Here is a 132,428-nt window from a genome sequence, read left to right as displayed (position 1 = left end):
TACAGTGAACTTGTTTTGTTTTCTTATACTTGAAATAAACACTTTAAAGTGATGTCTCGAGCAGGCGGGTACACCTGGAGTAATCTGCCGGTGCGTGGCCCTAGCGAGCGTGTTAATCGCGTGCTATACTTGAAATAAACACTTTAAAGTGATGTCTCGAGCAGGCGGGTACACCTGGAGTAATCTGCCGGTGCGTGGCCCTAGCGAGCGTGTTAATCGCGTGCTATACTTGAAATAAACACTTTAAAGTGATGTCTCGAGCAGCGGGTACACCTGGAGTAATCTGCCGGTGCGTGGCCCTAGCGAGCGTGTTAATCGCGTGCTATACTTGAAATAAACACTTTAAAGTGATGTCTCGAGCAGGCGGGTACACCTGGAGTAATCTGCCGGTGCGTGGCCCTAGCGAGCGTGTTAATCGCGTGCTATACTTGAAATAAACACTTTAAAGTGATGTCTCGAGCAGGCGGGTACACCTGGAGTAATCTGCCGGTGCGTGGCCCTAGCGAGCGTGTTAATCGCGTGCTATACTTGAAATAAACACTTTAAAGTGATGTCTCGAGCAGGCGGGTACACCTGGAGTAATCTGCCGGTGCGTGGCCCTAGCGAGCGTGTTAATCGCGTGCTATACTTGAAATAAACACTTTAAAGTGATGTCTCGAGCAGGCGGGTACACCTGGAGTAATCTGCCGGTGCGTGGCCCTAGCGAGCGTGTTAATCGCGTGCTATACTTGAAATAAACACTTTAAAGTGATGTCTCGAGCAGGCGGGTACACCTGGAGTAATCTGCCGGTGCGTGGCCCTAGCGAGCGTGTTAATCGCGTGCTATACTTGAAATAAACACTTTAAAGTGATGTCTCGAGCAGGCGGGTACACCTGGAGTAATCTGCCGGTGCGTGGCCCTAGCGAGCGTGTTAATCGCGTGCTATACTTGAAATAAACACTTTAAAGTGATGTCTCGAGCAGGCGGGTACACCTGGAGTAATCTGCCGGTGCGTGGCCCTAGCGAGCGTGTTAATCGCGTGCTATACTTGAAATAAACACTTTAAAGTGATGTCTCGAGCAGGCGGGTACACCTGGAGTAATCTGCCGGTGCGTGGCCCTAGCGAGCGTGTTAATCGCGTGCTATACTTGAAATAAACACTTTAAAGTGATGTCTCGAGCAGGCGGGTACACTGGAGTAATCTGCCGGTGCGTGGCCCCTAGCGAGCGTGTTAATCGCGTGCTATACTTGAAATAAACACTTTAAAATGATGTCTCGAGCAGGCGGGTACACCTGGAGTAATCTGCCGGTGCGTGGCCCTAGCGAGCGTGTTAATCGCGTGCTATACTTGAAATAAACACTTTAAAAGTGATGTCTCGAGCAGGCGGGTACACCTGGAGTAATCTGCCGGTGCGTGGCCCCTAGCGAGCGTGTTAATCGCGTGCTATACTTGAAATAAACACTTTAAAGTGATGTCTCGAGCAGGCGGGTACACCTGGAGTAATCTGCCGGTGCGTGGCCCTAGCGAGCGTGTTAATCGCGTGCTATACTTGAAATAAACACTTTAAAATGATGTCTCGAGCAGGCGGGTACACCTGGAGTAATCTGCCGGTGCGTCGGCCCTAGCGAGCGTGTTAATCGCGTGCTATACTTGAAATAAACACTTTAAAATGATGTCTCGAGCAGGCGGGTACACCTGGAGTAATCTGCCGGTGCGTGGCCCTAGCGAGCGTGTTAATCGCGTGCTATACTTGAAATAAACACGTTAAAGTGATGTCTCGAGCAGGCGGGTACACCTGGAGTAATCTGCCGGTGCGTGGCCCTAGCGAGCGTGTTAATCGCGTGCTATACTTGAAATAAACACTTTAAAATGATGTCTCGAGCAGGCGGGTACACCTGGAGTAATCTGCCGGTGCGTGGCCCTAGCGAGCGTGTTAATCGCGTGCTATACTTGAAATAAACACTTTAAAGTGATGTCTCGAGCAGGCGGGTACACCTGGAGTAATCTGCCGGTGCGTGGCCCTAGCGAGCGTGTTAATCGCGTGCTATACTTGAAATAAACACTTTAAAGTGATGTCTCGAGCAGGCGGGTACACCTGGAGTAATCTGCCGGTGCGTGGCCCTAGCGAGCGTGTTAATCGCGTGCTATACTTGAAATAAACACTTTAAAGTGATGTCTCGAGCAGGCGGGTACACCTGGAGTAATCTGCCGGTGCGTGGCCCTAGCGAGCGTGTTAATCGCGTGCTATACTTGAAATAAACACTTTAAAGTGATGTCTCGAGCAGGCGGGTACACCTGGAGTAATCTGCCGGTGCGTGGCCCTAGCGAGCGTGTTAATCGCGTGCTATACTTGAAATAAACACTTTAAAGTGATGTCTCGAGCAGGCGGGTACACCTGGAGTAATCTGCCGGTGCGTGGCCCTAGCGAGCGTGTTAATCGCGTGCTATACTTGAAATAAACACTTTAAAGTGATGTCTCGAGCAGGCGGGTACACCTGGAGTAATCTGCCGGTGCGTGGCCCTAGCGAGCGTGTTAATCGCGTGCTATACTTGAAATAAACACTTTAAAGTGATGTCTCGAGCAGGCGGGTACACCTGGAGTAATCTGCCGGTGCGTGGCCCTAGCGAGCGTGTTAATCGCGTGCTATACTTGAAATAAAACACTTTAAAGTGATGTCTCGAGCAGGCGGGTACACCTGGAGTAATCTGCCGGTGCGTGGCCCTAGCGAGCGTGTTAATCGCGTGCTATACTTGAAATAAACACTTTAAAGTGATGTCTCGAGCAGGCGGGTACACCTGGAGTAATCTGCCGGTGCGTGGCCCTAGCGAGCGTGTTAATCGCGTGCTATACTTGAAATAAACACTTTAAAGTGATGTCACGAGCAGGCGGGTACACCTGGAGTAATCTGCCGGTGCGTGGCCCTAGCGAGCGTGTTAATCGCGTGCTATACTTGAAATAAACACTTTAAAGTGATGTCTCGAGCAGGCGGGTACACCTGGAGTAATCTGCCGGTGCGTGGCCCTAGCGAGCGTGTTAATCGCGTGCTATACTTGAAATAAACACTTTAAAATGATGTCTCGAGCAGGCGGGTACACCTGGAGTAATCTGCCGGTGCGTGGCCCTAGCGAGCGTGTTAATCGCGTGCTATACTTGAAATAAACACTTTAAAGTGATGTCTCGAGCAGGCGGGTACACCTGGAGTAATCTGCCGGTGCGTGGCCCTAGCGAGCGTGTTAATCGCGTGCTATACTTGAAATAAACACTTTAAAGTGATGTCTCGAGCAGGCGGGTACACCTGGAGTAATCTGCCGGTGCGTGGCCCTAGCGAGCGTGTTAATCGCGTGCTATACTTGAAATAAACACTTTAAAAGTGATGTCTCGAGCAGGCGGGTACACCTGGAGTAATCTGCCGGTGCGTGGCCCTAGCGAGCGTGTTAATCGCGTGCTATACTTGAAATAAACACTTTAAAAGTGATGTCTCGAGCAGGCGGGTACACCTGGAGTAATCTGCCGGTGCGTGGCCCTAGCGAGCGTGTTAATCGCGTGCTATACTTGAAATAAACACTTTAAAGTGATGTCTCGAGCAGGCGGGTACACCTGGAGTAATCTGCCGGTGCGTGGCCCTAGCGAGCGTGTTAATCGCGTGCTATACTTGAAATAAACACTTTAAAATGATGTCTCGAGCAGGCGGGTACACCTGGAGTAATCTGCCGGTGCGTGGCCCTAGCGAGCGTGTTAATCGCGTGCTATACTTGAAATAAACACTTTAAATGATGTCTCGAGCAGGCGGGTACACCTGGAGTAATCTGCCGGTGCGTGGCCCTAGCGAGCGTGTTAATCGCGTGCTATACTTGAAATAAACACTTTAAAGTGATGTCTCGAGCAGGCGGGTACACCTGGAGTAATCTGCCGGTGCGTGGCCCTAGCGAGCGTGTTAATCGCGTGCTATACTTGAAATAAACACTTTAAAATGATGTCTCGAGCAGGCGGGTACACCTGGAGTAATCTGCCGGTGCGTGGCCCTAGCGAGCGTGTTAATCGCGTGCTATACTTGAAATAAACACTTTAAAAGTGATGTCTCGAGCAGGCGGGTACACCTGGAGTAATCTGCCGGTGCGTGGCCCTAGCGAGCGTGTTAATCGCGTGCTATACTTGAAATAAACACTTTAAAGTGATGTCTCGAGCAGGCGGGTACACCTGGAGTAATCTGCCGGTGCGTGGCCCTAGCGAGCGTGTTAATCGCGTGCTATACTTGAAATAAACACTTTAAAGTGATGTCTCGAGCAGGCGGGTACACCTGGAGTAATCTGCCGGTGCGTGGCCCTAGCGAGCGTGTTAATCGCGTGCTATACTTGAAATAAACACTTTAAAGTGATGTCTCGAGCAGGCGGGTACACCTGGAGTAATCTGCCGGTGCGTGGCCCTAGCGAGCGTGTTAATCGCGTGCTATACTTGAAATAAACACTTTAAAGTGATGTCTCGAGCAGGCGGGTACACCTGGAGTAATCTGCCGGTGCGTGGCCCTAGCGAGCGTGTTAATCGCGTGCTATACTTGAAATAAACACTTTAAAGTGATGTCTCGAGCAGGCGGGTACACCTGGAGTAATCTGCCGGTGCGTGGCCCTAGCGAGCGTGTTAATCGCGTGCTATACTTGAAATAAACACTTTAAAGTGATGTCTCGAGCAGGCGGGTACACCTGGAGTAATCTGCCGGTGCGTGGCCCTAGCGAGCGTGTTAATCGCGTGCTATACTTGAAATAAACACTTTAAAGTGATGTCACGAGCAGGCGGGTACACCTGGCGTAATCTGCCGGTGCGTGGCCCTAGCGAGCGTGTTAATCGCGTGCTATACTTGAAATAAACACTTTAAAGTGATGTCTCGAGCAGGCGGGTACACCTGGAGTAATCTGCCGGTGCGTGGCCCTAGCGAGCGTGTTAATCGCGTGCTATACTTGAAATAAACACTTTAAAGTGATGTCTCGAGCAGGCGGGTACACCTGGAGTAATCTGCCGGTGCGTGGCCCTAGCGAGCGTGTTAATCGCGTGCTATACTTGAAATAAACACTTTAAAGTGATGTCTCGAGCAGGCGGGTACACCTGGAGTAATCTGCCGGTGCGTGGCCCTAGCGAGCGTGTTAATCGCGTGCTATACTTGAAATAAACACTTTAAAATGATGTCTCGAGCAGGCGGGTACACCTGGAGTAATCTGCCGGTGCGTGGCCCTAGCGAGCGTGTTAATCGCGTGCTATACTTGAAATAAACACTTTAAAGTGATGTCTCGAGCAGGCGGGTACACCTGGAGTAATCTGCCGGTGCGTGGCCCTAGCGAGCGTGTTAATCGCGTGCTATACTTGAAATAAACACTTTAAAAGTGATGTCTCGAGCAGGCGGGTACACCTGGAGTAATCTGCCGGTGCGTGGCCCTAGCGAGCGTGTTAATCGCGTGCTATACTTGAAATAAACACTTTAAAGTGATGTCTCGAGCAGGCGGGTACACCTGGAGTAATCTGCCGGTGCGTGGCCCTAGCGAGCGTGTTAATCGCGTGCTATACTTGAAATAAACACTTTAAAGTGATGTCTCGAGCAGGCGGGTACACCTGGAGTAATCTGCCGGTGCGTGGCCCTAGCGAGCGTGTTAATCGCGTGCTATACTTGAAATAAACACTTTAAAGTGATGTCTCGAGCAGGCGGGTACACCTGGAGTAATCTGCCGGTGCGTGGCCCTAGCGAGCGTGTTAATCGCGTGCTATACTTGAAATAAACACTTTAAAGTGATGTCTCGAGCAGGCGGGTACACCTGGAGTAATCTGCCGGTGCGTGGCCCTAGCGAGCGTGTTAATCGCGTGCTATACTTGAAATAAACACTTTAAAGTGATGTCTCGAGCAGGCGGGTACACTTGGCGTAATCTGCCGGTGCGTGGCCCTAGCGAGCGTGTTAATCGCGTGCTATACTTGAAATAAACACTTTAAAGTGATGTCTCGAGCAGGCGGGTACACCTGGAGTAATCTGCCGGTGCGTGGCCCTAGCGAGCGTGTTAATCGCGTGCTATACTTGAAATAAACACTTTAAAGTGATGTCTCGAGCAGGCGGGTACACCTGGAGTAATCTGCCGGTGCGTGGCCCTAGCGAGCGTGTTAATCGCGTGCTATACTTGAAATAAACACTTTAAAGTGATGTCTCGAGCAGGCGGGTACACCTGGAGTAATCTGCCGGTGCGTGGCCCTAGCGAGCGTGTTAATCGCGTGCTATACTTGAAATAAACACGTTAAAGTGATGTCTCGAGCAGGCGGGTACACCTGGAGTAATCTGCCGGTGCGTGGCCCTAGCGAGCGTGTTAATCGCGTGCTATACTTGAAATAAACACTTTAAAGTGATGTCTCGAGCAGGCGGGTACACCTGGAGTAATCTGCCGGTGCGTGGCCCTAGCGAGCGTGTTAATCGCGTGCTATACTTGAAATAAACACTTTAAAGTGATGTCTCGAGCAGGCGGGTACACCTGGAGTAATCTGCCGGTGCGTGGCCCTAGCGAGCGTGTTAATCGCGTGCTATACTTGAAATAAACACTTTAAAGTGATGTCTCGAGCAGGCGGGTACACCTGGAGTAATCTGCCGGTGCGTGGCCCTAGCGAGCGTGTTAATCGCGTGCTATACTTGAAATAAACACTTTAAAGTGATGTCTCGAGCAGGCGGGTACACCTGGAGTAATCTGCCGGTGCGTGGCCCTAGCGAGCGTGTTAATCGCGTGCTATACTTGAAATAAACACTTTAAAGTGATGTCTCGAGCAGGCGGGTACACCTGGAGTAATCTGCCGGTGCGTGGCCCTAGCGAGCGTGTTAATCGCGTGCTATACTTGAAATAAACACTTTAAAGTGATGTCTCGAGCAGGCGGGTACACCTGGAGTAATCTGCCGGTGCGTGGCCCTAGCGAGCGTGTTAATCGCGTGCTATACTTGAAATAAACACTTTAAAGTGATGTCTCGAGCAGGCGGGTACACCTGGAGTAATCTGCCGGTGCGTGGCCCTAGCGAGCGTGTTAATCGCGTGCTATACTTGAAATAAACACTTTAAAGTGATGTCTCGAGCAGGCGGGTACACCTGGAGTAATCTGCCGGTGCGTGGCCCTAGCGAGCGTGTTAATCGCGTGCTATACTTGAAATAAACACTTTAAAGTGATGTCTCGAGCAGGCGGGTACACCTGGAGTAATCTGCCGGTGCGTGGCCCTAGCGAGCGTGTTAATCGCGTGCTATACTTGAAATAAACACTTTAAAGTGATGTCTCGAGCAGGCGGGTACACCTGGAGTAATCTGCCGGTGCGTGGCCCTAGCGAGCGTGTTAATCGCGTGCTATACTTGAAATAAACACTTTAAAGTGATGTCTCGAGCAGGCGGGTACACCTGGAGTAATCTGCCGGTGCGTGGCCCTAGCGAGCGTGTTAATCGCGTGCTATACTTGAAATAAACACTTTAAAGTGATGTCTCGAGCAGGCGGGTACACCTGGAGTAATCTGCCGGTGCGTGGCACTAGCGAGCGTGTTAATCGCGTGCTATACTTGAAATAAACACTTTAAAGTGATGTCTCGAGCAGGCGGGTACACCTGGAGTAATCTGCCGGTGCGTGGCCCTAGCGAGCGTGTTAATCGCGTGCTATACTTGAAATAAACACTTTAAAGTGATGTCTCGAGCAGGCGGGTACACCTGGAGTAATCTGCCGGTGCGTGGCCCTAGCGAGCGTGTTAATCGCGTGCTATACTTGAAATAAACACTTTAAAGTGATGTCTCGAGCAGGCGGGTACACCTGGAGTAATCTGCCGGTGCGTGGCCCTAGCGAGCGTGTTAATCGCGTGCTATACTTGAAATAAACACGTTAAAGTGATGTCTCGAGCAGGCGGGTACACTTGGCGTAATCTGCCGGTGCGTGGCCCTAGCGAGCGTGTTAATCGCGTGCTATACTTGAAATAAACACTTTAAAGTGATGTCTCGAGCAGGCGGGTACACCTGGAGTAATCTGCCGGTGCGTGGCACTAGCGAGCGTGTTAATCGCGTGCTATACTTGAAATAAACACTTTAAAGTGATGTCTCGAGCAGGCGGGTACACTTGGCGTAATCTGCCGGTGCGTGGCCCTAGCGAGCGTGTTAATCGCGTGCTATACTTGAAATAAACACTTTAAAGTGATGTCTCGAGCAGGCGGGTACACCTGGAGTAATCTGCCGGTGCGTGGCACTAGCGAGCGTGTTAATCGCGTGCTATACTTGAAATAAACACTTTAAAGTGATGTCTCGAGCAGGCGGGTACACCTGGAGTAATCTGCCGGTGCGTGGCCCTAGCGAGCGTGTTAATCGCGTGCTATACTTGAAATAAACACTTTAAAGTGATGTCTCGAGCAGGCGGGTACACCTGGAGTAATCTGCCGGTGCGTGGCCCTAGCGAGCGTGTTAATCGCGTGCTATACTTGAAATAAACACTTTAAAGTGATGTCACGAGCAGGCGGGTACACTTGGCGTAATCTGCCGGTGCGTGGCCCTAGCGAGCGTGTTAATCGCGTGCTATACTTGAAATAAACACTTTAAAGTGATGTCTCGAGCAGGCGGGTACACCTGGAGTAATCTGCCGGTGCGTGGCCCTAGCGAGCGTGTTAATCGCGTGCTATACTTGAAATACACACTTTAAAGTGATGTCTCGAGCAGGCGGGTACACCTGGAGTAATCTGCCGGTGCGTGGCCCTAGCGAGCGTGTTAATCGCGTGCTATACTTGAAATAAACACTTTAAAGTGATGTCTCGAGCAGGCGGGTACACCTGGAGTAATCTGCCGGTGCGTGGCCCTAGCGAGCGTGTTAATCGCGTGCTATACTTGAAATAAACACTTTAAAGTGATGTCACGAGCAGGCGGGTACACTTGGCGTAATCTGCCGGTGCGTGGCCCTAGCGAGCGTGTTAATCGCGTGCTATACTTGAAATAAACACGTTAAAGTGATGTCTCGAGCAGGCGGGTACACCTGGAGTAATCTGCCGGTGCGTGGCCCTAGCGAGCGTGTTAATCGCGTGCTATACTTGAAATAAACACTTTAAAGTGATGTCTCGAGCAGGCGGGTACACCTGGAGTAATCTGCCGGTGCGTGGCCCTAGCGAGCGTGTTAATCGCGTGCTATACTTGAAATAAACACTTTAAAGTGATGTCTCGAGCAGGCGGGTACACCTGGAGTAATCTGCCGGTGCGTGGCCCTAGCGAGCGTGTTAATCGCGTGCTATACTTGAAATAAACACGTTAAAGTGATGTCTCGAGCAGGCGGGTACACCTGGAGTAATCTGCCGGTGCGTGGCCCTAGCGAGCGTGTTAATCGCGTGCTATACTTGAAATAAACACGTTAAAGTGATGTCTCGCGCAGGCGGGTACACTTGGCGTAATCTGCCGGTGCGTGGCCCTAGCGAGCGTGTTAATCGCGTGCTATACTTGAAATAAACACTTTAAAGTGATGTCTCGAGCAGGCGGGTACACCTGGAGTAATCTGCCGGTGCGTGGCCCTAGCGAGCGTGTTAATCGCGTGCTATACTTGAAATAAACACGTTAAAGTGATGTCTCGCGCAGGCGGGTACACTTGGCGTAATCTGCCGGTGCGTGGCCCTAGCGAGCGTGTTAATCGCGTGCTATACTTGAAATAAACACTTTAAAGTGATGTCTCGAGCAGGCGGGTACACCTGGAGTAATCTGCCGGTGCGTGGCCCTAGCGAGCGTGTTAATCGCGTGCTATACTTGAAATAAACACTTTAAAGTGATGTCTCGAGCAGGCGGGTACACCTGGAGTAATCTGCCGGTGCGTGGCCCTAGCGAGCGTGTTAATCGCGTGCTATACTTGAAATAAACACGTTAAAGTGATGTCTCGCGCAGGCGGGTACACTTGGCGTAATCTGCCGGTGCGTGGCCCTAGCGAGCGTGTTAATCGCGTGCTATACTTGAAATAAACAAGTTAAAGTGATGTCACGAGCTGGCGGGTACACCTGGCGTAATCTGCCGGTGCGTGGCCCTAGTGAGCGTGTTAATCGCGTGCTATACTTGAAATAAACACTTTAAAGTGATGTCTCGAGCAGGCGGGAACACCTGGCGTAATCTGCCGGTGCGTGGCCCTAGCGAGCGTGTTAATCGCGTGCTATACTTGAAATAAACAAGTTAAAGTGATGTCACGAGCAGGCGGGTACACTTGGCGTAATCTGCCGGTGCGTGGCCCTAGCGAGCGTGTTAATCGCGTGCTATACTTGAAATAAACAAGTTAAAGTGATGTCACGAGCAGGCGGGTACACTTGGCGTAATCTGCCGGTGCGTGGCCCTAGCGAGCGTGTTAATCGCGTGCTATACTTGAAATAAACACTTTAAAGTGATGTCTCGAGCAGGCGGGTACACCTGGAGTAATCTGCCGGTGCGTGGCCCTAGCGAGCGTGTTAATCGCGTGCTATACTCTAAATAAACACGTTAAAGTGATGTCTCGAGCAGGCGGGAACACCTGGCGTAATCTGCCGGTGCGTGGCCCTAGCGAGCGTGTTAATCGCGTGCTATACTCTAAATAAACACGTTAAAGTGATGTCTCGAGCAGGCGGGAACACCTGGCGTAATCTGCCGGTGCGTGGCCCTAGCGAGCGTGTTAATCGCGTGCTATACTCTAAATAAACACGTTAAAGTGATGTCTCGAGCAGGCGGGAACACCTGGCGTAATCTGCCGGTGCGTGGCCCTTGCAAGCGTGTTAATCGCGTGCTATACTTGAAATAAACACTTTAAAGTGATGTCTCGAGCAGGCGGGAACACCTGGCGTAATCTGCCGGTGCGTGGCCCTAGCGAGCGTGTTAATCGCGTGCTATACTTGAAATAAACACGTTAAAGTGATGTCTCGCGCAGGCGGGTACACCTGGCGTAATCTGCCGGTGCGTGGCCCTAGCGAGCGTGTTAATCGCGTGCTATACTTGAAATAAACACGTTAAAGTGATGTCTCGAGCAGGCGGGTACACTTGGCGTAATCTGCCGGTGCGTGGCCCTAGCGAGCGTGTTAATCGCGTGCTATACTTGAAATAAACAAGTTAAAGTGATGTCACGAGCAGGCGGGTACACCTGGCGTAATCTGCCGGTGCGTGGCCCTAGCGAGCGTGTTAATCGCGTGCTATACTTGAAATAAACACTTTAAAGTGATGTCTCGAGCAGGCGGGAACACCTGGCGTAATCTGCCGGTGCGTGGCCATAGCGAGCGTGTTAATCGCGTGCTATACTCTAAATAAACACGTTAAAGTGATGTCTCGAGCAGGCGGGAACACCTGGCGTAATCTGCCGGTGCGTGGCCCTTGCAAGCGTGTTAATCGCGTGCTATACTTGAAATAAACACGTTAAAGTGATGTCTCGCGCAGGCGGGTACACCTGGCGTAATCTGCCGGTGCGTGGCCCTAGCGAGCGTGTTAATTGCGTGCTATACTTGAAATAAACACGTTAAAGTGATGTCTCGCGCAGGCGGGTACACCTGGCGTAATCTGCCGGTGCGTGGCCCTAGCGAGCGTGTTAATCGCGTGCTATACTTGAAATAAACACGTTAAAGTGATGTCTCGCGCAGGCGGGTACACCTGGCGTAATCTGCCGGTGCGTGGCCCTAGCGAGCGTGTTAATTGCGTGCTATACTTGAAATAAACACGTTAAAGTGATGTCTCGAGCAGGCGGGTACACCTGGCGTAATCTGCCGGTGCGTGGCCCTAGCGAGCCTGTTAATCGCGTGCTATACTTGAAATAAACACGTTAAAGTGATGTCTCGAGCAGGCGGGTACACCTGGCGTAATCTGCCGGTGCGTGGCCCTAGCGAGCGTGTTAATCGCGTGCTATACTTGAAATAAACACGTTAAAGTGATGTCTCGAGCAGGCGGGTACACCTGGCGTAATCTGCCGGTGCGTGGCCCTAGCGAGCCTGTTAATCGCGTGCTATACTTGAAATAAACACGTTAAAGTGATGTCTCGAGCAGGCGGGTACACCTGGCGTAATCTGCCGGTGCGTGGCCCTAGCGAGCCTGTTAATCGCGTGCTATACTTGAAATAAACACGTTAAAGTGATGTCTCGAGCAGGCGGGTACACCTGGCGTAATCTGCCGGTGCGTGGCCCTAGCGAGCGTGTTAATCGCGTGCTATACTTGAAATAAACACGTTAAAGTGATGTCTCGAGCAGGCGGGTACACCTGGCGTAATCTGCCGGTGCGTGGCCCTAGCGAGCCTGTTAATCGCGTGCTATACTTGAAATAAACACGTTAAAGTGATGTCTCGAGCAGGCGGGTACACCTGGCGTAATCTGCCGGTGCGTGGCCCTAGCGAGCCTGTTAATCGCGTGCTATACTTGAAATAAACACGTTAAAGTGATGTCTCGAGCAGGCGGGTACACCTGGCGTAATCTGCCGGTGCGTGGCCCTAGCGAGCCTGTTAATCGCGTGCTATACTTGAAATAAACACGTTAAAGTGATGTCTCGAGCAGGCGGGTACACCTGGCGTAATCTGCCGGTGCGTGGCCCTAGCGAGCGTGTTAATCGCGTGCTATACTCTAAATAAACACGTTAAAGTGATGTCTCGCGCAGGCGGGTACACCTGGCGTAATCTGCCGGTGCGTGGCCCTAGCGAGCTTGTTAATCGCGTGCTATACTTGAAATAAACACGTTAAATGATGCCTCGAGCAGGCGGGTACACCTGGCGTAATCTGCCGGTGCGTGGCCCTAGCGAGCGTGTTAATCGCGTGCTATACTTGAAATGAACACTTTAAAGTGATGTCTCGAACAGGCGGGTACACCTGGCGTAATCTGCCGGTGCGTGGCCCTAGCGAGCGTGTTAATCGCGTGCTATACTCTAAATAAACACGTTAAAGTGATGTCTCGCGCAGGCGGGTACACCTGGCGTAATCTGCCGGTGCGTGGCCCTAGCGAGTGTGTTAATCGCGTGCTATACATGAAATAAACACGTTGAAGTGATGTCTTGCACAGGCGGGTACACATGGCGTAATCTGCCGGTGCGTGGCCCTAGCGAGCGTGTTAATCGCGTGCTATACTTGAAATAAACACGTTAAAGTGATGTCTCGAGCAGGCGGTATACACCTGGCGTAATCTGCCGGTGCGTGGCCCTAGCGAGCGTGTTAATCGCGTGCTATACTTGAAATAAACACGTTAAAGTGATGTCTCGAGCAGGCGGGTACACCTGGCGTAATCTGCCGGTGCGTGGCCCTAGCGAGCGTGTTAATCGCGTGCTATACTCTAAATAAACACGTTAAAGTGATGTCTCGCGCAGGCGGGTACACCTGGCGTAATCCGCCGGTGCGTGGCCCTAGCGAGTGTGTTAATCGCGTGCTATACATGAAATAAACACGTTAAAGTGATGTCACGAGCAGGCGGGTACACCTGGCGTAATCTGCCGGCGCGTGACCCTAGCGAGCGTGTTAATCGCGTGCTATACTTGAAATTAACACGTTAAAGTGATGTCTCGAGCAGGCGGGTACACCTGGCGTAATCTGCCGGTGCGTGGCCCTAGCGAGCGTGTTAATCGCGTGCTATACTCTAAATAAACACGTTTAAGTGATGCCTTGCACAGGCGGGTATACACCTGGCGTAATCTGCCGGTGCGTGGCCCTAGCGAGCGTGTTAATCGCGTGCTATACTTGAAATAAACACGTTAAAGTGATGTCTCGAACAGGCGGGTACACCTGGCGTAATCTGCCGGTGCGTGGCCCTAGCGAGCGTGTTAATCGCGTGCTATACTTGAAATAAACACGTTAAAGTGATGTCTGGCGCAGGCGGGTACATCTGGCGTTATCTGCCGGTGCGTGGCCCTGTAGCGAGCGTGTTGCGCGGCATGGCAGTGCCGTGCTGTGCTTAAAATAAACTCGATATGCGCGCATTCACGCAACTCAGTTGTCTGGTGATGTCTCGCGTTGACGGGGGCATGCACCTGGCGTAATCTGCCGGTGCAAGGCGCTAGCGTGTTAGTCGCATGCTATTCTTCAAATAAACGTGTTATGCACGCATTCACTCAAAATTGGCACTTTACCTCGACTAGGCAGTCTTAAACTGAATTGCTGGTGAGAATAATTAGAAATCGCAGAATGTGAAGTTCGGTGAGCACTCGAGGCCATGCACCGGCAGATTACACCAGTGGTCTCCTCGATTTGGCTGCACTTCGTGCACCAGTTAAGGAAGTGCGGCACTCTCGCACTCGATTTGACAGTGCAGCTAGTGCCACCTGCACTTCGGCACTCGATTTGGCCTCGTGCTGCACGAGTTCTTCTGCACTGCTGCACTAGCCTCCCGTCGAGTTCTCTTCTCGTGCAAGTAGTGCAAGGTGCTTGGCGCGCTCTGTAGCAGACGGCTCCGCGGCCGCTTGTTTTGTGAGCGGCGTTGAGACCATGGTTGAGACGGCCGCGTACCCGTGAAAGACACGGCATCTGCGCCGGGCGCTCACGTACCAAACAGCTGAAATGACTGCGCGTATACGTGTGTGTATGCCCGCGCCTGTGCGCGTGTCTGTGTACGCCTGTAAGCGACTGGCTGGCATGGCGCACGTACGTAAGTACGTATTGCGTATGGTTTCGCATCTTTCTGTCCAGCCTCGCACGTTGCTTACACCATTTCTCTTTTGTGTGCAATTATTATTATAGACGCAGCACGACGGAGCGCTTCCATAAGAGGCAGATTGTGAGATGTTTTATAATACGTGGGCGATCGCAACGTTTGTGGCTCGCTGCGACATCAGTACCTCCGCTTACGACAGCAACTGGGCTTGAGGTCGCCGCCAGCCCACACCTTCGCCTGCCACTTAGCCTCTGACAGTCACGTCGCCGTCACCGTCCGCCGAAAGTTAACGCGATTGAGTTCAAATATAGATCAGGCAACTCTTGGCGGACAACCGCAGTCACTTTTGGATAGGACGGAAGCAGCCTGAATCACGCGTATGGACTGTAAAAGATCGTCTCGAGCGGTAGTCTGAATAACCTGTCTAATTAATTGTTGCCTCTTTGAAGTACCCGTTGAATCAGTGACTGTCGACCGGCCTGCGCCCCTTTACACAACGCAACGGAAATAACGGTGTCAAATTCATCACCACTTTTGGAATTAACAAAGTTCATAGCCGCTCCACGAGATGTGCCACTTGGAGCAAATACACAGCGTTCAATGCAGCTAGCACAATCTCGCGCATATTTGAAAACACGCGACATACACCAACACGTACATGGCTGCAGCAGACGAAAGTTTCTGCACTTTTGCACTCGATTTGGCCGCTGCACCGACAGCACTAGTGTCGGGCTACACTCGCGCCGCAAGAACTGGCACTACAGTGACACGGCACTTTTGTGAACTAGTGCGGAAAGTGCAGCAAATCGAGGAGACCTCAGGTGTACCCGCCTGCGCGAGACACCATTTTAACGTGTTTATTTCAAGTATAGCACGCGATTAACACGCTCGCTAGGGCATTTGTAAAGAATTTCGTATATGGTGAGCAACCTAAACCACTTATGTCCCAACTGCAGTCGACTGTCTGACCCGCCCATGTACATGATTAGCGGAATTTAAACAAATTGTGCACAAACTTTTTTATTGCAACAGATCACTCCTCGTGCGTAAAGCTTGCCATTTCAATTCGTTTTATATTGCCGTGAATCTTTGCACGGTTTGTTCGTTCAAACTCAATTAAAACTGCTGGCAGGCGGCTTTATCAATTGTTTTGTAATCCGAGATGCGAAGACTTATCTCCATTCATCGTGGCCACGAGCAAATATGCTTCCTCATTTTTCCAGATTGTTGTAGTTGCTTTTGGTTCCTTATCTCGAAGGTTCCTCGCCAGCTTTAAATTGAGCGCGGCCAAGTACTGCAGGCATTCAGTCCCGTGACCGCCGAGCGCGCTTGTGGCTATCGCCGCCGCCGAGTCATTCAGTTTAGTGGGCGCGAGTCAGCCCCTTAAACAGTTCGATTTGGAAGTTTTTTCGTTGTCTTCCTGACTGATGGAGCGTCGTCACCACAACGTGGCAGTTAGCATCACCCTCTGCACTATGAAGAATAAATAATGATAAAAATCTAAAATTTATTGTGTAAATGACCATTAAATAAACAAAATAAGCCCCCTGCATGTAAACAATCTCCGACGATTCTAGACAATGAAGCAACACATCTGGCAATGAAATCGTTTATTTACAAGCGCTGTGTTCGTCCTTCTTCTTTTCTGTCTTCTGTCTTCTTTTCCTTGGCTAAAAACGTGCCGTTGCGCTGAAGAACTATGAACTTCAATCAACAATACCAACTACCCCAAGAACTAACTCTACTGAGGGGGAAACTTTTGCAGAATCTGACCTACAACACACAAGGTTTCAGTGTTTGCCATTTCTTCTCACTAATCCTACTGATTTGTACCCTTAAGCAAAAAGCGAATCTTTGAGAGACAATAAAGACGTACAACTGATCGATGCTGTCAGCGCAACAGAATGCTCAGAACAAACAATTTTTGGCACATTGCCAATTGACTGTAGAATCTCTGCCGCAGCTTCGGCATGCAAGCGCGTTCAGCTGAACGCATGTATAAGTTTGTTTTCAAGTACGTTGACAAGGTTGTAAAATGATACTGACGGATATAAAAGGCCCCCAATTTGTCCCACTCATTAGTTGCCTCTGCTGGAAGTTCTTTGGGAATGTTGCCTTTATGAGAGACATGTGCTGCTCTACAGTCTTCACAATGAGTTGTCAAAACACGCTTCCTAGCCACATAGCCTGCAATGTAATAAATCAGCCGCGCATAGCTGTGTCGTTCAACATAGCTGTGATGGTTTACAGCCACTTTTGCTGTTGAAGGCACCAACCGCACTGCTAGTAGCAGCGCCACATTCCCCCTAGCGGCATTGATGAGCAGAGGGGTCACGCGCGGCTGAGAGAAAGCGCCGCGGTCTTCACACCTCCTCATTCTAGCCACCCTAGCGCTATGACGGGATCAGATTGTGTTGTGCACGTGATCGATGTGTGTTGTATCAGTTGTATCATGTGCGTGTTTCCAAAGGCCCGAAGGTGTAGCAGCGGAAGTTTCGGTGGCGTCACTAAACACAAAAACACAAGCAAAACAAAACAATTACGCCGCTTACGTTTGTTCGAGCATACCACATATTGCACAAACTGAAATGCACTGTTAATAAAATAGTCTGCTGCATTAAAGCTTCTCAACAGCAATCCACTTTTTACATCGCCTTCGTTCGTCGCGCCATCTTCACGTCGGCCGACGGGCTGGCTGGTTTCGATAGTTTTATCGGAAAGAAATGTGCATAAGACAGAGTATCGCGCTAAGGCACAGCCCCAAAACCAGCACGAGCGGTGTACAGGTTGTAAAAAAAAAGAAAACCGAAGGTTAGCTATGCCGAAACTCCGTCTCGATAGTTGTCACGCGATCCTGTCGTACTCATTGGTGTGCAGTGCGTTTACATTATGGCTGTGGCTAGAGTTCCAGACGGAACTCCAATTTGCGCTAGAGTTCCGTACGGAACTCCAATTTGCCCTAGAGTTCTGTCAAGACCAAACCCAACCTAACCCATCCCAAACCAACCTAACCTAACCTACCCCAACCTAACCTAATGTAACCTAACCCAAACAAGAACTCCAATTTGCGCTAAAGTTTCGTCCAGACGGAACCTAACCTAACTTATCCCAACCCAACCTAACGTAACCCAACCCAAACAACTCAACCTAACCTAATCTAACCCAACCGAACATAACCACCACCACCACTGGACGGAACTGCAGCAGCAAACGTTTCGTCTGGACGGAACGCTAGACACTCCGTTACTTTATTTTTGGTGATACTCAGGCTGACCCTGTCTTCTCTTATGACCATATTTTTCCGTCCCCATCCCAAACATATGCCCGCAAATATCGTAAATGGTCTTGCTCCACTGGCGCTACTGTCCCGACGCTGGCATCCATGCTTGGCTGGGACAGGCTGTGTCAACGGTGAACTTTAAAGGAGACTGCTGAAGGTTAGATCTTCTGGAGCTCCGTCTCGATTGTTGTCATGCGGTCCTGCGGCGCTTGCTTGCATGCGGTGCATTTACAGCCCAGCGAGATCGCACGCAGCTGCCGAGCGAAGCTAGCAGATTTCACATTTTCGTAGACTTCATACCGACCTTGAGGTCTAAATTTTTTTCTTTTGCTTCTCTCTGGCAGCCTGCAGTGCCGTGAAAGCGATGTCACCTTGCTGATTCGAACAAGGTGGCGAGCTGACCCAACACTAAGTGCAAGTTGAGGCAAGAAGATGAACAAATGCATCAAAAAGAATGACTTTCCTTTGCTTAGCCTCATTCTCTTTGTGCAGTCAAGAGGGGCACCGAGCACGAGTACAATTGCCCAGTTTAAAGTGCTGATGCCCTGCACACAGGAGTGAAGTGAAAGCACTGTCCTCACCACCTGAAGCCTGCACACACACATGAGAACAGAATCCCTGTTGAGGAGGATACCACAAGGTCGTGGCGACTTTCTAGCAATCTTTTAAATCCAACAAAGAGTACTGCATACTAACATCTGTAATGTGTGGCAACAAAAATGCTGCAGCACCATTGTTAGTGTACTAAAAAAGCTGCAAGAAAAACTTCCCAAATATTCAGCTTGCAGTTCAACAGCGAACTGTTTTCAGTCCAAACTCTTCTCATCAACAGGTAGCTGCGACAAGAGCTGCTTATTCACGTACGCACATCACTTCACATATACAACACACACACTGAGTATGTGTTTCTTAAATTAAAAATGTCTTAACAGACACATACATTATGAATGTATGTGGACAATACAGGCATATATTGAAATTATGGGGTGAAACATACCAGTGCAAAGCAGGCAATGAGGCATTCTTAGTTCCTTGAGCTTTCTGCATGAATATGTTTTACCATGACCATTTTGAAACTTCATTCACAAACAGGCTTTCCTTGTTTCATAAGCATGAAGTTATGTGGTTTAAAGTCCCACAGCGGCTCAGGGTATGAGGGCCGGCGTAGTGAAGGACTCCGTATATTTCAAGCACCTGGGGTTCTTTAACATATACTAACGTCGCACTGTGCAAGGACTTCTAGCATTTCACTTCCATCGAAATTTGACCTATGCGGCCAGTATGGAACCTGTGTCTTTCGGGTCAGCAACCGAGCACCATAGCCACTGCACCACCACGGTGGCCTGAAGTTATGCGTAACGTGCATATGCCCGATGTGAAGGTGGCGTAAGACAAGTTTAATAAAGCATTCTTTAGTGCCGACATAACTTTGATTCGCTGAGAATCTGCTTTACCAGGTGTAGCTTATTGTTGATAGCATTATATGAAGTGGTCTACTATTTCTTTTCTAGCTTACTATCCACCAGCTTCAAGCAATGTATGTGGAATATTTACTTATTTTAGTTTCTCGTATGCTCATAAAGCACTCCCGTCAGCTCTTTTGTTACTGCATATGCTGACATGGCTCCGGACCCAGCACAATTTTATTGCATGTCGAGTGTTGGGGCTGTTGCTGTATTATGCATGATATCTTCTAATAACAACTGTACTGCATTTTTTGGAGTGAACTACTTTCAGCATGTTTAGTGAGTAAATGTAGATTATGCTGCTCTCAATGTTTTCACCTAGAGTTGTTTGATGTGCTTTAAAATTATCTGCAGACTGGCATTTTTGTACTGAGTCTGCAAGAAAAATCTATACCACTACCATAGCCGTACCATACTGCTGCCATATTCTGCCCATCAAACTTGGTGACTGCTGCAACGTCCTGTATCTTGTCAATACCAGTCCCTCGTGTAACACGCTAAAATGGAGTGTAAAGAAAATAAAGTCGTCTCTTGTCGTTGCTGCGGTTTTATTAAAAAACAAAGCAGAAGCAAAATATGTATGACTGCAGCAACGATTGCTACCTACTATGTTAAGTTCTGGCTGAGCTGTGGCCAGCGGAAATAAAGAAAATAGGGAAGAAGATTGGAAGATTTGCAGAAAAACAGAGAGCAGGTATATCGAGAGGGTAGCGCCAGAAAACACTGCTGCTACCTTCCTAGGGCCAAGAAGGACTTTTTTCCGTTTGATTCGGCCCAGTCAAAAACTGTTAAGAGGGCTATTGCTACCCTTTTCATGGAGTCAGCACTCCTCAAGTCGTGCTCTCACATGATGTGGGCAAGCTTCCAGGGTGAGGTAAATAGACTGCGTAAAGCAGGGTTCCCTAACCACGTCTTGGCTGCCGTGACCGAGACACTGCTGCAGAAACTTAAGAATAGGGCAAAGAGGCAATGCCGGAAAGAAGATTTCGGCAAAGCCAAACCAGTGGTGATGCCATATATTCACAAGGTGTCCCACAATCTAAAATGAGTTGGCAACAAGTACGGAGTTCCTATGGTCTTCTCCGCCCCCTGCAAATTGGTCAAGATGTGCCTCAAGGTTAGCAGCGGTGCTAAAGAAACATTCAGCTGTGGAAAAAAACACTCGAAGCCCTACATAAGGTGTGCCACAGCAGTAGTCTACGAGATCCCCCTTACATGTGGCAAGGTGTACGTCGGCCAGACTGGACGCTGCGTAAACGAGCATGCTGGGGAACACAAAAGGTCATTAGGGAACGCATCATATTCTTTCGAAAACCTACCTGTCCACTGCCGCTCTTGCATTGATAAAAATGGGAAAAACTGAACCGCAATTTGGGGAGATCAATTCTAGCTGGAAGTAAAGATAGATTAGCTCACGAACTGGCCTTCTTTATCAAAAAGAGAGGTGACAAGTGCGTAAGTAGCACTTCTATCTCCCTGCGAGCAAGTGAACATAGATTGTTTAAAAATACTCAATAATGAGTAGTTTGTCTGTGTGGCGTTTTTTTTTTTTGCCATATGGGAAATGTGCATGGGTTCACCTTCTTCAGGCTATGTATATGCTACATGTGGCCTTCAATAAACACAGTTGGAGTCAACGCCCGTCCTGTCCGTCTTTCTGTGGGGTGTGTTAAATTCAGTGCTGTTTTTGCCTTTTGTTAGGCAATGCTCCACCAACTAGCCCTGGAAGACTAATAAACTGCACATGTCCAACCAAAAACTTTAATTTTAACCCAACGTTTCGAAGCCGGCTCGGCTCCTTCATCAGGGACGACTGAGGGCAGTAGCTAGCCTCTTTTAAATATGGAGGGGAGGAGGGGGTCAAAGGAACGAAAGCTGTGAAGTGAAAGGCGTGGGGGAGGGGGAGGAGGGAGGGCGGTTAAGGATGTTAGCCACGTCGCACTGTGGGGAGGCGGTCAATGGCGACTTTTTTTCGTTGACTGCCTCCCAGACAGGCAAATCTGTCAAAATGTTTAGTTTGTAAGCCCAGGAAGATGTACTGTAAATTAAACCTGTAACCTGGTTTGTCCAGCAGAATGGCTTTGCTGCTGCATTACCACAGAGGCCCATTCACATTTGTTGAAGTTTCATTCAATGAGATGAATGAAATGAACATGGCAAGGAACTCATGCCTGAGAAGGTGAGCATAGAAGAGCAAAAGTAGTAAAAGAGAGTACTTAACTTGATGTCCATATAGCAATGACTGTATAACGAAGCTACTCGCACCACTACGAAGTAGTGTATTACAGAGCTGAGCACAAAGCTTGAAACTGTGAAGCACACACAGCAATGACTGTATAACGAAGCTACTCGCACCACTACGAAGTAGTGTGTTACAGTGCTGAGCACAAAGCTTAAAACTGTGAAGCACTCAACATGATGCTGCTTTGGTGCGTAAAAAGCGAATCCTACTTTTAATTAATATTGCTCAGGAATCCTTTCAAATACCTATACCATAAATATTCTTAAACTTTTAGCTGCTTTATGAAAACAGAAAGTTAAGCGACTTCAATAGTTCTTTCAGAACTGACTTGAGAGTTGCAAGGTGCATTGACAAACACATGAAATGGGTGCATTCAGGATTAAACATTTGTCAATGTTGTGTTCATAGGCAGCCTGCAGTGCCGAGGCAGCACTGCAATCTGCCTGTTTCACATGGCCGCTCTGCACATTCGCATGTCACCTCCTTGAGCTTCACAGTTTGAAAACAAACCTCCAGCTTCTGCTGTGCTAGTGCAGTTCACGTTATCGACAGGCACAAGCAACGCACGGTGGTTCTTTTCACTTCACAGGTGCAGTTGGCACCTTGTAGAATTTGGTCACGCCCGTGTCACCAATGTGCGTTTGTTTTCAAACAATTCTTCTGGGTGGCAGACGAGTTTTCACGCCTTCCCTGTAAGATAATGCCTCCTGTGAAAAAAAATATATATACTGTTCAAATGTGCGTCTAAAAACTGCTGCTGTCAGCTGCTTTGGCAGTGACAAATGCAACACCACATCAGGAATGATTATGAATGTGTACATTTGGCTGATAACATCCCTTGCCTAGGTGCCCCCATCGTACCCCACTTAGCTGACACACATCACATGTGGCTTCGACAGAGCACACATGCTTATGCCCATAAAAGTAGGCAGGTGGCATGGAAAAGCACCATGGTTGCAACTATAAAATGCATGCTCTCTTGCTATGCTGTGTTGCAGCACTGCAATCGACGCAGCATACTTCATCACAGGTTGCCTATAAGGAATTGAAATAGAATGTAACTTCTTAGCTCTTAAGTGAACTCTGAACACACCCCTTAGCAGACCCTACACTACCTGCAACTCACATCTGGAGATGTCAGTCCTCCTGTTATGGCATTTGTCACCAGCTGTTCATGCTGTTATGAGCCAAACTTTTTTTATCTTGAGCTCGCATTGCTCAAATATTGCACTGTTTTGTGCGTTTACTATAACTAGTGCTTGTACTGAAAGATGGGATAGCTACAGCTTTTTAGATGACAGCTTGTATGAGTACCCCATATGCCCTTTAACAAGAAAAATTTTTGCTATCAGTACATTTTATAGTTTCGTTATGAAATGTCAATAATGTTCTCGAGGAACGAGCACTTCAAGAGAATCCAGTGCGTGTTAACTTGCTTGAAGTAAGGCTGGTACACTAACATTTATTTGGTCGAACGCGTACTGTGCCAGTGTTAGAAAAACAAAATAGGAAGGGGCATATGCAATAGGCCTCATTTTGACTTGTTTACTGAAAGGCAAAAATGTCAAGTAGCATACAGGATTATAAATTGGGTATAAACAACCAGAACAGGCTTACATTGCATACTGTGTGCCCACAGCACAGCAAAAATGCGACTCAGCCAAAGAGCACGTTCTTCTGTACAAGGTAACCAAAGCATCTTGCGGTTCTTCGGCAGTTTGAAGTCGGCACCAATATCTCACTACAATGCACATGCTAGGCATTTGAGCACGTCCTGACAATCTAGCAGGGCCAAAATTTGTTCCACCTCGACAACGGTCCATCAAATTTCATCTTATTTGGCGTCACAGCTTTTCACCACATCATGACGGTAGTGCCTTGCGGTGGATACCCAATGAGGGATAATGAGAAGGCACAATATACCAGAAGTGGAGCACACAACAGGTTTGCTACTGGAGTAAGAAACAAATAAAGCAATGAGAGACCAGCAGCGGCGGACTGTGCCGCTGAAATCACAAGGCCTTCCGAGATGCACAAAATCCATGCGATGAGGTGCCTGCAGAACGAATGCATTTTCGGAGGTTGATTTCACACATTAAGAGGGAACGCCTCGTCATATTACAAAGGTAAACTACACCACAATTGCTAAAAATCACTGCTGAAAAGCTGTAAAGATGCAGGCAAGCAATCTGCAGGAAAATTTTAAGGAAACGCGTTTTCCGCCCTGGACGCGGCCATCTTCCTAGCCAACAGCACCAACAGGGCAACCAACAAAGCAAGTCCTGCCAAATTTAGCGAAAAAATAACAGGCAGTTTTGAAACAACTATTTTGCAAAAAATGCACGCAAAGTAGTGCCTCATTTTGTGAAATGAGTACAACATAAAAATAAAATACTTTACAAAAATGCAGTGCCAGTCTTTTGTCGATCTCGAAATTGGCGGGGCAGCAGCATCGTGATTGCCACGAAGTCAGATGGGCTTCTGCTTGACATATGGAAACTCGGTGCTGCGTGAAGTTTAATTAATTCGATTCCGTCTTTATTTTTTCAAAGGTATTCAATATGTAAGTTAATGAAACGCTTACGCATACCACGCTTTGACCCTCGGCAACTGGAATCAGCGAGTCGAGCTACGTAGGCTCGATGTGTCCCACACAGCGCTGCTCAAAGAATACCGTCAGAACGAAGCGTAGTTCTTCGCTTCGAACGATATGTGAGTGTCATCGCCGGAACGCCGCGACAGCTTTCATAAACCTCAAACCGCAGTTCATGACCAACTCGGGTGCACTCGTCCGGTGACAACGCTGCGGCAATAATCCAACGAGCGAAAAGGTAAGCTATCAGAAAACCCAAAACATTAGCGTGTGGAAATCTAAAGTATTAAATTTCCTGCAAACTGGGAAGCGTCTCTTACAATGTTAAAAACTTAAATATACGGTGTCTCTTCAACAATGGGTTCCAACTAAGTGTGACAGTCATAACTTGCACGTGAGAAATAAGATGTTGAAGCACAAGCTGCGGCAATCGTTTGGTCGCGGATGGGATGGAAACGAAAGAATGCAAGCACTGACCTTAAATGAATTAATTAAGAGCTTGAGATGTTCGGCTCCCATACAGGAGCTTTGTTCACAATGATACAGCGACACTGGGCACAAGCGTGCGGAATGGCGCCGTTGCTTGGTACTGTGAATGTGCTAAAAAAATTATAAGTCAGTTTTCTTTTCATGCTGTCGTAGCTTTGGCTTCAAAAGGGAGCAGGTGATCGGTCTCCACGGTGCATACGAACACGGCTCTTAAAGGCCTGCTGCCTCTCAGTGCTTTCCTGTCGACAATTTTGTTCATTACATCCTTCATAGCAACTCCAATTCACAGGGAATCAATTTTAGGCAACCGCAACTACACAAAGGCAGTGTACTGCTTTAAAAGTATGCACCTGTGGAAGAAACAGTGGTAATTTCTTGTGACCGACATTGGCAGAAAAAAAAATAGAAGCTTATTCCTTTAGTTTCATGCGTTTCACGGCAACCTTATCGTGTCGCAGTTGTTTGGTACGGATGTTTTACACTTGCAGTCCATTCTCATCTCAAACAAAAACCCGTCTCTTTGTTCCCATCGCAATTACAAAAATGTGAAGTGAATGGCAATAATTTTACATTACATTTTCATTCTTTACAAGGAATGAGCAAAATGCCTGCATAACCTACTAATGTGGTTTTGAGAACTGGCATGGGGTCACTCGATCATAATGTGCCATACATATCTGGTACTAGTAAAAAAAAACAATATTATGATTGTTAATATTCTGCCCCATGAAACTTGAAATATATTCTTCAGCAGCCGTTCGGAACAATAAGATATATTGCCTCCTCTATTACCACTTGCTTGACCAACATACGCTGCTGACAGACTAACAGTTGCTGTGCCTGGTATAACGCCAGCATGCTCTAAATAAAATTCAGTGCTCCTTGGGAACACGCCGCAAAAAATAAAAGAAAAGCGATTTGATACACATCTCTACGGCAATTTAGCTCAAGCCTATAATGTTGACCAACTGACCCTTAAGTAGTTTATTACCTCTGATAGTGATTTACTGCTGCTTATCTATCCGCTAAATTTCTCACAAAAGGTATTCCCTGTTCAGATGTACTCTTTAGCAGCAGCACTATCACTGCCTCGTCCGCCATGCCATACTGCCGCTGCACCTCCTGTAGAAGGTGCAACGACCGAATACTGAACTTTGACATCACAGTCATTGATCACGTGCTGAAGCTGAAAATGAAAGTGTGAAAGCAGAAATAGGATTGTAAATTATTCAGCAGTTGTACGCAAATACCACATGGCAATTCATGTATATTATTGTCTTATGTATTATTACAAAGAAGAAAACATGCAACCAGGATTTGGTGTCTATAGTCATTGAACTTCTGCACAGGCGTAATTGATGGCTCATTGCCCTAAAAGCATAGATGTGTGCCAGCGACTTGCTGTACATGAGGCGCAGTCACGTGCTACTTGATGGAAGGGCTACTCTCCAATTGCGCAAGGCATGTTTGCTTTTCTTGTGACTTGTCGTGTTAGCTTTCATGTCTTGTGCATATTGCATAAGCAGTTTTCTCAATGGGGGGGGGGGGGGATGAGCCAACAACTGCTGATCTCTTTGGGAGACCAGCTCGGTGGTGCTTAAAGGGACCCTGAAATGATTTCGATGGTCATATTCTGGTGCAGCATATCTGCAGAGGTGGTCTTTGTGGGTATTCGAGTCAAATTTGAAAGCTCTGCGTGGACCCTACAATTTAGAAATCATTTTAAAAAATCACTACTCGCAGTAGCTTGAAAACCGATTAGAGTGACATATCAACCCGCGCATGTCCCCTACCCCTATTTATTACATCAGTGGGCAGTCTGGGCTAGCTGGTTTGCCCACACTGTGAATGATTGTTTCAAGGTGAGTTACCCTTTATTGGCACTGCATGATTCTGCCATTTGCACTCGCAGGCACACTCACACTGACGCAGCAGTCCACAGTCACTTTGCAGCTGGGACGTTGTCCTCCACACTGGAGCACAGCGAGTGACTGCGCTTGGCCTTCTTTGATGGCCTGCCTAGGGGGACACGTTTTAAACCTTTGTTCAGGCCAGGTCGTCTCCTTGAGATGCTTGTTGGCTGCACACTTATCTTGCCTCGGCACCTTGAAACCCTGCAGACTGCAGGTGACGTGTTTATCATTGCCGTGACAAAACTTTGCTTGCTTGGAAGGCTTTTCAGTTTTTTTACCAGTCTGGCTGTATGCTTCATGCACGTCGGGTCATTTCCAACTTCAGCCTTCAGGTGTTGAAAGGCTTCTACGAGGGCTTCGAAAGGGTCCTCCGCCAGTTCCTAAAGCAAACACACACAAAAAAATTCTTTGCTTAAATGCTGCTGTTGGCCTACCGATGGGCTGCTTGTCTCAATCTGTTCTATGCGAAGAGAAAACTGAGCTCTATGAACCTGATGCTCATCAAAGGTACAGCACGGCAGGCTCCGTTAAACTTCCTCCCATTGAAAATGAGCCAAGTTCTTTGATGCACATGTGGCTAAAATGTAAGAAGGAAAAGTGAGGAGAAGCACCATGTATCCCAGACGTATTGTGAAAAAAGTGGCAGAACTAACATACTATTCATAAGCCTACTTTACGCTTCAGAATCGTGGTTGCTAAGAGGCAGCATGCCAGTCGGCATGTGCAGGCTGTTGCTGCTGTGGGCAACAGAGAGGCATGATTCAGTAAAACGAGCTCTTGGGCGTGTTGGTTACTTGTCTTAGGCACAGTAGCAGCGCAAAAAAACACACAAAAGAAGAACTAGACACGCAGCGTCTGTGCGTGTCTCTCGGTGTCTAGTTCTTCTTTTGTGTGTGTTTTTTTTGCTCTGCTACTGTGCCTAAGAGAGGAATGAGAGGAGGATGATGCATCATGCATATGAGGGGAGGGCATTGTCTGATCGTGGGGCGGCTCCTCTGCTCTCCTCTCTATTTAAATTTACTTCCTCCATGGTCTAAAATATGCATGAACCGTTGTTAGGTCTTCTTGCTTTTGGGGGAAAATTGCATAATTAAGCATTTCTGCAGAATTCTTGTTAGGAATGACAATTTCGTTTTTTGTTATTACAGACACCAATCAGGGTGTGAGAGTAATAAAAATGAGACTGGTTTGTTTTGAATTCTCATAAAAGCCAGCATATTGTTACACAGTTTTGTTGATGCCTTGATATGCTTAACCTCTCCATCTACATAAGCAAGTGAACATCTCAAGCTTGGCGGCTGCAGTAACAGTGCATTCACATTCTTTCAGAGGAAAAGCCACGATACTGTCATATTTTTAAAGGAGCATTAATGGTAGTGACGAAGTTTCTAGTTTTCAATAACGCTCAGCATCCAATCATGGGTTTTTATCTTTTATGGTACCAGGCTGTCCAGGAATGAATAAGTGACAGTCCGATGCCAGATTAATATATGGCTTTGTCCGGCTTGCATGCATGGCCGCGGCAGCAGGTGCAGGATTGTGCACCATGGCACTGGGAGGCATTGTCTTACCAGCAGCTTCCTTCAAGTGAAGGGAATACCAAGTATTACCTGATGCTGAACTGCAACCAGCACATGCTGCTTTACTGAAGGTACATTTGGAGTATGCACGGTGTCTCAGAAATAAGCATGTATTTATTTTAAGTGCGTTATGGTTTCTGCAAAATGTTGCATATTTTTCTTTATGAATTCGCAGCATTTTAAATTCTCCAACACAGAAAATAATGGGCCTTAGTCATCATAGGGTGCCTATTGTCATTGACTATGGTTTCTAATGACTGTGGTTTATCATGACTGCAGCCAACATAGAGTTGCTGTAATTCATCTTGCTAATGTATAGCACCATAACTTACGTGGTTCATTAGTTGAGCAGTGGAAGTTTCACTACTTTCTGGAGGACTGTACTGGGTCGTTGGAGCTGTTGAAGTGGAGGGAGTGTCCCAACAGTCTAGAGCATCGGTCGGAGCCTTGCTGCATGCAGCATTTTGCAGCACTTGTGTCTCATGGAGGCAGTTGAGTTTCCCCTTCCAGTGTCGACTGCGCCAGTTGCGATCCTGTCTCGACTGCGCCAGTTGAGATCCCCTTTCTGGTGGCGATGAGAGGAAACTACTTGATGAAATCGGGGTTTCTTGATGACCCGGTGGTTCTACTCGCAAACATTCACATTACTCAAGGAAAGGAGAAGGTTAACTATTTATTTACAACATAGGTAAAAAAACGAGAAGAAACAAAGCAAGGAGAAAACTATTTACATGACTAAATCGTGGATCAGACGAATTCAGCCCCCGCTCAACCCAGAGCGCTTGGTTTTAAACCCTCTGTCTCCGCCCTTAGCGGGGACAGCAACCAATAAGATAACAAACGACCCATCTCGCCAATCAGTGGTTAGGGAAAGGAAAACAAGGTCCGCCCACTGATCAGAGATTGGGGAAAAAGTACTGATTAAACATTTGGGAAAGGGGAGGTTGCAATCAAATAGACAAACAACACAAATGCGACTTCCGTTCCCCACGCCACCCACGGCACCACAGACGCTAGAAACATGTGCCGACGAGGCGATGACTCAGGCTGTTGACAGCAACAAAGAGAACACAGTCGTTAAGGGAAGTAGACAGTCGTTACAGGAATCGTGGGTTTCCGGTCACTTGGCTAATACTCAGCCGTATCTCGTGCGCCCCCGAAACCTCGTCAGCCCCTTAACAACCACATGTCGACAGCTGTACATTAGCGTTTTTCCCGGCAGGTCATCCCCGTGACGGCGCGGCATAAACGAGGACGTCCACCGCACGAAGGGGAGGCAGGGACGGGACGGGCCCCTTTGTTGGGGACTTCCGACCCCACTGGAGCGGCTTTCCTTGAGAACACAAGACCAACGAGTTCGCGGAATGGTCAGCGAACTCCACACCTCCCAACCAAGAATGTCACGCGGACACTTGCTGTCAGTGTGGCATTAAAGTCCAGCCACAGTTTCCCGGAACAAAATTCACACACGCGCGCACATGTATGCTCAGCTGTTCAATCAGACCACAAACACGCACACACGCGCGCACATTGCGGTTGATTCAATCCGCACCCACAAGGTTAGGACACCAATCTGCACATTCCAGAATCCACCATGTCAGATCGGTGCACTAAATTGGCAGAATGATTTCTAGCCACCTACATCTCGAAAAAGAAGATGTTTCCTTTTAGCTTTGTCCACAAGATTGGGCCAAAATTCCAATTTATCCGGCACGGAGCCGGTTGTGAAGGCTACCGCCGTTATCGTGTCTACATCGTCAGCTTGCTCAAAATCGACAGAGCTCACCAGCTCCCTGAATTCCACAAAGATTGCTGCTGTCATCGCGTCTGCATTCTCCCGTTCTCTGAATCTCGCACTAAAGTTAGTTGTCAGATCTGCTACTTCACATGCAGCTTCACATCGGGTTTCAGGTGAGGCTAGCTCTTTGCAGAGCTTGCAGCCGATGTTCTCATGAAGAAAAACCATCTCCTCAAGGATTCTTGCCCCACAATTACCTTGACCAGCTTGGTTCCGCACTTCTGGTAATGAGGTATCATGCTTCATGTTTAGACTTACAGGGATGAATGCAGTATCCGAATCTCCGAGTTCCCTACCTGCTGTGAAACTCTTTGCAGCTGTTGCTGTTAACTCTCAATCTGCTGCAGATACATTTGCAGCTTCCGAATCTGCTTGAAGCTCTACTGAAGCCTCAGGTTTGTCACTAACGGATTCGCGCGGAATTTTGAAATGCTCTTTGACATCAGCTTTCTCATTTTCTTCCTGCAGCTGCACCTTTTCTGGCTGCTCTAGCAGCGCGGGCGTCTCAAGTGTTATCAACTTTCCTACGCCTGCAGCTACATCTGCTGTCACTGCGCACAGTGTCAGCTCCAGCTTGCTAACCAACTCATTTTTGGCAGCTAGCTTACCATCACCTGCAAGGAGTGTGCCCGCTATCAGATCCTGATTTACATCTTCCTCGCGCGTTCCCGCTGCCTCAGAGCTAGCGCCGACCTGCTGCTGGGCAACGCTGAACGCTTGTTCACGAGAAGTACACTCCTGCCCCTCTTTGGTCTGCTCTATATGTGCTCGCTCTGACAGCGAATGCTTCACAGGTGTCCTCCGGCCTGACCCGACCGGGGGGAATCGGCAGTCGCTTTTTCCTATCCTCCTCTCCATCTTTCACTTTCCTATCTCTGTCTCACAACTCTTCTATATCCTACTCACTTCTTGGTTTTTCCTGTTTTCCTGGCGGCGAGGGTTAACCTTGTGTGACCAACTACCCTGAGTTGAGTCATATTTGGTTATAGTTAAGGTGTACAGCTGGCGTGGGCAGGACTTGCTTTCAAGTTCCTGTCCCGTCAACTTGTTGGACTCCGTGGTGGGTGGCTGGCACCATGACCGAAAAACAAAATTTTGTTTATGGCTCCCCAACTTTCAAAACCCGATCACTCTCTCAAAAGAGGGCGGAACGAGGCAGACAACTTCTTTCAAAAAAGAAAAGTAACCTTCCCCAAATATCATGTGATCCACAGTGAACAACAAGATAAACAGGCAAGAATAATATCCCCCTTCCTTGTGTCAAAGTGCTTGACTGAAACCCTAGGCATTGGCTATAAGCTGTCAAAAATGGCCAGCGGCGACTTATTGCTCGAACTGTGTGACAATGTCCAACATTCTAAGCTCTCCAACCTAACGTCCATAGGGGAAATCCCGGTCTCCGTGACTCCTCATCGCTCACTAAACACTGTCCGAGGCGTAATATCGGAAAATGATTTTCTTCACATAACTGAAAAAGAAATGCTCGAAGGGCTCATCGACCAAGACGTCATAGATGTCCACCGAATCAAAATCCGGAAGGACAACAAGGAAATAGACACAAAACACATGATCCTGACGTTCAACACCAGCACCCTGCCCGACACAATCGACGTGGGATATTTGAAAATCAATGTACGACCATACATACCAAACCCTCGCAGGTGTTTCAACTGCCAAAGGTTCGGCCACGGCTCACAGAGCTGCCGCGGTCGTAAAACTTGCGCAAAATGTGCCTCTAACGATCACCAGTCTGATGTATGTGACGCAGCCCTGTGCTGTGCAAACTGTGAAGGAGAACATGCTGCATACTCCAGGGCGTGTCCGTCCTGGAAGAAAGAAAAAGAAATTATCACCATAAAGACCAAAGAAAACATTTCTTTTAAAGAAGCGAGAAGGCGTTTTGCGCTTACAAACACATTCTCCTTCACAGCAAAACAAAACTTCGCTGATGTGGTGCGCAGGGGCGTAGCACCGCACAGCACTCCGGCACCTGCCAAGGCCGCTCCCACCGAGCCTATGGCAGGGCCATCCACGCCCCAGGCAGGGTCAGCGAAAGCTGCCCTGTCACTGCCAAAGCAGGGACCGCCGGTCCATGGGTCGGCATCCCGCAGGACCTCCCCCCGTCGGGAGAGGCCTGAAACTAACACAACCGCGGCTGCGCGGTCCTCCAGCACCTCTGTTGAGGTGATGGATACAACACCCACTCCGCCTCCATTACAGCGGCGGAACAGCTCTGTTGAGCGAAAAAAAGACAGGCCCCTCATAACGGGCCCACCACATAAGTAAATCTCCTTTCATTTTCTTTTAAAAACACAAGCATGGCTTTTTTAATTCAATGGAATTGCAGAGGACTTATGCGGAATTATAGTGACATAACACATATTTTAGGGTCAATGTTACCCATAGTTTTGTGTCTTCAGGAGACCAATCTTGGTCCACAACATGTACATATCCTGAAACATTATCAAACTTTTAGACGCGATCGCGAGCAGGCAAATCGACTCTCAGGAGGCGTCGCAATTGTCGTCCAAAGCGGCGTCCCTGCTCGAGAAATCAAGCTCAATACAAAACTTGAGGCGGTTGCAGTCAGCATCGTCAGCTATAAAACACTAACAATCTGTTCCGTATACATTCCTCCACATTTTACATTAACAGTCCATGATCTAGAAGAATTGATAGATGAACTTCCAGAGCCATATCTGGTAGTTGGAGATTTTAACGCTCACTCCCCTTTTTGGGGAAGCGAGCGCTGCGACTCTAGGGGGCAAACAATCGAAGATTTTATCCTCTCAAATAACATCTGTCTTTTAAATACAGGAAAAGCAACTTATTGTTGCCCAAGCTCGGCAAAAATGAGCTTTCTCGATTTAGCTTTCACATCACCATCGCTTTTTAACGATTTTAAATGGGATGTTTTAAATGACCCCCTTGGAAGTGATCACCTACCTATTATAATCAGCCTCTCATCGTCTACTGCAGTCATCCCCACAAGACCACGGCGCTGGAAACTTCACCTCGCCGACTGGTCACTTTTTACAGCAAGTGCTACACTAGAAAAAGAATTTTGTGAAGATCTCAGCATAGACGAAATTAATGGAAAATTTACTACATGCATAATATCGGCCGCTACACTAGCCATACCACAAACAACAGGCCTCGTACACAAAAAACATAAAGTATGGTGGACACAAGAATGCACATTGGCAAAAAAACAACAAAATAAAGCTTGGGGCTCTCTGCGTCGGTATCCCACAGCGGAGAACTTGATTGCCTTTGAGAGGGCCAAGGCCAGAGCGCGATTCGTTCGGAGAAACGCCGAGAAATCCTCGTGGCAGAAATATGTGACCTCTATAAACAGCTCAATAACCTCAAAAAAAATGTGGGAAAAGGTTCGAAGATTCAGTAGTGACCATACCGCTTTCACACTTCCTCTGTTGACTACACCTGGGACACAAACATCATTAGAAGAACAGGCCAACATACTAGGTGAGCATTTTGCTGAAGTTTCCAGTTCGTCCAATTACACAAACACGTTCCAGAAGTACAAAGCAATAGCAGAAAAACAAAAACTTCCATTTGCAGCAGGTATGAACGAGGACTACAATCAACCCATCACACTCCAGGAATTGATCAGGGCATTATCTTCTGGTAAAAAGACAGCAACAGGCCCAGATAATGCGCATTACGCTATGCTCGCCCATCTCTCTGAAGCTGCCGTGCAGGCATTGCTGAAATTCTTTAACAAAATATGGATGACTGGCAGAATACCTGAGGAGTGGAAGAAAGCAATAATAGTACCTTTTCTGAAACCCGGAAAACAACCAACAAGTCCTAACAATTACAGACCGATAGCCCTCACCAGCTGCATCGCTAAATCTCGAAAGCATAGTAAACATTAGACTGACCTTCACACTTGAATCTCGTCGACTCTTAGATTTACATCAATGTGGATTTAAGAAAGCATGCTCGACCACTGATCACCTTGTCCGCCTAGAAAACACCATCCGAGAGGCGTTCATCCACAAACAGCACCGTATCGGGGTCTTCTTCGATTTGGAGAAGGCATATGATACCGCGTGGAAGTTCGGCATCCTCCATGACCTAGCAGATCTAGGGATCCGCGGCAGGATGCTGAACTGCTTGAACGACTTCCTGACTAACCGCACATTCAGAGTCCGTCTGGGAGCAACTTTATCAACGACATTCACCCAAGAGAATGGCGTACCCCAGGGATGCATTTTAAGTACGACACTCTTTATAGTAAAAATGAATTCTTTGGCCAAAGTAATACCTAAGTCCGTAATGTATTCAGTTTATGTAGATGACATACAGATAGCATACACTTCATCCAACATACTGTCCTGCGAGAGACAAATACAAATCACACTAAATAAACTGGCTGCTTGGGCAGAGAAAAATGGATTCAAGTTCTCCCCTCAAAAAACAGTAGCTGTTTTATTCTCATTACGACGAGGCCTACAGGTCGATCCCAATCTGTGCTTGAATCAAACCACACTGCCAGTCAAACAGGAACATAAATTTTTAGGCGTCACTTTTGACAAGAAACTTACATTTCTGTCACACATTAACAACCTGAAAAAGAAAGCATCCCAAGCCCTCAATGTATTAAAGGTACTCTCGCGAAAACGGTGGGGGTCCGATAGAGCATGCCTATTGCAAATATATCGTTCTTTGGTGCGCTCCAAGCTGGACTACGGGTGCATAGTATATGGTTCGGCAAGAGCATCCTACTTGAAACGACTGGACCCTGTTCATAATCTTGGTTTGCGCCTATCAACTGGAGCTTATAGAACATCCCCGGTAAAGAGTCTTTACGTTGAAGCTAATGAGCCCACACTAGAGGATAGAAGAGTCACACTAACATGCACGTACATCCTAAAAACCCGTTCTCTCCCTAAACATCTCTGCTATCCCATTGTTACCAAGTGCCCATCTAGGAGATTATTCAATAATAAACCACATTTTATCAGGCCACTAATAATGCGCTTTGAAGATAAATGTGAAGACTTAGCAGTGCTGGACGCCCTACCTAATATTGCACAAAGACATGAATATCTACCACCATGGTACAGCCTTCCTTCAGTGTGTGACTTCACATTGACACATGTAAACAAAGAGAAAATACCACACGAGCACATACTGCAAGAGTTCTTTGCACTACAAGAAAAATATGACACTTACACCGAATTTTACACTGATGGCTCAAAAGCAGAAAGTCATGTCGGAAGTGCAGTAATTCAAGGAACAAATGAAAAAATGATACGATTGCCACAGTATGCATCGGTATTTACTGCGGAGTGTTATGCCATCTTTGTAGCTGTAGAACAAATAGTAAAACAAAACATAAAAAATAGCATCATTTACACCGATTCACTCAGTATGCTAAAAGCGCTGCATTCTACAAACGCTGCTGAACCCATAATAGGAAAAATCATACATAACATAGTTAAAATTACAAAGCAAAAACATAACATTATATTCTGCTGGGTCCCTAGCCATGTTGGAATTTTAGGTAATGAGAGAGCAGATGCTTGCGCAGCACAAGCTAGAATTGGCCATATAAAACAAGTTAACATACCACAGAGGGATTTTTCTAAATTACTGCACAGTAAACTCAGGAATAAGTGGCAGATTGCATGGGACGAACAAACAAACAACAAACTACATTCTATAAAACCTGTTTTGGGAGAATGGAGATCATGTACACATCAGGAGCGTTTCATAGAAGTTATTTTATGTCGGCTACGCATTGGGCACACACACCTTACACACAACTTTTTACTCACAAAACAAGACAAACCTCTCTGCGAAATGTGCGGCGATGTACTCACTGTAAACCACATTTTAATTTCATGCAGAAAACTGGAACAACTGAGAAAAAAATATTTTACAACACTCTACAATGAATACATCCCATTGCACCGCAAGTTGCTTTTAGGTGATAAAGCACTGGTTGATCTTTCAAGTATTTTTAAGTTTCTTAATGAAGCCAATGTTTTAAACAAACTCTAGGTATAAAAAGTGTAACATTTAACAAGAACCTAACCTTGTGTTTGGCGCATCATAGCCATAGTTGCTTTTGCGCCATTAAAATCAATATAACTAACAATATAACTAACTAGCTTCACAGGTGTGACTAACGCCTGTATGCCTTCAGCGATCTGTTCTGGCACGGCACACAACGTTAGATCAGCTTGTGCTCTTTGGAGAGCCGCACACTGCCATTTTGTAATTTCGGTCCCTGAATCCACACAGGCTTCAGAATTTTGACCTTCGGATTCCAAGTTGCGGCATGCCAGATCGTCTACCCTATCTGGTTGACTGACCTTATCAACAGCCATCTCCGACTGGGAACTTGGTTTATCAGGCGCCGGTACCTCCACCTGAGCTACTAGCTCGCACACCTCTCTCCTTCCTCACCGCGGGAATATCTTGTTCTTGCTTTTTCGAACACTCAATCATCGAATGCCCAAATTTCATGCAGTTAAAACATTGAACTGCTGCGAATAAGGCCTCGCTATCGACTTTCGTCCCCTGCCTTAATTTCATCTGCATTTGTGCCAATTTTCTCGTTTCCAGCTCAATTTGCAGTTTCAAATTTTCAATTTCACTTAGCTGTTCAGCCTCCTCCTGCTCAATGCATCGCATCCTGCCCTCCTGATTATACCATACAGCAGCCATCTCCGTTTTCCGCGCTATCGTTTCTAACACATAAACACTACACCGACATGGTGGATTCGGAGAAAGCAGAAAGGTCTCCTACCTTACTGGTTGCTCTCTGCCCCGCTGATCTCGTCGTCCTCCGTGATGACGACAGGCTCCTCGATGCGGACGACTTGAGCTCTGGATCTCTCAGCAGCTCGCTGACTTCTGCCTCGTTTGACTGGCTTGACTTGGTCGCCTGGTTACTTTTCAGCAGCTCGCTGACTCGAACCCTCGATGGCTTGTTGTTGCCCGGCTCCTTCAGCTCCTAGCTGACTTGAGCCTCCGACGTCCTCTCGAACTCGACCCGTGATCCTGAAGCTTTCGACGTTAGTCTTGCGACGCAGCTTCACGTTTTCTCCTTTAGGACAAAAAGCTTGTCCACCGACTTGTTCTTCTCACCTTCCGTCCAATGCCTCGAGTAGAAAGAAGTTGCGATCCTGTGTCGACTGCGCCAGTTGAGTTTCCCCTTCCAGTGTCGACTGCGCCAGTTGCGATCCTGTCTCGACTGCGCCAGTTGAGATCCCCTTTCTGGTGGCGATGAGAGGAAACTACTTGATGAAATCGGGGTTTCTTGATGACCCGGTGGTTCTACTCGCAAACATTCACATTACTCAAGGAAAGGAGAAGGTTAACTATTTATTTACAACATAGGTAAAAAAACGAGAAGAAACAAAGCAAGGAGAAAACTATTTACATGACTAAATCGTGGATCAGACGAATTCAGCCCCCGCTCAACCCAGAGCACTTGGTTTTAAACCCTCTGTCTCCGCCCTTAGCGGGGACAGCAACCAATAAGATAACAAACGACCCATCTTGCCAATCAGTGGTTAGGGAAAGGAAAACAAGGTCCGCCCACTGATCAGAGATTGGGGAAAAAGTACTGATTAAACATTTGGGAAAGGAGAGGTTGCAATCAAATAGACAAACAACACAAATGCGACTTCCGTTCCCCACGCCACCCACGGCACCACAGACGCTAGAAACATGTGCCGACGAGGCGATGACTCAGGTTGTTGACAGCAACAAAGAGAACACAGTCGTTAAGGGAAGTAGACAGTCGTTACAGGAATCGTGGGTTTCCGGTCACTCGGCTAATACTCAGCCGTATCTCGTGCGCCCCCGAAACCTCGTCAGCCCCTTAACAACCACATGTCGACAGCTGTACATTAGCGTTTTTCCCGGCAGGTCATCCCCGTGACGGCGCGGCATAAACGAGGACGTCCACCGCACGAAGGGGAGGCAGGGACGGGACGGGCCCCTTTGTTGGGGACTTCCGACCCCACTGGAGCGGCTTTCCTTGAGAACACAAGACCAACGAGTTCGCGGAATGGTCAGCGAACTCCACAGAGGCCTTCAAAGAAATCAATGCCAGGACAGTTGTCTCTGAGCGCAAGCTTTCCAAGGTTGTAGCGAACTTCTGTAGTCAGCAGAGGTGCATTTGGAAAGATCCCACCAAACACTTTGTGCACGAGTGCCTGGTGTTTACAAAATGCGCCCTGCTGACCAGAGCGGCAGGTGCACAGGCCGATGTCAGAGTACACAGTGTAAAGCTTGCTATCTGGACTGCTGCCACTTGGGACGACATAATGCCCGTCTCCGTTGCACCTAATGTTTTTTCGGTGTCTTTTGGCAGCTTCTTTAAAAGCCTCTCATAGAGGAGCATGTGCCCAGTCATACGTGAGTGTGCATGGTCTAGTATTCTGTGGAAAAAGTATTTCTCCCACACAACAGAGAGGAATTCAGCTTGGGCTACAACTTTAAACGCTTTTGTCCTGTGCAAGATTATGTCTTTTAGTACCCTAATCGAGGCCTCTGAATAATTATTTGTGTTGTGGCCTCGTGTCTTCGCTGACAGTCGGAAGAGAAGCACCCATTCTTCTTCTCTCTCCAGTAGAGTGACGACGTGGGTGATGAAGCCCTTGTGCTGTTGTGAGTAAAGTCTTGCTTGGCGGCCTCCAATGAGTTTGCTATCAGCGGGCATGATCTGCAAGGTTTCCAGCAAAAAAAAAAAGAATAGCTCCAAGCAGAAGCATTTAAACACTAGTGCAATAGATAAAAAAACTAAATATTTCAATTCTGAACCACGTTATATGAAGTACACCCCAAACATTTACATGTAGTCTGAGAGCTTAGCTTTGAATTAGTCAGTGTCCAAAATTTTTAGCACTGGTGCTGCCATCTCAAGAGCATCTGCTGTATTGAAGTGCAGCAGCAGGTGGAAACACTAGTATAGCTTCAACGGCATTGTAAAAATCCTCACTTAATTATGAGCTAGAACAAAGTTGCTACAACGATTTATACATATGCTGAGTTTGTCAATTCGGTCTACAGATCCCTGGAAGATTGAGCAGGTGCGTTAATTTTGGGTGCACATTGGGAAAAGTTTCATGAAGGCCTTGGCAGTGATTAAGCAAGCATTCACGCAGGTTTTCAAGGCTTGTATGAAATGCTGTTACCAAAATTAAACTTCTTGAATTGGTTACAGACACGGCAGCAGATTTAACTCTTGTTGTGCATCATTTTATTGCCGTATTTGTGGTTGAGATCCTGACCACTCTTCGGAACGAGGAGTGCATTGACACCTGCATGGAGCTACATAGGATTGTCGTAAATGTGCAAACATTTTGTTCCAGGTCACTTGCGGCTACCTGGTGTTACAATTATGACTCTGAAAGAAAGCAGCCATCCTCCCAGGGAAGAGCCTGCACTTGTGATGAATGGTGAGACAAGTGTAAAGTCGGGTGCATGTTCAGGACTATCCTTGGCATCCATGGCATTGTGCACGAAAAGCGGACACCAGAACGACAAAGGAGTCAATTCCATCTGCTACTGTACCATCTTGCAGCACCTGGAGACGTCCCCTTAATCGGCCTACAAAATGATTTCAAGGCTCCCTTTTCCAAATTTGCTGCTTTGGTTAAAAAAGAGGTGGAGCTACCATCAGAAAAATGTATCAGGGCTATGACATTGCATCTCACATAAAGCGAACAACCTTGGCTATATCACTCTGTTACAACTAATGAGGAAGCGCTGTAAGCTCACTCCCACAGTCTCCTAGCTACTGTGATCCCCGTAAAGAAAATGTAGCTACCCCCTCTCCTGAAATAAATAAATTAAAGTGGATTTGAAGGTTTAACTGCTGGCCAGGTTTGCTCCAACAGGCTACAAGGTCAGGTGGCGCTTGCGTGTGCGCCAGCCAGGTAAAGCGTCTAAAGTGGAAGCAGAAGCACGGTAAGCACTAGACAGGTGCAGCGTTGGAAGTGAACTGCTGCACACGGCTGATACTCAGCCAATGGCAGGAATTTGAAAAGCTTGAAAGCCAGTCACGAGGTACGCCTTGCAGGCCCACCTGGTCACGTGATGCGTCACCTGTCCAATCTGATCTCTGCCCTTTGTGCAACTGCTGTGTCCAAGAAACTCGTAAACAGCAGATTTCCTGTGTCACCCATGTTTAGAGCGCTTGAACAGTGTGCACCAATCACTGAAATCTGAAATCATGTAGTAGCCATTGTTTTTTGGCAAAGGGCTATTTCCCACCTGGTTTATAGGCCTATTCGACTCAATTCCTGTGGAAAGGTTGTTCAAGAGCCTAATAGTCACGGCAAGGTATAGCTTTATTTGGAACTCTATGCATTACTTGAGAGCTTTACAGAAGGGTCATGCATACTGTACGTCATGAGTGCACTTGTGCTGCAGTAGCTTTGCACCCTGAGAACTTTGTTGAGGATTGAAGGCGAGGATAGCGACTTTCACCGGTTGCCATGAGCACCTCATTCACGACGGTATTATTGTGTCCCTGAAACGCTAAGGTCTTGGCCAGGAGCACATGACCATTCTAGAGAGCTTGGAAAGCAGTTTGATAGGGTCCGCTTTGAAGAAACAGGCACACACAGCCGACCTTTTGAACAAATAACTGCCACTTTTCCCTGACTATTTTTCGGCTGTAATAGAGCAAGTCCAGTGACTACAAACTTTAGATACAACGAACCTAATCCGTGTGACCGTCAAGTTTATTATAAGTCGGCTCAACTGTTTAACCTTGTCCGTGATCACGAGGTTGTGTACAGCTCTTTATCTGAACAGTATTGTCTCATTCCATAGTCGCAAATGGTTCCTTGTTCTGCCTGCTTGTCGCTGACACCTGTGCTGCCCCTGCTGTGCTACATAAGTAGTCCCACAATCTTTGTGATGATGAATTGAGAGGTGAAAACTCTCCTATGCTAGGCTGTACTTTTTACAATTATGTGTGTATGGTGCCTACAAACTGAAACACGAGTGGTCAGTGCTTTGGCTGCATCATCATGTACCAGGCATGCTATAGTGGCACCCATTCTTCAACCAAATACCATAGGCCTGCACAGCACACATACAATCTATGACTTGTGAGACACTGTCTTGTGACATAGTATCAACAGCACAATACCTGGCCTTTCCACCACAGTGGCTCAGTGCTTATGGCGCTTGGCTGCTGACCCGAAAGACGCGGGTTCAATCCCAACCACAGCGGTCTCATTTTGATGGAAGCGAGATGCTAGAGGCCTGTGTGCTGTGCGATGTCAGTGCATGCCATGGGGCTGTCATTATCCGGAGACCTTCACTATGGCGTCTCTCATAGCCTGAGTCACTTTGGGTGATTAAACACCCATAAAAGATCAAAACTCTTTCTTCTGAATCGGTCGCTCATTGCTGTTTCTGCATGCATTCAGATTTTTATATCGCTGATAATGAATAAATTCCATACCTTTTGAAAAATGGCCATCAGTGACTTCCTTTCACTTGGGCTGACACCATGCTTGGCAAGCGTCAGCCACCGCCACTCAGCCTGCGCTACATGAAAGTGGCATAGCAGCTGCCTGGCTTCTGGCCAATGTCCAAGAATTGCTGCTTTCTCAGCAGCACTGTTATGAGTCATAAAAGTCTCTGGTGCCTGCAACAAGAAAAGGCCACATATTGACAGCTATGGAACAGCTGAGTTATTCCCATGACAGACATTTACGGGTGCAGGGTAACATGATTAGAACGAACCTTGGGAGGCAGTAGTTTAGCTGCATTGTATGTCAGTTCAGCTGACCTTGCTACATTACCCTGTGTTGTTATGAGGGTATTTTTCACTTCGGCTTTGATAGCATTACTAAAAGGGTCCTAACACTATGCAACTATAATTTCTATCCTTTCCAAACATTGCTTGATATTTCAATGTAGAGGTGACATTTACACAGCATAGTTCAGCGTGTCAGGCAGGCTACACCAAAGAAAGCTTAACCTAACCACTTCAATTCTATAGCTTGTTCATTTGTGGTTGAAGTCTTATTTATGACAGGCTGGGCATGACAGGCTGACATGACAGGCTGGGCAAGCAGGAATTTAGGAAGCATTGGGATAGGCTTGCGTTAACTCAGCTTTTTTGTTTTTATCAAAGTGCAAAGTCATATATTTTAAAATTCGCAGATTGTCACACCACCTCTTGCAGCAAACTGTTCAAGCTTAGAAGTTGCAGGCATGGCCTGTGGCCAATGCTGGTATTGTTAAGCAGTGGCTCTGTCTCTGCTGCTTTCAAAAAGTACAGGCCGGCGCAGATCCATATTCTGAATTAATGTTGCCTAACTCATGTATTCTAGCATTACCTGGCATTTCTTCAAACAACATGCAGTATAATTTACAATTTACATGTGCCTACCTCACAGCCTCCAAAGGAAAAGGGGTAGTTGTGCTTCAGGAGCTCGAAGCCTGCTGAGTAGCCCTCAGTAGTCTGACTGCTGTGCACAATGACTGCTATGGGTATGGCACCAGCTGATGTTGCTGTCAGCATAATTGTCACGCTGCTCCTTGTTGAGTCACATGACGCCGTGGAATCAACGAAGATGACTTCGGAGGATGATTCCAGCTGCTGGGCACGCCTCATGATTGGAGTTAGCAGGAGCACTGCACAGCTGCCTGCCCCTCCCTCTGAGTGCACCTTCTCATCAACTCCTGCATAAAAAGGTTTTCATGTTTCAGTATGGCATAACATGAAAGCATAGTTTGAGTGGCAACACAGATTATCGTATGAGGCACTGAGAACAAATTGATTCCTACATTGATTCCTACTCTTATGGACGAAGAGCACATTTTCACTGAAAAGAATTTTTATATGGTAGGAAGGACATTAAAATGGAAGAAGGGTATCGCCATCGCTGCCCATTTTCACAGCTACATTTTAACGATTTCAGGCGAGATTTCTTGTTCCATGCAACAAAGAACAAAGTATGATGTGCCTGCATAATGTAACTTTATGTATTGCTACTGGCAGTCCACTTTCATCTCACCAGGGAAATGAAACAGCTAAATGTGCAAACTATAACTAAACAAACTCTCAACACAATGTCATCACCGCCATTGCAAGTTTTCATTAAAATAGGGCAAAAATATTGCAGTGTTAACTCCTAATTTTTTCAGCAAAAACATACTTATACTGTATGTTTTTCTCTGAGTTTGGTGGCTATGCAATATTCCATTCCGGCGCAAATAAGTTTTGAAGTTTGTCATTTCCGTGGTGTCTGTTGAGGTGATTGCTTTAAGCAAGACTGCATTTTCGGCATCGCAAACATTCCCCGTGCGTTTATACTTTCTAGCTGCTTCACTAACAAAATTTTCATGCTGTTTGAGGTCATTGTAACATTTTATGAAAGGACTCATTGTTTTCAGTCGCTGCTTCAGCCATGCAAGACGAATATGCATATTTTTCAATGATGCTGTGTCGGCAATTCAGCATCACGCGAAGCACGCCCCTGGCCACAGGCTGAATTTCAGTTTCGGCTTGCTGTTCTTGCTTTTTTTAAAATGGGTTCACTAAATAACTTGAAAAATGGTTTTTTTGTTGTGTAGAGTGGACTCTAAAGATGTGATGCTACTGTCAACTTGAAATGTTTGATAAACCTCAGGAGTAGCACTCACTTTAGCAGTCCTTGAAGTATTACTGCTAGTCAGACCTCAGAACTTCACCAAGCTCTTTTTTTTTCTTATTCTATTGAGTAGTCCTTTATAAGTCCTGGCCTTATGATCCACTTATTGCAAGTCCTTTATCTTCGTTATATGCTGTTCTGTGTTTTGACGATTTCTCTAAAAATGGGATTTGGTGGGATTTTTCTTTCACTCGGAGCATAAAGTGCTTCATGGACCTGTGTTACACAAAGGGGTGCAATTCTTTCAAGACGTATCACATGTTAGTACCTCTGTGTGCAGACGTTTACACTCACTGCCCGCTTGGTGGGTGTGCTACATTGTAGTTTTGTCTAGGCACAATATTTGGCTGAAAAGGGTTAGGGCATATTGCTTTTTTAGTAAGCAGAACAAATATTTGTCACTAACTTGTGTTAAGGAAAGCTATCTCCTGGCATTAGGCCTGAATAAATTTTTGGCATTACAAAGAAAGCTAAAGGTGCAGTGGGGTAGGCAACATTTTTGGTATCTTTGTGTAAACAAAGTTAAAGCTGACAAATTTTTCCCTTATTGGTGTTAATTGTCCACTCTCATCAGTACATTGAACAGGCTAATGAGACACATATTTGAACTTGCTTCACTTCTTCCAGAGCACTAATAATGCATTTAGCTTTAAGTATGTTACTGCTTACAACACAACCTTGCAAAATTGACGGCTTTCTCAAAACAGTTTTCTCGGTGGCAGATGGTCCAGTCTAGTGTCCATAAATATTGGTTCGCAACTCAGCTGTGCACCTGTGCGTAGTGCGCAAGTTTGTGTTGAAGTGGCATAGAAAAATAGACTGCTAGAGGACATCACAACTCAGACTTTTTGTGGCGAGAGACTAGAGGCCATGCTGTGTTGCTCCTTTAGCAGCATTGTGCATGGATGCTTCCCTGCTGTGGTGTGGTCACTGAGCAAGGCAACCAGACTGGGAGCACATGCAAAAACTGGTTTAGCCTTCATACTGACATAGCTGCTTATTAGCCACAGAACGATGTACAGAAAGGAACCCTTATGGAGGACTAGAAGTAAACTTCTGAAGGCAGTACATTTTATTCCCACTGGCAGCTCTAGCAAGTGGCAAGCAACAAAAAAAATGTTCCCTTTAACACGTTGTACAAAGGTCTGTGTCATGCACACTTAGCTGTCATCAAGCCTTTCTTTTTTTGCTTACCTTGTTCTGCCTACTCGGGGATTTTCTCCTGCAGCCTCATCAGTGGTTCCGAAACTGTGCCATAATGTGTCTCCCGCCAGGCCTCGTACATATAATAAACAGTCCTTTTCGTTGGGTTTAGTGCACCACTGGCAAGTTTCAGCAGGCTTCCAGTGTCGCCTTCAACACACAAGGACCCTTCGTGCAGGCGTATCGCATCAGCCGGAGTAAGTCCATCAGCGAAGTACTGGTGAAAAAGTTTTGTTTCTTCACTGCATCGCAGAAGGCAGAGAGCGGCTGCACTCTCCGTTGCATGGTTGTGCTGGGTGTGCAACTTGATCAATGCACACAGCGGAGGGTTTCTTCGGAGATATGCATCATTCTTTTGGATGTTGTAGTTGACTTTTTTATCTTTATATCGATCATTGCATTGCAGTTTGTTGTGTGTTTGGTGTTTTTTTTGTTGAGGCAGTGGAGGTGGCACCTCCAAACTTTGTGACACACCATTCTGCAAAGGACACATGTTCATTCTATAAAACACCACTTTCTTCAATTTTCTAATCTGCACATTGATATACTTCAAACTAATGTTAGGTGTGCATATTTCGCTACCATTGTTAAAAACTTCTATAAAACACCACTTTCTTCAATTTTCTAATCTGTGCATTGATATACTTCAGACAAACTAATGTTAGGTGTGCATATTTCGCTACCATTGTTAAAAACTCCCATCGTGTAAACTGCTGGCCTATTTTTGCATGTATCCTGCCACACTGCTCAGCACAACCTTAAATTATAGTAAAGAAAACTATTTACCAGAATATAACTAAATCATTACTCGTGCAAAGTCCAGCCTGCAACAAATTTATGCTAACGGCAGTGTTATAATTAGTTTGTTTCTGAAACAGCACTTTCGTTCCAGGTAAGGTAGCTTTCCCGCATCGCATGTTAACCGTGATTTCGTGTCGCGAGAATTTTTAACAAAAACTAATTGAAGTTATGTAATGCAGCACTTGAGATGCTATTTGACGAAGATGGGGAAATATTGTGGGGAAGGTAGCTTGTGGTTGTGCACTGCCGCCGTTTAGACCATATTTTGCGACGTGAAGCTTGCTTTCCTGCAGAGCTAAGGCTCGTCCACAAATGTGCAGTGTATACAAACTACCTTGCAGTTCAATTCCCCCTTCCCGGGGGTGGTAATTAAAGTGCGTGACAATTTTTTACCTTGGAGGATTTTCATGAACTGCTAACGAGAAATTTTTTTTAATGCGTTTGCGGGCGACCCGGATCATAATCGCACAATAAAGTATGTGCCGATAGCGTGGAGTAAACAATTCAGACCTACTTCTGACATTTGCCCTCCTTTTGGGCACTGCAGATGATCCATGATGTATTCGTAGCAGCGCTGTAACGTTTCACCCAGTCCGAGGCCCCTTCTTCACTGGGAATGTCGCTTCGTAAAACGACAGTATGTGCGGCCGAAGCAGCAACATCCCGGAGGCATTGCCAACCGAAGCCAAGGCCCTCCTCGGGAGGAGCAAGCATGGTTTCGTTGTTGAACTTTTTTCCAGACTGAACTTGAATCAACGTCAGCGAGCTCCCGCAACTCGGAAGGAAATCGAGCACGGCGAAACCGCGCACGTCTGCAGACGAAAAAGACAGCCACTGAAAATACAGTGAGGAGGGTGGAAAGCAGAAATTCTCTATTCTTTTCCCAAGCACGCGCCAGAAGCTGGGTCGTCGTCCCCCCTCCATTTCTCGGGAGAGGTCGTCTCCGTGGGAAGTAGTGATTTACTGAGAGGCGTGACGCCCGCGTTTAGGGCCGGTGCCTCGATGCCAGCTACCCGCGCTAATCCTTCCGGCAACGACTCACCCCTGCTGACCGGCAGTACACGAGGGTTAGAACACTGACAGTGCATCGCGCGTTTCGGACGCTGCCCAAAGCCGTGGGAAAATTGGGGAAGAATCCCGAACTGCCTTGTCAGAGCCGCCGGGGGCCGACGACCTTTTCTCGCTGAAGAAATTCCTTTTGCTGTCAGCGGAGACGGCAAAGCCTATGCGTGGAAGCTTCTATGGGGCATCAATGGAATGCACATGCAGCGAGCTGCGTACGCGGAACCACGCGCCCGGCACGCTCCAGGAGGTGCGGGGTCCACAGTGTTCAGGCCGGTGAGCCCTGGGCTCCGTCCACTTGTACATACGGTGCCATTGCACTGCTATTAGTTCAAATTGGGCGATAGCTGGTTTAGTAAAACTCTGCCCAATTATCGAATGGGTTATAACCCGCTGCAAACAAAGACTTAGGAGGAGCGCGCCGAGTCTCAGACTCGACCGCTTTTACACAGCCTTTTCGTTAAACTGCATTATTCTCACTGCCTTGTATTTCAATCCCGTCTTAAGTTTTGTCTTGAGAAGTTGGAATTGCTGCCCCAACCGGCAACGTGCCGCCAGACGAGCGGACGAAGGCCTGAAGGCTCTTCGTACTGCTAACCGCCGTGTATATTCGATCACCGGCCAACGTGCCATCATCGTTCACCGCTCGCGAGGAGCAACCGACCAGCCCAATCCGGCCATCCCATCAAAGAAGGATTCGGAAAGTTTAACTGGTGCCGTGACCAGGATTGATTGGAACTTCTCAACTCATCCCATACGTGAAAGGCGTGACATGGCCGCTTGATGCAAAGCGCGATTTTCTTTGCATCAAGCGGTCGTCTAACCCGCGCAGGAGGTTTCTACTCGAGTCGTGGCGCATCCAACAGACACGGAAGAATGTGAATCGCTCCCTGGGGACACTTCCCTCTTCCTAAATCCATGGTTTGCGGCCACTGACCCGAGGTCTTCCACACAAGCGCAAAGACGGGTTCGATCCCGGCCGCGGCGGCCGAATTTCGATGGGGGCGAAATTCTAGAGGCCCGTGTGCTGTGCGATGTCAGTGCACGTACGTTAAAGAACCCCAGGTGGTCGAAATTATTCCGGAACCCTCCACTACGGCGTCCCTCACAGCCGGAGTCGCTTTGGGACGTTAAACCCCCGTAAACCATAACCTTTTCAGGCTCATTTCTGCCTAAAAAGGAAAATTTCGTCTTCATTGTGTATGTGTAGGAGTCCAGTGGTTGGCTTCTTGCAACCCAAAACGCATAGGTCATTTGTGCTAAATTTCAGTTATGGTTGGAGAGAGAGAGAAAGGCAGTGAGGTTAACTAGGCAGCGCCCAGTATGCTACCCTACACGTGGGAAGGGGAACGGAGGGAGAGGGGGGATGGTTGGAAATTCTCATCTGTCAGGTGGGCTCTACCTGAGGGATCAGGGGATCTCATTAACACACAAATGTAGATATTATGGGCAATGAGCCTGCAGTCTTCACGAGTGCATCGAAAACGTGCTACAAGGTACGTAATGCTTTCGGAAATGGAAGCACATGAACGTGAAAATATGAAACGTCATTTTCATTGACATTTACTTTTAAAAACAGCGATACCTGGCAGTCAGCTTTGGCAGGGGCTACCGGGCGGCGCGTTTAAACAAAAATTGACGGAAAATTTTTCTCGTTTTACACCGTACATATCCAGGCAGTCGTTCGTTAACAGTTGGCAAGTGCTTAGAGAAAAAAATTACAAAGTATGCTGCGTCATTTCGACGCTATAGCTTTTAAAACGTCACAATAAATGTGTGTTGCGAATGCGGGCATGCTCCCGACAGGCGCTCCAACAGAAGGGTGTTCAAGTTCTCGAGGAGTCCGATGTGCTGCAGCGTGTACTACATTTACTCGTTAATGTTAGCAATCGTTCAGATTAGTCAACACACCCATACGTGAAAAGTTAAGAAACGGCGCGACCGAAAGCGAAACGCACTCGACAGCGTAGAGAACTCTAAAATGCCCCGTATGTTTGTAAGTAAACACTGGTTTCTTGCTGTTTTCACCTTTGTTCTGAAAAAAAAGTGCCCTACAATAGTAAAAGTAGCTTATTTGTCAACAGAAATTGCCATTAATGCAGACTTGCACACGCGGCACAAGCAAAAGCGGTAGATGGCGCGTTATGCGCAACCGTAGGGCTTCACCCTACAGTGGAAGGCAGCGGGGCTGACTTACCCAAGGCATTGGGGTTTAGGGATAGTGAAGGGAAAGTGGATTTTAAGAGGTTAGAAGTAACCAAGCGAAGGTTATCTGATTGGTGGCTAAAAGCAAGACAGGAGTAAAATTCCACAAGACATGGCTAGGTGGCTTGAGCCACCGCCCGATGTAAAAGGGTTCAGCCGTATCCATCCATCCATCCATGTAGGCGGCGGATTGCTGTTGAGAAGTTTTAATGCAGCAGACCATTTTATTAACAGTGCATTTCAGTTTGTGCAATATGTGGTATGCTCGAACAAACGTAAGCGGCGTAATTGTTTTGTTTTGCTTGTGTTTTTGTGTTTAGTGACGTCACCGGAACTTCTGCTGCTGCACCTTCGGGTCTTCGGAAACACGCGTATCATGTTCTATGTCTATGCGTCGCATAGTTCTTCCGGCTCTTCTTTCGAACACCCGTGCCGTTCGCATCGAGTGAGCTGTTAGCTCTTGCTAGAAGCGAGATGAGCTCTAGCACGAGCAATCAGCAGCAGCAGATCGCAAACAAACTCGAAGACTTCGAATTTCCGTTCTGCGACGATGTCGCCAAATACGAGAAGATTGCCAAGATTGGTCAGGGAACGTTCGGGTAAGTTTTCCATTCATTCATTTCTGCCTGGAACGCAACGCAGGTAGTACAATCGCAGAGACGCTGGTGCCCGATGTCCATTCGAAATGGTGTCGTTCTTGGTGGTTTTAATGCTATTGTGCTCGGACCTGAAGTGTTCTGGATGTGTGCTTGTATTTCGCTGCCGCTCTGACGAATGCGTTCGGTGTTGTTTGCAGAGAAGTGTTCAAGGCCGGACACAAGCAGACAAAGAAGCTGGTTGCCCTCAAGAAAGTGCTTATGGAAAACGAAAAAGAAGGGGTAAGTGTCGTGCAGCCTGCCCTCCGTTCGTTACAGCGTAGTGATCAACGATTTGTCGCAGTTTCCCATCACAGCCCTGCGTGAGATTAAGATCCTGCAGCTTCTCAAGCACGAAAACGTGGTCAACCTCATCGAGATCTGCCGCACCAAAGGTACGTGCTTGGGTCGGTAATCATCGCTGGACGTGGAACAGTTTGTACCAGCAGTAGACGGTACTTCTCCGAGTAGGACCGAGTCTGTTTTGGCTGAATGCATGCAGTAATTCTGAACGGTCCCACAAGACATACCGGCGCGTTCGACAGGCAGGTATGTTGTCATGGGGACAGACGGCGTCAGCTGTTGAGCGTGCGTTGTGAGAAGGCTTGGAGGAGAGGCCGTCACGTGACATTTTCCTTCCATCATGCCGGAAACGAGCTCGGCGCATGTTGTCCGGGCGCGCTCATGTTTACTTTTATACGCGCGCGCGTTTCAAACGAGGCGAAGGAGCTGGCCCAAAGAGAGACCAGTGCGAGTGGTGCTTGGTTTCTGGCCGTTGTTCATGCACGGGAGACGTCGGAAGCGTTCGTGCGAGACATTCGGCTGCTTCCTCTTTGCCTCGTCGTCTCCGCGCCATCCCCGCTCTCTCGTTCGAACGAAACAGTCCCGCCTTGCATGGTCATGATCAAGTAGCATTGGGCGAAGGCACTTATCGCAGATGCGGGAAGGAACTTTTACTCATTGAGGTGACCCGCCATGGTATGCAGTGTCATACGCTGCTCCTGCCCGTGTCGTTTTGCGACCGCGGAGGTATGTGTCCCTGGGTTTCTTGCAGGCTGCACTTGGCGAAATATACTGGTATACCTACATCCGGTTCACCGTAGTCTCGTGTTAATCGCAGGGCTAGAGGGTTAATTTCACCAGATGGGGTAAAAGGCACAAAACTTTAGTTCATTGAAATTGTGTATAAGTGCGTAGCTGCTGCCAAAATATAGCACAAGAAAAGCAAACCAAATCTAGCATGCACTTTAAAGAGCATGCTTGTTTGTGTTCTCTTTTTATTTTCTGATATAAACTGTTATGTATGGTGCCGCTGAAATAGAACTTGTTACCCTGTGCTGTGTGTCATATTTTATTCCTTTTTTTTGTGGTGTGTGTGCTTTGGATCGCGCTGTGTATTTCATGCTACTTCTGAACCAACTATCCCACCTTAATGCAGTGTAAAGTACTGCCTTTAAATTTAGGCTTCCTGAAAAGTTTTAGTACCTGGCTACTCTGGAAGCTTTCCATGTCCAGCTTGCTGGCACGAGGCTTATATTTAAATGGCCCTCTGCAACACTTTGTATTTGAGAGCATCATGATTTTTGAGTGGACAGCTGTGAAATGTGCTCATGAGGTTGTAAAAAAATCTTTCTTTGCTAGAATCAATTTAGAGCTTCATGCCTGAGATCCCTGAGCAAGGTTTTTGATGTCGGGTTGTTTGCATGCTGTGCTCGCATAAAAGTGGTCCACATACTGGCCACACTTAAGTCGCACTCCCTGGTGGATAGCACAACCCTCTCAGTATTATGCTGAATGAGCGTGCACGTGCCTGCTTTTGGCTAAGTCTTGAAAAATGCTGCCATGCATGGTCACACCCGAGCTTAGTGTTCAACCTACCTTTTAATGCTGCTCATGATGCTGAATATTGCGATCTCAATATTGCATCGCATATGTTTGGTCAACATCGCCTTCTGCTGCAGAGTGAGGAAAAAAAAAAAATCCTGCAGTATTTTATTTTTGGTCTTGAACACTGTATTCATCTTCATAACAAGTTTTCGCGCGCATGGCCATGCCAGGAATGCTTTCTGATACAGCAGTGAGGATGGGCAAATATACTAAGTCTGAGTTGTTGACCCTGAATGCAAAACTTAGTATGATAACAAGTTCATAATGATGACCGTGCCAACAATGACTTTTGATTCACAACTTCAAGAGCCACTCATAGAGATGACAGAAGTGGAAAGGGCCAACAGTGCCTATAGTAGCACGGTAGCGGAGTGTCTATGGGCGGGGATGTCACCCCCTCCCAAAGCCTGAAATTTTACATAGGCAAACCATGCAGAAACCCTGTTTCCCAACGAAAAAGTCCAAGAAATACAGGTTTCAAATGAGACTCCTTCCTTTAAGAATGATCCATAAATTCACCCATGTAGGACTGCAACGGGCCATGTTTTACATCCACAGATCTAGTTTAGTGCATAATAATTAATATACATGACCGTAGCTTTTCAGAGTGCTTCTAGAAGTTTAGGAGTACCCATAGGTTTCACTGTGTTGTGCATTATTTCAATGCTGTATTTCATGTTTAATGTGCAGAGCTGCAGCTGAACTCAAAAATTGTGTCGCTGCATAGTAGCACACTTTACTAGTGATACACAATACAGACAATAGAAGTCGACGTAATAAACACATCAAATAATTTTTCTTCAACATAACCACAGACATCATTGAAATTGAATGCACCTGTGCATTCTCATTTCATTGAGTAGTTTTTCCCAGAAGTGACATTATCACAGGACATGGGCACAATAAACACATGTGAGAAAAAGCCTCCAAATTCAGTTAGAGCTTCATTACACTGTGAAAGCTCAGAGCAGTAACGTTCATACAATACACGAAGGGTGGCAAACGAAATCCAGAAACCATATGGACATTTGAAACGTTTTCGCTGTCACAAAGTGCGAAAATGCTCCGCCTTTTTGTACTTCGTGACCAAAACCTCAGCAAGAAACGCAACGGCTCAACTTGCTACAGGAAACCGATAAAAAAAATAGCGCCCGACTAAAAATACAGACTTGATCCGATATGAACGAATACACATGAGCCCGGCATGTCCCAAAGGCAAATAGCTCACTCGACACTTTTTTTTTTTTTTGAAAGCGAAATTTATTGCCCCAGGGCATCAATGATGGGCGAAGGCGTGATGAATGATCTAAATGAATGGAAAAAGGTTAGCTGATTTGATGAAGTCCAGTAGAGAATGATGGTACGGTCCCTGCGTCCAGGCAATGTATGAAGAAGGGTTGCTTGGTGAAAGACCTGCTACCATCAGGTGCCGGATCCTTGTAGCCTTGAGAGCTGGGCAGTCCCACAGTAAGTGATGAATGTCGGCCTCAATGTCCTCGTGTTTACATACCGGACACCCTGGCCGAGGAAACAATTCTCGGTACTGAGGCCACTTCCGAGTGATGGCTGGTGTGAGGGCAGCCCCGACCCGGATCCTCCTAAGCGCAACCTCCTCTGCACGGGTAAGACCGCGGGGGAGGGTTACCGCACACGGAGGGATGAGAGCACGTGTGCGGCGCCGGAGGAGTTCCTTTCTTGATGAAAGGAGGGCAAAATTGTCCAAATGAAGGAGCTGAGGCAGTGATGAGTTTGGATTCGCAAGGCGGGTCGCTAAATCTGCCTGCCTTTGATAGGTCAGCAGATCCCGTGGGACCCACTCAATACGTACTGGCTGCGAGATGCGTGCCGCGAGCCGGTGGATGTCCTGACATATCGTGGGACAGCGGCTAACACGTTGTAGCAACCGGACAACTTGAAGGGCGTCAGTGCGGATGACAACGCGGGCCGCAGGGAGCATAGTTAAGTCGGCACAGAGCAGAGTGCTCCTTGAACTGCAATGAGCTCAGCACAAAAGGACAAAGGGGGTTCCGTAAGCTGAAACCAAGAGCTTTGATTCAGGGTAGGTCTGCACGGGCAGTAGATAGCTGTTGTTGCTTTGCAGTCTTGTATGCTTGCGTCTACGTAGACAACAATGGATCCTCCAGGCAGGCAAGCACCTTGTTCCTCAAATTTCTGGCGAAGCAATGCCGAATGAGCAGATGTTGGCCGGCGATTATCTGTTGGCTTGTTGTCGCTGAGCTGTACAAACTTCCATGGGGGAAGAACTGGCGTTGGCGGCTGAAGAATGGAGTGTGACGTTGCATAAGTCCTCAGTGCATGCGTGGAGTGCGATAGACTGGCCTTAAGGCTGCTCGCTTCATGGTGCTGCTGCACCAGCTCATCAATGGTATCGAGCTGCGCATTCTCTTGTAAAGCTATGACCGGTGTGATGCATGGAAGGCACGTAATGGTCCTCATGGCCTCTCGGTTCACGGCTTCAAGGCGATCCCATTGGGCTCTTGTAAGAAGTTGAAACTGGGCTTGATAAACAATACGTGGCTGCAGAACTGCCCTCACCAAATGCCGTGCAACGAACGAGCCTGCGCCACCAGTTTTCGGGGCAATTCTTCTAATCAAACCCAGTCTGAATAGCTTGCCTTTTTGCCTTAGAAAGCCATGCAGTCGCTGATCCTGATTGGTGAATCATTAAGCCGAGGATTTTTACATTCGGACTTTCCTGTAGTGGGGTTCCTGATAGACAAAGACGGATTGGACTTGCAGCAAGTTTACGGCGTCCCCAGCGGTTGGCGACTGACGTGTATGTTGTTTTATGCGCGCATAGTATAAGTCCGATGGATGATGCGTAATTACAGGTAACATCCAAGGCAGATTGAAGGGCAGCCTCCTGAGTACGGAGATCTTGGTGAGTACTCCACACCATTATGTCGTCGGCGTACTGAAGAAATTTTATGTCACGGATGTCATGTAAGCGCCAAGCCAGCGGGATGAAAGCAATATTAAATAACGTCGGCGACAATACTGATCCCTGGGGCACGCCGCAGAGAGGAACAAATGATCCGACCGCTTCGCCGCTGAGGCGTATTGCAAATTTTCTGCCTTCAAAAAATGATTGGACAGAACTACGCACTCTCAGAGGGAGATGAAGCATGCCAATGGGGTTCAGAATGGCTGCATGACTGATGTTATCATATGCCTTTTCAACGTCCATTGCTAAAACAGTACGCACATTGCGGCTGCGGGTAGATGACAAAACTGCATATGCTAAGACAGCCAACCCGTCCTCTGTACCAATATATCGACGAAAGCTGATTTGTGGTGGGTGATGAAAACCGTGCTGCTCTAGCCACCATGACAGTCGTGTGGCTAGCATTTTCTCCGCCAGCTTGCACAGCGTAGGAGTTAAGGAGATAGCTCGCAAGTTGGCGAGGTCCATCGGAGGCTTTCCTGGTTTCAGGATAGGAATCACGACAGCGGATTTCCAGCTCTCGGGCACTACGCCATCCAACCATACTTTGTTTATGGTGTCAAGTAGTTGAGAGAGTGCAGCGCTACTCAGGTTCTTGTACATCTCGTACTGAATATTGTCCGGGCCGGGTGCTGTTTTCAGTTTCGCATCATCTATCGCAGCCAGCAACTCAGGCATAGAGAATGGACGCGCAATTCCATCTACGTCGACATCAGACGGCATTTTTTGATATACATGCGCTGGGATGCCTGCCATATTTAAACTAGCGGATGAAGAAGGCACAGCATCGTATTTCGGGAAAAACTTTCGCGCTGCTTCTTTGGCGAAATCATCTGGCGACAAGTTAGCCGCAAAGCATGCGGTTGCCGCTGCGTCAGTCGTACGGTGATTGCGTTCCATTGTACGGAATGTTCGCCAGAGAGAGGCATTCGAGGATTTTGCAGAAAATTGTTCGCACCACACATGCCACTGCCGCCGAGAGAGGTCGCGTTCATATTGGCGTGCCTTAGCTGTAAGATAGTGCAATCGCATACGTGCCTGCGACGAAGTAGGGTCTCTCGTAGCAGCCAGCTTGGCTTGACAGCGTGCCGCCCACAAGTTTAGAAGGCCGAGGTCTGGTGCCGGTCGACCAACATCAGTCCAGGTGGTAGTTGTAGCACTGTTGAGGGCTGTTTGTATGCGCTCAACAAGGATTGGCGAAGAATCTGAGTAGAGATTGTCCATACAGGAGCGGAAACTGTCCCAGTTGATCAGAGAACATTTGTAGCGTAAAGGTCGGAAATGTGAGGTGTGAAGACCGATGATGATAGGGTGATGATCACTTCCCCAGCAGTCTGGCTCCATGTGCCAGGAGGGAGTACCCGGTCCCGACCACCACGTCAAGTCTGGAGCATAGGAAGCACTGCGAGTTTGACGCACTGGCCGTGTTGCTGTCCCAGGATGATTGAGCAGCACAAATTGGGCATCCGTGAAGGCGTCCCGCACACGCCTGCCACGAGGGCTTGAAGTGGGGTACCCCCAATCCTGGTGAGGGGCGTTAAAGTCGCCTCCGTCTTAAATCGGACATCCGGGATACTGCCGACGGACACTTGTTAACCAGCCAAGATTAGTACGGGAGGAAGCACCACCAGCTGGTCTAACGTAAAATTAAACGACCACAACGGTTCCCTCCTTAAGTTTCGCAGCCACTGCCACTACCTCTTGATGCGACGTGCACCAGTTTTCGAGAGCAAGACGTACATGCGGAAAACGTGAGTCCACATACACCGCCGCCTTTTCCGGGGGAGCAGCAGTTTGTACATGACGGTCTATCATTGAAGGAGACATGTAGGCACTGAAGCCTGGAATCGATGGCAAGGCGTTTGTTTCCTGTAGCAGCATGGCCCATACCTGGAGCTTGTGAACTTGTAGTCGGGTCTTGAGCTCTCCCACCTTCGTGGAAATGCCTCTGCAGTTCCACTGCAGCACACCAGCACGACTGGAACTTGCCATTTCTAGTTACTAGCCCAAGCGCTGTAGAATCACGGACTTCAGGTTGGACAACTGGTTGACCATAAACCGGAGCAAAGAAGTCGCAGAGTTGTCCAGTGGCATTGCGGTAATCTGGGAAGAGGCGGCAGGAAGGCGATGTTGCTGCGCCATTGATAGATGTGGCGGATGATTCCGCTGCCCATCTACGTCGAGCGAGCAGTTCATGGTGTTGCCAGAGCTTGGTAACTTCCGCTAAAAGACGTGCGATTTGTTCGTCGACTGCGGCCATATCATCCTGCGGGAGTTCAGGCACACTGCGCTGCTTTGCTGGCTGTTTTCGGATGCGTTCTTTTCGCACAGTACCGTTAGAAGACTGGTGAGCTGAAGGATCATGCGAGGTGTGCTCAGGGAGCTCCGGCCACTCGTCGTCATCCCACTGGAGAGCTGTGAACCGATTGGATGTCTGCAATGAATTTATACTGTCTTGTATTGGCCAGTGCTTAGTCATTTGACGACGAGCCTGTTGTGTTGCCTTTTGTTTTGTCGGACAGCTTGGAGATGTTATCTCGTGGTCGTCGGATTTGCAAAGGCCGCATCGATAAGCCACTTTCTCTTCCGATGTACTTTCACCGGCAGCAGTGAAGGGGCAGGATTTACGCATATGTCCAGCACGGAAGCAGTCATAGCAATATACCGCACTCGGTTTATATGGCCGAGGCCGTAAAATACAGCCATAATAGTACAGACGGGCTGGTAGTGTCAGAGGGCCTTGCAAGGTGACTATGCAAGAGCGCCCCTTTCCCATGCGTCGGGCCTGGATGACACGGTGCGTGGGACAGTACAGCTCACGCTGGAGGGCAGTTTGATCCTCAGTGATATCGACGTTGTAGACGACGCAGCGCTGCAAGTCGGAGCCTTCAACTAAATACACTTGTACTGGCACTGATATTTCGCTGTCAGTGAAATACTGGTGAGCGTTTGCAGCCGTTCTACGGCAGTCAGAGTCGAAAGCCACACTGCAATGGTGTTGGACTTTGTCCTGGCTGTGACGCCCCGAAAACCTTTGGTTCCGAGGCACGCGTCCAAGTTAGCTTGTAAAATCTTGTTGGGTATATCCGTGAGGCTTTTGTTGGTCAGTGATTTAATGGTCACTTTGTAAGAAGACGATCCGGGTGTAGGCTCCACCGAGTTCTCGATCGTAAGACAAGTGCGCTTACCTTGGGAGCCATCACTTGCCGAAAGTGGAATCGGTTGGCTGTCGTTTGAGGAACGCTAGTGGGTTGCACGTGGGCACTTTTGCACTGGTAGAGGTGACGATAAGTCCATTGGAACGCCCTGTTCATCATGCCGTGCTGTTTGAGGCCCATCCGGTGGTGCAGAGTTGATGGCCATGTGTCCTGGTGGCAGATCACTCATGAGCAGTCCGGCATTTCGGGAAGGCAGGAGGGGTGCATCTGCCGATGAACCGGGAGCACAAAGCTGGACCTGGTGCCGCGGATCAGGTGTCGACTGCGTGGCAGGTGATGCCACATGAGACGCCGGCATAGCTACCTCCGCCAGCGTGGCAGCGGAGGCACTAAGCCTAGCGTAAGTGCCCAGCTCAGCTGCACTCATGCATGGTTCCCAGGAGGCCTCAGACGGTGGGAGGACGTCCGGAGCTTCTTCAGAAGACGAGGATGCAGTTCTCTTCAAATAGGGCACGTATTTACGTGGATGGCGAGGTTTTTCTGAAGAGCGCTGTGCAGCCACTTTAGCAGGGACACACTTCTTCCGCGTCCACCCACTCGACACTTCTAACGGGCATGCAACAAAGTTTCTATATGTTAAGAACAAAGTGAGCGCAACTGCTTCCTTTACAATATCGCTCTCCGCCTATGTCGTGACCCCCGCCACTCGCACAAGCGCAATCGCCTGCTGCAATCGCTGGAGCATTACAAGATCACACGTAAGTAGCAACGAGGTTTCACTGCTGATCGAAACGGGAGCGCGAATGGCACACGCACACTGCACGCACAATACATCGAAAAACACTGTGTAGTGCACGCGGTATTGAACCAATGGTGAACGAACAGCGCAAATGCCCCTCAATGAACAGCGGCGGTCTCCCAATGGCTCCGAGCAACGTCGCAATAGACGAAAAGCCCGTGCTATTGATGTCGCCGAGCGCATTAAAATCCGGGCGCTCAACAAGAATTTCGCACTGAATTCCATCTTGAGATATGAGCTAACGCAGTCAATGTCAACCATGTGAGCACGACCAAAAAGAGAAACTTGAGCAGAACTATGCCGCGGTCCGCTGCTGCCACCCAGTTTATAAACAGCAACTACAACACCGTTGCTAAGCTGCCTGCACAAGATGGCCTCCCAATCGAAAAAAAACCACGTGACTTCCTCCACACTTTTTTCCCATGTTGTTATATGGGAAGGGCCTCTCCTGAGTTTTCCTTCCTCTGTGCTCACCAGAGAAGGCAGTGGGCGTTGATACCAGAGCCCACGTGAAGGAAGGGGCCAGGTATCATCACGCTGTGTGCGAGCTGAAACATGGTCGCAGGGGAAGCAAGTAGGCAGGATGACAATTTGGGGAGGCGGGGGATCTTGGAGGACACATGCTGTCACTATTGACAAGGCCTGAATGGCTCTTTGCAGAGGCATGGAGGACGTTTCCACGCTGTTGTTGTGCACGCCAGTCAGTCTTTCTGCAGTGGGCACATGTGCAGCTGTAAAGTAGACAGCTGGTGGCAATGCTTAATGCTATAGTGCTTGATTAGTAAATTGTTTTCAGTTCATGTCCAAAGAAGAGACTTGCTTGGTTTTAAGGACAAACTATTTTTTTTTCGTGGTTCCCTCACGGCCATGAAGCTGTTAAAGAGAGGAGTGAGCAATTACAAAATATTAGACCAGAGCACGTAAGCAAGTTATTCATAATCTCTAAAATAATGCAGATGCATAAATGTTTCACAGATTTATTACATAGGATTACAGTCCGAATGAATTACTGACTGTACAGTACTGTTAGAGCACACATGGTAGGAAACATTACAGGGTAAAAAAATGTACATGGGGGGGGTTGCCCCCCCCCCCCCCCCCCCCCCCCCCCGCCTCCAACTGTTTGCGCTCAGATCAGGTTTCTGACAACTGCTTTGGCATTACTGTAAAGCTAGTTGGCTTCATATAGCCAGTCTTAAAGGTTTTTGTTTGAGTAGCCTAAACAAATCATGCCCCAATAGAAGTCACTGATTGGCTGATGCCTGTTCATAAATACGGTTAACAGAATTGAAACAGGCTGCACGCATACAGTCAATCACTTCTTGCGTATACATGTTTACAAAGCTGCCTATCTCAGTATAAGTTTTATATGCATTAAACAAATATACCTTTTAACAGTACAGATAAGAGAAATATAAAAAATTTATGAATATTTAAACATAACATTGAATAAATAGAAAAGCTCCTCCCACTCAAAAAAAAGTTCCGGCGTCCCTCCTGCCAGGCTTGCCCAGATTGTATGTGCGTGTGAGATGCAGTCAAGTGCATTGAACAGGGCTTTTTTTCAGACTTGTGTTCAAACAGTAAATTTTGAAGGAAATGCTGAGTTGTGACATCTTCATCTGCATCTCAAGGAGTGGTAATGATAACGAGTATGCTTAGGGTCCTTTGTTTTTCAGTTTTATATTGTGCAGAATGGGGGGGGGGGGGGGGCCCAAAATTGGGCTCTATTTTTTAGCTTAAAACTGGGTAAAATACGAGCTTAAATTAAAAAAAAAATTGTTCCATAACTCAGGTTTTCCTTTTTTTCTTTTTGCAGTGAAATGTAATCGCTTTGCTGCACGTCATGATATACTTTTTTTTCTCTTTGCTATTTTCAGGTGTAAACTTGCACCAAGAATGTGTTAAACAAATCAAGTATTTTTTTTCCCCATTGGTCACTACAATTATTTTGTCGCAGACATTACCATCCGCATGTGGAGGGAGCATTTGCACGTCTGTACTGGACCTTCCTGCCCTTGCACGTGCATTGTTTTGTCAAAAACACCGCAGGGACTGCTGCAAGGCCGCACGCACTATGGAGCTCTTTAGAATCTTACTCCAGTGGAGGGATGAGGAGAACTACTTTCACCCTGCAGAAAGGTTGAGCACTGCTGACAAAAAACATGCTGAACAGAGCAGGACCAAGTTTTGTGGCCTGTATAGATAGTTTGCATGTGACATCATGGAGCCATCTCTGGGTACAAAACTTAGCTTCCACAGTGTACACCAGAGCCGGTGGCGATAAGCAGATTATAAAAATGTGCAGGCTTTTGCTGTGCTTTTGGTCCTGCAGATGGCAGCCACTCTCAAATCTGTGCAAACTTTATATTCTGTGGCTGTGATGTTGAAACATCACAACAGCTAGTATTTTAAATGCACGGCAGTGCTCAATACAGTGGTGCCCAGCTTGTTAAAAGGGTGTGATTAGAACGCAGTACCCAGTCGGCACAAGCCAACTTCTATTTGCCTTTAGTGTCCCTTTAAAAGAAAGATTTAAATCATCAGAAACTGGAGGAGTGCTGTAGTATAGGTTTAAGATATTTGCTACTTTCCGTACAGTATGTCCAGGTTTTTCATTAGCAGTCTACATTTTCTCGAAGGTGCCTTTTCAGGTGGAAGTAAGGTCTAGCCCGGTTTGCATGAAATCTGAATGTGTAATTGATAAATTAAGAATGTCCCTGAGTATGTCTCATGAGTGTTATGCCTGCTGATCACCGTCAGAAAATATAACGAGCTGTGTAGTTCTATACTGCTTCAGTTATGGTTATTAATGATTTAGCTTGGGGGTTCTGTATTCATGAGGCATATTCTAACTTTGTGCAATAATATGAAAAATTAGTTTACAATGAAGCCACAGACAAATCTGTTTCTAAATATTCCAGCATGAAATTAGTATTGAAATAATGTGGCCAGCATGATTATCCCAAGTGAGGGACGCAGTTAGAGGGACACAAAGATATTTGTAATGTAACTGGCATTGAAGATGTGCTCTGAAAGGAATAATTTCAGGTGCTAGTGGTGTCGTGGCATGGGACGTGCGTTTTACTTAGCATTTAATCATATTAGCGGTGTTTTGCACCAGATGGACATTATGTTGAGGTCAGTCTGTAGTGGCACAAAATTGTTAGTATTCTTAATTTCACAATGAAATGCTCAATCAGCAGCAAAAAGTGTGATCAAGGATAAGAGGCCTGGAGGGGAATCTCAAATGCAAATGAAGAAAGGTGAGGAACTGAGAACCAATCCTTCATGGCACACCAGATGTTAAATGGAATTGAAGACAAGCTGTGGCCATTGGTATACATGAATATAAAATGGCTTGCTAAGAACTCCACCCATGACAGTATGTCGGTGCATAGCCTTGTCTATTTTTTCCTGTGCCTGCTCAAACGCTGCTGAAGTGCCATCGTACTCTCCGTGTTTCTCCGCGGGGCGGCGTTGCCAGTCTTGGGTGAATGGGCATGCGCGGGTGGGTTGAGGTAGTTGTGGCCGGCTGCAGGAGCTTCGGCGGCCGCGGAATAAACGCGCCTTGCCTCTTTCGTAAAAGACCAACTCGTCCTAAGCCATTACCAATTCTTGGCGACAACAAAGAGGAGTGCTCTTTTCTATCATCTGGAAAATAAATGCCAGTTAACTGTGAGTCAGCAGTGCTGAGTGCCTCGGCACCAAATTTTTGCTTGTGCGTTTTCTTCTTTCAAGAATGGAGCGCGGTGGCAGAACAGTAGCTGACTGACGTCGAGGGAACATGCATTGTGCTCAGCGCTGAGAAATCAACACATAACAGTCAACGCCGCTACTAAAATACATGACTCTGCCTTGTGCCTGAAGTGCCAGCGAAACCATCACCCGAATCCTGAAAAAAGGAGGTCTCCAGGTTGCACACAAGCCTACAAACACGGCTGTGCTTGCTTACCTATTCCCAAAATCGGCCACAAAGAGAAAAAGCCCAGTGCATTATTTACAACATTCCTTGCGCCGACTGCGACACAAGCTGCAGTGAAACCAGAAATCTAAAAGAAAGAATTTGGCGACTCAAAAATGATGTCCGCAACTACACAAGAATGCGCAATCCTGTAGCCGAACATTCTGAAGACTCAGTCCACAAAATCAACTTCAGGGAAACCAGCATACTCGGAACCAGAACAAATTACCAAAAACGCTTTTTCCGAATCCTGGCTCATTCCAATGACCCTGAACAACATCACCAACACAAAGGGAAACGTCCCCACTGTATACGAACCGGGACTTTGCTCTACAGCTGCTCAAAGAAGAATGGTGCCCACTGACCATCACCGCACAGTCCACAGCCTTAACCTTAACCAGGAAACATATCAAGCACTTGTGGTGGCAACGAAATCAAATGTGGGATGCATCAAGTAACTCATTGCTAATGAAGGGTTCAAGTTTGTATTGACAAGAAAATATTTCTTCGGACCCCATAGAGTTATTTTGTGAGTGGTTAAGGCAGTTTGCTGGAAGCAACAATCAGACAGACGCTAGAGCGGTAGTATCTGGTGTAGAGAAGGCCCTGAAAACTGGCTTAGTGTCTGCTTCCTAAGACAGCAACGTCATAGAAACGGAAAGCCAAGCACATGGAGCCCTGAGCAGTACACGTAAGCCTGCAGTCACCCAGCACACAGAGAACTTTCCACCGTGGAGACGAAAAGGCTCCTTGAAGACCTCAGGACCCAGAAAACATTGCTGCCAGCACCAGACACTGCAGCACTTGCGATGGTAGGATGATACTTGGCTCGCATTGTTAAGAAAAAATGGAATGCAGTAGCTGGACTGCCCTTACGCGACCAGCCTCATCTGTGCCGTGACAGTTTGATCCGTCGTCAGGACAGAGGAGGCCTCCTCTATCCTTCGACACAGTTTGTGCACGTTCTGTACACCCTGAAGAACTACGTCAAGGTGTTGCTCAACAAAACGAGGTTTTTTAGCAAAACCCCTGCAAGCTGCAGTTAACAATGCAGTTGATGCTCTTGCAGAACATGGAGCACTGAAATGTGAGCTTGCTTGCTATGATCACCACGGCCAACTTCTGAAACTCGTCTGCACTCAGTTTTTCCGGCCTCTTTTTGCAAACTATGCCTTATCAGTAACGAACAGCAACGACGTAGTGAAGCCGTTAACATCAAAACCTCGCTCTATAAAGCTGTTAGAGTTGTGAAAACTTTTTTGTGCATGTATGTCTTATTCTTATTGTGACAGTAACATTTTTTCCATTCACTCATCGATCAGAAAAATGCTTGCTTATTGTTTCTGGTTATATATCAGTTCAGATACAAGTTCCAGTGAGAATGCGTGTTTTGTACAAAGTAGCATACTAATATTTATCGTTGATAAAGCTGAAAACTGAGGAATTCATCTCGGTACTGCAGCAACATTCTATCTGCATGCCCGGCCGCCGCTTTGAGAATTTGCTTGATGACCAGCTTTTATTAAAGTATGTGTGCCATAGCAAAAAGAACTTGGCAGGTTATCACTTTCACGATCGTGCCTGCGTATCATGCATGCTGTACTAAAAGAAGAGGAGCATATACAGTAGCAGAATTGCGCGGCGTTCTACACTGCGTGCGTCATCTGCTCCACCCAGGGCTGCGCATGCCACAAGTCGGCAGCTTCGCGTACTAGCGCGAACGGCAGCTAACAACAGCGTTCCCCGCGGTTGAGCGGGCATGAAAAAAATAGAGGAGGCTACAGTTGGTGCCAATATTAAGTTTTTCTAGTTTATTAAAAACGAAGTTTTGGGACACTTAGTTAAAAGCGTTACAAAAATCTAAGTGGGTACAATCTACTTCGAAACCATAGTCAAGAATAGGATTAACACTGTTAGTCAAGCTAAGCAGCTTTCCTTCGTGAGAAAAAGCAATATCTGAACTCATGTTGCATAGGTGTAAGCACAGGCGTGAAAAATGTGCTGGATTCAAGCAGCCTTATTAGTAAGAATATATGACGTGTTTCATAATTTTGCTGCAGTTGCTGTTTAATGGTGTTAGGTGCTAATTGGCTGATGAGTGCTTGTCACCAGATTTAATGTATTTACTCATGGGGGAGTTGCACTTTTTCTGACCGGGTGCGACTCTTACATGTGTCGGGCCTATGGCTACCTACAGAAACCTTGTACTATTGCTGAAACTTGTACATAATACAGTCCAACATTGATATAACAAAATCATAATTGCAGCTGGAAACATCATTAAATTGAGATTTTGCTGGTCGAGGTTTCTATGTTTCAGCAGTCCAAATAAGGTACAGGTTCTTGGAACACTCCTAGTAGACGGCACTATGTAAATAAAGTAGAATCTCGATGCGATAGCTAGGCGGGCGAGTTGGTGATACATTTTTAAAATAACCGCGCGGAAAACGGGGACACAGGGAAGAAAACACAGGACAGGCACTTGTCCTGTGTTTTCTTCCCTGTGTCCCCGTTTTCCGCGATATTATTTGAAAAAAGAATCACGATGATGCGATTACGGTTAATCCAAATTTTCTGATGACACAAATTTAAAAAAAAATTCTAGCTGGAGCACGTTACATACACTATGTTACGGTTTCTGACTGTTAGAACAGTTTATCAAGCGGTGGCGGGTGATAAAAACACTCAAACCTCCAGGTGCCAGGCAGGAAGCGCTTGGCGATGATAATGCCATTCAAAATGTACTATCGCGCTCAGTATCACTTGCAATGCGCTACCGCCTCCGCAGCACTCTGGTGGCTGAGCTCACAACGAGGCAGCAATGCAAAAAGGCGTGGGTTTTGCCATTCCAGAGATGTGCATTCACCCCTAAGCCCTCTCCTATCCTCCTCCTCTCTCGCGAAGTAGATCCTTCATTGAAGCGATAACCAGGCATGCCGCTGAGCGCTCTTGGCGTTCTCAAAAGGATTTCACTTGTCATGATAGCTTGCAACTGCGTTGCAGTCTTTGTGAACACTGGTTTCATTTTCTCATAACGAAAAAATAGAGTAAACGAAAGGCAGCAGACATTTTTTATGCTAAGGAACCAGACTTCTCGCTAGCAAAGCTCCGAGTTCAAATTTTAACATAGTTGTATACAAAACGCGCATTTCACTTTCTTTGCAACAATCTCTTCAGCAATTCTCATGTGTTTTAAGTGGCAAGCGCTGCGAACAGCATGCGCCTCACTTTGTTCTCATACTTTTCTCGTGAAGCATCTATAGTTTGTGATACCACGTCCTCTATGCTATTCTTTTCCTTTAATTTTTTTTTTCTAGGAGATTAAGCCAGCATTTGGTGGCGACTGATAAGAGAGTAGCAGGCCGCGTTGGGGAGACCACACCGAGCACACTCAAGTGCGCCGAAGCATTATCCTTTTGAGGGGAAAGGGGGAACTCAAGGGCGACGCGCATCTCTGGAATGGCCAACCCCTCGCCTTTTTTTTTTCCACACACGTCACATGCTTCACTGTGAGCTGTGTGAGAAAAAATTCATTTCAGCACGCTTTTCTGATGCTAGCACCAGGGATCCACCATAGAGGAGGTGTTGACCTGGTGCGGACGGCTTGTGGGAGGCGCGGCGGTGTACAGCGGTGGAGGCAGTGCTGCTACTGAATGGCACTGTGCACTGTACACTGCCTTGTAAATAAATATTTCCAAATGCAGCTCCTCTCTGCCAATCACCGCGTCTCTTAAGGCGTGTTTACACTCCGACGTAACGCATACGGCACAGCGACGTCACGCTGTCCAAAACGAGGCCCTCTACACTTCAACGGCGCTGACCGCCAACGCGTTCGACAGCTTCGGCGCACCCCCACTACACTGGCGGCAACTTGGAGCATGTGTCTATTTTGCGCCGAGCGCGTCAGCCTCCACCGGCCCGGCCAGGCCGGTTCCGCCTCTCGTTGGGGCGGCGATGCTTTGCAAATCTACAACAGATGGCACGTCAAACGTTCTGCTCATGCACTTCTGGCACAGCCACTGCACCGTGTTGGAGTGGTCGGACTGTAGGAGGGCCAAATTCGCGCCTGGCGTTGCGTCACGAGCCTGACGGGACTGACCACCGTCGGCGCTCGCCTGCACGTTAAGGACGTCCGAGTGTAAACGCGCTTTTAGTTTATCCAAGGTACCGTTGGTAGCCGTGACTGAAAACGGTGGCGAGCTGCGCGACAGCTGCGAACCATCATTAAAGGGAAGCTGAAACGGTCTTCAAATCACACCGAAACGCTGTGGTTGGGAAGAAAGGACCTTGAACATCATGTGTGTAAATTTTTTCTGATTCTGTCTGCAAACAGAGCTGCAATCGCTTCTTAAAAACCCGTCGCCGGCACGCCCTCGTCGCTTCCGGAAGCGCAGGGTGAAGGGACGGCAGAGAGGGAGAACTGGCGGAAGTGACGTCATTCACGGAGAGTCGGCCGGCCGTCCGGCTGCGCTTGCTTCGCTGCGGCCCGCACTTTGGCGAACCACAGATTAACGTAATCTTCTGCCAGTGACTTTTACTTTCTCTCATTCGGGCGTTCTGTGTAATGCTTGAAGCCTGTATATTAACCAGTTTTGGCATGGTACTTCTTTCGAACAGCGCTCAGCACACAGCTTGGTAGAATCCGTCGGTTGTTCTCCCCCAGCCTCTTTCATGTTAACCAGACAACCTGGTAGTACGCAGCATGCCGAAACTGCCTGCACAAAACATGTGCATCAATATTTCTCTTTTCGTTATGTTACTTTCTTACCTGTTTGTAAACTCATTGCCTTTTCCAGCTGGTTCAGATCCATGCTGAGCTAAGGCCACTTCCAGCACTTGTCTTCAAGGCACACAGTCTTGAACTTTTTTGAGCTCGTTGTGCACTGTGTGCCTTTTTGCTTTTTCTTGATTGCTTGCACCTCATGGCAGCACAATCAATTCTCTTAATCTTTCATCAGCGCGCAGCACATGCAGCTGCACCTAACTAAACAAAAAAGCGATTATGTAAGCCTAGTATACTTGACCAAAGCAAACATTTGCTTCCATGAGTGCTTGGTCGTGGCTGACGTTCGACAATGGCACCAGAATTCATGCTAATTCGTCCTTGAGTCAGAATGGAAAAGTTGTCGAGCCGCGTTACGCATACATGTATATCATCCACAAGTAATTCTGCTGGTTATCTCGATACGCAACAGCAGCAAGTATATCTCACAACACACTAGTTTTGATGAGCAGCACTGCGAGCTCTGAAACGCAGCCATAATTATTGTTCAAAAGAATGTTCGGCATGCAAAAAAAAACAACGCATGGGGGTAAGTGCAGAAGTTTCATGGTTGAACAGTAGTCCGAACATGCGACAGAAGGAAAGCGCACACGGGAGCTTCCTCCCGGTCGCCTCGTCTCTTCGCGCTGCAGTACAGCAGTGAACCCACTCCAACTCATCCAGTCTGGCATTCTTTTGTAGTTCTAAAAGGCCTTTGGGAGTAATTAGGCAAGTAACTCTAAATAAATGAACAAAAGCTTTACCTCGCGCGACTCGTGTAAGTGTGCCGGTGATCTGATTTAGATCATATTTTCAGGCATTACAAGAAGTTGGTCAAGAGAAAAAAACCAGCGAAAAAAAGACGCCGAACCAGGAGAAGACACACACAGACTGTCGCCGAGAAGTTGGTGATCATGCTTTCATGCAGCAGCGGTACACAACAACGTTTCGGCACAATTTCCTTTTTTTGCCACTTGCACATGCACCTACACAAAAGATATGCACTCGCATGCACCTACACAAAACATACGTATATCAGTCGAGATTTGGTTTTCGTGTTACCCTGGTAGGACGGGAAAGGCCCATACTGGGTTAACGAAATTTCCGGCTTGCAGGTGCCGCCATGTGGTCGCTTCTCTATTACTTAGCTTCCTATTTGGCGGTGGCACCAGTTTTCTGTTTAATCTGTAGTTCTCAATGATTTTGGTATAGGTTTGCGCGCGCTCGTCCAGGTTCCGACAGTCCGCCGGTTACACAGTTACCCGGAAGCAGAGAATATGGGAATGCGCTGACTACCCCAGAGTCAACAAAGATATTGATAACAGAGAAAGCTGGGAAGCTCTGCTGCTCAGCAAGGAACCCGCTCAGTAGAAACAAGCCAATCCACTTGGCAGCTGAGGCCGCGAAGAGAGAAAATCTTTGTTAGCCTTTAGTAATGTAGGCTCCAACCCCCGCCCTCCAGGCCTGTGTGCTGGGGGCGCTGAGTAGTAAGGGGTCTCCATTTCTGGTGGAAATAAAAGCTGTCATCCATCCATCTATACATCCAGTCATGATTTCCAACACGTGAAAATGTCGCGACTTGACTTTCGCTGCTGGCGCACTCTGCGGCGGCGTTGGTTCCGCCGTTTTCTGAAGCTGCTGATGGCTCGAACATGCATGGTGAAAGTCCTAACTGATCAACACTGTTTGAATTATCCATAACTTCCAAAACGTAGTCCTTAAAAGCCAGCTGAAGCAACGCGCTGCGCAGCAACGCCGTCAGTGCCGGCCGAAGATCCCCGTGGATGACGTCATGACAGTCCCGGCCAGTCGCAGGCAAGAGAGGCGTTCGCTCGACGCCCTGAGGCGATGGGGCACATTTTCTTCTAAAAAACAGCTTTTTGCGTTTATTTCCGCTCTTTTTGAATGCGATATTCTTTTTCAGCGGACTAATAGCTATAAAATGACGTAGAGAACTCATTTTTTTTTTTCGAAAAGTGCTTCAGCTTCCCTTTAAGCATAACTGTGGTTAGAGTGCCCGTGTGATTATAGGGTATAATGCAGTGATAGAAGTGGCTCTAGCTCAGCATGGATGTGAATCAGCCGGAAAGGCAAGAAGTTTACAAACAGGTCCGAAAATGACATAACCAGAGGAGAAATATTGATGCAATAACAATCTGTACAGGAAGTTTAGATATGCTGCATATATCCAGATGTTCTGCTGTATCACAAAACCGCCGAACTGGAGAAAACAAATGGCAGTGGCAGAAGATTGCGTTGATCCAGTGTTCACCAAAGCATGGGATGGAGTGAGCGAGCAAAGCTGTACGGCCGGTGTACCCTCCGCGGATGGTGTCACTTCTGCTAGTTCTCCCGTTTTGCCGTCCCATCACCCGGCGCTCCTGGAAGGGACGAAGGCGTCTCGGCGGCTGGTTTTTAACAAGCTATTTCGGCTCTTTCTATGGACAGAATCGCGGAAAAATTGACACACGATCTACAAGGTCTCTTTTCTCATGCGCTGCATTTCCCGCAAAATTCGAAAACCATTACAGCTTCCTTTTAAATCAAGTTTCGATTGTTATGCAACCACTGGTAGTTGACCTGCATTCTTATCACTCCTTGTCGTTTCCGCTCTCGCCAGTACTACCTGATGAGCTCGCCTTATAGTTGTCCTCCACAGATCGTCATCTTCCTTACCATTCATGCTTTTTGATATGCGAGTTATTCTAAAGCCCACCTCCCTCCCCCTGTAACATAATCTTTGTGGTGGCATTTTGACCTTAATGAACAGCATTAAGCTCTCATCATCAGCTGGTGCGGTGCGGACAAAATATAATACTAAACACATCACTGCTGAGCATGCGCTATTCATGCAGTCACTTAATATAGGAATTTATTAGGTGAATGGAGGTCGGGAGTCTTGTTACAGCCTATATCGAGGTCAAAATTTTTCTTTAATTATTGCCCCATTTCTCTAATCGATACAGTGTGGCACCATGGTGCACTGGTTCCACCGAGAGTTGCTTGCAGGCTTGCAGGTTTTTTCATTCTTCATGGTGGGGATTTTACGAAGGTTTTTCTTGAGAAACACAGCCCGCACTATCTGTTGAAGTATCCAAACTGGAGCAGTCAAATTTTATGTATGCTTTCCATACTGTACCTCGCGCACATTTGGTGATAAAGCGGACTCTGCTAAATTTGCTCGGCTGGGCTGTTTGGTGCAAATTTGTAGGAAAAAGAAACACCGGGACAGTGAGAGAGAGAATTTTTTTTTTTAGGAAAGGAAATGCCGCAGTAACTGTCTCACATACCCCCCCCCCCCCCCCCCCCCCCCTTTGGGTAAAAGGGAAGGGGTAATGGAGGGAATGGAAGAAGAAAGAGGTGCCGTAGTGGAGGGCTCTGGAATAATTTCAACCACCTGGGGATCTTTAATGTGCAAGCACAGCACAGGGACGCCTTTTGCGTTTGGCCACTGCGATTGGGTTCGAACCTGTGTACTCCAGCACAATAGGTGAGCGCCTTAAAGGAGTATAGACACCTATATTTTAGGTGCGTGTTTTCTTGTTTGTAATGATGCGTAAGGCAGTATTATACATAGATTACCTCCTGGTATTCTCCTACGACCGCGAAATAATTTATAATCGCATTTCTTTCTCGTGCTGTTCCAGTTTAAACAGCCGAATGAGCACTGTGACGTCCGCGTGTACTTACAGGTCACGTGAGACATGGAAAATGTCCATATAATCGTTGCTTACACATTTGCTGTCATTCTGGCTCTTGAGGAAGGCTGGCTTCAGCACTGCAGTAAATAAAGATGAAGCAGCGATTCTATGGACGTTTTTCCATGTCTCACGTGACACAAAAGCACTCTGACGTCACAGCCATAGTTCGGCTGTTGAAACAGAAACAGCACGACAGAAAAAATTTGTTTATAAATTATTTAGCGGTCGTAGGAGAATATCACGTGGTGATTCATGCATAGTAGTGTCTTCCGCTTCATTCTAGAGAAGAAAACATGCCATCAAAATTAGGTGCCTATACTCCTTTCACCACTGAGTCACCGCGACGGGTCAGTGCAGTACTGTTTTTTTTTTCTGCAAATCTAAATTTACTAATATTTTTACTTGGATGAAGGACTTTGTTTTAACCACTCTCAGTTTGTATTCTTCAAGGGGCAAGTCCAGATATTTTTTAAACATTGTGAGTTATTGCATTGTATTCCTTGGATACCTTTCAAACTACAGAGTAAAACAGATTTATGACAGCAAAAGCATGCAAACTGAGACTTTCCTGCATGGCCAGACACAGTGCTGCACGATGCAGCGATGACATCACAATCATTGTTGCAAAAATGTTTGTAAAATTTTTACGCGACAGCGTATATAGCTCGTTCGGTTGAAAAACCATCTGCATAGTAGTAGTCAGCACCGCATGTCGGAAATAATGGGGGGCTGCGTAAAAAAAATCATATTATGGTAATTTGTGGCTGTAGTGATTGTTGATAGATTCGTATGTGATAGGTGATGACAAGTTAATGAAATCATTGTAATTAATTGGTGATTAAAGAAATGAAAAATTGGAAAAAGGGTTCAAAGGTGTCAAAATGCTCAGAATGGAAAAGCCAATGGTTGATGATGATAATTAAAAAATTAGTGTAATTGATCAATCAATTAATTGGTACAGTTGAAAAACTGAAAAATGCGTTCAAAGGTGCCAAACTGTTCAGAATGGAAACCCTATCCCACTACGTTATCGCATCATACTCTTAAGGCAGAGATTAAGTGTCCTCTCCAATTTTTGAATGGCTGAAATAATGGCTGCATATGATGCCTCTGTTCATAAAGTGTTTGAAATTACTGAACACAAGTCTGAATATGTTGTTTCAGGAAGCGGGCAGCAGATATCTGTTTGTGAGTAATGTTTGTGATGTCAAAAACACAGCGTTGCTCGAGCCATATAAATAGCCTGAGCAGAGGTCATGAAGACCGCACACTTTAGAACTGATTTGTGGAAAAGCAAAATGCCACATGGCTGCCAGACTTGCTGGAAAGATGAGGGCAGAAGAGAACCTTCAAATAATTATTTTTTTCTGAAATATGTGCGCCTCTAAAAACGCTAGGAGTTGCTTTTTAGTTAACACTCCAGATTCCGCTGTATAGTAGTGTCAGGAATTCCACGGGGCTGTTTCCTTCGTTCACTTTCGTTCCTGACCTGCACTAGTGGACTGGCAGCCTATCATATAATGTTTGTTCACTGATGATTCCATCATTTGCTGCACAGTGCCTACCATATCTGACCAAACTAACGCTTTAAAATTACCTTAGTCATGTTCAAGAGCCGCCATGATGGCTTAGTGGCTATGGGGCTCGGCTGCTGACCCGAAAGACGGGAGCTCGATCCCGGCTGCATTGGTCGCATTTCAGAGGAGGCGAAATGCTAGGATCGTGTGTACTGTGTAATGTCAATGCACATTTAAGAACCCCAGGTGGTCGAAATTATTCTGGAGTCCTTCACTACGGCGTCCCTCATAGTCTGAGTCGCTTTGGGACATTAAACCCCATAAAACCATGAACTAAATGTTACATGAATACAGACTAATTTCATTATCTCCACTGTGTCTGGCTTTGTATTTTCTTGTAGTGCAGTCAACACCCTTGTTGAGCCTGCCCATTCCTGTTAAAGCTTAGGTGGGCATATAATTTTATGTAATGGTCTCCAGATGCACCCATGTCACTAACATATCATCTGCAAGCAGGTCTCTTGTATTCATAAAACGCCATGCAGCACATGATATTACTCACATATAAATTTCTTATTGGGTCAAAGCTCAAATGAGCATCTTGCATCTGGATGCCCCACACTAGTTCTCACTTATGCTCTTACACCACTGTGAAATTGGACAGCTAGCTTTGTGCATTCTATGTACTCATTCAAGACCTTTGCTGTAGCTTCGAAACATTTTAAACCTTTATATTCATTGCCAGCTTTGCATGTTTCATTAGATATTTCACAGTTCACTCAATCATTCCATGTACATGCTGCACCGTCATGCATAATCCACTGCATTATCTGTACTGGTAATCTTCCCTCGGACAGGTAGGCAGGTGGTGACAGCGTCGTGACGTTGCTGCCATCACCTGCCTATCGACAGGGCTCGTATTCAATACTTTTGATCATTTGTTGCCCCACCTAGTCAGTTGTATGCCCAAGATTGGTATTTACTATACCCGTCACTCACAGTGTCTCCGTATGTGCACATAATGTATTTGGTGTCAGGTTCCTTTTCTGTTGGCATGTAATGTGCCACATTTGTCCGGAGATTATATTTGGGACCCTTTGCAACAAGCCGCATAGCACCACCTCAAGCTAGGCATGTGAAATGAGCACAGAAAGTCATTTTGAAGATGGACGCCTCCACTTTTTATTATAGCTCTGGTATGGCTTTGGTGAATGTGTATCTTCAGTTGCTTGCTTTGCTAGCATGAATGAGTGCTTTAGAAGCTTTAGAAGACCTAAAATGTGCTCATTTGTTTATGTAAGGACATCTTATGACAAGAATGAGTCAAAAGAAGTTTAATTGAGGCTCTTAATGGTATGTCGAGTAGTGGTGTGGAAATATGAAGTCGCAGCAAAACTGAATAATAATTTGTGACCAGGGAGGGGGGTTACAAGAAGGGAAGCAAGCAAGACATGAAACCCTGGGCTTGGTGAAACAACGGAGCATCTGGCAGTCTTGGCACTGCGTTGCATTTGAATGCGGGGTGTTGAGAGAGAGAGAGAGGGTCTATTGATAGGAAAGGCAGAGAGGTTGGCCTAAAAAATAAATATCTGGCCTGCTCTCTGCTCTGGGGGACAGGAAGAGGAGATAAAAGAAGGTCACGATGGGGGACCATGATGATGGGAGGAGGCAGATGAAAAACTACTTTAAAAAAAAAAAACAAGGCACACTTTCTGACATCACAAACGCGAGACAAGGTCCGTGTCGCTCAAAAAGCGCGAGAGCGCTCGCGTTGCCTTTACAGTTCTAAAACTATCTGGCCAAGCGTCGAGGATCAAAACTTCAGAGAGGAGCGATGTGTCCATAGGCTTCAGAGCAGATGCGAGTATGAGTCTATCACGTGCATACGCTGGACACGCCACTAAAACATGTTCTATAGTCTCTAGCACGCCACATGTGGTACATTCCGGGGAGTCCGCTTGTCCTATTAAGTGCAAGTATTTGCGCGTGAATGCCACGTTTAAACGTAGTCTACGGATAACGCATGCAATAGGGCGAGGTATTCCGTGAGGAACTGAAAAGGTCATCGTCGGATCTAGCCGTTTAAGGCGGATGTGGCGGGTGTCTGACAGGGCCCAGTACCTAGCCGTCGCCCACCTCATCAATTCCGAAAGGAGACAAGTTGTGTCCACTATAGAGAACGGTACAGCTGTACGCAGGCCACTGCTGAAGGCGCTCCTTGCTTCAGCGTCGGCGGTCTCATTTCCATCGAGTCCGCAGTGTCCGGGGATCCACTGAAACACTATACGGTGGCCGTTTCCCTGAGCAAATGATACGAGACTAATGATATCAAGAGCCAGAGCTTGGTAGGCTGTGTGGCGTAGGAAGCATCCTAAAATGTGTAGCGCAGGTTTACAGTCGGTGAAAATGCACCACTCCTGAGGCGGTTCTCCGCAGATGTGGCGAATCGATTCCCGAAGGCCCACAAGCTCTGCAGCGGTTGAAGTAGACTTGTGTCCCAGAATGAATCTGTGGGTCGTCTGTTGTGCAGGGATTGTAAAAGCTGCTGTTGATGCATTTGGAGACTCAGATCTATCCGTGTAGACGTGCACACATTTGTGGTATTCTGACCAGATGTAGGCAAGTGCGAGTTGCTTCAGTCTGCTGACCGGCATCGCAGACTTCTTGATTATGCCAGGGACATGCAGGCAGACTGAAGGCTGAGCCATTACCCATGGGGGCTGCAAGGAATGATGCAACAGGGCATAGTCTGATGGCAATTCGGAGCGATGGAAGCGCAGTGCGCGTGCAAAACTGCTGTCCGGTCGCTCATCAAAAATCTTCGTCAGCGGGTGACAGCGGTGCCGTGTAAGCGCGCGTAAATATACACGAAGTGGTTCGTGTGACAGGTAGACCGATATTGGGCACGCACGAGATTCCTCAATCGTGCCTTTGTTCGAGGCACAACGTGGTAATTCGAGGCATATCTTGAGCGCCTGTGCTTGGACACTCTCTAATGTCCGCAAGCAGGAAATACTCATGTTAGAGAGTACAGGAAGGCTGTAACGAATGTAGCCAATAAAGAGGGTATAGTAAAGTCGAAGCAAGGAGCGCTCCGTTGGGCCCCATTTAATGCCTGCCACAAAGCGAAGCACATGGCAAAAAAGAGTGAGTCTTTTCTTTAGCATGTTTATATGCCTCGGCCTTGACAGATAGCGGTCAATGATAATGCCCAAAAATCTGTGGTGGGAGACGTATGGTAGTGCAACCCTTTGAAGAGTTACCGGGTAGTGGCAGACAGACTTGCGCGTGAATGCGACCACAGCGCATTTTTCAGCTGCCAAGTGCAAACCCTGACGCCGTAGGTACCTTGAAGTAGATGACACGGCACGTTGTAATCTCGCACGCATTTGCGGACGTGTCGAACCCGACGCCCAGATGCAGATATCATCAGCATAGGCACTGATGTGAATGTTAGTGGGAAGTTCATTCACCAGTCCAATCAATGCCACGTTAAATAGGGTTGGGCTTAGAACTCCTTCCTGAGGAACTCCACGGCAAACCTGATGACGGGTAGTCTCCCCATCAGGCGTAGACATGTAAACAGACCGGCCGTTGAGGTAGCTCCCAATCCACGAATACATCCGGCCGCCAACGCCAATGTCGTCAAGGGCATCAAGGATGGCGTCATGAAGTACATTATCGTAGGCCCCTTTGATGTCCAAGAAGACAGCAGCGACGAGTCGGCAACTACGTTTTTCATGTTCCACTGTCGATATGAGGTCGATTACGCTGTCAATCGAAGAATGTCCCCTCCGGAACCCGGTCATCATATGCGGATAGAGAGCATTCTGCTCTAAAAACCATTCGAGCCGCACCAGCACCATTCGCTCCATAACTTTGCCGACGCAGCTTGCTAGTGCAACTGGCCGGTATGAGGTAAGCTCATAAGGAGGTTTGCCAGGCTTCAAAAGTGCAACCAGGCGGCTGATCTTCCAGTGTTCTGGAACGATTCCGGAAGCCCATGTATCATTGTAGTAACTGAGCAGCACAGTTCGGCCTTCCATGCCAAGGTGAGAGAGGGACGCGTACGAAATCCCGTCAGGACCAGGTGCAGATGGGCGCCTACACGAGGAAAGAGCAGCTTCTAGTTCAGGCATCGTGAATAGCATGTCGTAGTGGTCATCTGGTGAAGGTGGTACAAAAGCCTCCAAACTGGTTGATGGTACCATAGTTGTGCCCACAACCATTTTGCAGAATTCTTCTGCTACCTCTACATTATTACGGCGTTGGTAAATAGACAGGGCATGGAAAGGATAGCGTTCCTGCAGGGGTGAACGCAAGCTCCTGGCTACATGCCAAATACGCGTCAGTGGTTTGCGAAGGTCCAGCGATGAACAGAACTGCCTCCAACGTTGTCTCCCTAGTCTCGCTAGGTGGCGCTTTATTTGTCGTTGAGCTCGGCGACAAAGGGCAAGATCATACGTGGATTTGGTTCTTCTGTATTTCCTTTCGGCGCGCCGACGAACTGCGCGTAGTCTTTCGAATTCCACGTCAATAGTAGACCCTGGCGTAGGTGCACATATATACCGCGTGGTCTCACTGAGAGAGGACGTAATCAGGCCTTCTATTTTAGATGGTGTTGAGAGGTCCACACAGGAAATCTCCACGGACGACCTAAAGGCAAGCCAGTCTGTAAATCGCACGCGAGACGGAGTAGTAGGTGCGTACCACTTGACGCAAACATACGTTGGAATGTGGTCACTCCCATGTGTTTCCACGTCACTGCACCAGCTGAAGTAAAACTGGAGACTTGCTGAAACAAACGCCAGATCCAAGCAGCTGCTGTACGACGTGCCACGCAGAAACGTAGGTGAACCATCGTTGATATTGATGAAGTTCTGGGAGTGCATAAAGTCAAACAGGTTCCTGCCTCGGTTATTCATAACAGCACTGCCCCACTGAGGGTGATGAGCATTAAAATCGCCCACTATGATATGAGGAGCTGGACAACTCTGGATGGCTGAATATAGGTACGAAGTATCAATGGCATCTCTAGGTGGAATGTTGGCACCGATTATCGAAAAGACCCGTCCTTCTAGCGTGACTGTCAAACAGATGTAATGATTTTTGTTGTGTGGCTGTAGAACTTGGCGGACGTGCGCAATGTCTTGGCGTATGCAAACTAACACTTTGCTAGTTTCGTCTTCTGTGCGAGACCACAGCAGCACGTATCCAGAAAGGCGGAAAGGCGACGGCATGTTGGGCTCACATATAACCAGCACAGGGAGCGGTACTTGTGGACGCGTTGCCAGAAGTCACTCAGACGATCTCGTAGGCCTCGGGCATTCCATTGCACCACTACACTACGGCGCACGTGCATTGGCACAGATGAGGTGGGTTTTGGTTGTGCCATAATGAATTACTGCAACGCCGCCAAGAGCGGCTCAAGTGCATCCAAAAACTGCACAACAATCTTTGCTGTTGGCGTGTTAATGCCTGGTAGCAGCACGCGCATTGAACACACAAGCTTTTTTAACATTATGCTCACATCCTGACCTTCGGGCTTGCCAACAGTGTCAGCTGGAGTGGCAACCGGTCTTGGTCTTGCCATGGCGATCTCCTTGGATGGCAGAGCAGGCCATTCAGCATCAGAGGAAGAAGGTAACACAAACGCATCAGACTGAGCTACTGCGGTAACATGGGACATGGCCGCAGACGCCTTGTTATCGTTGTTAGGCTCATGCTGCTGTGCCGGCTGAGCTGATACTTCCTGCGACTGTGGTGCAGGTGGACTAGAATTGTGTGGAACCGGACGCCGCCGCCGGGAACGATGTTTGCGGCGACGAATACGCGCCGCCGCTTCTTGGTGGGTCGAATTGTCCTTCACCATCTTTTTCATGATGAGTCTTTCGTTTTGCAGCTTAGGGCAGTCCTTAGCTGTGGCTTCATGGGCACCCGAGCAGTTGGCGCACTTTATAGTCTCCGTCGTGCAGGTGTCATGCTGGTGCATCCCGCCGCATCGACCGCAGTATACCTCATTCTTGCAAACAGCACTCACATGACCTATCTTGTTGCACTTGTGGCACTGAACAGGTTTGGGAACATACAGGCAGACAGGATGCCTCACATAGCCCACCTTGACGTGGGATGGCAGAGCGTCAGTTTCAAAAACTAGTTTGACACACTTGGAGCGCCCGAAACGATGAATGTCAACAATCCAGGCCGTAGATTTAATCAGCGACCAGAGGTCCTTGTCAGCTATCTCCAGGTCAACATCAGTGATAACTCCAGTGGTTGTCCGCTTCCCGTAAGCAACGTAGGAGCGGACCGCCATGCCACCGAGGACGCTAGTTTCTTTCAGCTTGTCTACTGATGCCTGAGATGTAACATCTACTGTCAGGACATTCTTCCATGCATTAATTCGGACTTCACAGACTTGTCCCGGAACAACCCGGTCGAAAAACTGGGTTAGCCGCTGTCTGTTAATGGTGTTCAGATTAGCCGTCTGCGTTGTAGGAACGAAGGCCACTGAGAAGACACCTGGCTGGTCAACATTCCTTGTAGGCAACTCACCCGCTGTCGATGTCCGGCGCAACTTCCTTTTCAGGCGGCGCGACTCAACAAGCGTGAAGCTGCTGCTGTCAGAATCCATCGCTGTCACCGTGGATTCATCAGACGAATCTGGAAGCTCCACATCAGCACTAGAGTTGCCACCTGGTAGAGCCGCAGTCTTGTCAACGGCGACCACGGGAGGACGCAGGGGTTGTACTCCCGCCATCCCGAAGTATGATGAGGACACAGTTCACGCACAAAAGCAAAAAAACTGCAGAAAAGTGGAAGAGCTCAAACAAAGAACGTTCGGCACCACCACTTCTTCTTCCTTCCCCCGGGTGTTGATGCAGCTGCTGGAGCTTATGGGAGGTGCATCTGTAGGCACGGTGGTCTGCAGAGGTGCCTTGTAGCAGAAGGTGCCTGTGTCTGGTATCAACATCTCCTTACTAAGGTTGCATGTCATCCAGAATGTAGCTGGCTTTAGTCATCAATCAGTGTTCTATATTTTGTTCATCCTTGCTCTTTGCACTGCGTAGCCATGTTGTCCTCTTTTTCAGAAACCTTTGCCTTGCCATATTCACACTCCCCTTTCTTGGCCACTTATGTTGTGCGACCTTTGTTTTTGTGCAGCAACACCTTTCAACCGATGCAAGGCAACCTTTTACCTTGTTTTTGACTTTTGTGAGCACGACTTGGCGGGCCTGCTGAGCAACATCAACGTCAAGTTTTCACTCGGCGAGATCAAGAAAGTCATGCAGCAGCTACTCAATGGCCTCTACTTCATTCACAGCAACAAGGTGGGTGCAGTGCTTTTACAGGTTGGCATATCTGGGACTCCTCAAGTTCAGGTTACAGCAACAGTGTTGGTCCTGTCAACCTTGGTGCATTTTATGGCTGGTGCACATGGAAGCATGTAATGTGTGGTTTGTGTGATGAAGTTTTTATTGCCTATGATGACATTTGCTATGCTTCTAATACCGCAATTCTATTTGCATGTCTACCTGCCTCATGTTAGCAAGGCACTGTTTGCTCCTTTGTAGTGTCTGGAACTTGTGTGGTGAAATAGCACGACCCATGGAAATCTTGTCTTTTTATGGTCTCTAACAAAATACCTAGCGCAACCAACGACGAGGCACGAGTGGCTTTTAAGCATGCAGTATTGGAGACCCATACACAACTGAAATACTGTCCAATGCTTACCTATGCGTAAGGTTTATAAATATAGTCACTTGTTTGTTTTTTCATTCTTTCATATTGTTTATTCGTGCCCAAAGCCACAGGCATGCTGTTCAAACATGAGTGAACAATGCAAAAATTAAGCTTCGCGGCAATATGTGCAACCTTGGTGGAACTTTTCCATGCCACATGGTTTGCTTTTCTGCTGTGTAGTGCAGCACCCCTAGAGCTCTAAACCCCTGTAGGGTGAGGGGAGGCCTTGTCTTCACATTTCAAGGCAGCTTAGCCTTTAGGGGCACCTTGAGTTCTGCACTGTATACATTTAGCTCAAAGGGTACACCATGTGGCCTGGAGACCTTTGACCAAGGGTGTACAGTCGGGGACAAAAGTCTGTGGACCACGTGTTCTACGTGTCCACCTAGCAGTGAGAATGCGTAGCACCCATGATAGTGACGCCCTCCTTGCATCGACGGGCTGCTCGTCGGCGTGCTGCTCGCAAGATGTTGCTAACCTGCTTCTCATTGAAGGAGCAGCAGCAGCCGGTGCATTGGAACTAGCCACTGCCTATCATAAGGTGTCTAATCCTATTACCAGGGGACTATAAATAGAATCGTTTATTAACATTACCGTATATGCAGATGGTTTCCGCTACTCTTCGGCATCGAAGCTCGCGAAACAAGCCAGGCCAGGGCAGCCACTAGACTTTAGTAGTTAGGTTGGCTTCACTGCATGACGGCGATGTGGCACGTAAAATGGGTACGAGATCAGAGGCCACACGTTCACCCTGTCAAGTGGTTTCGCAGCGCTATAGCGCTGCTGTAGTTGGACACAAATCAAGAAGAGAGCGGCTCTTCGCCGTCCCACGATCCCCTTTCACAGTGGTGCTCCAGCTGCGCCATTCTGATACATTTTCATTTTGCTGCGCCAGTCTGCTCCAAAAGCGGAAAATTGATCAATACTGCACCTTAGCTGCACCAAAAAGAAGACGCTGTCACGGGAAAACTATTTTTGGAACCATTCAGGCTTTCAGTTCGCAACCTACTAAAATGTTTCCGCAGTTGGCAACCCAAGGCGCTGATGGGCTGGCTCGTAGAATTTAGCAGCCAGTTTATTCGCGCACATGGAGGAAGGGAAAAAATCAGGGGAGGCGGTTATATCATTTTTTGAAGCCGGCTCATCCCTGCTGCTTTTGTACTTGGCCGCTGTATCAGCGCGCATGCGCAGCAGGCATTGCAGCACACGATGACACTGCGCCTAGCGTTAAAATTTGCAGGGCCGTCGGCCAGACTCCCAGTAGTGCTTGCAACAGTTGGAAAAGCCCGTGACTTCCGGCACACTTTTTCACGTGCAGCTCGGATAGCAAGGGCCTCTCCAGAGTTTTCCTTCCTCCATGTTCACACATCATGTCAGTTGCCAAAATATTGCTTTATGTCGGTTAAGGGCTGAAGAAGTATCTTCTAGGTTGAAGAACAAAAGTTTGGAGCAGGTCCAACGAGGTCAAGCTTTGTTGGAACAAGGAATTTCGGGCTTGCTGGTTCACTTTGCGAGCTTGATGAATTCGTAAAAAAATTCCAAGAATCGTTGAGATACAATTAAGCCTGGGTGTAACGGACCTCCATATAGCAAATACCTCGATATACAAAGTTTCTGAATTCCCTTGCGCCGCCTTCATTGAAGTGCATGTGTTTCAGATCTCCATGCAACGAAGGTGTTGCGGCGGTTGTTCTTGATGTTACGAAATGGCTACGCCATCTCTCTGTTAGCTAGTGCTGAGCCACTCAGAATTTGGCAGAACTACGTGAAAGTTTCGTGACGAGAAAGCACGAACTGACACGGAAGGAACGCCGACCGCAGCGAACGGCTGCAGCTGACGCAACGCGCCGTGCTCCAGCGTCGACGGCGCATCTCCGGCGCTATCTCTTTTTGAACGTCACCCCACGTGGCATTACAACAGTTCGTGCTCAAAAGCAGCGAAAAAATAATAGGGTGTAGCAAAAAAAAAAAGACGAGCAGTGCGCGGCCATCGCTGCCGCTCGGTTGCTCGCGTGATTCGGCGCCGATAACTCTTGTGTGCATCGGGAGCAAGTATGGCGGAGAGCGCCGGCGATGCAAGGTGAGGGGTCTGTTCCCAGGGGCAACAGCGAGGCGAAGACCGAGAAAGGGAACATGCAGGAAGAAGCATGTGCCTCCGCGGCTCGGCCGCGGTGTCACCGCCTGCCCCTCCCTCCTCACCCCACCCGTAGTGGCGTTGTGGCTGCTGCCGCGCGATCACGAAACATTTCTCCGCGTTTCTGACTTCGAGTTACAGCGTTTTATGTGAACAGTTTCAAGGTGATGTAACCTACATTTATTTCTTATTTTGGTTTCCGTAAAACAGTGTCCTTTCAGCTCTTCTCGCGAAAACTGAATGTAACGAAAAATCTTGGACTTTTTTTAATTTCGTTATAACGAGGTTTAATTTAGAGCCAACATGAAAAAATAATGATCCTAGTGAACATGTCCTTCGGACTTTTAGCAAAGCATGCTTGGCTGAACTTGCGTGCAAGACACTGTCATCATTAATAATTTTTTCTCAGTTTTTTTTTCGCCTTCTGTTTTTTTTTTTCTTCCTGGCTAACCATGGCTGAACTTACCTCGTTAGGAACACTCTTTTGGGTGGCTCCTTTATTCTATTTTTGCTACTGCCGGATTGCTCCAGGATTACCGTTCTGATACAAAGGTGCTCCAAAATGTATATTTTTCTGCTCCAAAAATTGCTCCAGAACTTGAAATGGCTGGACCACCACTGCTTTCAGCGAATGGCGTCGGCTGATTCTCATGAACCTGCAAGCATGACAATGCAGGGAGTGGCAGATGAAAAGGAACAGTCCCCTCCCTGCATTGTCACTCCGCTCTCTGCATTGATGTGCTACTCATGCTACAGTGAACTCTCACTTGAGTGAACTTCAAGGGACCGAAGGAAATAGTTCACTTAACTGAAAGTTCACTAAACTGAATATTTACTAGACCAACATAAGACATGGCATACACTCAGAAGTTTGAAGTACAATTTATGGAGCATAAGACATGGCATCCATAGCGCTAAATATGTGTGAAATGCAATTTATACATATCAACAAGTACAAGGTGCATAACAGTTATAATGCTGCCTTTCTCACTTTGAAAAAAAATCTGTAATCTTCTTCTGCACTTGTACTTTTAAAGCACAGGAAGTAACAAAACTGTCCAAAGAGTCAATGTTTTTGTACACTTTTACTGGCACAGCTTGCTGTTGAGACACAGAGTCTCTCAACTTTCCAATGTACCCTACAACCTCAGCAAGAGTTATAGGGCTTGAAACTGGCTCTGCAGTTGCCTCTTCTTCATTGCACTCTTCTTCTTCAGGACGAACACTGGAAACGATCTCCAGATCCGTCTGTCCAGCACAGGTAATCAGTGCACTGTCACACTGTGCATAGTCTTCAAACGAAGTACTATTGCTATCCAGCAGCTTCTAATGGTAGCTGGAGTTACTGACCACCAGGAGCCTGTCACCATCTCGGCCGCCTGCTTGACGTTGATGGGGGCTTTGCTGGCAACCCTCAGATTGATCAAAATCCACTGACCCCCAGCCGCCATCGGTACTCCACCTTCAAGTTTTGAATGATGCCCAGGCCGAGCGGTTGAAGCACAGCCGTGCAGTTAGGCGGAAGGTATTCGACACGCACATTGCTGAAATGGACATCAACAAGGTGGGCTGAGCAATTGTCCACTATCAGAAGAATGTTTCTCTTTGCCTTTCTCATTTCTTCGTTCAGGGTTAGGAGCCATTCACTGAATATATTCCTGGTCATCCATGCCTTCTTGTTGCTTTTATAGGTACATGGTAGTGAAGGGAGACCTTTAAAACATCATGGTTTCGTGTATTTCCCTATCACTAGTGGCTTGAGCTTGTGGGTGCCACTGGCGGTGCAGCACAAGAGCATAGTAACTCTAACCTTTGACTGCTTCCCGCCTTTGCAACTGTCGTCCTTGAAATCCATTGTCTTGTTTGGAAGAGTCTGATAAAACATACCAGTCTCATCCGCGTTGTAAACGTCGTCAGGTGAATATCCGATAATGACATCGCGAAGTTTTTCATCCTTCCAGGTTCTCGCTGCCTCTTGGTCAGCATCCTTGCTTTCACCGCAAATCGTTTTCCACGCGATCCCATGCCTATCCTGAAATCGTGTAAGCCATCCACTGCTTGCTTCGAAGCCGCAAATGTCCAGAAGAAGAGCAAATTCCTTCGCTTTGCCCTGTATCATCGGGCCGGACATTGGAATGTTTTGGGATCTTAGGTTGCGAAGCCATACCGCAATGGCATCATCCACTTCTTTGAAGTACCCCGTGCAGAGTCGTTTCCTGGCGGGATTCATCGAAGTTTCTCCTTCAAGCTTCTATTTTTGTTTCACAATCGTTGACAACGTCGACGGTGCAATTCCATAGTCCTTTGCAACGTCCACTTGCCTTTGACCGTTGTCCAGGCCCTGAAGGATTTCCAACTTGTCCGAGAGAGACAACTGCTTCCGTTTCGTCGCACTCATCTCAAAAGTGGGCATGCGAATTGCCGTTGTTACTTAAAACTGGAGGGCTGAACAGAGCCGATGAAAAACGCACCACGTGGGTTGTTTGTGTGCACACGCGGAACCGACAAGACTGGAAAGAAAGAGACGACGACCATGCCAGGACTAGCTGGTCGGAAAAAAAAAACACACACATCACGTGGTTTGTGGTGTGGCAGATCGCTGCTTTGCTCTGGCTGTGCTGTAAGTGCCAGCGATGTTACTTTGTTCATGGCCTTTGAGACCACACGCTCGCTCGTTTCGGGCGGGTGATCTCGGAGGCCATGCCTCATTGCCGTTCGTCTTCTGCGCCGCCGCTTTGCCCCAGGGGCGCTGTAGCGCCAGCGACGTTACACTGTCGCTGGAGCGGCGGTTTGATGAGGGTGGGCATTGGTTGCGCCTGCAGTGCAGGGCGCAAAACTTCGTTGAACTGATCGTAAAAATAATCCTGGGTCCTCTGAGCGAGTTCGTTAAACTGAAATATTGACTGTTCCGAAATTCGTTTAAGTGAAACCTTTTTGCATAGAATCTATAAGAAAACTGCCGGGGATTTTTAAAAAAGTTCGTTATTCTGAAATATTCGGTAAACTGACGTTCGCACAACTGAGAGTTTACTGTAGCAGGTTCATCAGGATCGTCCAACGGTATTGTCTGCAAGGGAGCCCTTAGACGGGGTGAAGCCGAACCGTCTCCGCACGCGAAAAGTGACCTAAGAGTGCCGTTAAGATTTGCATATGCAGGGGAGCGGTGCGCAGCTCGATATATCGAACGACCAGTGAAATTGCAGTTCGATATACTCTGCTACTTTCCTGTACTTTTACACAGGATTTTCAAGAGAATAATCTGTGAGTTGTAATCTGTGTTGGAGATATCCAATTATTCGGAATATCCGGGTTGGATATATCCGGGCTGGACTGTATTAAAAAAATGGACAGACTTTTTAACACTGTTAAACAGACTATGACATGCGAAAGCACTTAGTTTTGAATTAGTTTGACTATTACCTAAACATTGCCTGAACTCGTCCTTCGAATTCACTTGACTCTAGCCTGGACATTGCCTTACATTGACCTCCAAGACAATTTCTTTTAAAATTTTGTACCATGTGACCTTCCGCTAGCCACACAGTATCTCGGTCATTTCATGTCAAGGGTCAAAGGTCGAGGCTTCAGAGACCCATCGGCTTTTTCGGGATAGCTAGCGAAGTAGTGCTTTTGCACTAAAAGAGAATTCATGCATCAGCAGCACTTTCTTGAGCACGTCAATAAGGAGCCCCAATTTCTGCGCAAAAATATGTCAGTGGCTCTTGTCATGTAATCTTGCTTAGCATTCTTCATCTTGGCTGCCCTGTACTTGTGCGTATGTATAGGTTGTGTGTTTTCTACTGTATGTGTGTGCCCCGATTCAATAGAGTTGATGTCTAGTGCTTGGCCAATTTCTGTGTGTTCACTGCTGTTTTATATTTAGTGTAAATGTGGGAGACAAGCATTGCGATGTGTATGAATAGTAGCAAAGTCGCACAGCCATGTGTAAAGACTCGGGCACGTCCATTTGTGAGCCACAGCTAAGTAGTTGATGTGCATATATGGCCCACTTCATATTAAAGTTTGGTATTTATTGATGTTAAAATGCACAAAGCATTAGTGACACAGCATTGGCACAAGCATACAATGAGCATGTGCACCTCATCTGGTCGAACCAATTCATTCTGCGTCACTTCTAGTGACCGGTAACAGCTGCTGGTTCTTCAGTTTTAGAATAAAAATTAGCAGTATTCTGAGCCATTTATCATGTGCTTGCTTGTATTTTGAGTGTGATTCACTAAGCATTTTAAGTAGCTCTACAAGCTTCGGGTAGTCTATGCATTGCACAGAAGCCTTAAAGCCACCATCAAAAAAACTTTAGTACGGCAGGACAGAAAAATAATAATGTGTTGATACCATATGGAACCAGTTGGGGCACTTCTACTGTTCAGTCATTTTTGTTAGTGCCACTACAGTATCAGCTTACAGATGTCGTGTGCCTAGACCTCATGTAGAGTCTTGTTTCTTTTAATGTACAGTCAATAAAAAAGTAAATTCCTTCAGTATAGGTTGGAAGAAAAGAAGCAAGTACTCTTGCTGCTACCAATGTCAAACTATGCTTATGGCCCTTAACTTTCTGTGGCGGACAATTTTAAATTTCGCAAATTGAGAACAACAAATCTGCTATGTTCCTCAGTAGACGTCAAATAATGCTTGAGAATGCACCTTGCATTATATTCAGAACAAGGGTATGAATAGGGTTAGTGTGACTGGTTTTTTTGCATTAGCAGTAGTAGTGTCATTTCACTAAAACCTGGCGTCGGCTGTGCACAAAGCCTCGGAGAGAGAGGGGACCGAAAAAAACTTGTCTCTAATTATATGGCCCGAACAGGATTCGAACCCCCAGCGGCACGATAAGGTCAGCTTCGCTTGCTGCTCCTTCAGAGCACTTGGCCACTGCCGCAGACTATCACTCCTCGTGTTAAACTGGCATCCTTTTTTGCCATGCTTTGGATGACGTCATCTTCATAAACATTCATCCGTGCATATTTCATTTTGCAAAAAGCGGTGGTGTATGTTTGAAGTCGAGGCTTGAGCCACCGTAGGGCCCCTAGGAAAGCGGAGAGGTGCAACAAGAAATTTAAACAGTAAAAAATGAAATAAATAAATAAAAAGCATTGGAAAAACAAATGCAAAAAAGGCACCCCTGACAAACAAGCCAAGCATCTCCCGAATACAAGGCAGATATTCTAAGCACTAAGGCACTAGGCCACCACTTCAGTGCCATATTATAGCATCCACTCTGTCTCATTGTGATCTCGCGTCAACTAACGGAGGGTCATTTGTGTTAGAAACTCCTAACTTTAAAACGAGAATAATAAAACAATTTGCAAACCCAAACTTTAATTGTGATTGACGTGGTTGCAAACCTAAGGATGGAAGAGGGTTCATCAATAAAAAACTGTCACACAAAAGTAACCTCAAGGCTAGCACAGACTGTGCCACATCAGTCAGAATGATCGCCTATCATTTTTATTTTTCCCCCGGGCTTTTCAAGGTAGCTGAAGCAACCTTCGTCAGTAGGTTTCAGAGTAGGTAAGAGATGCCAGCCTTTTATTGGCCTTGGGGCAAAAGTGCGCTGCATGCAAATGCAAAGGAGGAGATGGCTATGGATGTGGGAAGAAGACATTGCGGGTCATTCAGAAAGAGGAGGCACTCAAAGAGTTAGAGTAGGGAAGCCGAAGAAAGGACAGAGGTGCATGACTAAGCAGTTTGAAACACCGAGTGGCAGCAGCTGCTGCTGCGTGGGAGGTTGTGTGCATTAAAGAATTGGAGGCTTGGCTTCACTCGATTGTGAAACATGCATCTGAATTGTTGCCTCATAATTGATGGTAACATATCCACTGCTTCCATATTTTAACATGCCTTCTGGATTTTTAGGGGGGGCCCTTGCTAATGATTGGCCTGAACAGTTCGAGATTGCATTATGATTGTAATATTTCTTTTAAAATCCTCTTGGGCTGTCAGGTTGCATTATGATTGTAATATTTCTTTTAAAATTCTCTTGGGCTGTCAGGCTACCCCCCTCATGTTATATTCATGAAAATAAATTAGTCATTTTCCCATCATACTGTTGCTCTTAGTAATATCCATAAAAACAAGAGCATCAAAAAATAGTATGTGGCTGCTAACACAATTCCACGAAAAATGCTTATGCAATTTTTCATGGAATTGCATGAAACTGGGTGCCTTATTTGTGCTCATGTGGGCGCTGGCGTGGCGCATTCCTGCGGTGCCTTATAAAGTGTGCCAGGTGTGAGCTGAACATCTGTCAGTGAAGAAATTGTGTAAGCAGCCTTTTTCACCTGTTTGTGGGTTTCGTGTTGCACGCTCAGATCCTGCACCGTGACATGAAGGCGGCCAACATTCTCATCACCAAGGCAGGCGTGCTCAAGCTAGCTGACTTTGGCCTGGCACGGGCCTTTTCTCTCAGCAAAACGGGGCAGCCCAACCGATACACCAACCGTGTGGTCACCCTCTGGTACCGGCCACCTGAACTCTTGCTGGGCGAGCGCAACTATGGACCCCCAGTGGATATGTGGGGTGCCGGCTGCATCATGGCTGAGATGTGGACCCGCTCACCAATCATGCAGGGCAACACCGAGCAACACCAAATCAGCCTCATCAGCCAGCTGTGTGGCTCACTCACGGCCGAGGTGTGGCCTGGGGTGGAGAAACTCGAGCTGTACGCCAAGCTCAACCTGCCCAAGGGCCAGAAGCGCAAGGTCAAGGAGCGGCTCAAGGCAAGCATACTCTCTCCGGGGCTACCTGGGGTGCCTGACTTTTCTGGGTCGCAGTTTGCTCTTTAGTACGGCAGCCAGCTTTTAATGAATGCATTCTTCAGAGCTTCAGCGACCAGCACAAACTTGATAGTGATTGTTTGCTGGGTGCCCCTGTGTATGTTTACCGAGGCTTAGCTTACAACTTGCAAGTTATACGTATGCTATCAGACATGTGAGTCTGCCACAATGCTCAGCCAAGCATGCATCCATGCAGGTTAAGGGGAGATGCTCCTCGAAGACACTTTTTGAAAATATTGAACCTATGATTATGAAACTTGGATCATTGATAAGGTTTTTAATGCAGATTCCAAATATGGTCTTAGTTTTTATGTAGCTTGCATAGTTCTTCAATAAAACATTTTGCTGGGCGAGTTGGTTCATTTTGCTCGAGGGGATGCTTGTAGCGCGACAAAAAACACAAGGGCTTGTCCCGTTCGTCTCTGTCCCTTGTGTTTTTTGTCGCGCTACAAGCATCCCCTCGTGCATAGTTCTTGTGTAAAAGGGCCCACAAAAGCACAATACAGGGCCTTTTGTGCACACTTTTTTATAATGAAATGCATGTTTAGAGCAGCTTGCAATAGCTCATTGTGTTGCTTTGGTAATGTAGTATGTTGAAATCTACTTAAAATTAATTCATTTTATCCCATAATTGTAAAAAAAATTTAGGAACACCAAAGTGTATATTTCAGGCACCATGTGTCAACATCCTGAATTTTTTTCAAAAAATTTTGAAGAGATGTTTTGTAATCAGATAGATAACATTCTACACACTTTGAAGAGGCTCTGTGCAAAATTTCATCCAAATCTAACTACTGCAAGTACTTGAAATTTGTTGCACAAAATGTAAAAAACGCTGAAAACTACAATTGTTGAAAAACATTTGAAAGTTTCAGACATCTGTATTATTGAAAAACATGACGCAAGCTCATGAAATTTCTTGACAAAATACAAAAATGAGTCTCAAACACAGCCATGTTTATTAGAATTCTCCTGCCCCATACACTGGGCCCGCACGATCTTCGCGAATGGAGTCTGTCAGATGAGCTCTCTGTGCCAGGCTACGGCGATGTGCTCGGGCTTCGGCTGTTTGGCGGACCAACATCATCTTCGTTCTTCTCTGGTCACGGGACGCTTCCCAGCACAACAAGCTCTTCCGGTGTCAGCACTCAAAACTCCTCGAGAACTTGTTGAAAGTTACTATGTCCCATATTATGCCATCGCACGCGCAGCCACGGCCACCCTGACGTTCACGGTGAAGTTGTCACGGGCGCTCCCGCTCTGAAAGCTCCGGCTTCCGCTGGCGCCATCCACGAGTCAACCAGGCACAGCACGGCTCGAGGTGTATGTAGAAGAAAGTAGCGATGCAGGGCACTCGCTGTTTCCGCAGTGGAGTTCAAGAAACGCCGAAAGGCCCTTACGGTTTTCGGCCGGTTCGCGTACCGCAAGGTTACAAGTACGGCACAGCACATTGTGCAAGCAGCCCCGTTTACCAGTAACGTAAGCACGCTGATGTCGCATATCGCGGCACTTGTGGAATGACGACTGCTCACAGCTGTGTCACCCTCAAACAATCCAACCTTCACCTCCGAGGCACTCACGAAGTTCACCACGGTGTCAATCTCTCCCAAGTGGCTGTTGCCCTCGTTATGGCTAGCTGGCGTCCGGCGGCTGCCTTCCGCTGTCGTTTTATGTCGAGGCTTGCGACGGCGTCCTCGGTACGCTTTCTTCGTGTGATATTTCCGAGCACGGAAATCATGCTTCTTCGTGTCATTCATTTCTAACTGATTCAAAAAATAAATGCCGGAGAGATTGACGTAGACGCCGCACAATGCGAAAGCAGGTGGTAGCAAAAGGTGGGCTTCGCCACAGTTGCACATCGGTCTCGTCCAATGGCAGCTATGCTAAAGCACCATGTGATTTAAAGGTCCAGTAGAAATGCTCGAAATAGGTGCCAAAAATGTGTTTTTTTTATTATTTACAGCCAAAATACGAAACGGCAGGAGGTGCTTTCTGCAAGAAGGCGGCTTGCTCTACCTCTCCAAGCAAACGGCAATGGCGGGCGGTGCTGCGTTCTCGAGAGGCAGACGCTCGAAAATTGACAATGTGCGCGGAAAGTAGCAGTTTCTCGAGCCACTGTGGCTCAATAAAATGGATCTTTTACTAACTTCGCGTTCGAATTTCGCCTTGATTTTTTTGGGAATTGTATCTGAATGTCCAAAGGTAATTTTAGAGTAAAAACCCGAAACTGAAAAATTTTGCGAAAAACTCGCTTTTTCGACGCACATCTCCCCTTATAAATGCCAACTCACGCGTATGATCCAGGCTCGCCTTTCATTAGCATGCATGCGTATGTTGTGCACCATTTTGTGAAATTTTTCACCTTGGGGAATAAACTAGTGAACAAGCAATTCCTACAAGCGGTGCACCCCCATTTTGAAAATTACGGTAGGTACAAGTAATAGCAACTAGCACTTTGAGCTTTGTCAATAAGTTGACTCCCGTCTCAGGTGGGCCCAGCTGGGCTAGCAAGGCATACCTAATGAATGACACTTTAACTTCTGAAATTGCTGCCATTGGTTGAGCACCAGCCATGTGCAGCAGTTTCGCTTCCAACACTGTTCCTCTCTAGGGCCGCCATGCTTGTACTTTCAATTTAGTAACTTTGCCCAGTCGACACACGCATGCACTGATTTACCTTGTAGTCTTTCGATGCATGCTTGGTCAGCGGTTAATTGCAGTGTCACTGACACATTTTGTAGTGCTTTTTTGGGATGGCCACATTCTTCTGGAGCCAAGGGGGGGGGGGGGGGGGGGGGGGGTCACAGGGGGCTAGGAGACAGTTTTTGGCGTTCACGCTGGCGGGAAATGCCAATTTATAAGTTTTTTGACTCTTGGGGCGAGTTTAAGGCACCTCCTCGTTTGCTCTGACCGAGTGGTGCAGCTGCAGTCATTTGTTTTATCTGAGACGCAGTGCCCTTGCTGTAATACAAATTTTGATGGCAGCACCACTCTTGTTCGTAATATGCGAGCATTCATTGCATCTGCATTAAAAGTGGGCTCAACTGTATATCCCTTTAAGCATTGTTAAGTGTATTAGCTTGAAGTTGACTACAGCAATAGTAGGTCTGCATGGCAGCACCGAAAAAGAACAGCAAGTAAACAAGCAAAGAAAAAACACTGAAAACACTCGTATGGCGCTCATTAATGAAGCAAAAGAAAGCTGTCTTTGGCAAGAGAAGTAAGTAGGCTGGAATGCCGACTTTGCATGAGTGATTAGTGTGTGATGAAACATAGATTAGTGGAATGAGTAAAACATTTTTTTAAACACAGGAGTTAGGTTGCAGACCTTAAAGGAAAGGACAGAGGTACAATGCTTTTCTGTGCATCGAAAGGGTTGTTAGTGACAGTGCGTTTTTCATGAATGTGACTCTTCATGTGCAGTCATAGTTGTGAAGAATAAAATGGGCTGCTCTGATTTGATCGGCTTCTAAAGTAGATAATACAGTCGAGCCCGCTTATAACAAACTTGACGACCGCACAGATTGCGTTCGTTGTATCCGATGTTCGTAGTAAGTAGACTTCTCATTTTAAAGCCAGAAACTCGAAGTTCATCGAAACTGGCGTCTATTTCTTGCAAAAGTATGTTATGCACATCGGGTTCTTCAAAGGAGACCATATCACGGCACTTTCTAACCCTTCAACATTGGTCATTCTTTGTGTTCCTCGCCGAGGACCAAAGTGCCAGCAGTTAAGCTGCTTTAAGAACACGATATCACTTATCGTGGTTAAAACGTTCACGGCGACTAGTGGCAGGTTGGTCGCCTCCTCATCGGCATCAGATTCTCAGCAGTCTGGGATCACTAGTACCTCGCATACAGGGGCTTCTTCAGTGTATGACTTCGCAATGCCCGCATCATAACCCGCGCCGACGAAGTCATCTCAGGTGAAATCATATCTGGGCATTTGTGCATCAACAACGCGTTGCTACAAATCCACATGTGTCTAATACGCGGTTGTTCAGCAGTCTTCTCAGAGTTTCCTTGGCCGATAAAGCATGCTTAATTACAGAAGCAATTCCTTATGCACTCCACAGTCAGTCCTATCTACATGGCCTTAATTATTTTCACAGCAGTGAACAAAGATATCCAAACCGGAACATCGCCATCAGGTGGTGAACTGCTATCAGCATGAACTGTATAATTCACAAATGAGAGTACATCCTGAGCGCATGAATGAGGCCCATTTTTGGTGGCTGGACCTTGCACTTGTCATTTGGTGGCGTAAAGATAGGTTTCACCGCAGCCACAGAAGGCAACACATGCTGCGTACGCACAGTTATCAATCCCGAGTTGGAGCTCGTATTTTCTTCACCATGCCATGGTCGAACTCAACAAGGTACTCGGCAAGCAACTCGTGCGCAATACCCATTGCACCTTTGTAACTGACGTCTGGTCGCACGCTCGTCGATTGAAAACAAAAAAGTCATGCTCATCCAGGCGTTTGCATTCGGCCTGTTGCATACGAGAGCGCAGCTCTCGATCCATAGCAGTGCGCAAAACTTGCAGATAACAAAAAAACCGCTGTTGGTCGCTGCCGTTCCTCCTCGTGCTCAGTAGAATGTTAACACAAATGCTTGCCCTTTCTTTCACCAGTACAGGTGTCGCCTTTCAGGGCATGCGTTTTCGACGACAGCATTTCATAAAGCTGTGCTGTTTTATTGCATTTTTGGGTCCTCGCGCTCTTTTCGGGGAGCGGGGTCACGAACACGCGGAGGCCTGAAGACGTCCTTCCATCTCCGTGGTTTTTTACGCCTCTTTGTTCGTTCTGACTGAGTTGCACCGCCACCATTGTTCGTTGTATCTGAGATGCAGTCCCATTGCTCTAATGCATGTTTTGACTGTAGCACCGTCCTCGTTCATAATAAGCGAGCGTCCGTTATAAGTTGGCTCGACTGTAGGAGCTGTTTAGCTTGAGCTTGGCATACAGTAGACTCGCGATAAATCAGCCTTTGATAATCCGTACTTTCGGTTAATTCAGACAAATTTCAAAATTTTGTTTGCCTGGCTATATTTTCAATGCATTTTAAACCCGTTTAATAAATATCGCAACTTCTCTAAATTTCGGTTAATTCAAACTTTTTGCCTTACTCCAAAGCTCCCAATGACACTTGAGTTGAAAATGTGGCGCCTCCAACCAATTAACTCAGACACGGTGCGAAGGGGAGCTGTATCAATCGGAGTTGCTCCCCCTGCTATAACATGCTGTGCTGGTGGTGAGACTGCATGACGTGAAAAGCACGTCGATTTGCATTTGTATGTGTTTAGGACCATTTTACGCTTGGCAAATAGTGAGCAGTTTGGTAGTGTTTCTAATGTCAGAGTACTTTATGTAGTGGTGTGCAAAACGTTCAAGGATTTTTTGTTATAAGGAAACAAGAATAACTGGCACAGGCATTGGGCCCTGTAGTACTCCACATGCCACTGGCATTTAGAAAGAGCCAAGGTTGATAGCATAGTACATGAACTGAGGGCAATTAATGAACTAAGCAGTCAGTCCAAATTAGAAGATCAGGGTTGATATCGAGATGAGTTAGGTTATGCAACAGTACACTGGAACACATTGTTAAAGGAAGCGCTTTGCGGAACAACCGCAGTAGCTCAGTGGCTTTTGTGTTCAGCTGCTGGTCCGGAGGTCACAGGTTGATATCTCAGTGGAGGTGAAATACAAAAATGCGCCTGTGCTGCGCTATGTCAGCGCACATTGAAGACTCCCACCAGGTGTTGTAAATTATTCTGAAGCTCTCCACTACAGCATCCCTCATAGCCCATGTGTCACCTCGGGGTGTGAAACTTCACAATTTATACATTAAAAAAGGCTGTGCAGAAGCCTAAGTAAATAATGTCAACCTCAAAACCTTGGTCAAGAGTGGAATCTTTTTAGCAAACAGTGTGTCATAGAAAAACAGCTTTTTGAAATTCATAAGAATCGACTGCTGGGCGATTTGGTGCATGACTCGAAGATACAAGGCACAGGAGTAGACGTGTTCGTCCTGTCTACTCCTGCGCCTTGTATCTTCGAGCTTCTTGAAACCATGTTATGTGTGAAAAGCAAGACGGGTTCAAGAATCTTGCTAGTTGAGAAAAAATGGTATGCTGCATGATTTTCAGCGAAATATTAGTTGGTGGCATGGGACGGTAATGAAAGAATGAGTACCTGTTGCCAGATTTATGGAGCGGAATCAATACTGCCAGTTTTCATTCATGAGGCGTATCTTCGGTTTCCATTGTTTGTTCAAATAAAGAACATTGCAGAGGATACTTCAGTGTTCTTCAAGTCTCTTGTTGACTTTGTCTCGGCCAAAAGAGGAGGACAGTTTCAGATTTCCAGTTGTAATGTTGCTGTTGCTTGCTGTGACTAAGTCTGACAGGATCCATAGGAACGTTCAAGAGGGCAAAGGTCTCCAGGAGGTGCACAGTTGCCATTTGTGTTAACGAACACCTTATTTCACTCCTCCATATAGCCTTCGAGCTCAAGTTCCGCCTCAACTAGTGCAGCCTTGAACCACCATGCAATAACACAGCTATGTGCTTCAGTTTTCTATCAAATGTCCTGGGGACCTCTGTAAAAAAAAAATAGAAACTGGTTTTGAGGCAATGAAATGGCGCAGCAACTGTCTCGCGTATCTCGGCAGACACCCCAACCACACTGTAAGGGAAGGGATAAAGGAGGGAGTGAAAAAAAAAAAAAGAGGTGCCATAGTGGAGGGCTCCAGAATAATTTCGACCACCTGGGGACTGTAACCTGCACTTGTATGGCACAGCAGATGGGTGCCTTTTTGCGTTTCGCCTCCATCACAATGTGGTCGCTGCGGTTGAGTTTGAACCCGGGAACTCCGGATCAGTAGCCGAGTGCTCTAACCACTGAGCCACCGCGGCGGGTAGGGATCTTTGTCCCCAATAGCACATCCATAGTCAGTAATGTTGGTAATATTGGAACTTTAATGTTTCTTAAGCCTTGTTCCTAGTGGTGGGTGCTACAAACAAGGTCTAACTGATAGTCAGAAAGATATTAATGGCTGTTCTTGCTTGTTAACACTGGTCCAAAATATTCGGCGAAAACTTGCCATAAGCATTGCCAGTATTGCAGTAAAGTAGTGATGCTTAAATTGTTTCAGGCATTTTTTGCCTGAAAAAATGCCTGAGAAAAGATTTTTTTGTTTGCATGACATTTTAAGCAGTGGTGGTACTGTGGAAAGTGGCATTAGTTAAAATTATTCATTGAGAAACACACGGGTTTACCATCTCACAAAGCTCATCTCTGAACAGGTGCCTATCGGTGTCCCTGTGTCTTTCATCAGTTTGCCAGGAACTTATCGAAAAGGTGTTAAGTGCATTGTTGATCATATACAATAATTGCCTCCGTCATGTTTATACTTTATTACTTTTGGGTTGTTAGCTGATGTTTGGGCAGGTAAGTTCGGTAGCACGTGTATAGAGAATGATCACTTATTCCCGATATGTAAGTATTCTTTGAAGTGATATCAGCTGCAGTAGTTATTAATAAGCCTAATGTATTGTGACCTTGAGCATGTGACCCTTGTGGACTGAGCACCTGGGTTAAGAGTCAAGACAAAGCTTTGAGACATAACATTGTTCAGAATTGCCATTCACTGTGGTTCTCAAAACGTGACCAGTTGATACTTGAAAATTCAAAATCGCCAAATGGGTAAACATGAAGATGTAGTAAATCTTTTAGATCTTGTTAAATTTCGTACAAAGAGCATGTGAGGTTTCATGCAGTTGTTGCTGAAGTGAACTGTAGTAGAGGGTGAATGATAGCATGTTCAAAAAATAAGCACTAGGACACTTGAAATGCCAATGTATAGGCTATTGAGATAGTTCAAGACAGCATCACCACACTCACCTGAGTGATCACATTGATATATAGGTTCAGAGTGAGGTGTTTTTGTGCAACAAAAATTTTACGTGTTCCTGCATATCATTCAGACAGGTTTTCGTTAGGATTACAAGATGAGCAGACGTATCAGTGGCACAGGAAAGGTCACTGTGATTTTGATAAAAGCACTGCAGTTTATGCACTGAATGTGCTAGTGAAATGGAGTTTTGATGTAGATGCATAGTGCATGCATACTTTTACCTGGGCTCTTCCAGGGGGCGTTCTAGCTGCTTGGTGCCAGCACTAATTCAGAATGTGCTGACTTCACATGAACTTTAAGCTTTTCAAAGAAAGGATGTGTTGTGCTTACACCACCAGTACTATTGCCAGGCATATATCCCTGGCTTGCTTAGTACGCAGCTTTTTATGGAATGTTGGCACCACTCATCTGTAGGCTGTTCTTTTTTTCTTTTTGAATTCCTAATGCAAAAGTTGGTCTGGGAACAGCAGCCCTTAATTTTTTTTGGAGGATGCATGCGTTCCTATGGGAAGGAAATCTGATAAGCTAGTGCGAGGCAGGCCATTGTGCAAATGCTGTTGCTGTGTCAAAATGGCATAGCATGTACCACTGAAACCAAGCCTTTCATAGTGCAACATGCATTTTGTCACCAAACCTGAAGCATGTGCATTTTGCCGAAGTACTGTATTTTCCAGACATTACATGTTCAGAAGCTGATATTTCACATGGTGCGGACTATCTATGGGTGCGGACTGCGTATGATTTTGTTTTTAGGATTGTTTGTCATATCCGAAGAAGGTTGGTGTGGCTGTTGAAATAAAAAAAACGGGACCTGACTGCAGCTGCGACATTTTGCTGTGCTAAATCACATTGCAAAATCAGCACTGATATGCAATCAGGTTCAGTATACAAGCAAATGCTACTAGAGGTGCTTAAAATGGCTGCTTTTCAGTACAGTTGAATCCCGCTACAACGAAATCGACGGGACGCGCGAGAAATTTCGCTGTCGAGAAATTAACCAAAATTGCAAGGCAATAACTCCAGCAAAACAGTTTTATTGCCAGAAACCTGTGAGCTTAGCCTGCTTGCATTTCAGTGCCAGCAGCGGCGTCACGCAACTCTCGCACTCTGTTAACAGCGACATCACAACGTCGTCATCGTGTGTGCCACGGAATTTTCTAATAACGTCGAAGGCATCCAGTACCCGCGATGAGGCTGCCGGGGCAGGTAAATCTTGAACTGAGTCGTCTTCATGATCGGATGGCCCTTCCGGCTCGTGAACATTTTTGATGATGTCTTCATCGCTTTGTTCCTCGTGGACAATCACGTCCATGTCAGCATCGAGGAAATCGTCCAGCGCTATGTTAGCTGGGACATTTCCAGCTTCCTGGAGCGATTTCCAAGTAATGCCAATCCCTGGAGTCGATGACGATGGTACACTTTCCGCGGCTGCAGTCGTGCTGGTCGCCTTGCTGTCGACAAACCCGGCGTGCTTGAAGGAGTTGCGGATTGCGCTGCACCGTATTGCTCTCCATGCCGCAGCCATCATTTCTAAAGCCATGAAAAGATCGACTTTCGTCTCCGTACCAGTGTTGGTGTTCAGGAGAAGCTGCTGGATCAACTTCTCCCGGTAGGAAGACTTCATGCTCCGGATGATGCCTTGGTCTAGGGGTTGAATGACTGAGGTACAGTTCGGCGGGAAGAACTTCAGGTCCACACTTGACAGCTTGACATCGTCAATGCTGTGCGCTGAACAATTGTCCAAGAGCAAACAAACCTTTCGATTTTGTCTGCTCATGTTGCGGTCAAGTGCCACTACCCAGTCAGCAAAAATGGCACGGGTCATCCACGAACGGCTGTTTGCCCTGTACTTGACAGGTAGGCTCGTGTTCCCCTTGAAGCAGCGCAGTTTTGCACTTTTGCCAATAACTAGCAGGGGGCATTTGTCAGACCCATCCATATTTGTGCACAGCAGCGCAGTCACTCGTTTCTTGCTATGTTTGCCTCCGTGTCAATGCTGCCCTTTAAAATCAAGCATCTTCGCTGGCAGCGTCTCATAGAAGAGGCCCGTCTCGGCTGCGTTATAAATATCAGACGGAGCATAACTGCTCGTTATGTCAGTCATGTTGTCCGCCGCCCATGCTGATGCGCCGTCAACGTCCGCAGATGCCGATTCATCGCACAAAACCTTGCCGACGATGTTATGCCTTTCTTTAAAGCGATTCAGCCATCCTATGGTTGCCTTAAAGTCATTCAGCCGTAGCGAACAAGCATAATTTAGGGCCTTCTGGTGTACAATTTTACTACTCAGGAGCATGTTTCCACATAACTGCAGCGTAAAAAATTACGAGCACAAAAAAGGGGAGAAACACATACGATACGACACGTGTCGTATGTGTTTCTCCCCTTTTTTGTGCTCGTAATTTTTTACGCTGCAGTTATGTGGAAGCAAAGTAACCAACTTGCCCAAAAGCTCGTTTTACTAAAGGGGCATGTTTGTTGCTTACGTATCGACGAACCAAGCATAGACAACCTTGTCTAGCTCTTCATACGTTGGTTGCATCACTGTCTTGTGCTGCGCTGAAGTGCCCGATGAAAGTGCCTTCCTAATGCTGTCCTTATTCTTCAAAATCGTCGATAGCGAACTCGGCGCGATGCCAAAATCTGCGGCAATAATTGACTTCTTCCCGTTTTCCGCTTTGGAGAGAATTCTATCCTTTTCTTCTAGCAAAATAAACTATCGCTTCTTCGTTCGCGGCGACATGGCAGAGGCAGTCGACGAGGTCAGACTGCAGCGAGAGATCGGCGATCAACACACACCGACAAACAAGAAAATGGTGGCAAGGGCAGCGGAGAAGGCGGGGAGGGGAGGCTAGCGACTGGATTTGGATTCGTCTTTGGCCCTCGTACGGCCGGCGGCCTTCGCACGGCGCCAACAAGTCCCCTCTCTGCTTCTCTATGACGAATAAACGACTCCCAACCAAATTTTTTAATAAAGAATACATGAAAACGTAATAAACATACACTCCTTGCGTTATTTAGCTGCTCCAAGCCACTGCTTTAGCAGGGAATAATCTCGTACAGCACGCAACTTTTGAAGAAAGGCGGGCCACTGACCGGTGAAGGCTTGCGAAAAATTTTTAGAAGCGAATGCGTGCTCACAAAGTAATTCGTTTTCGAGGGAATTTTAATACATTAACTCCTATGGGGATTTCGTGGGGAATGAAAAATACTTCGTTGTGGCGAAAATTTTGTTGAAGCGGCATTCGTTGTGCCTGGATTCAACTGGGATTTGTGAGCACATTCAAAAAACATCGATGAATAACACAAAAGCCATTGTATTCTCTCTTGAAGAATGGTTGCAATGGCTATGAAAAGATGAACAGCCTTCCCTACAGCATTTGTGCAGTGGAGTGCAGCGTGCACAAGCAGTACAGGCGAACCAAGCAGAAAGAATGAATTTGGTGGCGATAAAAAAAAGTGCACACATGTGGGGTGCTTCTCTGACACTTCAATGGACAATCTAAAAAAACTTGTTTTCAGATGAAATTCGTCCCTGCAGACTATCTAAGCAGAAACTTTATATTTGGCCAAAATTTGCCCCTGCTAACTGTAGTCTGGAAAATACCGTACTTGCATGGTTAGGTGTACAGTTTACCTTAGAGATAGTATGCTATGCATGCTGTCCACAGAGGGTCACAAATTACATTGCACAAAACAGCAAAATGTGCCGGTTATCATGGGTCAATTTGGTCACTGAGCAGGTTTCATGCAGGCATATGTGAAGGATCCATATGCACTGGACCTGCTGGACAAGCTGCTGCACCTGGATCCAAATAAGCGGTTTGACAGTGACAGTGCGCTGAACCATGACTTCTTCTGGATGGACCCCATGCCGTGTGACCTGGCCAAAATGCTGTCACAGCACACGCAGTCCATGTTTGAGTACCTGGCACCCCCAAGACGCCGAGTGATGCAGCAGCAGCCACCGCAGGGGCCCCACCAACCGCCCAAGGCCGCCCCCTCTGATGGGCAGTACCACGACCGTGTCTTCTGACCCGAGCCCAGCTGCTGTGCGTAGTGTCATCAATTGCAGTGACTTGCTACAGCTCCAGTGCTGCTGGTGTACTCACAGTGTGCACATACTTGTGCTGACTGTCATATTTGAAACATGCAAACAGCCACCATCATCATCAGCAGCTCCTCAGCCTGGAGTATGACTCTGACTGTGGAGAGCATTCATTAGGAAAGTGGCACACAGCCACATGTGCAGTCGCGATTCTCTCTGGACAAGGTGCTACAGTGTTAAGTTTGAAACCACTGTGAGTGAATCTGTCTGCGCTAATGGACGCAAGTGTATGGTGTGTAGGCTTTGATAAATTATGTTCTGTAGCTCCTTTTGGTCGCCTAGGGCCAAGAATGCATTTCTGTTCTTGTAAGTCTTGCGTGGAGAGAGAGGTCTTTCTTTTTTCCTCATGCTAGAAACCTGCACAGTTTACGGTGTATGCATTTTTGTGAGCATGCATGTAAAAGGCCATCATTAAAAACACTCATTACATTTGCCCTGTCAGGTGCCATGTCCGTAGAGATGATTTGCAACAGAGTTCCTCTTTACATGGGTGGGCTTCCCGACAGCTGTGCATAGTCGCCAGCATGACGTGTCATCTGCTGCAGCTTGCACCGCACAGCTTCACACGAGTAGAAGGGATCACGGCTGGCCCGTGCGGAGTCTCCACCACACTGCATTTGCTCAACTTGCGCGTAACCGGAAACCGCAGCTCCATTTCTGTGGTGGTCGTCTGCCGCAAAGATATTCCAAGCTGCGCATTCCTCTGCTCACTGGTCTGAATGCTGCATAGAGGTTGAAAGTGTTTTACCAACGCTGGGAACGACACAGTCGTGTGAGCGTTCGTCCACTTGAACGTGGGTGGTTATGAACGTGCGAGTTGCAGAACGCTGAAAGCCGCACATTCGAAAATATATGAAGTAGACCCCGACGTCGCGGACGACGCGGTGATCGCACAAATAAACACGAAGAACCCTGGTCTCAACTTAGGTCCGTGCAGAACAACGCGAAAATGCACGTTCAGGCAGCGCAACGTCGCAAAGACGCATATCCTATCGCTCGCGCCCGACGCCTTCAGGCGTATGTCTTCGTGGGGGAGAGCGATGATCGGCTGGTCCTTGGCTTCCGTCGCCAATGACTTCCACGTCTGCACCTTTTGCGCGACTTACGGGCACGTCCCGCAGGGGGTGTCGTCAGGCCACGGACCCCGATCGCGCTGTGTGTACAAAGTGCGTGCAGGACCATGCCGCGGAAACGTGCGTGATGCATGGATGGATCGATAAGGCTGAACCCTTTAAATCGGGCGGTGGTTCAAGCCATCTAGCCATGACTTGTGAAATTTTACTCGTCTTCATTTTAGCCACCAATCAGATAATTTTCGCTTGGTTACTTCTACCCGCTTAAAATCTACTTTTCCTTCACAGTCCTTAACCTTCATTACTTTGAATAATACCCCTGCCACACGGCAAATGTAATGTCATTCCAACCGAATGTCATTCGATGCATCGAATGTAATTCGGTCTCCTTCGGTGCTACACGGTAAAAAATGTCATTCCAAAATGATGGCAGTGGCGATCAGTGAAAAAAAATTGTACAATTGTACGACATCAGTGGGCATAAAAGATGTTTGAAATTGTTATGTCGTATTTCAAAAGCAGGTGAGAACATTTCTGTACTATAATATAAGCTCAAAATGTTATTTCCGGCAATTCTACAGCACTTCAGCCATAAAAAGCCGAGCCAAGTACAAAGTCAACCACAAGTCCGATCAACCAGCGCCTCCTTTACTTTGAGATGCCTGGCAGGTCGGCCGCGCCTCTATTGTACTCCCTGTGCCACTGAGCTTTTCCGGCTTTCCGCAAGGTGGTGCTAGCTTCTGACACTATGGTCTGCCGACTTCATCATAGAAAGGCACTGCACTAAGCCAAGTTTTGAAGATAAAATGAGAAAATACATGAAGTAAAGCAAAAATCACACTCTTTATTTAGTCAGTAATGCAAGCGCGCCTCAAAGCTTCTATACTTTGCGCGACAGCGGCTTGTTTTGGTAGAGTTTTGAAACTGCATTTTTTCGGTGACATCTAGCACATGGTTGCAAAAGAATGGCTTGATGAGTTTTTTACACATGATGTGTACAAAGGCCTTCCTGAAGTCATCACTGCAGCTCTCACATTTCAATACAGGCAAGCCTGTGATCACATTCATGCTTTGATCCAAGCATTGCTCCAGAGGTCTCAAGAGAGCTTTTCGATCTGCTAACATTATCTCCACGTATTTCTTGAGGCCATAAAGAACTCTGATGAGTTCTTGTGTCAGGTAGCTGAGGCCACCTCAGTCTTGGTGGGAAATCAACCCATCCATAGGAGCATTAATTTTCCTTTTGGTTTTCGGACTAGAGCCGCACAGTTCTCACACGCAATTTTTTTGCTCACTACCCGAGATATGTAGCCTCCAACAAGTGCAAGGGCTGCCATATCTGGTGTCGGCAAAAAAGACATCGACGACAAGAAAACTTCTTTCAGTGTTTGTTGCACCCGATTGGCGTTCACACAGACAGCTGTTGTGTTGCCTCTTCCTTCACTTTCAGTCGGAGCAGAATGACATGGAGCTGCTGACATTGCTTCTGTCGGATGAGGCAACTATTCCAGTCTTTAGGATCTTCTCCAGTCCACAAACAACACTTCTGACATCCATGACATCGTTGCAGCCTGTACTCCGCTGGAGAAAACCAAACAGAGATTCTATGGGATCGCTTGAGAACTTCTTTGTCAGCACAAACAGAAGTTACATTCATTCAAAAGAAACTGAATGCATTGCACGTTGGAGACGGTGGTGCATGATAAGTTTCCTTGGTCAGGAAGTTCTCTGGTGGGCTTGATTCCTTCAGGATTTCGATGTACTCAAGGAAGACGAGCTGTAGCCAGTGAAGTCGAGGATCTTCAGCATCCGAAGACTGCCTAGTGTCGGGGTTGTTTTGGTGAATATGCTGCTGGCAGTTGCTGACATCCATTAAAGTAAACCACCTGTACATGTTGGTCATAAACTCCACCGTAGGTCCCACACTTGAAAACTTGGCATCACAAATGTGCCCTGCTTGGTCTTTCAAGAAACTCAGGCCAGCTGTGACAGGAGGTGAAAAAATTTGAATTGCAGTCCTTCCATTTTCTCTATGTTTGTTGGGTACACGTTTTCTTGTGAGAAAGCGAACTGGCTTGACCGAGAAGCCTTGCTGCATTCTATGAAATGAAGGCTGCAGACAGCTGAGCAATTCGATGTATCATTTGGCTGCCAGTTCTTTCTCGAAATTACTTTCAGCCATTGTTCCCACAGCGTTAGGTCCGCAGGTATCTCGTGGAATGACACGCCAGGTTGCTTTTTTCTCTGGCTTGACGTGCAAAACGGCACGCAACAGCACCGCATGACTAGTTGGTTAACGCTTCCTCTGCGGTTATAAAACAGAGCACTAAAGCGTCAAAACACATATGATGAAAGTAGCACGTGGGGCGCCGAGAAAAACTACGATCAAAACAGCAGTGCTCCTTCCGAACGGGCTACCACGAAGACTGCGCGGGTGCCGGCCAGATGGATGGAAGGTAGGAGGGCAGTGGTAGTTGCCACTATGCTGTTTTTTTCCTTTATTTTTCTTTAACTCTGCTGTAAGTTAATAAAATTCGCCATTTTCTTTAAAATACGTCTTCCTACACTTTAAAACTTATCTCACCTCTCTGCTTTTGTGCCACCAATCCTCCAATCGCTTTTAGCTAATTTCCACCGCAGATTTATATACATGACTATTGTTATCGGGTTGGATGGATGGATAAATGGATGGATACGGCTGAACCCTTTAAATCGGGCAGTGGCTCAAGCCACCTAGCCATGTCTTGTGAAATTTTACTCCTGTCTTGCTTTTAGCCGCCAATCAGATAACCTTCGCTTGGTTACTTCTAACCTCTTAAAATCCACTTTCCCTTCACTATCCCTAAACCCCAATGCCTTGGGTAAGTCAGCCCCGCTGCTTTCCACTGTAGGGTGAAGCCCTTTACAGAAAAGTATCAAGTGTTCAGCCGTTTCCTCCTCTCCGCACGCAATGCACAAAGTGTATCTCATGGTACCTGACTCTATACGTCTTAGTCCGCAAAACTCCAGTCCTGGCCTCAAACAACAAAGAGCTTCCCCTACAATTATCATAGATATTTTCTTTGACAATTTCCTGTTTAAAGGTCGGTATGTTCCCAGTGCCGATTTCTTCAGCATCTCTGTTTTCCACAGAGCTCTATTTGTTTCTTTAACCTTTTTCTTAACCGATAATTGCTGATTTGCCCCCTTACTGCTGTCCAGATATTTGCTTGTCAATTTTCTAGTTCGCTTTCTCCATTTCGTGTCAACATTCTTTATATACAGGGTAGTGTCAGAACAGAGCGCCGCTCTGTGGCGGCGGCGCGCGTAAACAGAAGAGGGTATGAATGGGGGGGGGGGGGGGGGGGGGGCTCGGTTAGGGTGGCCACCTTAGCTCGGTGCTGACGCGCCAGGCATCTCAAAAGTAGAGAAGGCGTTGGGTAAACGTAAACAAACAAAATGGCTGACGTGGTGGAGCGTGGAAATGACTTCCAAAAGGTGAAGTGCTCAGTTACATCTTTGGAGTACTTGCGAGCTAAACGAACATGAAACGCCAACGAACAAGAAACACGCAACCCAAAATGATCGGCGGTCGCGGGAAAGGCCCTGCTTCACGGTCGGCCGCTGCCGTTTGCTGCTGCTGGGACCGCGAGTAACAACTATCCACGACAGCTTCTAGTGTCAAGAGGTTCGCACCAAAATGAATATTTCTTTAGCAGAACTAAATAAATACAATTTCTAACTTTGGCAGTGCGCATGCTATTTTTTGCGTCGCTTGTTTATGCTGCGTATCTGGTGTCCAGAGTACACATTCGGTTCGAGATCGAATGCGAATGAGTTCCCCAAACTCATTCGATGGCGAATGTCATTCCAACCTAATGACATTAAATATTCCCGTGTGCTGCCGCGGTGGCTGAGTGGTTATGGCGCTCGGCTGCTGGCCCGAAAGACGCGGGTTCGATGCCGGCCGCGGTGGTCGCATTTCGATGGAGGCGAAATTCTAGAGGCCCGTGTGCTGTGCGATGTCAGTGCACGTTAAAGAACCCCAGGTGGTCGAAATTTCCAGGGCCCTTCACTACGGCGTCTCTCATAGCCTGAGTCGCTTTGGGACGTTAAACCCCCATAAACCATAAATATTCCCGTGTAGCATGCAGCCGATTAACGACATTAGGTGCTAATGTCATTCGATTTGAATGACATTAAATTTGCCGTGTGGCAGGGGTATTAATCAGCCCCGCTGCTTTCCACTGAAGGGTGAAGCCCTTTACAGAAAAGGATCAAGTGTTCTGCCGTTTCCTCCTCTCTGCACGCAACGCACAATGTGTCTGTCTCGTGGTAGCTGACTATATGTCTTAGTCCGCAAAACTCCCATCCTGGCCTCAAACAACAAAGAGCTTCTACAATTATAGATATTTTATTTGGCAATTTCCTGCTTACAGGTCCTGTATGTTCCCAGTGCCGATTTCGTCAGCATCTCTGTTTTCCAATGAGCTCTCTCTCCCTGTTTCTTTAAATTTTTTTCCTAACCAATAATTGCTGATTTATCCCCTACTGCTATCCAGATATTTGCTTGTCAATTTTCTAGTTCGTTTCTCCATTTCGTGTCAACATTCCTTATGTACAGGTATCTGAAAACTTTCCTAGCCCACTGCTTTTCCCCCATTTTTCTCAATCGCTCCTCAAATGCTATCTTACTGCTAGCCTCTCTGCTCTCGAACGACGCCCATCCCATACCACCGTGTACCCCCTGATTTGGTGTATTGCCATGTGCTCCCAAAACTAGCCTCCCTACGCCGCGTTGATTTCTAACCTTGCTTGAACATCTGGTCTCATGCACAGGACCGCATTGCCGAAAGTCAGGCCAGGAACTATCGCCCCTTTCCAGATCCCTCTTGCCACTTCATACCTATTGCAATTCCACAGTGCCCTATTTTTCATGACAGCTGCATTCCTACTAGCTTTATTCATTACATATTTTTCATGCCCTACTAGCGATTCGCACTGCGCTGAGTGCCGCAGGGCCGGTCGCGAGGGTCATCCGCATCCTGCAGGAGAAAGTCGCGAGGCTGCTCGTCAGGACCGATTGTGGCCCGACTTAAACCTACAGCATTGGCGCCTGGTAGGCGGGGAGCCGCGCATCTTTCTTTTCGTGTCGCGCCTCGCGATCGTTCTTCGATTCGCCTATTTTAATGTGAAAGCTTCTCTGTGCCATGTTGCCAAGGTCGTGTCCGCAGGAGTTGTGGGGAACTAGGAAGAGGTAGCGTCAAACGAGTGGTGTAATCGTTAGAGGATGATGTGAGGATGCTGCGCAAACAAATTTTAAAATCTGATGAATAGTTGGAGCCAAAAATGTCCAAAAAGTGGGTGGGGCCAGAGAAAAAGTGGTGCCAAATTTGAACACCCGAATTGAATCTGTGATGAAACGAGGGAAAATGTGCAGTTAATCGAAATCCAATCAATTAGCGATTGATGAAAACTGTTCAGCGTGAATTAAGGTGAACTAAGGGTCGTGCTAATGGTGAATGGAAGAGAGGGGACTAGTGCCGAGGAGGTGTCATTTTTTTCGCATTACTCTGAAGAACGGGCTCCATGTGCGCGAAAGAGCGAGCGACGCGACGAGGCGGCACGGCGACGTTCGCTCCGTCGCTTAGTGTGCAACCTCCATGCAAGCGAAGGCGGCGGGCGACGTTCACAGGGACTCCAGCCTAGTAAACGCCCGTAACCTGCTCTCCCTTAAAATTTTGGGAGTGGGCCTCAGAGTCAGGGCAAAAGAAGTATTTCCTCTACGGCAGTGGTGATAACCAAGCCGGCGTGGTTGCGGACACGAAGTCGCATCACAAATTCACGGGGGAGTTGTGCTTTCGTTCGGTGCCTGTGCACTCTGGCTCAGTAAAAACACTCCCGTAAATTGTCACCGCAATCTGCTTGTAGATGAGCAAACTATAATTTACCCGTGAGAATGCGCGCCGCGAGTGTTTCTGCACGTATATACAGTTGGAGCGCAGCGGCACGGTGGATGGAGTGCCGGTACCCGCGGCTCGACACGCATCTCTCTTTCACAAGATTCGGCGCATATTCGAAAAAAAAAACGGGGCGCTGCGCGTAAGCAATCGCGCCCGCGCGCGGTAGAATAAAACAAAAAACAGCGGGGAACCACCGCTGGGGAGCGCGTAAACCTTGCTTGGGCTTTCCGCTCGGCTCGCCGGCGCGGCGCCGGGGTGGGCGTGGCGTCGATTTCGCTAGAATGTCGGAGAAGTTTCTGTAACCTTGTCCTCGCTAAAGTGATACCCTCTCCCCTTCGCTCCTGCGCCGAAGACTCCACGTGGCGAGAATGACCTAGATTTTTCTCGGAGGTGATTTCCGCGCTCGACCAATGGGGTCGCGCGCCCGGCGCGAGAAGGAGCTTGTGCAGTTCATACTGCGTGTTATGTGCGCGCCTGCCTTGGCGCGAAGAACAGACAGACGCGGACTGCGCCTATAAATGAGGGGCTTCAACCGCTGTCGGTTAGCCCGAGCCGCCGTTCAAGCTTCCGAGAAGCGCGCCCGCTCGACTCCCGGGAGAACACCACTCGACCAGCCAAGGACCAGCGAGGCAACGTGCGCCAGCCTGCGGATCGGCCCCGTCGAACTCCTCAGGTCCTCGGACTGTCGCAGTGCCCGGTGAACAAATTGTGTTTTGTTTATTTGTCTCTGTCTGTGTTAGAGCATTTTAGGTGCAAATATTCTGTTGAATTGTTATCTCTCGCTATTGTTACTTTGCACGAGTGCATTGTATTTGTAAATCACTTCGTATCTGCTCGTACGAGTGATTGTGAAAGCCTCTGTATCGTCTCTCAGCTGTATAAACTTTGTTTTGTTTTTTGCGAACCTTTGGCTGCGACCCATTCTCTGGCTTGCGACCAGCGAAAGCTGGGCACCAAACGACCAACCCCCTTGTCACTTGTAGCTTGTCTCCAGCTGAGCTTGCCACGCTGAGTCGAGGGCATCTCCTCTGTGACCGAGACCGCTACCCCCACACGCTCTAAGGGTGTCTGGGAGCGCACGCATAAGTGCGCGAAGTGGTGACTCTCTCTGCAGTACGCCCGCTCGTATTGCCCGCTCCTAATGTTGTTAGCCCTTCGTAACGAACAAGTAGACTGTTCTCATTATTTAAATGATGTGGGTCTGCCTCACAGCTACAGCAAAGCAAATATTTTCTCAACGGTGGCGACGACCAAGACGACGCGCTTGTTGAGACCACGATGGTTGAGGCTCTCTGGGATCTCGGAGAAGCTATGAAAAACCATGGACAAACCGGAAACGGCTGTGTGGGGCCCTGATTGGCCAATCGCGTGGGCGACTTCCGGGCGACGAGAAAAATTTTCAGTTGATGCAGATCCGAGCGACGAGACAAGCAACACGGCAAAAATTCGCGCGACGGCTTCGCTTGCCGCCTTTGCGTTCGCGTGAGTTTTCGCGTACATGAAGTTCAGGCTAAATGCGGGTTGCCGCAGCGATCTCGATTTTTTTTTCCGAGAAAGAGACAAAACATTCGCTGGCGGAGGCATTTTTTCTTCGTCTTTCGGCACGCGCTGCGCTCTTTGGGAGCGCTGACGCCAGTCACTTCTAACGCGAAAGCTTTACTGCGCCAGCCAGCGAGCCATTTCGGCTCATCGCGCCGTATGCCGTATGTAGGCAGTCGTATGCGGTGGCTGACGAACGACCTTGAGTCGCCGTTGCCTAGCAACGCCGCAGCCGCGCTCCAACAGATGGCGCTGCCGTCGCCGCTCGCTCCACGACGTTATACTTACACCATGCTCCACCAGATGTGCTCCGCTGGGATATGGGGGAGGGGAGGTGTCGCCTCGTGGGGGGTATATATAGAACGTTTACAGCTCGCGGTTCTTCCGTTTGAGACCAGATGGCGCCACAAGCACGCTAGGAACACGGCGCCATTACAGGCCTCGTAAGTCGCCAACGTGTATGCCTCGACACAGCAGTGCAAATATTGCGGGTGGCTGTCGAATGTGTTCTTTCTATGAATATGTGGAAAGGCAGATGGAATACGTGCTGTGTTGTGGATTGCAAGAATTGCGACGGAGAGTCAAGGGTGTGGGATGAGATCGTTTGCGATCACGAAACCGAACTGTGCAAGCCCCTGTCGCACCCGTTCGGCTTGCACCCTTCAAAACGGGCGAACTCAACAGACACGTTCGCCAGTACTAGATAGCCAATATAGGAAGAAAGGTTTCGATCTTGGAAAATCTGCGAGGGCAAGTGCCCAACAAAGCCACTTGAACAAGCTGTTCCGCCACCGAAACCGTCACTTGTGTTTTCAGATGCTGTGCAGTTGCGTCCGCGTGTGTAGCGAGACCCCATTGCTCGTAAGTTAAGGTGTGCGGCCATTAGAAACAGGAGCGCTCGAGGGCGAATTAGGAACGGCAAAGAAAGATGTCTTACGCTCCTACATACTGCTACTGCAGATTATGCAGTGCACGCCGCTCGAGCGGACAACGCTTACCGTCAGTCCGTGTATTACATGACGTCGATCGTGCTACTGCTCAATTTCGCTCCATGTAGCGCGGTTTTCGTGGACCATATTCGTAATAAAGCATTTGCGTTGCGGCTAGTCTGCTAAGTGGTTGTCACTTCCTCGCGGTTCATGCGAGACAGTCACTAAACGTGACTCCGCAGGCCAGCGCGCAGAGTGAAGGTGCATGATTACTTACCACCAACGAGATCTCGAGAATTTTCATATCCGCATATCGAGCGTGGAGCGTACCACAATTTTATATGTGAGACTGATATACTTGTGAACTTCGTGTAGTATTAACGCGTTTCCATGCGCGCGTTCTAACAATAATATCGCGGAATACTTCGAAACAATTGCACGCCAGCTCGTGAAGACTGCTTTATGCATGGTACTGCTACCATGATAGTTAACATTTCTGTGCCTATTTATTTTTGTGGCCTTTCTGTGTTTAAAAAACCAGTAGAAAATATTTTCAGTTTCCTAAGCACCGCTAACAGGTTGTAAACAAATGCGTACGATGTGCATGCGAGCGTTTTAGAGTGGTGTCTGCATGCATGTACACAACACGACAACGCGAGCATTAAACCTTGCCGTTTTAGATAATAACAATAAAAATAATAACAATAAAAAACATTCAGCAAAGCCTTCAGCGGATGCAAAGACAAGCATTCAGGCGATCCATCCCTTGGCTCGACGCTGAGGGGCTCTCCGCGACATGAAGCCCGATCACGTTTTCACGCCTCAGGGATCAAATTAGGGCTCTCACATGTCCTCCGAAGCTTTGGCCAAACCATAGTTCTTATGCTCTGCCGAGTGAAGAGATGAGTGAATACCGTGCCCCAACACGGGATGCCCAAACAAGAAGCCTTTATTCATGCCCGCAGGCAGAATATCTGCACACTGAGGGGCACCGCCCCCTTGCTCCTAGCGCCATCGCGTGACAACTCAAACGAGCACAAGGCGGCGACCACTTCATCTTCCCTCCTGAGATTGTTACAAGTTCAACCTGCGCGGTGGTCTCACTGCACGACCGTATCGCGTTCGAACCTGTGCTTGAGGTTGAGGCGAACTCTTCCACAGGCGACCCCTGGATCTCAGGCGAAGAAGGCACGCGCAAAGGTCCCACCGGCAACGAGCAGGAAGAACTTTGTTGCGACCTTTCATTTTTTGATGGCGAGGCTGCTGCCTGTTCTGGGATGTTCTGACCAGTTGAGAAATGCACCAGATGGCGACGATTTCTTTGCAGAATGCTGCCAGGAGTCTCAAGCACTTACGACCGAGGTCGCTGAGCAGGGCTGAGTACCCCACCGCTGCAACCAATATCCTTGACCCATACGTCGTCCCCTGGTTTCAGAGGACTCAGAGGGCTTGCACTGTGACGGCGACTGTAGTTCTTTCCCTGTTGCACCTTGGTTGCAGAATCCTGTGCCCTGAACGTCTCGTGACTTGGCAATGCTGGCAGAAGTCGTTCTGGCAGTCCCGGAAGGCGTGTTTGCAGTTTTCGTCCCATCAGTAATTGTTCTGGAGATACGCCCGAAACACCACGTGTGTCTCGGTAAGTGAGAAAGGCCAGGTACAGATCGGAGCTTTTTTCAGGCAGGTCCTTTACTGTCTGCACCATACGCTCGGCCTCTCCGTTACTCTGGGGGCACGGAGGGCTGCTTGTCTCATGACGGAATCCGTAAGATCGGGCGAACTAGGCGAAATCGTTGGATACGAACTGAGGTCCGTTGTCTGTCCGCACGACGTCGGGAATCCCGAAGCGAGTAAAGCAACTCTTCATAGCAGCAATAACCGCCATAGCAGTTGTAGTCCCCAGTGTGACCACTTCAGGGAATCTAGAGTAGTAATCGACAATCAGAGCATAGTCACGTCCTTTTAACTGGAACAGGTCGATACCGAGGTGTTGCCATGGCCTCTCCGGTGTGGGAGTTGGCATCAGTGGCTCTGAACGTACGACCCGAGTCTTGGGACACTGGGCCACAAGGTGTTCAATATGCAGATTGCAATTTGGCCACCAAACGCACTCTCGGGCGCGTTCTTGACAGCGGTGTACCCCTTGATGCCCTTCGTGCAGTAGTGCGAGAATGTCGTGGCGTTGAGCAGACGGAATGGCGATACGGCGATCCAACAGAAGCAGACCCTCGTACACAGTCTCTCTCTCCTTCCAGTACGGTGCTGTGTGGATTGTGTTGGGATGGGGTAGCGTGGTCGGGCCGGAGAAGAGACGAGGAGCATCGGAGACGTGGTTACGAAGGGAAAAGAAGGAAAACTTTATACAAAGACTATTTACATACTGTACAGGTGAGAGCAACTGAGAGTGTTTTTCAGTAAAGAGAGCTTAGCGGTCGGAAGTGTCTCCCAGGAAAAGGTCTCTCAAGAGGGGGGCTCTCTGGTGCCAAACCAGCACCTCGTTAAATACCCTTCGTATTCCCCAGATCGCTGGCTGGGGAATACAGTTCGAAGAATGATGTCCAATCAGACGATGACACTAATGGTGCAACCCACGGCAGGGCGGTCCTGATGTTCTCTCGCAGCTCGGTCGAAGGAAAGGGAACAGGACACGGTCCCATTGTTACCGCAGCTTCCAGGTGGGCGCGCACGTGGGTCCGGACTGCGCCCATGTGGCCCAGGAAGGCGCCTGCATGACAGGAATGCGAGCCCATGTGGCACAGGAAGGCGCCTGCGTGACACAAGAATGCGGGACCATGTGGCACAGGAATGTCAGGCTGTCTCCCAGCAGGGGTTGACAGCCCTTGCACTTCGTCGTCTGATGACCGGAATGCGGAACCACGGTGGAAGGCGCAGCTCTCCCCCAATTTTCAACCCCAGCGTGACTAAAGAGGACAACACTCGGTTCGTCGACTCGATGGAATGCTCGACCACGTGGGGACGCCATTGTCGTCGCTGCTTCCGACATTCCTGCAGTCACGTTTCTTCCAGAAGGCTTAATAGCCTTCTCGTTGGTTTTCTGGAAGGATCGGGGAGTCCGCGTCTTTATGCATTTGGGCTGGAAGGCATGCCAGGCATAACAGTTGGTACTCTGTTCTTGAAAGGCCAACCTCTCTCACAGTAAGTCATGACTGAGGAACACTCCCTATCTTGAGCTTGCTGTCGGCAAACATCATCTAGCCGGCTTGCCACCTGAGGAGGTAGATCCTTCAAGACCTCACCGATGAAGATTTCCAGGCTGTTAACGGCTTTCGAGACTGGCGAGTCACAGGGTGCTCGTGATAGAGTGTCGGCCGTAGCTGTGAGTTTCCCCGGTACCTGACAGTGTACTGATGGCGCATGAGCTTGATCCACATTCGCTGTACTCGAGGTGGCAAGATTTCAAGATCCTTGCTCGCAAGGAGGGATACGAGAGGAAGATCCGTCTCGACCTCAAAGCTTAGATCGCGAAGATACTGGTCAAACCTAGTCACGGCGCATGTGACTGCCAGAGACTCCTTTTCCGTCTGACTGTAGCGTCCCTCTGTAGGAGTGAGGGATCTAGAAGCGTAGGCCACAGCATGTCAAAGTCCTGAAGGCTGATCTTGGAACAAGACGGCCCCCAGACCGTGAGAGCTTGCATCAGCTGATACTACAGTCTGGTAATGCGGGTGTACTTTGCCATACGCGTTCTCAAGCTGAGCAACGACTCGATGCGAGTGAAAGCTTCTCTTGGTTGTGATCCCAAATTCAAGTGCTGTTTTTGTTCAAGAGAGAACGAATGGGTGTCGTGACATCAGACAGGTTTGGAATGAAACGGGCCACATGGTTGGCCATTCCAAGCAACCGGCGAACTCCACTGACATCGACTGGTGCCGGGAGATGCTTGATAGCCTGGACCTTATCTGGGTCCGGCGAAATTCCTTGCGCATCCACGACGACTCCGAGGAATTTGAGAGAAGACATTAGGAACTGGCACTTCTTTTTATTGAAAGTTACCCCAGCTTGATTTAGGCGAGCCAAAACGTCAGCTAGGCGTCTGTCGTGCTCACTCCGGTCCCTACCGAAGACTAGTATATCGTCGATCATATTTATGACTCCGGAAACGCCTTCTAGCAGTCATGACATGAAGCGCTGGAAGTATTCAGGCGCTCTCGCGAGGCTGAAGGGAAGACGCCTGTAACAGTAGCGGCCAAAGGGAGTGATAAATGTTGTCAATTCACTCTCACGACTTAATTTGATTTGGTGGAAGCTGGACCTTGCGACGAGCTTGGAAAAGACTTGTGCCCCACCAAGTTGGCCTTAGATGTCTTCCACTGTTGTCAAGACGTAGCGCTCCCGCTGGATGAGCTTGTTAAGCTTCGTAATGTCGACACAGAGCCTGTACCCCCAGAAGGCTTCGGCACAATGACAAGGCCCGAACACCATGCTGTTGGCGTGTCCACTTTCCGGATGACCCTTGGGTGTCTATGTTGTCCAGTTCCTTCTTCACGCTCTCGAGCAGAAGGAGGGGATTTCGCCTTGGGACGCTCAGTGAAAAGGGACGACCATCAGGACAGAGGCGGATGTGGCATTCCTCTTGCACTCCCCCAGTCCACGAAAGATATTGAGCTGGGTTGACGGAACGCTCTCGACATAGTCCAAAAACTGAACGACGCCCAAGTCTTCGATTCCCGGTTGTCTGATTCTTGGCGACATATAACTTCTGGACAGTCACTCTTTTGCGCCACTCCAGGGTAGCAGGGAAGGTTCCCAGCACGCGCAACCGATGATTTACGGGACCAGATACCTCGGCTTCTGCTTCATCCAACACGCGAGGCAATCCCGGGAAAAAAGGCGAAAGTACCGTTACCCCTGCTTCCGAGTCTATTTTGAACTTTGCAAGGTGGCCATTCACGCGTAGGTCGGTGTGCCTTGCCCGATGCGTACTGAACGCTTGAAGTTCGATAGAACGCAACAGCTCTTTTCGGTGCTTTGCCTTGCAAAGTTCTGCAAAATGACCATGCGTTCTGCAGAAATGGCATGTAGCCTTGCGTGCGGGGCATTCGTTTCGCGGGTGGATACTACGGCCGCAATAAGCGCAAGCTGACCCATTTAGCAGCGCTGGCCTGCCACTGCGTGACGGTGCGCATGCCGTCGTTATCTTTATGCGTCGCGCCACGTCGACGTTCAGACTATCGAAAGTTGTGCTGTCGCGTGAGCTTGCGCGGGAGAGACGCTCTTTTTCAGCGTCCTCATGCAGAGGCGCTTGACACAGTGCTTCTCCCGCCGTGAGTTTCGCAGCGGCACAACTGGTCAGATAGCTTTTCATCCCGCAATCCCACTACAAACTTGTCCCAAACAAGGCGGTCTTCCACTTCGGGGCTTTTGTATCCGCAACGTTTTACGTGATTGCGAAGCGCCGCGAAGAAGTCGTCGACTGACACCCTGCTGCTGTGTTCGGCGATGAAACCGACGGATTTCGTAAATCTAGTTGACGGGGTGCACGAAATGCGAGACTAGCTTACCCTTGACAACCAAAAACAAGAGGGTTTCCGGAGTTGAAGCTCCCAAAGACAAGACGCTGCGTGCTTGAGGCCCCATACAATACAGAAGCGTGCGCACCTGCACCTCGTCGGTGGCTGTATTCAGACCGGCGACGAAGGCGTAGTCTTCGTACGTCGCTACCCATGTTGGCCATTCTCCTGGGCTTGTGAAGGTGAACGGTGGAGGGGATTGAAGTCCGGGCGAACCGACACGCACGACGTTGACCTTGGAGTGCTCGGCGTCCGTACCGACTGCCGCGTCCTTAACCGCCGCGTTAGCCGGATCTCACTTCTGACACCATGTTCTGCTCTACCGAGTGAAGAGACGAGTGATTACCGTGCCCTCAACATGGGAAGCCCAAAGAAGAAGCCTTTATTCATGCCCGCGGGCAGAATATTTGCACACTGAGGGGCACCGCCCTCTTGCTCCTAGCGCCATCGCGTGGCAACTCAAACAAGCACAAGGCGGCGACCACTACAATAGTGTCGTCTGCCCACTCTTTTACAACCGTATCAGCGAAACACTGCCTTTCAGAACCGAACCATCGGGCGCAGCAGCCGTCGCGAAGAGGCGCCCGCCCAGCAGTCAGGAGGCGTGTAATGGCGGCGTGATCACGTGATAAAAGATGGCAGCCCCTATGATACGGCGCTGTAAAGCCTGTATACCAGAAGTATACACGATGCGGATACTCGGCATGCACGCTCAAAGTAACAAGAACTCAATTACTACAGAAAAGCTCGCAAACTGCCTTTGCCAAACCAAACTTATTCCCAGAACTGCGAATAAGCGCCACGGTATAAAGGGGGCTGACCTCAGATGCCTTGTACAAGCGTCTGTGCTCAGCAGAATCGCTTAATATACCATCCCCTACCTTTTTGTTCTACCTTCGGAAGAGGCAAGGTTGACTACCTCATTCGGAAGGCCTATAATCAGTCTTGCACCTCCCCAGACGGCCTCCTACTGACGAACTCTTCCATCTCGGCATCTACGATACCACCATGGATAGAGCTGGCGGAGGCCCACTTAACGGCTCACTCGAATCATCACAAGGTGACTCATTCTACGCCAACTAGGGATCGGCTACTCTATCTCGACTACCCCGCTCCGTTCCCTCCCTAGAGAGATTCACAAACACCTCATAAACCTCATTCCAAAGAATGTGCACACTATATCATATAGCCAGGGTCGAGCCACAGCACTGCACAAATACGACGAAGGCAGGAGGCAGTCCACGTGCATTTCAATGAACATCACAACAAAAAACTTACACTATACATAGTCCGATACAAGTCAAGGAAAAAGCTGCTTTTCCCTATCAAAGGACCCCCTTCCAGCCAATGGCGTCGGCCGATTCTCAAAAACCTGCGTGGGTAGCATGACTGTGCACTCAGTCAAGGGTTCAAGGCCACCTGACGAAGCTGCACCTCCAAAGGTACCCACCACATTTTTGTCGACGAATGAACGTTTACTCTCCATCACACAGCCCGAGCGCCCGTCACGCGCTCGTGGCCGCTTCGTCTTCTCTGGGGCTGAGAGAGGAGGTCGCGCAGGGCAAGGGCTTTCAGCCGAGCTCACGCAACGGGAAAGACGGGCCATCTGTCGGTCATGCAGCCGTCGTCTCCACATTTCGGCCACCATGCAGCCAGTCGGCGCCGACCGAAAGGTCCTCTTAGTGGACACTTCAAGATTACCCCTTGCGCACGAGTGCGCCAATTACGAAGTGCGCACGTTCTCCATGATCCCTCCTGATCATGTGATCCTGCTGGAGAGACCTTACAACTTTCCAGCCTGCCTTGAGGACATTCCCATTGGTCAGCACGACAGTGTGGAATTATGAATTACGACACTTGATGCCATTTAGACACCCAAAAGTGTCGAGTTCAAACAATTTATTTCCAAAATGTAAGCGAACGATTTGTTTCAACATTCAATAGAGAAGCTCTCGTTTTAAGAGTGGCGTTTAGGCGGTACCTATAGCCTCAAGAAACCTAACGCTCCTTAATGACGAGGAGAGTGAGGTAACGCCCCAGGACGGCCCAGCAGTGCTCGTTCCGGTCATCCAGGTCAAGGCGACAGTGTTCCCGCGGTCGGCACTCCACCCGCTCCCGCACCACTCCCGAGAGTCGCATGAACTCGTGCATGGGCCGCAGCATACTGTGCCGGGACATACGTTCCAGGGCGCATGTACCGCGCCTAGAAAAGAGACAAAACTGCTAGCTGAACTTAGCAGAAGGCCGCTGCAAAATACGAAGTAGAACGCCCTTATACTTTGTAAGTAAAACTTGAAGCTGCCCTGAGATACCTCCGTGTACATCACAAAAATGTACCTAAAGGGACACTGCGGACCACTTGAAGTTGATCTGTATCGGTAGATTACTGCTTCTTAATGACAAAACAATATAAAGATGACGCAGCAAGCTATCACTGAAAAAGGGGTTTTAATTACCTAGAAATTGTCGTAAAAATGAAGGTGCCCCACCAACAGCCCTTTTCGCTAGCAAAGTGTGGTGTGTGCAGTGTGTCGACACAGACTTTGGGCTCGTATTGGGAAAAACCGCCATTCCCTTTGAAATGGGAATCACTGAGTCCTTTTCGATGAAGGCGTCACAATTTTGAAGCGATGGGTGGTAAGGTTTCTTAAATGCAATTTTCTCGAGAATGAATGGGCTTTCTGCGTTTTGAAGCAGCTAAAGAATCATTTTTGCTGAGAACAAAAGTAGACAACGTTGTCTACAGTGTCCCTTTAAGATCAATGTCGTCCCGAACGATGTGTCTCTCAAACTCGCAACAGGAACGCAGCAATCAGCTGTACATTAATTCTGTTCCGCCGCTTCCTCCACTCGACTTCTTTGCTCTGTTTTCATTCCATCCGCGCCTCCGGGAGTTTCCTCCTGTTCAGCAACGTAGCATCCGTTGCCATTGCTCACAGCGACCAAGCATTTTCATCGGCAGTGCCGGTAGTCCGCCCGGTAACCAGTCCCCACTGTCAGGTATGTTTTCATATTTTCTTTCTTGCAGATAACGGTTTGCACGGCCAAGAAGATGAAAGAACTGGAGTAGATATGCGCCAGCCAGCTTCAAATAACTTTCCTCGTCGTCGTTTTTCGCCATCAGTTTCGGTTCCCGTTCCTGCGGGCTGTCGCATAAGAATATACTGCGATAAGCGTCCAAAAAGAAGCGGAAATTTGGACGGGTTCGTATATATTCACGGTCGAAAAGTAGCACAACAGCAGCGGGACACAGAGAGCGCTTGTCTTGTCTGTCTCACCGCTGCTGCACCGTTCCCCTATGCAGTGATCGCTCTAAGAAATATGAATACAATCCCCCGCGTGGTAGATTTTTCGAAAAGTGTCGAAAAACAGACATTGCAATGCTATGTGGTTCCTACAGATCCAAAGGCAAGACTGCTGCAGCGAACAGTATTTCCAGGTGCGCGCCCATATTCAACGGCGACAAAGGAAAAAAAAAAGCGAATTAATGCATGACCGTCCTGGCATATTTCTGACTGATATAAATGTACTTTAGCGTTCCTAAATTATCTGTAACAATGCAAAAACAGCCAACAAGTGCCAAACACAATGGTCGTACGGCTTGATGTGCTACGTACCGGTCGTTGCGTGCTCTTCTGACAAACGCCGACGCGCAAGTAAGAAGGTCCGAGTTCCGACGCGCCGTCTGCAACACAGTGTACCACTGCCTCTGCGCCAGCGCTTCGATCTCGACCGAGGTGCACAGGCTGATGTTTAGAAGAGTGTAGTTTTCTTCGATGCCTTCAGACAAGCACCGAACGAAAATGCTCAACATCACATCATGCGCACTTTTATATTCAACATGGTGGATGGCGCCACTCAGTCCGATGAGATCTGCGAGGCACCGGATGTCATCATCATTCGTGCTGCTCGTGTAGTTGCATCCACCGAAAGGTATTCGAGGGTCTTGTTGAGTAAAAGTGACCCAGCGACCGACAATCTTCCAAGACCACTTTTGGCAATCATCGATGATTGCATCCAACCTGGCAGTAAGATGCAGTCCTTCCAGTGACGTTGTCGCTCTGAAATACTCGCCGATAGCTGACGTCATGGGACCGTCTAAGTCATTAATCGCAATCTCTAGACCCCGCAGGGGGGCGCCTGCAGCTTGCAGGCGTCGCGACGGTGAGTGGCGACACCGCGGGTTCCCGAGCATCCGCAGGGACATCCCCGCAAGGGGATGATGGTGAACTGTGCATCACCACGGACCCGAGCACCCGCGCCTCGCCGTGCGTGGCATCGCCGTGTCCGGGGAAAAGGGGATCCTGGTGGTTGAGCCGATGCCGAGCGTTTGGACCCTTAAGGCCCCTTGGCAAAGGCAACACACCACTTTGGCCCCAGCTTCCTGCAGACGGCACCTCTGGCCTGACCCGACCGGGGGGAATCGGCAGTCGCCTTTTCCTATCCTCCTCTTCATCTTTCACTTTCCTATCTCTGTCTCACAACTCTCCTATATCCTACTCACTTAGTTTTTCCTTTTTTCCTGGCGGCGAGGGTTAACCTTGTGTGACCAACTACCCTGAGTTGCGTCATATTTGGTTATAGTTGAGGTGTACAGCTGGCGTGGGCAGGACTTGCTTTCAAGTTCCTGTCCCGTCAACTTGTTGGACTCCGTGGTGGGTGGCTGGCACCATGACCGAAAAACAAAATTTTGTTTATGGCTCCCCAACTTTCAAAACCCGATCACTCTCTCAAAAGAGGGCGGAACGAGGCAGACAACTTCTTTCAAAAAAGAAAAGTAACCTTCCCCAAATATCATGTGATCCACAGTGAACAACAAGATAAACAGGCAAGAATAATATCCCCCTTCCTTGTGTCAAAGTGCTTGACTGAAACCCTAGGCATTGGCTATAAGCTGTCAAAAATGGCCAGCGGCGACTTATTGCTCGAACTGTGTGACAATGTCCAACATTCTAAGCTCTCCAACCTAACGTCCATAGGGGAAATCCCGGTCTCCGTGACTCCTCATCGCTCACTAAACACTGTCCGAGGCGTAATATCGGAAAATGATTTTCTTCACATAACTGAAAAAGAAATGCTCGAAGGGCTCATCGACCAAGACGTCATAGATGTCCACCGAATCAAAATCCGGAAGGACAACAAGGAAATAGACACAAAACACATGATCCTGACGTTCAACACCAGCACCCTGCCCGACACAATCGACGTGGGATATTTGAAAATCAATGTACGACCATACATACCAAACCCTAGCAGGTGTTTCAACTGCCAAAGGTTCGGCCACGGCTCACAGAGCTGCCGCGGCCGCAAAACGTGCGCAAAATGTGCTTCCAAAGATCACGTTTCTGAGGAATGTGACGCAGCCCTGCGCTGCGCTAACTGCGAAGGAGAACATGCTGCATACTCCAGGGCCTGTCCGTCCTGGAAGAAGGAGAAAGAGATTATCACGATAAAAACCAAAGAAAACATTTCATTTAAAGAAGCAAGAAGGCGATTTGCCGTTACCAACCAGTTCTCCTTAACAGCAAAATCCAGCTTTGCTGATGTGGTGCGCAGGGGCGGTGCACCACACAGCACCCCGGTCGCTGCCGAGGCCACTTCCATCGAGCCAATGGCAGGACCATTCACGCCCCAGGCAGGGTCAGCGAAAGCTGCCCTGCCAGTGTCAAAGCAGGGAGCGCCGGTCCATGCGTCGGCATCCCGCAGGACTTCCCCCTACCGGGGGAGGACTGAAACCCACAAACCCGCGGCTTCCCCGCGGTCCTCCAGCGCCTCGCGTGAGGCGATGGATGTAACTGCCACTCCGTCTCCACTACAGAGGCGGAACAGCTCTCTTGAGCGGAAAAAAGACAGGCCCCTAATAACGGGCCCACTACTTAAGTAAATCCCCTTTCATCTCCTCTCAAAAACATAAACATGGCTTTTTTAATCCATTGGAATTGTAGAGGACTTATGCGTAATTACAGCGACATAACACATATTTTAGGGTCAATGTTACCCACAGCTTTATGTCTTCAGGAGACCAATCTTGGTCCACAACATGTACATATCCTGAAACATTATAAAACTTTTAGACGCGATCGAGAGCAGGCAAATCGGCTATCGGGAGGCGTCGCGATAGTCGTTCAAAGCGGTGTCCCTGCTCAAGAAATTAAACTCAAAACAAAACTTGAGGCGGTTGCAGTCAGTATCGTAAGCTACAAAACACTAACAATCTGTTCCGTATACATTCCTCCACATTTTATGTTAACACTCCATGATCTACAGCAACTGATCAGAGAACTTCCGGAGCCATATCTGTTACTTGGGGATTTTAATGCTCACTCCTCCCTGTGGGGAAGCGAACGCTGTGACGCTAGAGGTCAAATAATCGAAGATTTTATCCTGACGAATAATGTATGTCTTTTAAATACGAAAAAGGCCACATACTGTTCCCCAACGTCTGGGAAAATGAGCAGTTTAGACCTGTCTTTTTGTTCACCTTCTGTTTTTAGTGATTTTAAGTGGGACGTTTTAGACAACCCGTTTGGGAGTGATCACCTACCAGTTTTTATAAGCCTATCATCCTCACCTGCAGTCATCCCGACCAAACCACGGCGATGGAAGCTACATCTAGCTGATTGGGCGTTGTTTAGAGAAAAGGCCAGATTGGAGGACATTTACTCAGAAACACTTAGCATAGATGAAATCAATGAAATTCTTACAAAGCGTATCATCGATGCTGCACGGCTAGCTATTCCCATGTCCACAGGCGTGGTGCGCCAGAACCACAAGGTATGGTGGACGCGAGAATGTTGGGAAGCCAAAAAACAACAAAATAAGGCCTGGGGTGTATTTCGTAGGTATCCTACTCACGAAAATCTAATAGCTTTCAAAAAGGCAAAAGCTAAAGCCCGATATATACGGCGGAACGCGGAAAAAATGTCTTGGCAAAATTATGTGTCGTCCATAAACAGCTCGGTAACATCAAAAAAACTGTGGGAGCAGGTCAGAAAAGTAAATGGCAGCTATTCCCCATTCACCCTTCCGCTGCTGACGGATCCTGGAATTCAGACAAGTATTAAAGAACAAGCAGACATTTTGGGGCAACATTTTTTTATAGTTTCTAGTTCTTCCCACTATACACAGTCATTCTTAAAATACAAAAACACAACCGAAAAACAAAGACTCCCTACGGCAGGCAGCACAAACGAGCCTTACAATAATTTGATTACACTTCAAGAAATACAGAGAGTACTGTCAATAGGTAAACAAACTGCACCAGGCCCCGACGAAATTCATTATGAAATGCTATCCCATCTATCTGAGCAATCTGTAGAAGTTCTGTTAAAATTTTTTAACAAAATATGGGTAGTAGGGAAAATACCAGCTGCTTGGAAAAAAGCCATTATTGTTCCATTTCTAAAACCAGGAAAGCTACCAACCTCCCCTAACAGTTATAGGCCTATAACCCTTACAAGCTGTCTTGCCAAATCTTTTGAGAGTGTTATAAATATTAGATTAATGTTTATTCTAGAATCCCGAGAGCTTCTTGATGTCCACCAATGTGGTTTTAAAAAAACATGTTCCACAGTCGACCATTTAATCCGCCTGGAAAACACAATCCGAGAGGCCTTTATACACAGACAACACTGCCTTTCAGTTTTTTTCGATATGGAGAAGGCATATGACACGACCTGGACGTTGGGGATTCTTCGCGACCTGGCAGAGCTTGGTATCCGCGGGAGGATGCTGAAATATTTGAGCGACTTTTTATCCAACCGTTCTTTCCAAGTTCGTCTCGGCGCAACCCTCTCAAATAATTTTACTCAGGAAAACGGCGTTCCTCAGGGATGCATTTTAAGTACTACATTGTTCATAGTAAAAATGAATTCTTTAACCAGTATAATTCCACAGTCCATTATGTACTCGGTCTACGTTGATGATCTTCAAATTGCATGCACATCTTCTAGCCTGGCAACTTGTGAGAGACAACTACAACTCACAATAAACAAATTAGCACTTTGGGCAGACAGAAATGGATTTAGGTTTTCTTCACAGAAAACTGTTGCGGTTCTTTTCTCGCTGCAGAGAGGACTGCAGATTAATCCCACCCTCCACTTGAACGACACCACACTTCCAGTAAAACAAGAACACAAATTTTTAGGCTTAACTTTTGACAAAAAGCTAACGTTTCTACCACATATAAACACCCTAAAAAAGAAAGCCACCCAATCCCTGAATATACTTAAAGTACTCTCACGGAAGCGTTGGGGATCCGATAGGAGGTGCCTATTGCACATCTATCGCTCTCTAGTACGCTCTTCGTTAGACTTTGGATCCATAGTGTATGGGTCTGCGAGGCCATCATACCTTAAAAAGCTAGATCCAGTACAAAACCTCGGGTTGCGCTTTTCAACTGGTGCTTACAGAACATCTCCCATAAATAGCCTTCACGTAGAAGCAAATGAACCGACCCTCACCAACAGGAGAACAATGCTTACCTGTGCATACGTACTGAAAATAAGGTCCCTACCGAAACATCTTTGTTACACCATAGTTACAAAATGCCCATCCAGAACATTGTTCACCAACAAACCTCAAGCTGTAAAACCATTGCTCCTCCGCTTTGAAGAAATATGCCAAGAAATAAACATACTAGATGCACTTCCTGATGTTGCCCAGAGACCCGATAGGTTGCCACCTTGGTACTTGTTTCCTGGTGTATGCGATTTCGCACTGACACACATTCAAAAAAGACATACCCCACTGGAATATATACAGCAAGAGTTTCTTGGAGTAAGTGAAAAATACAACAATTGCACAGATTTCTACACAGATGGCTCTAAGACAGCACTCTATGTAGGGAGCGCGATAGTGCAAGGGAAATGGGAAAAAGTAGTCAGGCTGCCTCAGTGCGCTTCAATCTTTACAGCAGAATGCTACGCCATTGCTCTAGCTGTAGAACAAATATTGAAGAAAAACATTCAGAACAGTGTTATCTACAGTGACTCTCTCAGCGTAATTACAGCAATAAACCCCAGAAATGCAACTGAACCCTTAATAGGAAACATAATGCATAATGTAATACGAGCTTATTCACAAGGACATACAATAAAGTTTTGCTGGGTTCCCAGTCACGTGGGCATCAGCGGAAATGAGAGGGCTGATGCAAGCGCCGCACTTGCCCTTAACGCAAAAATAAAACCAGTAAACATACCGCATAAGGACTGCATCAAGTCAGTCCAGAATAAATTGAGAGAAAAATGGCAGGCCTCTTGGGACAACGAGATTAACAACAAGCTGCACTTTGTAAAACCTGTCCTGGGTGAATGGAAGACCTGTAGGCACCAGGAACGAATTATTGAAGTAATTTTATGTCGTCTCCGCATTGGACATACACACATTACACATAATTTCTTACTAACGAAACAAGATAAACCTCGTTGTGAAAGATGTGGAGACGAACTAACAATAAACCATATTTTATTCTCGTGTGCAAAACTCGAAAAACTAAGAAATAAGCACTTTACGAAGTTTTATAATGAATACATTCCTTTACACCCAGCGCTGCTTTTAGGCGAAAATGCCATTGTTAACATATCTTCCGTTTTTAGCTTTTTAAAAGAGGCAGATGTTCTTCAGAGACTGTAAACTTTGATCCACAGCTTTGCTTTAAAATATGATGCATTTCAGCCATTTTATCATTTCATGAGAAGAGGGCTGAGGTGGTTATTTGAATGGTTGGGAGCTTCAGGATCCTTGCCCAGCCAAGGATGGCTACTGAGGTTATCTGACCTTCTTGAAAACATTTATTTTTAGCCATTTATAAAATTTCTTCTTTCTCTTATTACTACCAGAACGAAATAGCAATTTAAGTCCTCTACACAACCATGTTTCCTCCCACCTACAGAAAAGTGTTCCTATACCTTGAGCCTGGCGCATGATAGCCTTAGCTGCTTATGTGCCATTAAACCCAACACAACACAACACAACACGCAATCTCTAGAGCCAAGTATTGAACGTGATTCAATGTGACCACTCGCTTCAATGTCCTGCAGAGCTCTAGTGTTGTGTATCTGCTCCGAAGTGCCGCAACCTGTATGAACACTCCGCACTCAAGCACGTTCTGATCTGGACCGACTATGTAGCATCCTGCATCAAGAAATACTTTCTTCTGAGCGCCGCTTTCTTTCAGTTTTTTACACAACTCTGGCAAAGTGTCACGATTACATGGGGAAACGCTTACAGACACTTTCTTTAGACTCTCCTTCAAGGCCACAGCCGCAAAGAACAGTTCCCACTCGCGGACTTGCCAGACTGGCGGCACCAGGCTGACTTCCTCCAGTGTTTGGTTATTCATGAAAGCTTAAAGCCAGTAGATGGAGAATACTGCGCGCTAAAGATTTCTTTACGGGACAAGCTCGAGGAAGCGCAGAACATTGTTCTGCGTAATAATCTCGGCTATTCGTTTTGCGCTCTCCTCATTGATCATCAATAGTTGCAGCTTCAACTTCCTTACTGTTCTGTTCGCTGAAAGGCCTTCGAAGACCAACCTCCAGTGATCATTATGGCCGTCGAATCCTTCTCCCAGTGTTTCAATGCTGAAAGCTGTCAGTGTGGTGGTGTGCTGCAAGTACTTGGCGAACCCTGGTCGGTTTACCAGGGAAACTTCGTCCAACGTTGACTCGCAGATCGACAGCGCTTCCAGCGTGTTGTTTCCAAGCCCTGCTAAGAACTGATCTGCTTCGTCCTCGGTTATGTGTAAACGTGGAATCTTCAGCACTCTCAGGCAGTCTGCTGCACAAAGAAGGGTTCCAAGTGCGACGGACAGCCCTCCTGGAGCAACGACGCTGCATTCGCACTCGAGACGTCCCAGGCGGAAGAGTGTCGAGATGGCAGCACAAAGCTTTGCGTGCTTGGAAACTTCCCTAAACTTAATGTCGGGCTCCTTGATAGACATACTTCCATGAAGACCATCGCAGAAATGGTCGTATAAGGAGTACATATAGTAATAAATGTTGGAAAAATTCTGGCTCACAACGTCTATGCACCGGTGGGTCTTGAGAAGCCAGCTGAGCGAAACCACGGCCCTTTGCTGTATCCAGACCTCGCCTGCTTTCTGACTGGCTGGGCGTGGAGAGCTGAAATTGAAGCCCTGCAAGAACAACTGGCCACGACCTCCTGAGGCTTCTCCAAGTTCGCAGTGTATGCGGAAAAGCAAGTCGTTCCATATGGGCACGTTTTCTACAACGTGACATGCTTGGTCGGCCGCTGCCGTGCAGGGCAACTTACAGTGGTAAGAAAAGGCCCTGAACCAGGCCATTGCTCTGTTTAGAGTAGCAAAGGGTCTCGCAGGTAACTCCGGACGCCCTCCTACACTATCTCTATCTTCACACCCATCGTGTGCAGGAAACCCAGGGTACGCCATTCTGCCCCTGCACATAATGTATGCATGCATTTTGCAAGGCAAAGGGCCGAGATACGCATTTCGATACCTCTACAGCACATGTGCAAGACAACTGACCTCTGCCATTCGGGTACAGAGATCACGCTGCTGAATGGGCTGGCTGGGCACTTAAAACAAAAGAAGACCCTTCAGGCTTCAGTGCTTATTATTCGTCCTCAACATTTGAAATTCACAAAGTTTTGGCGTTCGATTGGTGTCAATGGCGCAAAGCAGCTTTTGTGGACAATGTTGCTACGTTTTCAGTTTGAACCATGCACCTTTCTTTCTCTCGAAAGATGCCCTCCAGCTTCGCTGACTATACTTTGCCGCTTGATTACAGAACACATCCACAACCGCTGCAAAACAATCGGCGTTCACATCGCAAGTAATTCTGCTTAGCTGAGTTGCCTGACCCATGTCGCAACGCACCTACCTTTTACAACTGTTGGAGCCTTACGGAGAGTTTCGGGAAGGCCTCATCTCTACTATAGTGGGCCCACTGACACTGTAAGCAACTGTACCTGCACAGAGCGCAATTTCAGACCGAAGGCTGTTGTAGCTTTGGTTAAGCCATGCATTCTACCATGGAATCTACGGCGTAAGCCGTAAGGCCTTTAATTAATTAATTTAATGCCAGTCGCATGGCAGGCGGCGCTCACTTCCACGGTTGCCATGGCTGCACCCCGCCGCGCCCCATCCAGCCCACGTCACTTGGGCACACCGAATGCGGAGGCTCGCCTAGATTGAACACTCTACGTGAGCTAAGAACGCGCGGTCAGTTGTCGCCCTAATGGGAATATAGTTCCCGCTTGCAGTTATTAGTTCTCGTTTGAAACAGCGTACTGACACGTTTTTATGGCACATTTCTAACATAACTGCAAATTTTCATTGTTAGACAGTGAAAGCAAAAACAGTTATCCTTATTACAACGAATTCAGTTGGGGCATCTTGTTATGGCGCCAGCTACACCAGTGACGTAGTGTTATGCGCTTCGCCTCAGTGTATTGTAGTCGTTATGGAGAGCGCGAAAGAGACGCAACAACGACAGAACGAAGGGCGGAAGAGACAACGCGCTCAAGAGACGCGAGAAGAACGCGCCGCACGACTCGAGAAGCGTCGTAACGAAGATGCGGCTAGAAGTCTTGCCATGTCCCGGAGGGACTCTTCAACTGCGGAAGAGACCGGCTTGAGTTTTCGAGAGCGCCGGAATGAGACGCTGCGTAGACGACGCGCCGAGGAAGCGAAGCTTTCGCAATTCAATTAGGCTTAACCAGAGCTAAACCACAAGCAAATTTTTTTTCTTCGCATTTCCGGAAAAATTGAAAATGGTTTTTGGGAAAAGGAAATGGCGCAGTATCTGTCTCACATATCGGCGGACACCTGAACCGCACCGTAAGGGAAGGGATAAAGGAGGGACTGAGAGAGGAAAGGAAGAAACAGGTTGCCGTAGTGGAGGGCTGTGGAATAATTTCGACCACGTGGGGATCTTTAAAGGCCGATTCATTCATAGGACAGACCGTTCACCCGCGGCCCGCGCATCACATGTTCGTGCGCCGCCAAATTGAGAGGCGTGCTGTTGGCCCCCGGACCGGACAACCGAGGAAGTTCAAGTGCCTCTCCCCTCGCGGGAATTAGCGGCGGCCAGCGAAGACGCGCGCGCTAGCTCTAGCAACCACCGCTCTCGCCAATATTTCGGCTGCCACATTTTGCTGAGTGGAGTTGAGCTGGCACGCTGTTTTGACAAGCTGCACTGCGTTCGCTATACATGGCAAAGCGATCGACTGGGTTATCAAGACGGCCCAGGCCATGGAGGAATTGGACAAAGGGCCACACCTGCACCATTTAATCGCAGTCATGGGTCGGGAGGAAAAACCAGTTTGACCAGCGTTGCCAAACGGTTTAAAATAATCTGGCAACAGTGGTACACACAGCGCGTCGTCTGCTCTTTTGGTCCGTCGAATCCGCTTGACGTCATCGGATCGCAGGCCAGTTTTAAAGCGAAAGCTTTACTTGCCGCAAAGTTGAGATTTTGCCGTGGCGGTGCTCCGAGGAGGCACATAACGTCACAACGCGCTCCTCGCCGTGGATCCGAACCGGTCTGGCCGGGCCGGCGGCGGCTGGCATCCGGCGCGAAATAGAGACGTGCTCCAAGACTCCGCCAGCGCGGTCAGAGTGCACCGAAGCCGCCGAACGCGTCGGCGGTCAAGCGCAGTTGGAGTGTAGAGGGTCTCGCTTTGGCCGACGTGACGTCGCCGTGCAGCGCGCGCGTTACGCCGGAGTATAAACGCGCCTTGACGGAACCAACGTATTCGGCGGCGGCACCTATGGGAGCCACTGAACCCCCCCCCCCCCCCGCACTCTCACTGAATAAAAAAAAATGGCTGTGGTTTAGCTCTGGTTAACCCTAGTTGAATTGCGAAAGCTTCGTTTCCTTGGCACGTCGTCTACGCTGCGTCTCATTCCGACGCTCTCGAGAACTGAAACAGGGTGAGTTGTTGGGCTAGTTGGTGTTCGGATTTTACAGGCATATTTTTAGCGCAAAGGACGGGACGAGATACAGACAAGACGAGCACGGGCGCTACTGACAACTGCTTTATTGAAGAAAGATCGAGGCATATAAATACATATCTGGCCTGCGCCAGCGCTACCTAACAAGGAACTTGGAATGTATATTTTCCATCTGGGGTTCATGACACACGGCCATTAGATTCCTTACTCTCTGTCAGCAGATCACATGTGTTGCTTGTTGGGGATTTCAATTCGCATCACTTGACTTGGAGTTATCGAACAGACCAGTGCGGTTTGCGTTTATGGGATTGGGCTTGTGTGAATAACCTAAACTGTCATAACTCGGGTTTTCCGACCTTTCTCCGTGGGCACTCCCGATCAGCATTGGATTTAACGTTTTCAACCCCAGGGGTAGCAGTTTCCTCCTGGACTCCGGTTGACTCTGCAACAAACAGTGACCATTTCCCACTCACTTTGGACATTGTGTGTCCGATGACTTCTATCGGCGGATTCAGTTGCACCCTAGTCGATTACAACAAGTTCAAAAGTTCACTCAGTTCAGAACTACACTCTGCCGAATTTGTCTCAGGAGAGCAGGGTGTTAGGCTTATGCTCTATTTTAGATCGGGTACGGAGGCAATCAGAGTTTACAGTGTGCGATAGCATAGGCACTTCTCTGAGCCCTTGGTGGAATGCAGAATGTTCAAAGGATTATAGGCGGCGCAAGGTAGCCTGGAAGAAACTTATCCATAATCAAATCAATGTCCCCGGAATTGGATCGATTATAAGTTTCTTGCAGCTACCTTCAAGCGCACAGTCGCTAGGGCAAAAGAAAAATATGATGAAGAGAATTATGACCATCTATCAAAATCTAATAACAGACAAGCCTTGTTTCGCTTTCTGAGGTCAAGGAACAGGCTTCCACCGCCTCACAACATTCCCTCTAATGTGCTGACTCCAGTAGAGCTTGCCAGGTCATTAGAAGAAATTGGCAAAGGCTTGGAACACCGTTTTTCGGCTGCGCTCTCTCGCCCACAACTGATTGGGAATCACTATGATTATTTCCTTAATGTCTCGGTTTCTGAGCTCTCCCAGGTGATAAATCGGTTACCTTCTGCAGCTCCTGGTCCTGACCGTGTCACCTCTGCGATGATTAAAATACTGTTCGACGAATCCCCCAATGCTATATTGGAGCTGGTAAATTACTCTATTAGAACCCCATGGATACCGGATGTATGGTGTGTTTCCAAAATTATCCCGGTGCTTAGAAAGCCAGGCGAAGGGTTGGTCTTAGACAACATTCGACCAATTTCATTGACATCGAATCTGGTGAAATTGGTTGAACGCGTGCTGTATGGACGAATCATGCCCATTATTACTGAAAAGGGACTACTTAACCTCTGTCAGATTGGTTTCAAGCCTGGGTGCTCTATATGGTGTGCGCATACTGACCTCGAAAGCCGTGTCCGACTAGCGCGCCGGCGTCGACAGTATGCTGCGCTGGTAACTCTAGACATCTCGAAAGCATATGACAGTGTCGAACATGGGCCTCTGATGTACAGACTACGGGCTCTGGGCTTGCCAAGTTATTTTGTGGAATGGGTGTCAGCTTTCCTGGCTGACAGAGAATTTTATTGTTGTCAACGCGGAGTTTCTACAAGGAAATTTCATCAATCTAGAGGTGTGCCTCAAGGTGCAGTTCTCTCCCCTGTTCTATTAAACCTCTTACTCAGTTCGATTCCGACTTCCCCTGACGTGACTACGTACGTGTATGCAGACGATATAGCTTTCTTTGCTGCTGCGAGTGATTTACATTCTGTGTATATGGTTTTACAGTCATATTTAAATTCCCTTGACCGATGGTTATCTGAATTACACTTAAGTTTTAATGTAAACAAGTGCGCTTTGTTACCTTTTTCGGTTACTCAACAGGTACACATTTCATTGTCTTATCGTCATCATGTCATTCCTCAGGTATGTTCCCTAAAGTATCTCGGGGTAACTTATGACTCCTCTCTCTCTTGGCGGTCACATATAGATCAGGTTGCTGCGAAAGGGATTCGGGCAGTAGGCCTTCTGCGAAGGATGAGTAGCCCTCGCTGCGGTATGCGTAGACATGCTCTTCTGCTGATTTACAAAATGTATATCCGGCCAATCTTGGAATTCGGTTGCGTGTTGTTTTCTGGAGCAGCTGCATACAAACTGCGCCCACTTCTGCTCTTAGAGCGAGAAGCTCTGCGCCTGTGTTTGGGTCTCCCTAAATACGTGGCAAACAATGTTTTGTATATGGAAGCGCGGGTGCCGTCTCTTACTGCAAGGTTTCGCCTTTTGACAGTACAAACGTTTTTAAAGTTTTGCGACTCGGAGCAGCATGCATCCGAGTTGATCTTCCTAGGGCAGCGAGCGAAGTTCTTGGGTGTCGGATGGTCTCGCCTTCAAACTCCCCAAATCTGTTTCGTTGAATCTTTGCTGGGCCCACTCAACGTGCGAATACCTGAAATTGCTCCGGTGCGGTCCATCCCCGCAACAGTGTCTATCATCTAC

The 132,428-nt window shown here is 47.6% G+C and overlaps 1 protein-coding gene and 1 long non-coding RNA gene across 4 annotated transcripts; both read left to right on the top strand.

The window, feature by feature from the left end:
• Positions 1-23,989: 23,989 nt before the first annotated feature.
• LOC144116200 (uncharacterized) lies at positions 23,990-41,390 on the top strand. 2 transcript variants are annotated; one of them, XR_013311780.1, is made up of 3 exons: positions 23,990-24,366; positions 26,530-26,744; positions 39,268-41,390. It is a non-coding gene; the product is annotated as an uncharacterized LOC144116200 (long non-coding RNA). The 2 variants fall into 2 exon arrangements; XR_013311781.1 differs by lacking the exon at positions 26,530-26,744.
• A 7,802-nt stretch (positions 41,391-49,192) lies between these two features.
• Positions 49,193-101,366, top strand: LOC144116199 (cyclin-dependent kinase 9-like). Of its 2 annotated transcripts, none has more exons than XM_077650925.1 (6): positions 49,193-49,445; positions 49,643-49,724; positions 49,786-49,876; positions 79,399-79,565; positions 88,447-88,854; positions 90,875-91,115. In XM_077650925.1, exons 1-6 carry the CDS (start codon positions 49,321-49,323, stop codon positions 91,055-91,057), a joined length of 1,056 nt encoding a protein of 351 aa, XP_077507051.1. In that variant the 5' UTR covers positions 49,193-49,320; the 3' UTR covers positions 91,058-91,115. The 2 variants fall into 2 exon arrangements, with proteins under 2 accessions (XP_077507051.1, XP_077507050.1); XM_077650924.1 differs by lacking the exon at positions 90,875-91,115 and adding an exon at positions 100,584-101,366 and having other exon boundaries at positions 49,196-49,445.
• Positions 101,367-132,428: the final 31,062 nt, after the last annotated feature.

The sequence above is a fragment of the Amblyomma americanum genome, chromosome 1 (genome assembly GCF_052857255.1).
Source record: "Amblyomma americanum isolate KBUSLIRL-KWMA chromosome 1, ASM5285725v1, whole genome shotgun sequence".
NCBI lineage: Eukaryota > Metazoa > Arthropoda > Arachnida > Ixodida > Ixodidae > Amblyomma > Amblyomma americanum.
Note: the sequence above shows the minus strand (reverse complement) of the source record. Positions and strands in the feature narration are given on the sequence as shown.

Bases quoted from the DNA above. Each gene is read 5' to 3' on its own strand.
- LOC144116199 (XM_077650924.1), top strand. From the start codon at position 49,321: ATGAGCTCTAGCACGAGCAATCAGCAGCAGCAGATCGCAAACAAACTC. The intron at 49,446-49,642 runs GTAAGTTTTCCA...TGTTGTTTGCAG, and splicing joins ATTGGTCAGGGAACGTTCGG to AGAAGTGTTCAAGGCCGGAC. The intron at 79,566-88,446 runs GTGGGTGCAGTG...TTGCACGCTCAG, and splicing joins ACTTCATTCACAGCAACAAG to ATCCTGCACCGTGACATGAA.